Source organism: Prionailurus bengalensis, chromosome A1, assembly GCF_016509475.1.
Source record: "Prionailurus bengalensis isolate Pbe53 chromosome A1, Fcat_Pben_1.1_paternal_pri, whole genome shotgun sequence".
Taxonomy (NCBI): Eukaryota; Metazoa; Chordata; class Mammalia; order Carnivora; family Felidae; genus Prionailurus; species Prionailurus bengalensis.
In genome coordinates this window covers 104,620,189-104,764,367 of record NC_057343.1, presented here as the reverse complement: position 1 = coordinate 104,764,367, position 144,179 = coordinate 104,620,189, and the positions used below count along the sequence as shown (strand labels likewise).

Sequence of the window (144,179 nt, the reverse complement as noted above, 5' to 3'; positions counted from 1 at the left end):
ACTGAATTGGTTGGGAAGGTTTACAGTTGTTCCAAATGACCACCAAACTCATCTCACTTTTGGAGACCCGTTTTCATGATCATTTATTCTTTGAAATTAATAATTATTCCTGACAGTGAAAGTACGAGGAAAAAAATCAGGAGACTTGAGGGGTCTCAAGCCCCTTAGAAAGTCCACACATTGGGGCGCCTGGGTGGCTCAGTCGGTTGGGCGTCCGACTTCAGCTCAGGTCACCATCTTGCAGTCCATGAGTTCGAGCCCCGCGTCGGGCTCTGGGCTGATGGCTCAGGGCCTGGAGCCTGCTTCCGATTCTGTGTCTCCCTCTCTCTCTGCCCCTCCCCCGTTCATGCTCTGTCTCTCTCTGTCTCAAAAATAAATAAAACGTTAAAAAAAATTAAAAATAAAAAAGTCCATACATGATGTTATTTTCTTACAAAACTTCGTTCACAAGTCCATTTGTGCAGTGGGGTCAATCCAGTCGCCAAGCCTGAAAGACCGGCCCCAAGCTAAATTTTGTGTTGTAGCATCACAGAAAATAGTGTTAGAGGAAAGCACGAAAATTATACACTCCTCGCGGATCATGCGAAAGGACGTAAAATACAACTGGAAATCTCCCCTACGGTTTTTCAAGAGTTAAAAAGCAATGACAGCACAAGGATGTGTGTGTTGAGCTTATTCACTTCTTCTACCAAGATTACCAGTAGGTCTCTGCTCATAGGGAGGAATCCGAACGCTTGGATGGAGATAACTTGACTGAGTTTAGCCACTAGATCAGTGTTGGACAGGAAGATGCAGGTAGGAATCACCTAGTGTTTCACTGTGAGTTAATCCGTCTTCCCCCTTGTTATTTAATTTCCCTTACTCCAGGGTGACTTCTGGGTTTATACAGCATTTCGTTCAGTTCAGCAGCCACTTGGCTTTGATTGTACAATCAGTACTCTGCCTTCAATTTTCTTCTGTCAGTAAACTACCTCCGTGGAACCACTGCCTGGCAAACAAATTGGGTCACAGTCTGCCTGTCTGTAAGGCCGACAGCACATCACATCCTCCACACCGCGTTACACAGATCAACCGTGTCAGAGCCCCAGCGTTGTCATGTGACTGTTGTTCTTATTTCTTAGTTTAGCAAGAAATGGCTTAATTTCCCGGGGGCGAGTTTAACCCTTGAACGGAAATTGGCCACAGCCTGTGGAAGAAAAGCAATTGCTCATTCACTGCTGTTTTCTCTTGAAGGAGTCAGCAGAACCATTTAATTGCATGCAATCTAGAAATTTCTTCACACCCCCCCCCCCCCGCCCCCAACCCCGACAGCTGACTGGCTCTGACTGACTTCCTAACTGAGCATTCACTTAATGAATAGCATTTTAACAAGGTCAGCGCTGATGGGGAGGCAGACTGGAACCTGTAAATATCTCACTTTTTCTTTTTTTTTGGAAGTATGGCTCTAAGGGCTAGAATCCTTGCCCTGTGTTCAAGCTAAAATAACCCATCCAAATTTTAATCTTAAAAAAATAGAGAATAGGGGCATCTAGGTGGCTCAGTTGGTTGAGCATCCGACTCTTGATCTTGGCTTAGGTCATGATCTCACACTTCATGGGATGGGAGCCCCCTCACGGAGCTCTGTGCTGACAGCTGGGAGCCTGCTTGAGATTCTCTCTTCCCCTCTCTCTCTCTGCTTTCCCCCCACTCACGTGTGTGCTCTCTCTCTCTCTCTCTCTCTCAAAATAAATAAACATTTAAAAATAAATAAAAATTTAAAAGTTCTCAACATTAAAAAAAATAGAGAATAAAGATTGATTATCATTAAGTTTTGTTGTGGGTTCAACCACACAAACTTCCCTTCACCAGGGTGGACACAGCTGAGTGCCTGACCTAAGTGCCTAACCTTGGGAATAGCCTCACTCCTCTGCAGACCAGCCAGCCACTGGGTGGCAAGCCTATTCGTTTGGATCTCTCTTCCAGCACAGAGGGGAAAGAGATTTGTCTTCCTTGGAATGGATAGGTGTTCTCAGTATTGGGCTGGCTTCCTTGCCCATCACGTTTCTGACTTACTCACCATCGTGGGGACTGCACACCTTATTGCTTCTGATCGAGAAGCCCATTCCACAGCAAAAGACTTTCAGCAGAGGGCTAGTGTTCATTGGATCCACTGGTTTTTGTCTCCTACTCTGTCAGCAGCTGCTGGCTTAAGAAGACTATGGCATGGCCTACTGAAGACCCTGTTAAGCTCCCAGTTGGGAGAGACACCCAGAAAGCATGTTTTTTGTTTGTTTGTTTGTTTTGTTTTATTCTAACAGGACGCAGCAGGTGCTGCGGAGCAGAAGTCAAGATGCGTGCATCTGTCCTATAGTCTCCCAACCAACATTGGAGGCAGGAGTGGCTGCTTTCACTACGACAACGAACAACCCGCTTGCTTTTTTGCCCTGCAATTTTGAGCCTGCCAGTCTGGGGACTGTAGTTCCCAGTGGACAAGTGTTTCCATCGAGCTGGAAGAGGACACTGCCAAAGATCCATTTTCGTCTCCTAATGCCATGGAGTCAACAGGCAACCAACACAGCAGCAACAACAAACCACAACAAAAAGAAAAAAAAAAAAAAAAAAGCTCAGAACTCAAAGCCTTCAGGATAAAGATTTGGATCACCTGAGCACCTAAAGAAGCGTGAACAGCTGTGGTTCTGAGTGTGAGGATGAAATGGGTAGTGAAAGAAGTTTATAAATATATCTCTGTGATTACTTGCAGAAATGAAGACTAGCCACTGTGCGTATGTCCTTCTTTGCTTTGTGTGTGTACGCGTGTGCAAGTGAATTTATAGGGCATATTATCATAATAAATGTGTGTAGAGTAACAGTTGTCTCCTTTTCTCTTGTCCCTCCCGTTAGTACTTTATACAAGTTTCGTTGGAGGCTGACTTTACAACTTAGTCATTAGGGAAGAGACTATTCTGGTGGGGAGGAAGAGTTAATAACGACACTTGTTAAATATGAAAAACTCATTATGTAAAGGGAGCTTTCAATTCCTTGGTTTTTTTTTTCCCCGGTCTTGGTCCAGTTAGTACAGAAATGGCCCCTGGAGTTCTCGGACCAGGAGCTAGGGCCAAGCACCAGGGAGAGAGAGGAGAAGGGTGGGGGGGGCAGACAGTGCTGGAGCTGGAGTCCTGGGGAAGGGTTCAGTCCCTCTCAAGGGGAGGCGCACGTGTGGGATTTCCTCTGCCCGCTTCAGGCACAGGGCTTCCGTTTTCCCATCCTCCTGGCAGGCAGAGGCTGTATCACTGGGAATTCGCTGAACCAGGATGCGCGCGCCACCTGTCCCGGTGTGCCTTCTGGTCCTGGAGGGCCTGTGTGATGAGGCTCTGAGGCTTGGCACGGATACCCAAGAGCGGACCCTGTTTCCTCTTTCTCCTCCTGCCTTCCTGGCTCCTGAGGTGCCTGCTCCAGCTTGTCGCGCTCCGCCGGCTGCTGCCAGCTCACCTGTATGGGCTACGACTGGAGCCTGCACCACCTTTCTTGGAGAAGGGGTCAAAGGGCAAACTCGGCCTCGGCGCAGGGGGCGTCGGGCAGGGGAATCGGATGTCTCTCTGCTCCCACAAAGAAGAGATCCAGGCCCCCCCTTTCTGCTCCTTCATCACTGATGCTTGGAACCGCCAATACCAGGGCACCGGGAAGCAGGAGGCCCCGGCGGCGGTGGTGGCAGAGGCAGGAGAGGTGGAGGTGGCGGGAGGCCAGGTCCGCACGCAGCACCCGGAAGTCTCAGAACCACAGACGCTGACCCACGCAGGCTGGGACTTCGCAGCTCATCATTTTCAGGTAAGCGCAAGGACATCTTCCTGTGCGTGAGGTACAGTTGCGTCTTGTTGGCCAGAAACCTGGAGTTGAGTTTCTTGTGTGAGAGCTCCCAAATGCCTAGACGAGCGTGCACGGCTCGGCCAGAGGGGTGGACGTCAGCCTGTTACTAAGCTCAGCTCGAAGCCCTCCCTTCTAGATTCAGCTTTGTGATGCCGGTGTTGAAACTCTTCCAACCGCGTTTCTGTTGCGCCCGCCGCTGCGCGTTAGACTCTGCTAGGGGGCGCCAGCGAGAGCCCGTGAGGCTGGGACCGAAAGCGGGACTGCGCCTTCCTGTTTGCTCCCGAGAGCTTCCCGACTTGTTTCTGTGCCAGTGAGTGTTGTCCCCTTACTCTCGCTTCTTCACCCTGACTGTGGCGGTTTATTTCTGCTGCAGCCGCAGAATCCAGGTTGCAGTTCTCTCCGCATTTGCAGAACCAGCTTCCCTGAGACATGAGCGCCCCCTGGGCGCCCCTGGCGCAGATCGCTGGGCTTCCGCTGCCTGGAGCCCCTCCGGGGGCGACCAAGCTTTATAATAGTGTCAGCCACCTCTCTCTTGTTCCCCCCAACCTAGGTTTGCTACCTGTGTGCTGTGTTAGTGTTCTGTTTCCCTTTTCTGTCACCAAGTTGACAATTCTTTCCACCTGCTTGGTAGTCCTTGGGATAAGACGTTCTCTGGTGTGGGGGGATTCCATGTCTTTCCAGGATGGAGTTACCAGGGACTAGATTTGACCTCTCGTCCCTATGAAAAGTTTAGCAGTAATTGAAGTACCCCCAGGGTATCACTAAAGTAGTAATAAGTATAAGTTTATTGTGCACACACCAGATGGACAGTTTGCTTATCTGGTTGCCAAATAGTGAATGAGGCTCAGAGGTATATTGTTAGAAAGCATATTAACTTATATAGTGAGAAGGCAGTGACTGTTTATTCTTGACAGCGACTGGTTATAATTTTAGACTTGCCTTAAGCCATAGGGAATTGGTCAGTGGTTACCTCTTACTCAACGTGGGGCAACAGTTCAGGTTTTGCTTATGAATTCCAGAGGCCTAAACAAGAAATGACCCAGGTGAGGTCAGTCCTGCAAAATAAGCTCAGCGAAGCTGTGCTCGTAGGGCTACCTTGCTTTTGTTGACTCAGGGAATTTTCAAGGCTGGTCTCCATTTGTGTTTGGTTTGAACGCCTGCAACACCCAAATGCCGCTGACGAATTATATGAGCAATGATTTTCGGGACTCTGGAAATCAGGTAAGGAAGGGCATTCATGCCTGAGAGAAGGGAAACAATGGAAGTGAGCCCTGCTATTGTCCCAGCTGACTGCCTGGAGGGAGTTTTCTGGCTGTGGTGGAGGGAAGGGAACCTGGGCGGAGCGGCTGTAGGAATGGGTCTAGGATTAAGCCCAGGCGGCTTGAGTTTGCAGAGCAGAGTCCTGGAGGGGAGAGAACCTCTCTTTGAAAGGCATTAAGAGGGGCACCTGGGCGGTCAGAGGGTCGCATGTCAGGCTTCGGCTCAGGTCATGATCTCACGGTTGGTGAGTTGGAGCCCCACATTGGGCTCACTGCCGTCATCCTGTCGGCTCAGAGCCTGCTTCAGATCCTCTGTGCCCCTCTCTCTGCCCGTCCCCTGCTTGTGCTCTCTCAAAAGTAAATACAACATTAAAAAAAAAAAAAAGACCTAAGAGAATGGAAAGGCAAGCCACCATCTGGAAGAAAATATTTGCAAATCTCGTATCTCAGAAAGGACTTTTATCCAAAATACATAATGAACCCTCACAGCTCAAGAGTAAGAAAACAGTCCTATAAAAATGGACAAAAGGTGTGAACAGACTCTTCACCAAGGAGGATACACAGACGATGTCGGATAACACATGAAAAGATGGACCACATCTGTAGTCCTTAGGGGAATGCAAATTCGAACTGCAACGAGATGCCACAATACGCCGATGCTAGAAAGTCTCCAGTTTTGAAGACAGATCATATCAAGTGTCAGGTGTTGGTGAGGATGCCAGAGAAACTGCCAGTTGCATGTACTGGTGGGTATGTTCACTAGTACCCTTGGGGAAAAGTCTGGCAGTTTCTTAACAAGTTAAGGACATACTTTCTATATGAACCAGCCATTCCACTGCTAGGTCCTTAGCCAAGACAAATAAAGTGTATGTCCATACAGAGACTTCTACAGGAACACTCATAGCAGCTTTGTCTGTGATAATCGAAAACCAGAAACAACTAAAATAGCAACCCACAGGCTGATAAATAAATAATATGTGGTGCGTACATACATATGTATTATTCAGCAAAGAAGGGAATGAATTCTTGAAACATGCAGAAAGTTGATAAATGTTAAAATCTTCAATGGAAGATTACAAACAGTATGGACTGTATGCTTTTAATATAAAATTCTAGAAAACACAAACTAATACATAGAGACAGAAAACAGATCTGTGGTTGCTTGGGGATGGACCTTGTAAGGAGGGGCCCAACAGAGGGATTGCGGACGAATTACTTTTGGGCGTGTTGCATGTGTTTGTTATCTCGATCGTGGTGATGGTTTTTCGTGTATATACTTAGGTCACAACTTAAATTCTGCAGTTTAAACAGGCATGGTTTACTGTGTATATAAATTATACCTCAATAGAAGTATTAAAAGTCAGAAATAAAACAAATTAGAAAGCTTTGGTGGTGATTCTGGTTAGATAAAAGTGCACACACATTCCTTTCGGCAGCTAACCTGTTTCTCTCCTACTTCTGCTGCCTTAGACTCCGCACTCCCTGGGGTAGCTCACCCGGGGGCAAACAGCCCCCAGCTCTAGGTCCTGGGGAAGATTTTTGTTGCTTGCTTCTGTGGCCCATGTATGTGCAGACAACAAGGAATAGAGTTCACAGTCATAATCTTTAAATGGAAAAATAGCAAAGCGGTCATGGGATCACTGCCTGGCCAGGGCACAAGAATGGGGAAAAGCCAGAGCCTACACTGTTGAGGTCGAGAGATTACTGGCTGTTCTGTCCTCCCACTATCATCTGGGGAGGGAAAGTGAAAAAAAATGTGTGACTGAATTTATTTATTCACATGTAGCTTAGGGACCATTAGAAACAGAATAAGGATCATTCTGAAAATGCCTAACTGTAGCTTTCTAGAGACAGGAGGAGGCAAGCTAACGTGTCCCCAAATCATGACAGTGGTAGCAGGACAGACGGTTAGGCGTGATTCCCTGTATGACGTCCTCTCTCACTTTTGTGTATCAGCAGGCTTTTTATAGTCAAGGTCATTTCAGAGCAGTCACAGTGAGACTTTCTAGAGGAATTTAAAAAAAATTTTTTTAATGTTTATTTATTTTTGACAGAGAGAGACAGTGCATGAGCGGGGGAGGGGTAGAGAGAGAGGGAGACACAGAATCCAAAGCAGGCTCAGGCTCTGAGCTGTCAGCACAGAGCCCTACGTGGGGCTTGAACTCACAGACCGCGAGATCATGACCCGAGCCAAAGTCAGACGCTCAACTGACTGATCCATCCAGGCGCCCCTCTAGAGGAATTTTTAAGACAAAAGACGAATGGGCTGCATGGTTCCCCAAGACCCCCTGAGGTAGTTTTAACTATGGGAAGCAGGGCTATCTTCCCTTCCCACTTTTCATTACCACATACTTGGATTATTGTTACACTGGACAGTGTGTGTGTGTGTGTGTGTGTGTGTGTGTGTGTGAAGACTATATAAAGTGGTTAGAAACATAAATAGGAAACTACAAGAATTAGAACAGTCAGGTCTCTTTTTTTTTTTTTCAAGTTAGGAAGTCTTAGCATTTAAAAAATTATCTTTGTTTTAAAATTTTTCTTTTGAGGGGCACCTGGGTGGGTTCGTTGGCTGAGCGTCCGGCTTCAGCTCAGGTCATAATTTCAGTTTGTGGGTTCAAGCCCAGTGTCAGGCTCTGTGCCGACAGCTCAGAGCCTGGAGCCTGCTTCCGATTCTTTGTCCCCCTCTCTGCCCTTCCTCTGCTTGTGGCTTGTGCTCTCTCTCTCTCTCTCTCTCTCCCTCTCTCAAAAATGAATACACATTGAAAAAATTTTTTAAAAATTTTATTTTGAGAGAGAGGCTGCTTCAGATCCTCTATCCCCCTTTATCACTGGCCCTCCCCTGCTCACACTCTCTTTCAAAAAGAAACATTAAAAAATTTTTTTTAATGTTCTTTGATGAGGGGAGCCTGGCTGGCTCAGTCTGTTGAGTGTCCAACTCTTGATTTCAGCTTGTGTCATGATCCCAGGGTCATGGCATTGAGCCCTGTGTTGGTCTCTGTGCTAGGCATGGAACCTGCTTAAGATCCTCTCTTTCTCTCTCTCTCTCTCTCTGCCCTTCTCCCCTGCTTGTGAGCTTTCTCTAACATAAAAAAATAAAATGTTTGAGAAAATCCACTTCCCTAGAAGTACGATTTCCCTAAGGAAATACAATTCCTAGAATTAGACATATAATAGCCCTTTAAGAGATTAAAAGCAGACACTGAAAAGAATTTTGCATTAATAAGAGTAGCTAAAAACAGAAATTATTATTTAAAAAAAATTTTTTTTCTAATGTTTACCTATTTTTGACACACAGAGAGACAGAGCATGAACGGGGGAGGGGCAGAGAGAGAGGGAGACACAGAATTGGAAGCAGGCTCCAGGCTCCAGGCCATTAGCCCAGAGCCCGACGCGGGGCTCGAACTCATGGACCGCGAGATGGTGACCTGAGTCGAAGTCGGACGCTTAACCGACTGAGCCACCCAGGTGCCCCTATTTTTTTCTTAAATTGAGGTATAATTGACATGTAACATATTCATTCAAGTGTACAACATAATGATTTAAAAAATTTTTTTAAATGTTTATTCATTTTTGAGAGACAGAGAAAGACAGTGTGAGTAGTGGAGGGACAGAGAGAGAGGGAGACACAGAATCTGAAGCAGGCTCCAGGCTCTGAGCTGTTAGCACAGAGCCTGACTCAGGCTCGAACCCACACAACGTGAGCTCATGACTTGAGCCAAAGTCGGGTGCCCAACTGACTGAGCCACCCAGGTGCCCATAAAATGTAATGATTTGATATTTGTATATATTGTGAAATGATCACAATACATCTAGTTAACATTGGTCACCTTACATAGTTACAAAATTTTGTTTCTTGTTGATCAGAACTTTTAAGATTTTTTCTCTTAGCAACTTTCAAACATGCAATATGCTATTATTTAGCCACCATGCTGTACATTATATTCTGATGACGTATTTTATTTATTTAAATTTTAAGTTTTAAATTTTTATTATTTATTTGTTTATTTTTTAATTGTTTTTTAAAAATTTACGTCCAAATTAGTTAGCATATAGTGCAACAGTGATTTCAGGAGTAGATTCCTTAATGCAACTTACCCATTTAGCCCACCCCCCTCTTACAACCCCTCCAGTAACCCTCTGTTCTCCATATTTAAGAGTCTCTTCTGTTTTGTCCCCCTCCGTTTTTATATTATTTTTGCTTCCCTTCCCTTATGTTCACTTGTTCTGTGTCTTAAAGCCCTCATATGAGTGAAATCCTATGATATTTGTCTTTCTCTGACTAATTTCACTTTGCATAATACCGTCTAGTTCCATCCACATAGTTGAAAATGGCAAGATCATTCTTTTTGATTGCCGAGTAATACTCCATTATATATATATATATATATATATATATATATATATATATACATACATACATACACGACATCTTTATCCATTCATCCATTGATGGACATTTGGGCTCTTTCCATACTTTGGCTATTGTGGATAGTGCTGCTATAAATATTGGGGTGCATGTGTCCCTTCGAAACAGCACACCTGTATCCCTTGGATAAATACCTAGTAGTGCAATTGCTGGGTCGCAGGGTAGTTCTATTTTTAATTTTTTGAGGAACCTCCCTACTGTTTTCCAGAGTGGCTACACCAGCTTGCATTCCCACCAACAATGCAAAAGAGATCCTCTTTCTCCGCATCCTCGCCAACATCTGTTGTTGCCTGAGTTGTTAATGTGAGCCATTCTGACAGGTGTAAAGTGGTATCTCATTGTGGTTTTGATCTGTATTTCCCTGATGATGAGTGATGTTGAGCATTTTTTCATGTGTCGGTTGGCCATCTGGATGTCTTTAGAGAAGTGTCTATTCATGTCTTTTGCCCATTTCTTCTCTGGATTATTTGTTTTTTGGGTGTTGAGTTTGATAAATTCTTTATAGATTTTGGATACCAACCCTTTATCTGATATGTCATTTGCAAATATCTTCTCCTATTCTGTCAGTTTCCTTTGAGTTTTGCTGATTTGTTTCCTTCACTGTGCAGAAGCTTTTTATTTTGATGAGGTCCCAATAGTTCATGTTTGCTTTTGTTTCCCTTGCCTCTGGAGACGTATTGAGTAACAAGTCGCTGCCACCGAGGTCAAAGAGGTTTTCGCCTGCTTTCTCCTCGAGGATTTTGATGGCTTCCTGTCTTACATTGAGGTCTTTCGTGCATTTTGAGTTTACTTTTGTGTATGGTGTAAGAAAGTGGTCCAGGTTCATTTTTCTGTGTGTCGTTGTCCAGTTTTCCCAGCACCACTTGCTGACGAGACTGTCTTTATTTCTTTGGATATTCTTTCCTGCTTTGTCAAAGATTAGTTGGCCATACGTTTGTGGGTCCATTTCTGGGTTCTCTATTCTCTTCCATTGATCTGAGTGTCTGTTTTTTGTGCCTTGATGACTTATTTATTTTATAATTGAAAGTTTGTACCTTTTGACCCTCTTCACCCATTTTTCCCCACTCCTCCACCCTCTGCCTCTGAAAACCACCAATCTATTGTCTATGTAAAACTTCCCTGCCTCCACCACATAACTCAGATTATAAAGTATTTGTCATTCTGCGACCTTTGTCACTTGGTGTAATAATTCCAAGTTTCACCTATATTGTTGTAAATGGTAGGGTTTTTTTTTGTTGAAGTATGGTTGACACACAGTGTTACATTAGTTTCAAGAATACACCATAGTGATTTGACAACTCTGTAAATTATGCATTGCTCACCACAAATGTAGCTACCATCTGTTACCATGAAATGCTATCGCAATATCAGCGACTATATTCCCTGTGATGTACCTTTCAGCCCTGTGATTTACTCATTCCGTAACTGGAGGTCTGTACCTCCCACTTCCCTTCACCCCTTTTTGCTCATCTACCCAACTCCTCCCCTTTGGCAACCACCAGTTTGTCATCTAAATCTCTTTCTCCTTTTTTTTTTTTTTGTTTACTTTGTTTTGTTTTTTTTTTTTAGATTCCACATGTGAGTAAAATCATGGTGTTTGTGTCTCTCTGACTTACTTCATTTAGCATAATACCATCTAGGTCCATCCATGTTGAGGTAAATGGCAATATCTCATTCTTTTTTTTGTGGCTGCTTACTATTCCATTGTGTATATAACCACTTCTTTTTTATCCATTCGTCTATTGACCATCACTTGGATTGTTTCCATAGCTTGACTATTGTAAATAATGCTGCAATAAATATAGAGGTGCATGTAGCTTTTCAAATTAGTGTTTTAATTTTCCTTGGGTAAATACTCAGTAGTAGAATTACTGTATCATATGGTATTTCTATTTTTAATTTGTTAAGGAGCTTCCATACTATTCCACAGTGGCTATACCAGTTTATGATCCCACCAACAGTGCATAAGAGGGTTCCCTTTTCTCCATATCCTCACCAACACTTGTTATTTCTTGTGATTTGATAGTAGCCATTTTCACAGGTGACACGTGATACCTTATTGTGGTTTTGATTTGTAATTCCTTGATGATTAATTATGATCAGACACATTTTTTCATGTTTCGGTTTGTTGTGTGTGTTCTTTAGAAAAACGTCTTTTCAGGTCCTCTGCTCATTTTTAATTGGGTTATTTGAGGGTTTTTGGTGTTAAGTTCTTTATATAGTTTGGATTTCGATTCTTTATTAAATATTCATTTGCAAATAACTTCTCCCATTCAGTAGCTTGGTTTTTTTTCTTGTTTTGTTGATGGTTTCCTTCACTGTGCAAATGCTTTTTATTTTGCTGTAGTCACAGTCGTTTGTTTTGCTTTTGTTTCCCTTGCCTGGTGAGGCATGTCTAAAAAATGTTGCTAAGATCATTGTCAAAAAGATTATTATGGTTTCTTCTAGGAGTTTTATCATTTCAGATATCACATTTATTTCTCTAGTCCATTTTGAGTTTATTTTTGCATATGGTATTAGAAAGTGGTTCAGTTTCTTTCTTTTGCATGCATCTAATTTTCCCAACACCATTTGTTGAAGAGACTGTCTTTTTCCCATTGTACATTCTTGCCTCCTTTGTCATAGATGAAGTAACCATGTAAGTGTGGGTTTATTTCTAGGTTCTCTGTTCTGTTCCATTGACCTGTGTGTCTGTTTTTTGTGCCAGTGCCATACTGTTTTGATTTTTAGAGTATTGTAACAATCTTGAAATTTGGGACTGTGATACCACCAGCTTTGTTGTTTCTCAAGATTTCTTTGGCTCTTTAGGTTCTTTTGTGGTTCCATACAAATTTTGGGTTTGTTGTAGTTCTGTGAAAAATGCTGTTAGTATTTTGATAGGTATTGCATTGAATCTGTACATTGCTTTAGGTACTACTGACTTTTTAACAGTAGTAAATCTTCCAATCCATGAGCATGGATTGACTTTCCATTAGTTTGTGTTATCTTTCATTTCTTTCATTCATGTTTTATAATTTTCACTGTACAAGTCTTTGAACTGCTTGGTTAAGCTTATTCCTAGGTATTATATTCTTGTTGGTGCAATTGTAAATGTAATTGTTTTCTTAATTTCTCTTTCTGCTGCATCACTGTTTGTGTACAGACACTCAGCAGATTTCTATTGATTTTCTATTCTGCAACTTTACTGAATTCATTTATTGTCCCTGATAGTTTTTTGGTGGAGTTTTTAGGGTTTTCTATGTATACTGTCAGGTCATCGACAGTAGTGACTATTTTACTTCTTCCTTACCAGTTTAGATGCCTTTTGTTTCTTTATCGTGTCTAGTTACTGTGGCTAGGACTTCCAATACTGTGTTGAATGAAAGTGGTGAGAGTGAACATCCTTGTCTTGTTACTGACTGTAAGGGGAAAAGTTCCCAGTTTTTCACCATTAAGTATGTTAGCTGTGGGTTTTCCGTATGTGGCTTTTATTATGTTGTGATGTATTTCCTTAAAACCCACTTCGTTGAGAGGTTTTTATCGTGAATGATGTCAGATTCTTCCTGACATTCTTGAGAGAGAGAGAGACAGAGAGAGAGACTGACAAAGAATCTGAAGTAGGTTCCAGGATTTGAGCTGTCTGCACAGAGCCTGACACGGGGTTCGAACCCATGAACAGTGAGATCATGACCTGAGGTGAAGTCACACGCTCAACCGACTGAGCCACCCAGGCACCCCTGATGTCAGATATTTTTAAAGTTTATTTATTTTGAGAGATAGAGCATGAGCATGGGAGGGGCAGAGAGAGAGGGAGAGAGAGAGAATCACAAGAAGGTTCTGTGCTGACAGCGTGGAGCCTGACGCAGGGCTCAATCTCACAAACCATGAGATCATGACCTGAGCTGAAATCAATGAATACACCCCATGAATGATGTCAGATTTCATCAAATGCTTTTTCTGCATCTATTAAGATGACCATGTGATTTCTATCCATTTTGTTAATGTGGCATGTCGTATTGATTGATTTATTGAATTGAACTGTCCTTGCATCTCCAGAATAAATCCCATTTGAGTGTGGTAAATGATACTTTTAATGTATTGTTTTCTGCAGTTTGCTAATATTTTGTTGGGGATTTTTACATCCATGTTCATCAGGGATTTTGGCTTGTAGTTTTCCTTTTTTTTTTTTTTGTAGTGTCTCTGTCTGGTTTCAGCATGAGGATAATGCTGGACTCATATAGTGTATTTGGAAGCTTTCCTTCATCTTCTGTGTTTTTGAATAGTTTGAGAAGAATAGGTGTTAACTCTACTTTAAATGTTTGGTAGAATTGACATGTGGATCCATCTGGTCCTGGACTTTTGTTTGTTGGGACTTTTTTGATTACAGTTACAATTTCATTACTAGAAATTGTTCTGTTCAGTTTTAATATTTCTTCCATATTCAGTTTTAAAAGAAATTTATCCATTTATTTTAGTTTGTTGTCATAATTTTTCATAGTACACTCTTATAACTTTTTTGTATTTCTTTGCTGTTGGTTACTACTTCTCTTTTATCTGATTTTATGTATTTGGGTCCTCTCATTTTTTCTTGATAGTCTGGCTAAAGGTTTATCAATTTTGTTTATTTTTCAAAGAGCGAGTCTTGGTTTCATTGATATTTTCTATTGTTTTTTTTTCTTTTTTTTTTAGTCTTTATGTCATTTATTTCTATTCTAATCTTTATTGTTTCCTCTTTTTTCTGATTTGGGCTTTTTGTTGTTGTTGTTGTTCTTTTTCTCGTTCCTTTATGTGTGAGGTTAGATTGTTTGAGATTTTTCTTTTTTCTTGAGTAAGGCCTCTATTGCTATAAATTTCCCTCTTAGAGCTGCTTTTGCTGTGTCCCAAAGATTTTGGACAGTTATGTTTTCCTTTCTGTCCATGTATTTTCTCTCTTCTTTCTTTATTGGCCCATTGGTTGTTTAACAGAATATTATTTAGCCTGCATGTGTTTATGGGTTTTTTTTCCCCAGCTTCCAATTTTTCTTGTAATTGATTCCTACTTTCATGATGTTGAATTCAGAAAAGATTCCTGATACGGTTTCACTCTTAATAAAGGTACTGAGACTTGTTTTGTGGTCTAATATGTGATCTATCCTGGAGAATGTTCTATATGCACTTGCAAAGAATGGGTATTCTGTTGTGTCAGGATGGATGTTACGTATTTATCTGTTAAGTTTATCTGGTATAATGTGTTGTTCACAGACACCGTTTCCTTTCTGATTTTCTGCCTGGATGATCTATCCATTGATGTAAGTAGGGTGTTAAAATCCCTGACTATTATTGTGTTACTGTCAATGTCTTCCTTTATGTCCTTTGTTATTAGCTTTATGTATATAGGTGTTCCAATGTTAGGTCCATAGATATTTACAATTCTTATATCTTCTTGTTAAAATGATCCCTTTATATTTATGTAATGCCCTTCTTTGTCTTTTGATAGAGTGGGTTTTTTTTAAAAATGTGAAGCCTGATGGCGTGGGTCTCCATCTCATGAACTGTGAGATCATGACCTGCGCTGATACCAAGAGTGGGACCTTTAACTGACTGAGCCACCCAGGCACTCTGATACAATGTTAGTTTAAAATCTATCTTGTCTGATATAAGTTTTGCTACCCACCCTCACATTTTTTTTTTTTTTGCTTCCATTTGTATGGAATATCTTTCATCCCTTTACTTTCAGCTTGTCTGTGTCTTTAGGTCTGAAATGAATTTCTTGTAGGCAGCATATAGATGGGTCTTGTTTTTTGGTTTGTTTTTTTAATCCATTTCATTGCCCTAGGCCTTTTCATTGGAGCATTTAGGCCATTTACATTTAAAGTAATTATTGATAGGTATGTTGCCATTTTGATAATTGTTTTCTGGTTGCTTTTGTAGTTCTTATATATTCTTTTCTTCTCTTGCTCTCTTTTCTTGTGAGCGATGACTTTCTCTAGTGTTATACTTGGCTTTCTTTCTCTTATTCTTTTGTGTATATATTATAGGTCTTTGGTTTATGTTTACCCTGAAATTTATATATAACATCCTAAGTTTATAGCAGTCCATATTTAGTTGATGCTTACTTAAATTCAACCCCATTGTAAAAGAACTTCATTTTTATTTCCCTCCCATGTTTTATGTATGTGCTATCATATTTTACATGTTTTCATTTTGTGAGTCGCTTTAAGGAATTTTTTAGATATAATTGATTTTACTGTTTTTGTCTTTTAGCAGTCATACCAGCCTTATTAGTGATTGCTCTATTAGTGATTCGCTTATTAGTGATTGCTCTTTATTAGGTGTTTATGTTGGCTTTTACCTATGACATTTTTTCCTTTCATAATTTTCTCCCAAATATGGCCTTTTCCACCTAAATACGTTCCTTTAACTTTATTTTAAGGCCATTTTAGTGGTGATGAGCTTTAACTGCTATTTTCTGGGAAACTCAATTGTTGAGGGTGATAATCTTGCAGGGTAGAGAATTCTTGGTTGTAGGATTTTTCCTTTTAGCACTTTGAATATATCATGTCACTCTCTTCTCATTCCCAGAGTTTTTTTTTACAATCATCACCTGATAGCCTTATGGGGTTTCCCTTGTACAGATCTAGTTGCTTCTCACTTTCTGCTTTTATAATTCTCTTTTTATCGTTGATCTTTGACATTTTAATTATTATGTGTTGTGGTGTGAATGTCCTCGAGTTCATCTTGTTTGGAACTCTCTGTGCCTCCTGAACCTGAATGACTGTTTTACTTCCTCTGGTTAGGGAAGTTTTTAGCTATGATATCTTCAAATAAGTTTTCTGCCCCCCTTCTTTTCTCTCTCTTCTCCTTGTGGGATCCCTATAATGCAAATGTTTGTTCACTTGTTATTATCAAAGATATCTTGTACCTGTCCTCATTTTTGAAAAATTCTTTTTCCCTTGTGCTTTTCAGCTTGGGTACTTTCCATTACCCTGTCTTCCCTTTGCTGTTTTTGTTTTTTTTTAATCTTTATTTACTTTTGAGAGAGTGAGAGAGAGACAGAATGAGAGCAGGGGAGGAATAGAGAGAGAGGGAGACACAGAATGGAAGCAGGCTCCAGGCTCTGAGCTGTGAGCACAGAGCCTGACATGGGGCTCGAACCCATGAACCGTGAGATCATGACCTGAGCTGAAGTCAGACACTCAACCGACTGAGCCACCCAGGTGCCCCAATTTGCTGATCTTTTTTTCTGTATCCTCTAATCTGTGGATTCCCTCTGGTGTATTTTTCATTTTGGTTATTGTATTCTTCAATTCTGATTGGTGCTTTTTTGTGTTTTCTGTTTGTTGCAGCTCTCACTGAATTCATCCTCTCCTCTCCAGTCTGGTGAGTTTTTTTATTACCATTACTTTGAACTCTTTATCATGCAGATTGGTTCTTTCTTTGAGGTTTTGTCTTATTCTTTCATTTGGAGCACATTCCTCTCTGTCTTCATTTTGTTTGACTTTGTTTCTATGAATTGCATTGAACAGCTGCTTCCCTAAACTTGAAGTTATGATCTTGTGTACGGTCATCCCATGTAGAAACTGTGTGTGCCCACTAACTTCGCTGTGATTAGTGTCGGCTGGGAGTTCTGGGACACTTTGTACTAGGGTTGCCTTGGTGGCATGATTAAAGCTGAAGTGGGTGCAAACTCTGGGGTCCTGCAGCTGTCTGCTTCGAGGGCACCCTGGGAGGCTGGCTGAAGTTGCACTCAGTACAAGCCAGGGTGTCCTGGGTGCTCCATGCCCCCTGCGAGTTGTCTGGAGCCAAAGTAGGGTGGGTCTGGAGTGTTCTGGCATTCTTTGTGCCTGTCTCACCTCAGTGAGATGGCTGGAGCTGTGGTGAGCACTGATCAGGAGGGTACCCTGCTGGGGCCGCCTTGGTGGGATGCTGGGGCTGGTGTGAGTTAGGAGCCAGGGGCTCAGTGAGGCAGCAGGCTGACTAGGGTGCCCATACTCTGCTCTTATGCACGCTATCAAGGTGGAGAAGAAACCTAAACGGTGGTGCTCACCAGCCCCTCCCACCCAAAGAGCAGTCCAGCAGCTTCCCTGCTGTTTGGCACAACTCTAGGGTGGGATCATTTATAGTTGTTTTTATAAAGTATGACTTTTTTTCTATGCCCCAGGGCAGATGAATCTATTCGGGTTCCCTCAGCACAATCCCTCCCCACCGCACTTTGCATCAAGAGCGGGTTCCCTTTGTAACTATGTCTCCATCCCTCTTGCCATCTTCTGTGTGGTTTCTTCATCTTTTGGGGTGTGGAAGCTGTTCAGTCAGCCCTTTGTTCTTTAGGTGAAGTTGGTCTATAAATTTGTGTAGACTTGGTGCGTGCATGGTGGAGGTGAGTTCAGGGTGTTCCCATATTACTGTCTTGGATTGGAAGTGCCAAGAGTTCATTCTTATTTTATGGGATAATGTACATATTTTATAGAATAATATATTCCGCTGTATATATCCACTACATTTTCTTTATCCATTCATCCTTCAATATGCACTTAGGTTGTTTCCATATCTTGTCTATTATAAATAGTGCTGCAATATCATTTTGAGTCCCATGTTTTTTTGGCATGTTTCTTTGGGTTAAATATACAGAAATGGAATTGCTGGATCCTATGATAGCTCTGTTTTTAATTTTTTTTAAGTTTATTTATTTGAGAGACAGAGAATGAGTGGGGGAAAGGCAGAGAGAGAGAATCCCAAGCAGCACAGAGCCTGATGCGAGGCTCGAACTCAAAACTGTGAGATCATGACCTGAGCCAAAATCAAGGGTCAGACGCTTAACCAACTGAACCCCCCAGTTGCACCTATTTTTAAGTTTTTGAGGAACCTCCATATGTTTGCTACAGTGGTTGCACCGATTTACATTCCCACCACCAGTGTAAGAGGGAGCCAGTATTTGCTATTTCTTGTTCTTTTGGTAATAGCCATTCTAATATGTGGAGGTGATACCTATTGTGATATTGATGTGCATTTACCTAATGATTAATGATGTTGTGGATCTTTTCATGTGCCTCTTGGTCATCTGTATGTCTTTGGGAAAATGTGCTTAGTTCTTCTGCCCATTTTTTTTTAAGTTGATTTATTTTGAGAGAGAGAGAGAGTGCACGATTGTGCACAAGCAGGGGAGGGGCAGAGAGAGAAACGGAGAGAGAGAATCCCAAGCAGGCTCCACACTGTCAGGGCAGAGCCCAGTTTGGGGCTTGATCTTACAAACCTCAAGATCCTCAGCCGAAATTAAGAGTTGGACACTTAACTAAGCCACCCAGGGGCCCCAACCAGCTAATCTATTTTTAACTTTTTTCTTTTTTTTTTTCATTCTAGAAAGGTAATGCTAAGGTTTTAAAGGGTGAGGAATATGGTAGACATTTGCTGTTATCTTGGCCACTTAACATCTGAAACCCTTCCTAATTCAGAACTCCCCACTTTAGTATCTCGGTGGTAGAGGCTGAAAAATCCCAGATACTTGCTTTCCATTGCTTCTTTGGAGTTAATGTGCAGACATATGACTTGGGTATCATCATTCAGATGATCATACCAGACTTAGACTTAGGAGCTACTAACAAAAAATAAAACAAGTAACAGCATACCCAAAGCAAAAAGAGCAACTAAATTTAGAAATGATGAGGTGCTTTCTCTCTGGAAAACTCAATGTAGTGGTTGTTGGAAAAACCACTAAAAAAAGTTGCTCCTGGTACAGAACTAGCGGCATGGTTATTGGGTGAGGTGGGTGGAATGATAAGATCTGATTCCCTACTGAGAGCCACTTCCTGTTTTTAATCAACTTATCTGATTAAAAAGAGGCAGTAACTGCTCATTGTACAAACTTGAGAGAATATAGAAAAGGTCACTGTGCGTGTGCTTCTATATATACATATGTAGGTGTATACACATATATACGTAGGAAATGTTTGAGTTTCCTCATAAAATTGGGATCATACCATAGTTTTGTGCTTCCCTATTTAATGGAATTTTCTATGCCATTCTTTGACAATACAACTCTAAATAGCTATATCATTTAAATATTCTATTGAATGGAATCTCTAATATTTTGCTGTCCTGATGCTTCAAAGAATGTTCTGATATCTAAATCTCAGACTAGCTCTCTGCTTATTGCTTCAGGAGACATTTAGAGAGCAGATTACTAATTCCTGTATTTGTAACCTTTTTTATTTTTTTGATAAGTATACCCTTTTCTTCAAAACTTTAATTTTTTTTTTTTTTTTGAGAGAGGGAGAGAGCACGCGAGAGTGTGCACAAGCAGGGGAGGGGCAGAGAGAGAGGGAGACACAGAATTTGAAGCAGGCTCCGGGCTCTGAGCTTGTCAGCACAGAGCCTGTTGCAGGGCTCAGACCTGTGAACCATGAGATCATTACCAGAGCTGAAGTTGGACGCTTAACTGACTGAGCCACCCAGGTGCCCCAGGAGGTGTACTCTTTAACCATTATCACCTATTTCACCCCTCCCCTCCTCCCCCCCCCCCCCATCTTCCCCCTGGTAACAATCAGTTTGTTCTCTGTAGTTAAGAGTCTGTTTCTTAGTTTGTCTCTTTTTTATCCCCCTTTGTTCTTTCATCTTTCAACATGAGTGAAATCATATGGTATTTGTCTTTTTTTTTTAACATGAAATTTATTGTCCACTTGCTTTCCATACAACACCCAGTGCTCATCCCTACAGGTGCCCTCCTCAATGCCCATCCCCCACCATCCCCTCCTTCCACCCCCCCATCAACCCTCAGTTTATTCTCAGTTTTTGAGAGTCTCTTATGGTTTGGCTCCCTCCCTAAGTTTTTTTTTTCCTTCCCCTCCCCCATGGTCTTCTGTTAAGTTTCTCAGGATCCACATAAGAGTGAAAACATGTGGTATCTGTCTTTCTCTGTATGACTTATTTCACTTAGCATAACAGTCTCCAGTTCCATCCACGTTGCTACAAAAGGCCATATTTCATTCTTTCTCATCGCCACATAGTATTCCATTGTGTATATAAACCACATCTTCCTTATCCGTTCATCAGTTGATGGACATTTAGGCTTTTCCCACAATTTGGCTATTGTTGAGAGTGCTGCTATAAACATTGGGGTACAAGTGCCCCTATGCATCAGCACTCCTGTATCCCTTGGGTACATTCCTAGCAGTGCTATTGCTGGGTCATAGGGTAGATCTGTTTTTAATTTTTTCAGGAATCTCCACACTGTTTTCCAGAGTGGCTGCACCAGTTTGCATTCCCACCAACAGTGCAAGAGGGTTCCCATTTCTCCACATCCTCTCCAGCATCTATAGTCTCCTGATTTGTTCATTTTAGCCACTCTGACTGGCGTGAGGTGGTATCTCAGTGTGGTTTTGATTTGTATTTTCCGGATGAGGAGTGACGTTGAGCATCTTTTCATGTGCCTGTTGGCCATCTGGATGTCTTTAGAGAAGTGTCTATTCATGTTTTCTGCCCATTTCTTCACTGGATTATTTGGTTTTTGGGTGTGGAGTTTGGTGAGTTCTTTATATCTGACTTATTTCACTCAGATTATACTCTGTAGCTCCATCCATGTCTTTGCAAATGACAAGATTTCATTTTATGACTAAATAATATTCTATTGTGTATATATACCATCCATCCATCTATCAATGGACACTTGGGCTGCTTCCATAATTTGGCTGTTGTAAATAATGCTGCTATAAACAGGGTGCGTGTATTCCTTTGAATTAGTGTTTCTGTATTTTGAGAGAGAATACCTAGTAGTGTGATTCCTGGATTGTAGGCTAGTTGTATTTTTAACTTCTTAAGGAACCTCTTAACGTTTTCCAGAATGGCTGCATCAGTTTGCGTTCCCATAATCAGTGCACAAGGGTTCCTCTTTCTCCCCATCCTTGCCAACATTTGTTCCCTATGTGTTTGATTTTAGCCATTCTGAAAGATGTGAGGTGTTTTCTCAAGAACTTTTTAAAGTTTATTTTTGAGAGAGAGAGAGAGAGACAGAATGAGCAGGGGAGGGGCAGAGAGAGAGGGAGAGAGAGAATCCCAAGCTGACAGCACAGAGCTCCATGCGCAGCTCGAACCGTGACATCATGACTTGAGTCGAAATCAAGAGTCGAACATGGTTAATGGACTGAGCCACCCAGGTGCCCTGTGAGGTATTTTCTTATTGTGGTTTTGATCTTTTTCCCTGGTGAGTCATGTTGAGCATCTTTTCATGTGTCTGTTGGCCACCTGTAGGTCTTCTCTGGAGAAACACCTGTTCATGTCTTCTGCCCATTTTTCAACTGGATTATTAGTTTTTTAAGGGTTGAGTTGTAGCAGGTCTGTATATATTTTGGATACGCTTTATCATTTATGTCATTTGCAAATATCTTTTCCCATTCAATAGGTTGCTTTTTTAGTTTTGATGGTTTGCTTCACTGTGAAACTTGAACCTTTTAAGGGCTTTTCATACCCGTAAAATTTCTCTGTATAGGTGGCTTACTCATTCTTGAATCCCTAGTGGGTTTTCATTATAAACTATTTTTTTTTAAGATTTTATTTTTGTGTAATCTCTACACCCAATGTGGGGCTCAAAGCCACAACCCTCAGATCCAGAGTCACGTGCTTTACCGACTGAGCCGGCCAGGCACCCCTTGACTATAAACTATGGACCTAGAACTTTTATATGACTGGAATGTCAGACATGAAAACACTGTTGAAAATAACGAATATGGTACTTGGTCTGAGACTGTACTACTTGCGTGACACTGTGATGTGCTGTAGAAACAATCATCACATGGAATCCTCACAGTGACACACGTTTTGTTGGTAGTTTTGGTCACATAAATAAAATGGGGGGAAATGGCCAAAAAACTTAAGGTCACACAACTCATAAAACGTGGACCCAGACATCAGGCATTATTTTCCTGATTTCATCTTCTTCCCCCTGTATCATTGCAACCCCAGAATTTAAATCCTTTTTGAGTTGTGGACTGAATGCTTGGGAGGCACGAAGTACCAGTGAGTTGGAAGCAGTAAAGAAGAGGGGAGAAGCAGTTCAAAAAAAAAAAAAAAAGCATATTGTCTTATGTTACGTTATGCTTATGTTAAAAGAGTTTACGAACTGACAGAACACAGTGTTATTAGCAGGGCAGTTTAACCAACGAGTTTTTATTAAAAGCCGGGATGCACCAGGCATAGTTGTACAGGAGGCTAACAAATCCAAATGTTGTAACTAATTCATTTATTAGCTTATCTGATCAAACAAAATACATTTCATAGAAATGATTATAAAACGCACTGCCGATAGAAACAGAGTATCATTTATATTACAGATCTTATGGTACCTAAATAATTATTAATAAAAACCAGCCAACTCATATGGGAAACAGAAGTTAGTAAACCACCAGTTACTTCTTTATTTTCGTCAGCAAGAGGGAGAAGCATGCACTTGTCATGCTCAAATGGGCTTCAGCGTTCACTATGGACATCCTGTTTCAAAAGTAACATAGTTCACCTGTCCATTTAAAAGTTCAGTGTTTTTCATCCAGTATCAAAGCACTATGGTACTTTTTGGTTTAAAGATTAGTTTTGGTTGCAGAGTAAGCTTAATTTAGTACTTGAGTCCCATGTGTCACAGTTTCTGGATCTGGGGTGGGTGCTGACCAGTCCAGTTAAGTGTTAGTTGAACAAAACACAACACACGTGGGATAGTTTAATCTGCTCTGTGATATTCTTGCCAGTACTCGATTGAGAAGATACACAGGTGATTTAAAGCAGAACAGAACAGCAGGAGGGGGGAAAAGAAAAACATGCTGGTGTTGCCTGAGGCGAGTCTGTCCGTTAGAGCTATTTCTTGCTGTTTTGGAGAGTTCTGGCTAATTCTTGTAAGGATCGTATCAAGTTTATTGGCACGTGATCTATTCCTTACTTTGAAGGTTGGTTCAGAGGGGTGTACAGGAGAGAAAAGGGGCAGGGAAAGGACCGAAAAGGCATGGAGTGGAGTGTGTTTGCTGACAGTCAAGTTAACTGTGGAACCACAATCATCCGAGAGGGTGTCCACCAAGGCCCTTCCTGAGACCTCCAGAGATGGGTCTGTTTTCTTGAGGAAGAAGCACTGAAAACTTCCTCAGACAGGGTCCATGTTTATTGCACAGGAACCAAAATTATTTCTGTTCCCCCCTTTCCTGAGCTGGAGACTTCCAAGTGCACACATGGCTAGGGATGCCCATCAGCTCGCTCCTCTGGCCAGCAGGGAGCGCTCCACCACAATGACTGGGGGAACGAACACTTTCTTCAAAGGGAAGCACGAGGTATCATGTTGGCCCGAACAATGTGGTCCTTCAGTCACCATTCTCAAGCAGCTTCTGTAGGTTGTTTTGTATCTTAAAATAGTAAGAGAGAAGTCCCTGTTATTAAAGAGAATGGAGGGGCGCCTGGGTGGCTCAGTTGGGTAAGCATCTGACTTCGGCTCAGGTCATGATCTCACGGTTCTTGGGTTCAGGCCCCAAGTCGGGCTCTGTGCTGACAGCTCAGAGCCTGGAGCCTGCTTCAGACTCTGTGTCTCCCTCTCTCTCTCTGCCCCTCCCCCGCTCATTCTCTGTCTCTCTTTCAAAGATAAACATAAAATAAAACCCAGAATGGAATATATCAAGGGCCTATCTGCCATGGCGTACATAATTCTGAGAGGAATCGATTCTACCTGGAATAAAAAGCTACCCATGGGTTCAATTTAAATCAGGCAAATGCTTTTAAGTGGAATAAAACTCTGTTGATAATCCACTTTAAAGTGAAAAAAAAAAGTGCTAAAAAAAGAAAGAATGGCACTGCAATAAAATGTCAGGAAAGACCAAGACAAGTCTGATGGAAGAAAAAGAACAAAAGCACAGGACACACCAAGTGTGACCTAAATGCAGAGAGAGTGGGAAACTGATCCTTAAAGAGCCTGTGTATCATGTGGTGTCTGATTCAAATCATCAATGTTTAATACTCCTACCAGATATTACACATTTCCCAGATGACTGAATGCCACAGATGAAGGGTCCATGACATGTCTTTGGATCTCGAGACTACAGTTCAGTGTTGGGCATTAAAAATGTGCTTGGTAGAGGTCTACTGAGTAAGCGAACTTGGAAGATTTCTGAGCAAGGAAGTCTCAACGAGCAACAGTGTGATGGCAGTGGGGAACCCCATGGGACAAAAGAAAGAGGATATGTGTATGTTTTTGTGGAACAGTCTGCGATGTCCTGTAGGCAAAGAGGGAAGGATCTAGAACGCGTGTGCCCCGAACTTCATGTGTGCTCACCTTAACCACACAGAGAAAATTTCACGTATGATGTGGAGACACCACGAAACAAGACCAGCTACACAGACAGGAAGTAGCAGAGGACGGATAAGAACACGGGTCTGTCTCTTCACTGCTCCATCACTAATGCCATTGGCAGCACTAAGAAGGTACGTATTGGTGCACCTGTGTGGCTCTGTCAGTTAAGGATCCGACTCTGGCTCCGGTCATGATCTCACAGCTGGTGAGTTCGAGCCCCACATCGGGCTCTGTGCTGACAGCTTAGAGCCTGGAGCCCGCTTCGGATTCTGTGTCTCCCCCTCTCTCTGCCCCTCCCTTTCTCGTGCTCAGTCTCTCTCTCGCTCTCTCAAAAATAAATATTAAAAAAAATATATTTATTTCATTACCCATGAAAGGCATTGCCTTCATTCTCTCATTCCTACTCCCTATCTTTCCTACCTACCCCGCAGGACCCAAGCTACACAGAAAAGCAAGAGTGGGAAGGTAGAAAAAGAAATGAAACAAAGGAATTATGACCAAAATATATAAAACACACCTACAAAGAAACTCAAACCAGGGGGATAGCTGCTATTTCACCGCCAGGCTGTGCTGCATTGCTCTAGCGGAAGCCATGCATGAGACATGGCCACTGGTCTGCCTGTTGTGGACAGGCTCTCCTGTTTCTGTGTCCCTTCTTTCAGCATGTGGTGCCCTGGCCAGGCCTGGCACAACAAGGGGGCAGCAGGATTTGGTGTGCGCTTCTGGTCCAAGAATACCACTGAATGCCAGAGTGAACAAACCAGAGAATTCACACCATCCCATCCTCTAGGTCAGCATGGAAGCCAAACACTTGTAAGCATTTCATCACAAAACCAAAAAACTACCTCCGCTTCTCAGCAACTAATGTTTTATTGATTTACTCTCGAAAGTTAATTTATTTTGAGAGAGGGAGAGCAGGGGACGGACAGAGAGAGAGAGAGGGAAACAGAGAATCCCAAGTAGGCTCTGCACTGTCAGTGCACAGCCCGACATGGGGCTTGAACCCACGAACCGTGAGATCATGACCTGAGCCAAAACCAAGGGTCGGACCCTTAACGGGTTGAGCCACCCAGGCACCCCTAGGATGAAATATTTCTAGGGAGGAAAAGCAAAGGATAGACCAACAGGGAAAATGAGATTGAGACCTAGGTCTTTGTGGAAATAAAAAATATTCTTTCACATTTACCGTGCAGTCCCCTGGCTGGGTTTGGCCATTTAGGCTGCTTGCTGCACCCCGGAAGTGTTTTAAGCGTGTCGCCCCTGCTCTGTGGCCATCAACAGTCACCACCGCTACCACCCCAACACAGGAAATAAATGAGTCACCTTTTCTAATTTCATTATGTTAGCTGTAAGCTCTTGGCAGAGGACCTCCACGTTTAATTGGACTTGTGACCCCAGGCCGGATGGTGCTGTCTGTCTGGAAGAACAAAAAGAAAAACGCTGTGGGTAGGCGGGGGTGGCAAGGGAAGAAGTGGAGTGAACACAAATTTATTTGAACAGAAAATCAGGTTACAGTAGTAGACAGTGAGCCTTTAACTTGTGAAGATTACTGCAGGGCCTTTCTGATGTTAAGTCCAGACTGGGTGTTGAGGGGACTGTATCTTAAAAGCTCAGCTGGAAGTCTCTTAAGCTGTTTTTGTTGAGGTGGCTGTGTTGTGCCTTGGCTTCCAGACAAAAATCAGGCAATTCTGCTCAAGCACATGGCTTCTAAGACCTCTTTTGTTAACCTCTCATGTCCTCTCCATCCCCACTACTGCAGAAATTTGCAAGAATTATTGCTCTCCTCAGTCACAGGCATTTTTTTTTTTTTTTTTACAGGAGGAGGAGCCATTTACACTAGAACTTGCAGAATGTTTAGGAATGTCCTTAATCAAACTGATTGCTTTTGAAGCGTGAGACTTTAGCAATTCTGTTTTTGAGACTTGCCATGCCAATGTAACCGCTGTGGTCTTGTAACAGTTGGAGTCAGTGTTTACCATTTGAACCGTTTATGGCATGGGCTCTTCTCTTCCCCAGGGTCCACTGGGGTCATCTACCAGCTAAAACTGTAGGAAATTAAGAGATATGTACATTATCCTGGAGATGTATGTACATTATGCTCTAAAGGCGTTTATTGGATTTTTACATTAAGGTTTAGAACAGGGGTCTAGAACTTCTCCGTGTTTCTTGATTGTAATTTATTTTTAGATATTTAGTTTTTAGATGGCAGTGAAGGGTCTATTTTACACAGGATCAGTTTTTCACATGGTAAATTTCAGATGGTGATTTACTTGGTAAATTATGATCATGTAAATATTAACAGAGCCATCAGATGTTTTGTGCTTATTAGTACTAAAACAGTTTTTTCTTTACCCTTGATCCCTACCATCAAAATCTTATATCTCAAAAAAGGAGGCTGAATTGGAATGTTTCAGTGTTTAGATGAGAGAACTGTGATCCAGAAGACTGACCCATCAACATGAAATTCTGACAGTGTACAGGCTATTAATATACTAGTGAAGCTGGTAAAAGGAATGGTCCAACTAAACAAGTACAAATAGGGATTTAGCTATCGGGCAGCGTGGCTGAAGCACCTTGGGGTAAGAAAGATACGGGGGAAGCTCAGGTCCTGTAAAAGTACTTTATGAACAAATTTTTCCCGTCATGGGTATTCCTGGTCTCATGTCATAAATAATCATTTTGATTTTTCCTGTAAGTGATTATTTTTCAGATTGTACTTCTTCCTGAGTTGATTATTTAAATAGTGGAATGAAATATTCCATTTGCCCTTGTTAGTGGCATTTCCCCTCATCATCACCAAGTTAGTGAAATGATAGTAGGACATGAGGTAACACTTTCCTAAAAAAACAAACAAAAAAACAACCTTGTATATGATGGTGAACTAGGAAGTAACACTAGATTTTTGCAGACTAAGTATGTTAACAATTTGAGTAAGGGTATGCACTATTTCAGACTATTCTTTAGGTTCTGCATTACCTGTTTAAATATATATATATATTTATTACATATATTTAAATGCATATATATATATGCATTACACCAGTAATGCAGAACCTAAAGAATATATATATAATATATATATATATATATATATAGTGTATATATATATACATATATACACACACACACATACACTACATACACACATGTCCAAAAGAATCTATACGCCAGCGTCTGTGTCAACTACTACTCAGACTTTAGGTAGTTGTTTGAGCACAAAGTTGTTTGTACCCAGAATGGTACAGCATAATAGTCCTCCAATTATAGACCCAGGCTGGCACCATCAGCATCAGCTGGGAATTGACAGAAATGCAAGTTCTCAGGCTCTCCTATCTAGTGCCTCAGAAACTCTGGAGATGGGCCCTGACATCTGTTGCAACAAGCCATCCAGATGATTCTGAAGCACAGTCAAAATAGCCTGACCCAGGTCCTACGCTGTACCTCACAACCAAGCCATCGGTGGGCTGGAAAGCCTACCCTCTGTGTAGTCATACAGACTTGCATTTGAATCCTGATTTTACTACAAACTGTAAAACAAACCGTAAGACACAGTAGAGTCTCTAGCACATGGTACAAACTCTGTAAACGAGTGTCTCTACTTCCAGAACTTGGGCTAAAAGTATGCTTTCTAATACAGAGTAGTTTATTTTACTTTTTTAGGCAATGCATCAAAATCCTTACATGAATGGATGTAAAGGAAAGAGCTCTAGGTCTAAATGGGTTTAATTAGGTCAGGCCTGTTAAAAATGACTGATGGGGATACCGTCTTCATGGTAGTGGCTTCGATGGCTGTGGTTGAGTCACTGACATGCACCTCTTTGTCCACGCCCAGGAACTACACCCCCCTTGAGGTGAGGGCTAGGAGACAGTCGCCCAAATCAAGCCTCACGTAGGCTGGCTAGAGGGCATCGCTACAGAAGATCAAGTTGTGCCCCTGGCAGGTACGCCCCTAGAGGATGAGGTCCCCTGGGTCAGTATGGAGAAGAGGCTCCGACCACCTTGGATGTAGCTGGCCACATGCTTGGAGATAAAGTCCATGGTTCCCGGACCCATGCTGGGAAAGTAAGAGGGCACACTCCCAGGTTGGCCAAAGAGGAGAAAAAGAGGACAGGCCAAGCCAAGCGGTGAATGCAGTATACAACAGGCACTTTGTCAACGTTGTGCCCACCTTTGGCAAGAAGAAGGGCCCCAATGCCAGTTCTTAAGTCCACTGTAGTCCTGGCTTTCCCCAATAAGGCGAGTTAGTCCAGTCAAAAAAACAAAAACCCCCAAAAAACATCGTGAAGGAAAATCTTCACAGATGCATTCGGCTAATTACTAGTCACATGGATCTTCATAGTGGTCAAAAGTTTCGTAACTATAGGAGTTCATATAAAGAATTAATACATGAAAAGTGAGCTGAGGTACTTGAATTGCTTCTTTCCTATCAATGTCTTCACCCACTGCCATTTTACTAAGGTAAGTTTTGCTGGTATAGGTTAATCAACAGGCCAAGGTCACAAGTGAGTCTTAGGATAATAGAACAAGATAATGTAAAATCAGGCTTGTTTCTTGCCTTATCAACCTAAGAATGGTTCAGAGGCACAGGATTCATTTTGGGGACCCTCCCACCTACGTCTTTGCTTCCCACATACACATTTCAGAAAATGTCGCATACAGAATGTAGACTTAATTCGTGTTTGCTAAGGATGGTAAATGCCAGTCAAACATTATGCTAGTCTCAAGAGCAAGCAGATGATAGCACTAGAGGGAATTGTCTTACTCATTATGATGAATGTCCACAGTGGAGGTTAGTGACCCCAGCCTCTCCTCCAGAGTATTAATTCTGTATCTCATGTAGAAGGTCGAGATGATTAGTGCACAGACACTGGAAAGGGATAAAAGAGAAATTCTCAATAGGTTAATGAAGTGCTGTCCATAAAACAATCAAAACTCAGAGCCAGTGTTGGACATTTGAGGCAAGATATTCTCCAAAATGAACTTGCCAAAGAGACTTGAAAAAGGTCTTTTTTCCAACAGGCTGATGCTGGTCAGAAAACTTGAGAGCTAGAAAGAGATTTAAAATTCTCTGGCCCAGCTTCCTCAATTGACAAACAATGGCCATCCTACTAGGATGTCTCAAGGCCATGCCCAAGGTGGATTACCAAGCCCATGGTCCTACTCCCAGTGCTGTGGCCCTCACCAGAAGGGCCTGGCAATGAGTGCCTAGTCTTGTTATCTGGTGACTCATAAATTCCCTTCTTTATCTGGAAACCAAACTGGGCACATCCTCCTTGGTTGTCAGGAACAGCCTAGAACTAGGTCAGGCTATTTTCAGAAAAACAACTGATTACAAACTGGAAGCTGAGGGGGAATTTTTAAAAGTCAATGCCTGAGTTTTCGTTGAAGGGGATGATGGTATTTTAAAGCTGTTTTGGCTTCTATCCAGAGGACATGGGATAGATGGGAAAATAAACACTAAGGCCAACGATGCTTCATAATTCACAGAACAATTTTCTAACGAATGGCATCCACTCAGAACTTAGTTCTCTGCTGGATCTGGCACATTTTGGTTTTCCTTCCTCCCTTCTATTTACTTAAATAAGGAGATGAATATGAAAATGTAACCTAAGCCTAAGGGGGGAAAAATGTTGGAAGAAGACACAAAAATTATCAAAGAAAAGCTCTGGATCACATTAGAGACAACTGAGATGTGTAAAGGTTCTTGCAACCATGAAATTATTTTTTTTTAGAGAGTGGAATCATTTTCTTTTTTTTCTTTATTTTTAAAAAAAAAATTTTTTTTTTTTCAACGTTTATTTCTTTTTGGGACAGAGACAGAGCATGAACGGGGGAGGGGCAGAGAGAGAGGGAGACACAGAATCGGAAACAGGCTCCAGGCTCTGAGCCATCAGCCCAGAGCCTGACGCGGGGCTCGAACTCCCGGACCGCGAGATCGTGACCTGGCTGAAATCGGACGCTTTACCGACTGCGCCACCCAGGCGCCCCGCGAGCGGAATCATTTTCTAAAGTCATTCCTAATAAATTCATCTACTTACACGATTGCGTAAAAAATAAGAATATGGTGGAGAGTCGTACATGTCTGAGGCTTTACTTTGTGTAAGATTCCAATGGTTTCTGACTGACCTGTTGGGAAGAAAAAAAAAGGAACAGTTTTAAAACTACAACACACCTCCTTCGTCCAGCAAAATCCCTATGGGGAAGGGATAGTTGAAAGAGATAATTATTCCTGGGTAACAGAAATAGGAGAAAACATGAAGTAAAGCCTTCCAGGTATCTTTTGATTTTTTTTTTTTAATTTTTATTTTTTTAAATGCTTATTTTTGAGAGAGAGAGAGAGAGACAGACAGACACGAGCGGGAGAGGGGCAGAGAGAGAGAGAGTGGGGACAGAGGATCCCAATTAGGCTCCATGCTGACAACACAGAGCCGGATGTGGGGCTCGAGCTCACCAACCATGAGATCATGACCTGAGCCAGAGTCGAATGCTTAACCGACTGAGCCACCCAGGGGCCCCTTTCCAGGTGTCTTTTTAACCAGTAGTTCTAACTCCTTCCAACTCGTTTCATCCAGTTTATACTTACTGAGAGCCTTCTCTCTGTCAAGCACTGCACTGGAGTGAATGGTAAACCAAACAGACACCGTCCTTGCCCTCACACCAGTATAATTGGTAACCAGTTAGGAGGATAATTAGTAAATAAAAAATAATCCAGTAATTTGAGTTTTACCAGCCATTTTGGAATCATAATCTCAAAGTATTCACAATAACAAAGGGGCCTCCATGAAGGCCATTTACCTTTGTATCCTCCATAGTAAGACACAGAACTGGGTACTGTTTGTTGAATGAAATGCAAAAGGAAATAGATGTTCAGTAGAAAGGGGAGGAGGGAATATGAGAGGCAGTCATCAAGTGAAATATGAGGCCCTTTAAAAGTTACAGGCAGATGTCTGTCACTATCCCATTTACCCAAGACATTGATTCCTTACCATGTGAAGGGAGACTCTTGGCTTTTCCTTCAGGCACTCTATTCACATGGGCATCTGCCCGAGTTGGTTTTGTTTCTCCCTTGGAGACATTCAGAACTGTCTGGGATTCTGTCACATGGAAATCTATCAAACCAAAATGGAGCTGGCTGAGTTTTCTTCCCAATGCATTTAAAAAACACAGGAGCAACCACAAAGCAAATCAGTCTCACAACATGTGGAATGGCCAAGAATATAAATTGATCTTCTCACAAGTTTGTTCAGTGGTTAGGTATTGAAATCCAATACTTAAGCAAGTAAGAAAATGATATAAAGACAGTCTGTCCTTAGCCCAGTGACCATTGGGGACCATTCAGCTCTAACAGTGAATAGTATCACTGAGATAAGAGAAAACATTCTATGTTTTTCTCTTTCAACCACCCTCATATTATGTCGATTTAAGAGATATTTATTGGGGTGCCTGGGTGGCTCAGTCGGTTGAGCGTCCGACTTCAGCTCAGGTAATGCTCTCACACTCTTGAGTTTGAGCCCCATGTCGGGCTCTGTGCTGACAGCTCAGAGCCTGGAGCCTGCTTCCGATTCTGTGTCTCCTCCTCTCTCTGCCCGTCCCCTGCTCATGCTCTGTTTCTGTCTCAAAAATAAATTAAAAAAAGCAAAAAAAAAAAAAAAAAAATTAAAAAAAGAGACCTTTATTGTGTATAAAGAGAAATGGATTTTTATCATGTAGACCATTCTTTTCCCCTAAAACTTTCAGACTACCCTTTCTCCAAAGTCCCTTGTCAATTTTTTTTTTTTCTAAAAGTTTATGTATTTTTGAGAGGAAGGGCAGAGAGGGAGAGAATCCGAAGCAGGCTCCGCCCTGATAGCTCAGAGCCTGATGTAGGGCTCAAACCTATGAACCATGAGATCATGACCTGGGCCTAAATCAAGAGTTGGTCACTTAACTGACTGAGCCACCCAGGCACACCTTTCTCCATTGTTAATTAGTCCCTTCTTAATTGCTGATTAATTGACAAGGTACTGATTTCTGTTGGTTTTGTCTTTGTTTTTAAGGGGTGACATGAGGATGTTTTGTGGAGCATGACATTTTAGAAATTTCTCGGACCTCGAGAGTTCTCGGATTCAGGAGTCTGGGAACCAGAACTGCTGTATCCTTCCATGTCTTGCCGCCTTTGTCGAACTACTCCATCCAGATCTGAGAATTCATCGTTGAAATCCTGAAGGGAAACAAGGCAGTGTACAAAATCCAGTTCCCCTCATTACACAGGCAGGCCTCTGGAACCCCTAGGCCTTTCCACTTAGGCCTAACCTATAAAATACTGAAAAGAAGGGAAGATTACCCCGTACCACTGGGATTTCCCCCAACAGGGCAGAGGATCTGGTTACTGAAACACATTTTTTCTGGGGAGTTAGAATCCTGTCAACAGTGGCCAACTTGTTTCAAACAACAGATGTCTAGGGGGAAAAAAAAAAAAAGAGCTGAACTAATGATTGAAAAGCTTCCAGGATAAAACTGGAGAAGTCTCTTTAGGATGTTGTAATGAGAAAAACTGATTGACATGGACATATATACGAGAAAAAATAAGATGTCAAGTTTTCTAAAATACATGTGTTAAATGCAAAGGTACTCGTTAAAACACAGTTTAAAAAAGGTATGGAAAACAAAATGGAAAAGGGCTTTAACAAGTTACACACTGAAAGGAAAGTTTTGGCTATTTTTCTTCCCTCTCTGACTCCCTTAAAACCCAGTCAGTGCTATTACTTTTGAATTCCAGAGGAATGATGGAGGGGTAAGGAGTAGGGAAAAAGCAGGGATGTTTTAGTTTGTATTTCATTTCCCCCCACAAGTGCTTAAGAACTGGAGTCACAACAGGTGTCATTAAAATGTCCTGGGGAAGGTCCTGTTAGGCTGAGCTTTTCATGATTTAGGTCGCTGCCAAATGAAGAGACTTATCTGGTAAGCAAATGACCACACTTTCAGCTGATACTAGCTATCTGTTGATCGTTTCAATAACTCATTTCCATTTCAGGCACGAATTTATAGGAGGCAGAAAGTTGAAAAATTCAAGTCTCTTGGGTGTAACAATTAGTAATTGAATGCCTATCATCTATCAGACAGTAGGCACAGCTCCTTGCATAGACGACTGCACTCAATCTGCACAGCCACGTCGTGAGGTTGGCATTTTACTGGATGAAGAAACTGAGCCACAGCAGTTCAAGAGCTTGTCTGATGGCATAACTCAGCTGGGTGGAGCCCAGATTTGAAACCAAGTTTGTTGGTTCCAAATCATATTGTGTTTCATTTTCTTTTGTCTTGCTCTCCCCTACTTTCTTTCAAGGTGTGTTTTTTTTTTTAAACTGAGATAAAAATTCATGTAATACAAAAGACATCATTGAAAGCATACAATTTAGTGGTGTTTAGCACAATCACAATGTCATGCCGCCATCACCTCTGTCTTATTTCAGAACATTTCCATCACCCCCAAAGTGAAACCCTTTACCTATTAGCAGTCACCCTAATTTCTCTGTCTTCCCCCATCCCTTGGCAACCACTAATCCACTTTCTCTCCCTATCAATTTGTCATGTAAATGGAATCACCTAGTATGTGGCCTTTTGTGTCTGGCTTCTTTGACTTAGCATCATGTTTTTGAAGTTCCTCCATGTTGTATCTATCAGTTCTCCTTCCTTCTCAGGGTCAAATAGTATTCGGTTGTATGGACATATGACATTTGACTTATGCATTCAGAAGATGATGGACGTCAGGATTGTTTCTGTTTTTTGGCTATTATGAACAAAGCAGCTGTGGACATTGTTATACAACTTTTTATGAGGACAGGTTTGCAATCCCTGTACTTTTTCACAGCTCTTAAAAAAAAGATTTGTAGATGTTAAAACCATGGGCTCATACCATTACACCAAGGTATTTCAACATGTAATAGTGATTTGTTTGGGAATAATTACTTGAATAAATACGGCTAGAACTCGCTTGAGCCAACATGATGCCACCATAGGTAGAAAACGTGTACAAATGGGGGAGAGCTACTTTGCACTGGAGATTTACTGTACTGTCAACGGAATCTGAAGGAATCAAAAAATCTCTTTCACTTGGTCACTATAGAGTGCTTCTTTTATAATTATTTCTGGATGTTCCTCATCTTTTCTCCTAAGCTAGAAAGTCTTGAAAGGCAAGAACTAGTTTTGGGTTTTCTTGGTGTCCTTATAGCCTTACACTAGCACAGTGCCTTGAACAGAGAAGACAATCAGTGATTTGTGGGGATGGACCATGCCCCTCCCCCAACCATTGGTGAATCCCTCTAAAACAACACTGACAAGCAAACGGAGCAAGATTTTAGGATTACCTCCACGGACCACCCACTCACCCAGACAGCCATTAACCTGTTTCTTAAAAAAAAAAAATTTTTATACTTTATTTTTGACAGAGACAGAGAGAGAGAGACAGAGCACAAGTGTGGGAGGGACAGAGAGAGAGAGAGAGAGAGAGAGAAGGGAGACACAGAATCCAAAGGAGGCTCCAGGCTCTGAGCTGTCAGCACAGAGCCCCCCGTGGGGCTCGAACTCACACACCGTGAGATCATGACCTGAGCCCAACTTGGATGCTTAACCGACTGAGCCACCCGCAGGGGCCCCTATACTGCTTCTTTTCTTTGGTAGGACAGCTCTTCGATTACTTGGAAAAAGTTGATGGCCTTCTATGCCCCGCCCCATTCTTGAGGACAGAAACACCCTGTGTCTTCAATTTTACCTCAGATATTAAGGTCCCCTGGTCATGGTGTCAGGAGAAGTGTAACTGTGGGACGCATCATCCCCTTTCTTTCGCACTGAGCTAGTTAGGTAGGCAACTCACCAGAGGCAGAGATGAAGGGCGGTCTGCCCGGAAACTGTTCTCAAGAGAAGACGGGTTGGGACTGTTCCCAACACTTGTATTCTGAAATTAGTGAAACAAAAAGGAAAACCAGATCAACTACGAAACCACGGGAAATACACAAGAGAGACAGCAGGTGAGGCTCGGGGATGTTGTACTCACTTCTAAGTGTCCACACACAGATTTTAGTAGTTTGTAAGTGGAATCTCTGGAGAGTAAGGAGACAAATATGTACTGCAAAACAAAACAGAGTGATTACGGAACAGATACTGCCTGACCACAAGTCAGAGTTCAGAGTGCAAAACTTTATCTGTATACATGTTTTCTTCTCTTTTCCCCTGGTCTACAATCTCATTCACCTCTATCAGTTTTTATTCTGTTCCTGGAATGAACAAAATCTACTCCCCCACAACAGCAACAAAACCTTTAAGCCCCCTTTAAGTAATAAAGAAATGCTAAATGGTATGAAGGCTCCAATACCCTGACACTGATGTCCCCAACAGGCAGGCAAGACCTGGACACTAAGAAAAAAAAAAAAGGCTAGTGATATTTGCCAGAGCCTCTTTAAAACTTGTTCCCCTCTGCCTAACCCTTTTCTTTTAAGGTATTTAACAATTCCCAAGGGTCTGCTTTCTCTGTTCTGACCTAGATTTCCACTAAAAATTTCCCAGAGGCTCTCACAGGCTCGTTCTTTTTCAAGCCACTTCCAGATTCTTCCTTGTACAAATATGGAGATTTTTCTAGTGGATGCTTACACACAAGCGATGGGAAAGAAGTGAAATCAGATTAGACAAGTAATTTGGAGACAAATGACATAAGGAAAAGTAATTTTACTAAGCGGTACATTGAAGAAAATACTAAAACTCCCTCTTTCTCCACCTATTAGAGCCACAAAATCTTTTCACATCCCCTTTTCAGAAGTCTGTGATTATCCCTTTCACTCATCAAAGAGAGCACTCGATATGCTTTTTTTTTTTTAATTTCTTTTTTTAATGTTTTCTTATTATTGAGAGACAGAGAGACACAGATCATGAGCAGGGAGGGGCAAGGATAGGGGGAGACAAAGAATCCAAAGCAGGCTCCGGGCTCAGGGCTGTCAGCACAGAGTCTGATGTGGGGCTTGAACTCACAAACTGCGAAATCATGACCTAAGCCAAAGTCGGACGCTTAACCGACTGAGCCACCCAGGCGCCCCTCGATATGCTTTCCAAGCAAGCACGTATTCCAAAGTAGTTAACACTATGGGTTCTGCATTAGACCTACTTGCAGAGTCTGGCTCTGACACTCAGGAAGTAGGTGACATTGGGCTAACAGCCCCACCACTCTTGGCTTCAGTTTTCTTTTTTTAATTAAAAAATTTTTAAAAAAAATTTTTATTTTGGCAGGGAAGGGGCAGAGGGATAGGGAAAGAGAGAATTCCAAGCAGAGTTCATGTTGTCAGCGCAGAACCTGAGGCAGGTCTCCATCCCGTGACCCTGGGATCATGACCTGAGCTGAAATCAAGAGTTGGATGCCCAACTGACTGAGCCACCCAGATGCCACTTGACTTCAGTTTTCGTGACACCTACCCCTAATAGGTAGCAGTGTGGGACAAATGGGAAAACAGAAGGAAAGTGTTTAGCATATGCGTGGCGAGAAGTACATGCTTATTAGCCATTAATGTTAACATTTTTTTTTTCCAAAATATTAATATATTTCCTACCACGTCAGAATAGCCTCTTATATCTTTCCTTCACTCTGCTTCCCTCTTCAATTTATCCAGTATGGTTGGAAATGGAATGTAGCTTTTATGCTTTCATAGAAATATTCAGTAAAATATTAAAACAATTAATTTCAAGGGGCGCCTGGGTGGCTCAGTCAGTTAAGCGTCCGACTTGGGCTCAGGTCATGATCTCATGGTTCGTGGGTTCGAGCCCCGCGTCAGGCTTTGTGCTGACAGTTGGGAGCCTGGAGCCTGCTTTGGATTGTGTGTCTCCCTCTCTCTCTGCCCCTCCCCTGCTCATACTCTGTGTCTCTGAAAAATAAACATTAAAACAGTAATTTCCAGTGACAAATGAGTAACCATAGAATTCTACTCCATTTGGCCAAGGTGAAATCAACACCACTCTACATGTAGGTATTTCTGGTTGCACACGTTTGGGGCAGCCCAGCAGTATCGAGAAGCTCTAGAATTTCTATACAGAAGAACACAAGACTTAAAGCAATCTGGAAGCAAAGTGGGCCTAGGAACTGGTCCTGAAGCCACATGTGTACAGCAAGAACCCAGTTTATGTATTTGGGATGGTTCTGGAGAAATACCAAGGGAGAGTGTGGGGGGGCTCTTCAATATCACCCTGCCTCACCCATCAACAGTGGGGTGGTGGTGGCTGTTTCAAATATTAAATATTAAAGAAAGTGAATATATCAGTTTAGCCTGTTCTAAGAGATATTAGGGAAAGGGAAAGGGAAGCTGGGAAAGAATTTTTTTTTTTTTTTTTGACCTTGATCAAGCAAGTCTAATGAAGTCAGCAGAAAATGCAAAATTGTCAACAAGTGTGTGAGAATAAAGTTCCTTGTAAGGGGAAACAACACTACAGAAATAGGACAAAGGAAAGGCACCTTGCTCTGAGGCGTACTCACCCGGTCTGTGACTGTCGCTATAATCAGGGCATTTGGCACCAGAAGGGCAGTTTTGGTTTTCTTTATTAGGGTGACGGAGAAAGCCGGAATAGAGATCTGAAACAGAGTCAGTGAGTTAATACGGGTTCAGGCTTCATAGGACAGGACTTCAAATCGTCATATTCAAGGGAAAAATTTTTTAAAGTTTAACTAAGAAATCAAAACCAGCACTAAGCTCTCCAGCCTCCAAGAAGAAAAACCAGTCTCCTCAAAGTTCTGTTTACACAGCCAGAGGGCAAATGTACATCATCAATTCTACTTCAGGGCTTGGTGGGAAACCTTCATCTTGAAACAAGGGAATGAATGCAAAGAAGCACAGCCATTTTAAAGACAGGCCCAAGGCTCTAAAGCAGTTATGTGGACATCCACTTGGGGTTAATCTCCGCATACACCGCTCGCCTACATCCTGAGGCACATGCGGGTAGGGAAACACTGAATAGCACTGGGAGACACAAAGCCTGGGACGTGAATTCTCAGCTCAGTTCTGAAAAAAGAAAACCTTGTTTTATTTTTATTTTATTTTTTTTTATTTAAAAAAAAATTTTTTTTTTCAATGTTTATTTATTTGTGGGACAGAGAGAGACAGAGCATGAACGGGGGAGGGGCAGAGAGAGGGAGACACAGAATTGGAAACAGGCTCCAGGCTCCGAGCCATCAGCCCAGAGCCCGACGCGGGGCTCGAACTCACGGACCGCGAGATCGTGACCTGGCTGAAGTCGGACGCTTAACCGACTGTGCCACCCAGGAGCCCCAAGAAAACCTTGTTTTAAATGAACCTGGAGGCCAGAAAGGGGAGCTCTTGTGCCCCCACCTCTGGCCCTCAGTTGCACACTCCAACAGGAAGAAGCCCCCCCCCCCCCCCCCCCGCTTTACTACTCACACCAGCTGGAATAATTCCTCCTTGCCCAACAACAAGCTCAGCCAATAAGAAAATACATCTGATCCCGTGAGAAGCCCTGAATTCTCACTTCCCTCCAATGGGCTTGTGTTCAGAGCAACCCTTCCCAATTTCCTCCTTTTCTCTGTAATTTAACTTTCCCTCCTTTGATCTCCAGACTTGCCTATGATTTGCCATAGCCTGCATGTCTCAAAGTGCTATTCCTGAATAAACCCATTTTGCTGATAAAACAACTGGCTGTTTTACTTTTAAGGTCCACGCTATCTATGTGACCTACTCAACCTTGAAAGCTACCCTTTCTAAGCCTCAGTCTCCTGATGTGTAAAATGGAGATAATCTTACCTTTCCCCAGGATTTTCTGTTGATTAAATGAGATAATATATGGAAAATGCCTAGCAGTCATTAAGAAACTCACTCATTGTACTCACTTAGGAAGCCTGTGCACAGACTAAAATTAGAACAATACAGAGAAGATTAGCATGGCCCCTGCACATGGATGATGTGCAAATTCATGAAGTGGTCCATATTAAAAAAAAAAAAAAAAAGTCATTTCCTCATTTGTCTCCTAAAAAAAGATTGGGTAAAATAAAAGAACTCTAACTTCTTTTCTGGTTCAAACAATAGAGAATTAAAACAATGACAAATGAAGCAGCTACCATTTGTTGCCTCCTAGTCACCAAATGAGAATGTTATCTAATTATGACAGTCCTGGGAAGGAGTTAATCTTTTTAAAAAAATTTTTTTAGGTTTATTTTTATTTTTGAGAGAGAGCGAGAGAGCAAGCAGGGGAGGGACAGAGAGGGGGACAGAGCATCTGAAGCAGCGAGTCCGATGTGGGGCTCGAACTCACCAACTGTGAGATCATGACCTGAGCTGAAATCAAGAGTCAGATGCTTAATCGACTGAGCTACCCAGGGACCCCAGGAAGGAGATATTCTAAGACATAAGGAAATGTGTTTCAAGAGGTATGTGACTTGCCCAAGGTCATAAATATAACAGGTTACAAAGATGAACCAATCTGATCCAAGATGTGCGTTGTTTTTCATACAACGTACTACATGCATGGACCAGATACTATAAAGACCAGATGTTCCTGATACTTTTATGTTATATCCCTCCAACCCACTTTGGATTCACAGAGAAATGGATAATATCCCTTTGATCCTGGAAAACAGAGTAACACACATCCAATGGCAAAATGACCTGACTCCCTCCACGGGTACACACACTCACATGTACATTTTGTAAAAATGCTTTGCATATTCTAAAAGAGAACAAGGTCAGTGGGGGGAGAGGAGGGCCTTAGGTTAGTACTGCCAACTTGAAGGAAGAAAAAAGAGCTTTTAATTCTGAATACTTACATTCCCATATTTAGGCTTATGAGATGGAAATGTTCTATTCCTCAAAGTTCCAGATAGGAAGACTATGGAAGAAGGAGAGGCTAATCTTTTTTAAGTTTATTTATTTATTTTGAGAGAGAGAAACAGAGAGAGAGAGAGAGAGAGAGAGAGAGAGAGGGGCAGGCGCAGAGAGAATCCCAAGCAGGCTCCACACAGTGCAGAGCCCAATGTGGGGCTCAAGCTCACAAATTGTGAGATCATGACCTGAGCCCAAATCAAGACTTGGATGCTTAACTGACTGAGCCACCTGGGCACCCCGAGGGGCTAATCTTAATGAGACATTTATTTGCTAACAAGTATTTTGCTAAAGAACTCTACCCTCTAAAATTTTGAAGAATGAGATGACTCCTAAGTTTTAAGTTGGGATACCAAGATGGATGAGGATATAAAAGTGAATCTAATTTTGTTTCTGAGTAGTGACACAAACACACAGAAACTAGGGGCTATAAATTTGGGTATCTTCATAACCTAAGGCATGGAACACCTTTAAGAAGGAGTTTTCAACCAACCGCTTCTTAAGTATAAAATGACAGGCAGATCACATTTGAGAAATAAAGCATCAATCACTTTTCCGTTTGGGCCTAGATGGAATCTTATACGTGCATTTAATGTTATCAGCATCTGAAAATACTGCCAGAATGATCGAAAGGTCCTGATTACATTTATTAATATTTTTCCAGGGGAGAGTGTCTAGAAAATGTCTCTTCCTAGAGTGCACTGTTTGGTTGACTTTAGTTCATATTGGAAGGTGCTGGACCCAGTAAGGACAGTCTGCCCCAGATCTGAGGACCCAATCTCCCTGACACCATCCTCAGAGGGGAAGAAACGTACAAATCACTCTCATGGTTAGTATTTCCCACCTCCTGGTAATTTCCAGTCTCTTGTCTCTTAGAGTAGCTGTAGCACATCCAAAAGACGCACTACCTGGTATTGTCCCTATCACTCTTTTTGTCGTGAGGGCATATCCTTAGCCAGTGTCAGGGCGACACGACCATCCAGCCAAATTAGGACTTCGTAAAAATAAACTTAACTCTCCAGGGCGGTAGCAGCCCCAAGAGTCTGAAAGATGGCACATCGTTTCATGTTCAAGGCATGTGTTTCCACAACTGTGACAACAACAATGTACAGCCAGCCATTTACATTTGGTCACGTGCCTTCCCAAATAGCATCCCCAAAATAACCCGGGGAACTGGTGTCCCCATTCCATTCGTCTGGACAGTGTGCCTCAGGGAAACTGAGTCATTTAAATGGCACCACTCAGCTAAGAGGCAGAACTGGTCCTCCTCCCACAGGACGTCTGCCTGACACGATTTTTTTTTTAATGTGTATTTATTTATTTTGAGAGAGAGAGAGTGTGTGAGCAGGGGAGGGGCAGAGACAGAGGGAGAGAGAGAATCCCAAGCAGGCTCTATGTTGTCAGTACAGAGCCCAGCGCGGGGCTTGAACTCACGAACTGTGAAATCATGACCTAAGCCAAAATCAAGAGTCAGACACTTAACTGACTGAGCCACCTAGGTGCCCCTGACAGGATGCTTTTTTTTTTTTTTTTAATTTTTTTTTTTCAATGTTTGTTTATTTTTGGGACAGAGAGAGAGCATGAACGGGGGAGGGGTAGAGAGAGAGGGAGACACAGAATCGGAAACAGGCTCCAGACTCCGAGCCATCAGCCCAGAGCCCGACGCGGGGCTCGAACTCACAGACCGCGAGATCGTGACCTGGCTGAAGTCGGACGCTTAACCGACTGCGCCACCCAGGCGCCCCTGATTAAATGCTTTTGATTAAAAAAAAAAAAAAAAAGTCTCAGGAGCAGAACAGAGAGACGGTACAAGCAGGCCTTTCATGCCAAACTACCCAGAAATGGCCCTAGTATTGAATGTATTGTCCATTTAAGCCTTAACGGTGGTCCTCTGAGGCAAGTAGTATATGTGCCTTCTGGCGCAGAGGAGGAAGCTAAGGCCTAGCGAGGCTAACTCACTAGGTCACAATCACACGCCAAGGGAGACGTGTAGCCAGGACTTGAACTCATTCATGGTTTGTGAGTTCGAGCGCTGCATTGGGCTCTGTGCTGACAGCGCGGAGCCTGATTGGGATTCTCTCTCTGCCCCTCCCCTGCTCCCCTGCTCATGCGCACTCTCTCCCTCTCAAAATAAATAAGTAAACTTAAAAAACAAACAAGAATTCCCCCATCCCTGGGGCGCCTGGGTGGCTTGGTCGGTTAAGCGTCGGACTTCGGCTCAGGTCATGATCTCACGGTCCGTGGGTTTGAGCCCCGCGTCGAGTTCTGTGCTGACAGCTCAGAGCCTGGAGCCTGTTTCAAATTCTCTGTCTCCCTCTCTCTCTGCCCCTCCCCTGTTCGTGCTCTGTCTCTGTCTCAAAAATAAATAAACGTTAAAAAAAAAAAATTAAAAAAAAAAATTCCCCCATCCCTTCCATCCTTTAACAAAGACTAAGTCTTTGTTCACTAATGTCTCTAGACGCGCTGCTTTCATCAGAGATGTTGGCTCTGTCTGAATTCCTGAGAATTAGCCTATCACACTGAACAGGAGATCATTGCTACCCAATCCCTTCCGTACTCCATGAACAAGTTCTTATAAATAAGAAATCTAGAAATACAGTGGAGCACTGCTTAATCGTGCTTTGTGTGACACTGATTCGGGTAATAGTGTTTACCAAAGTATGTGTATCCAGACACGACTCTTTATGATTTGGGAACAACATTAAAATAACACGTCTGACCCGAAGAGTGGTGTGCTAGTCTGTTGACCCAACACCAGCAAAATGGAGAATTTCCATTGTATTTGTGATGTGGTCATTGTCTAAAAGCCTGACAGGGGCTTTAGGGAGACTATTTAAATAAAACCTATCTACCACTCAAAACAAAAGGTTTTCAGTCAGCGACTTCATGGATATAAAAGTTGCTTATTTATAATCATGAATCAGAATGATTCAAAACTCATTAGGTCACACGACCCTAAGAAGGTGTTTCTCTGACTCCTCGCTGTGGTGGCCTGAATGGTGTGACATCGCCCGTCAAAGGGACAGAATGTCAGTGGGATGGAATTATCTTTTTCCCTCTTATGACACAGTCCCAAGGTCTTTGCTTAGGAAGGCAGTGCATTGGGAAAACTGCCAGTTCCTTCAAGCTATCCTCCTTAACAGCTCACGTGTCTTGGGCCTGTCCTCCCCCACATCTGTTTTATGAGAAGGACAAGTTGTCAGTTGTGGTCCACTGGGGATGGTGGGTGTTTGACTCTCTCAGACCAGGCCGCAAATGTTTCAGTTTCTGCTCATGTGGTGCTGGTGATGCTACAAAGTGAGCTCTAATCACTAGCTTATTGATAGGCTTGTTTTTCTACGTGTCTCTGACTGGTAACTGATAGGTACACCGTGCAAAAATCATTATTTATTTAAAAAAAGGTCTTGGGTGTAATATATGTCTTTGAAACAAATTATGGCACACTCTCCAAATGAATAGCTGTAAGAGGTCTCTGGTGACATCTGGGTAAAAAGGCGTTAGCATAGGGTTGTGGGAGAGATATATGTGTATAGAGAAATACATCGAGAGTGGTCTTTAGGGGAAAAGGGAACTTGGTGTCATTTAGAGGCATTTAGAAACTAATATTAGGAACAATGATGAAGGAAATAAACATATAAGGGTATGATAACAATACAAATATTTATAAACACACTGAAAATGACTGATATTCACAATATATAATAAAGTGCATAGCTTTCTTTTAAAAAAATTATACTAACCTTAGTGTCTTTTCCGAACACCTTGGAATGAAAACAAATCCAGTTTTCTGATACGAAGAGCTTCCCCTGGTATAATATCTCTTTCTGTAGAGCACACGTAAAACCTGGGAAAATATATATAAAAGCATTTAGAGTTTCCATGTAAAATAAAAATTGCGCATGTATGTTGGGGACTCAGGATTGGCAGAGGCAATACACTCGTACTCAAAAGATCTGTCACTTCATTGTCAGTCATCTTTAGTGGAATAAAGATATGGGGAAGAGGGTTTGTGTTTTATTCCAAAGCCTTACACACAGGAGTACAACAATCAAAATGGCAAGACAAGGCTATCATTGTGAATAAGAGTTCAAGAATGGAGTTTCAAAATGTCCTCTACTTAGGAAGGTATGTCGGCCTGTGCTAATGTTGGCAGTCCTGCCCCTCCTTCCCTGGGACTGTCACTAATGACTCCTTTTGAAGTGGATGATCTCACTGTGGGAAGCGCATGTGACCCACATGTTTGGCCATCATCAGAGGCATCCTGCCTCAACATCTGTATCCTGGAAGCTAGAATGGAACCTCGGTCTTAATGGACCTAAGAGGAGCTGAGTAGGTCCTAACTGGCGTGCTGGATAAGATGTTCTGGTGTGATAATCACGCCCAGTACAGCTCAGGGACGGACACGTGTCTGCACATGAGAATCTGTGTTTCCTTTCAGCCTTCTTCTAAGTGGCCTCTCTTCCTCCAGCCTTGTTATCTGAAATCTCAGGACAGCCCAAATGCAGTGCACTGCAGCAGTGAATACAGAAGGTGAGGAGATCATTCCGGAATCATCTTGGAGGGTTCCCTGTCGTGTGGAGGGATTCAGTTTCCCATTCTACTCTCTCATCTTTCAAGATGCTTGAGGAAAGCTGAATGAAGCTGCCATCACTGTTACATCATAACTTTCGAACCCACGTTCCCCTTGGTGATTCTGTTCCCAGACGGAGCCCGCTTTCTCTCCCCCGGCCAACTAGCGTGTTTTCAAAACAGTCAAACAGGTCAGAACTTACTCTGCCTCAATGGTTCTTCAGTGGGGACATCAAGAAACAGCTTGTGGAAGTGCATGTTTGCCTTATACTACAAGGAGAACACAACACAGGCGTCACCGCTGGCATTTCTTGGCATAACATCACCAATTTTAACTTCAATGTAAATTACATAACAGATTTCCCCTCCCTTCACAGAGTATCTTTAGGAACTCCTTGTCTCTGATCGTACAGTCTTCGACACAACCCCTCAAAGAAGGCAGGGCACAAAGGTTTCATTTTCCAACAAGGTAGTGACTTTCTGGTTGGAAAGACACGTGAAATCATGCTGCAGCCTTGTGCCAAGGTGGCTGGCCAAGGACGTTCCTAATAAATGACACAAAGGGATCTCACCAGGGAAGGTAGTAGATCCTAGGACACTAAAGATCCAAGTACTCTTGGAGGACAGCAGTGGTTAAGAGCTCAGATAAACCTAGTTCAAGTCTTGGCTACATGTCCCCTTTGGTGTGTGACTGTGACCTAGTGAGTTAGCTTTGCTGGGCCTCAGTTTCCTCCTCTGTGCCAGAAGGCACATATACTACCTGTCTCAGAGGACGGCCATAAGGCTTAAACGGACAATACATCCAAAAGACCCACTACCTGGTATTGTCCCTATCACTCTTTTTGTCGTGAGGGCATATCCTTAGCCAGTGTCAGGGCGACACGACCATCCAGCCAAATTAGGACTTCGTAAAAATAAACTTAACTCTCCAGGGCGGTAGCAGCCCCAAGAGTCTGAAAGATGGCACATCGTTTCATGTTCAAGGCATGTGTTTCCACAACTGTGACAACAACAATGTACAGCCAGCCATTTACATTTGGTCACGTGCCTTCCCAAACAGCATCCCCCAAATAACCCGGGGAACTGGTGTCCCCATTCCATTCGTCTGGACAGTGTGCCTCAGGGAAACTGAGTCATTTAAATGGCACCACTCAGCTAAGAGGCAGAACTGGTCCTCCTTCCACAGGACCTCTGGCTGACAGGATTTTTTTTTTTTTTTAATGTGTATTTATTTATTTTGAGAGAGAGAGAGAGAGCATGAGCAGGGGAGGGGCAGAGACACAGGGAGAGAGAGAATCCCAAGCAGGCTCTATGTTGTCAGTACAGAGCCCAGCGCGGGGCTTGAACTCACAAATTCTGAGAGCATGACCTGAGCCGAAATCAAGTCGGACACTTAACTGACTGAGCCACTCAGGCGCTCTCTGACAGGATGCTTTTGATAAAAAAAAAAAAAAGTCTCAGGAGCAGAACAGAGAGACAGTACACGCAGGCCCTTCATGTCAAACCACGCAGACTTGGCCCAAGATCGCCATAAGGAAGAGCTTTACAAAGGTCCTACAGGCGATCAATGGGCCCCGCAAGTCAGCTATTTTATAAACGCCTCATGTAAAGTAGGTTATCTCATGCTGCTTCCTAAAAGTACATTTTGCATCCAGAAAGTTACCCAGATTAAAGCGACGTATTCCAAGGAGGCTTTCCTGAGATTCTTTTTTTCTTTTTTAATGGCTACAGTGAGCATTGGTGGCATGAGTTGATTTAAAAGTAACCTGGGCCAAGGGGCACCTGGGTGGCTCAGGTGGTTATTTGTTCGACTTCTGCTAAGGTCATTATCTCCTGGTTCGTGGATTTGAGCCCTCTGTCGGGCTCTGTGCTGACAGCTCAGAGCCTGGAGCCTGCTTGGGATTCTGTGTCTCCCTCTCTTTCTGCCCCTCCCTTACTCGCGATCTGTCTGTCTCTCTCAAAAATGAAAGCGTTTAAGAAAAATAACCTGAGCCAAAAAATCCAAAAAACAACCTGGAACATGAAGTCTTCACAAATGTGAATGTAATAAATGGAAAAAAAAAAAAAAGAAGAAGAAGAAAAAAAGGCAGTGGAAATGATGTACATTAACAGGGACAGATAAATCCAATATTTGGCTCCTGACTGGATTCGTGGGGGGGGGGGGGGGGGGGGGGGCAAAAAACATTGATGCAGGCATTGACTACTGGAAGATTGTGGAATTCTGAAATGGATTTTATAGGAGTAATATTTTTGTGTATTTACTATTCAGTTAAATTTCTTGTGTGTGCCAATGGGTTTTTTGTTCTCCTTCTTAGGAAACACATATTCGAGTGTTTAGCGGGGGGGGAGTGTTAAAAAACAACCTCAAACTACTGGTCCCAGTAAGTATGCCACACTCCATGACACAGGACTGGGCTTAGTTACCTATCGGTGTGGGTTTTAGAGCGGAACTGAACTGCTTCTGGAGGAGAATCGTGACGGTCCACAGGTTTTCCTCTTCAGGAGGAAGCTGGGTTGCCTTCCATTCACACAGGTGCTATATCACACTCATTTTGATGCAAGGACATCACAACTCTTTTAATCGTTAGGCAAGCTAATTATCTTGGCTGGTTTTTAGACCAGCACATGACCACATAGGTCCCCGCTCTTGGGGCACTTGTCAGAGTTAGGGGTCACGGTATGCAACTCACCGCCACCCAGGATATACCAGAAGGTCAGTGGGGAAATATGAAACTGATTAATAGTCGGCCGAAGGATCTGCATCCTGTTCTGTGTTCCAGATTCTCTACTATCTGCCTACGAGAGTCGTGAATGGCAGGAAGATACACATTTGGGTCCTTCCTTTCCCTTGGCTCTAGGGGTCCCCCCATCCTCTGATCAGTGCAGTCCGCATTCCCAAGTTACCTGGCTGGAAGACGAAGACTTCTTCCTGTCCATCTTAGATTCATTTTTGCTTTCTGTTTTACAGTCGTTCTTATCACTTGCTAAAGAGGCACCATCAAAACTGGATTTTGACCTGAGCAAAGAGAACCCAGGGAGTCTGTAAGATGAACTGTTTAATGCTACTCATTAATCCTATTGTAATAAATCTTGATTAGCATGCCATCTCACAAGAAAACCTGACATTTGTTTTGTTTTGTTTTTCTGGACACCAGTGATCACTCCTAATACTCTAAGAGCATTTACACAGCATAGTGTGTGGGAGACTGGGATGGTTTCACAGGGCCACAACTTCAATCTGCAGAAATGCAGACTTCTAGAAGGGAGAAATACAAACTGAATTGTGAAGGTAATTATACCATCTCAAAGGATTTTAAGCAGTAAAAGTACTGTAGGCAAATTATTAAACAAAACTGCAGCTATAATTCGATCCAAGAATATTTTCGTTTCAGAATTCTATTAATATTTAACATGGGTTAAATGAGTAGGGCATTGTATTAAAGGCCTAGAGGGACACAAGACGGTCTTTTTCCTTAAGAAGCCTGTGAATGCATCCAACATCTTTTTTCTAAGGCAGTACAAGACGTAGCGCCCAATAATAATACATACCACAGCTATTAGGAGGAGGTATAGAGACCCTAAGTTCAAAAGGAGGTAAGAGGAGATCGACAGCACAACGTAGGTTTAATACACTGGGCCTCAGAGGATAAGCAGGAGTTGGGTATAAGGAAAAGAGAAACAAAACATCCCAGAGTGGGAAAACAGTAGAAGTGAAATCAGGATAAAAATGAAGACCACGTTGGAAAGTCAAGTTTTCCTTTGTTCTACTAAGGACAGAGGTCAGAGCTCCAGTATGTGTTTCTAAGGTGATTCTAGTCCTGGCTCTTCATTTGAGTAGGTGTGTGAATTTGCACATATCTTCAACCTGACAGACAAACAGAATCATTCTCAAGTGGAATGCATGTATGGTTTTCAGAGATGTATATACAAACAACTTTTATGATACAATTATGTATTTTTTTTCATTATGGGGAAGAATGGCACATGAAATCCATGATCCTACAGTATGATTCCTTAGAAAGAGGCTCAGTTGAAATGAGTATTTGGTTCGGGGCGCCTGGGTGGCTCAGTCGGTTGAGCGGCCGAATTCGGCTCAGGTCATGATCTCACGGTCCGTGAGTTCCAACCCCGCGTCGGGCTCTGTGCTGATGGCTCAGAGCCTGGAGCCTGTTTCAGATTCTGTGTCTCCCTCTCTCTCTGACCCTCCCCCATTCATGCTCTGTCTCTCTCTGTCTCAAAAATAAGTAAACGTTAAAAAAAAAAATTAAAAAAAAATGAGTATTTGGTTCAAAGCACAGTTAAGAATCTTGAGTAATTCAGGTGATACAAGGGTGTGACTGAGAGACAGAAATGACTGCAGTTAAGACTTCAGACTCTGGGTTTCTCAGCCCTGAAAAGATGGGCCAAATGATATTCCAAGCTGCTGCCAGCCACAACAGTTTGGGTCCATGATGCTCTAACCACAGGTGAAATACCTCTCATTGATTCCAGGTGTCAGATTTGGATTTAGCTACTGGCCACTGAACCTATTTGCAGATACAAATGACTTTGGAATTCTAGGGATTACTTTTTTTTTTTTTTTGAAATTATGAGTAAACATTGGTAGTCAAAAATAATTTTTACAAATGGCAATTTACCTATTAGTATACCGTCCACTAATCCGAATTAATTACCTCGACTGATTCACACTAGTAAATGTTAATGGAATCATCAAGGCAACGATCAGACCTTTTGAGGGACTGTAAGCAAATTCTGACAGGCAAGGCAGATGTATCCCTGACGAATTCAAGAGGTGCATGCAGAAGGGGCTTGTGTGCACAGCACTGGTCTCTGGGGAAGCGGTAGAAGGGGCGCTTATTTATATGGCATTGGTATCTTTGTGTCTACCCTGTTACTCTCTCATCTCACAGGTCACTATGCGCAGCACCGGAAGTCGAGTGCAGAATGAAAATGTAGGGCCTCTTATTTAAGAATTAGGAATTTCCAGACAGCGAGAGCAGAGCATTAAATCAAGCGTGGGGCTCTTTGCAACTGCACAGATGACACACCCACACCGTTTGACAAACATGCTCTCATGATGAGTGTATTATTCTCACCCAAAGCCTGGGGGAGGCAGAGAAAAAGCCACAGTGTTTTTAAAGCGCCTGCTGGAGCCAGTCAATAATGGTGAAAGATACAAGAAACGACATGCTTTGTGCGTTTGCCCGAACCTCATTTGCTGAGTGAGGCAAGGTGCTCTGAAAGCAAACAGCTATGGAAAGAAGCGCTAAAAGTGAGATGTGTCCAAACAGCCATGCAGAACTGATGAAGAGAGAAGTGGAAGAGGCAGGAAAGAAAAATGTGGGAGAGAGAGAAGACTTAGGCTTGGTCTTGAATGAAGGATGTGGTGTGGAGAGAGGGAATGGGCTGTGTAGCCAGGAAGGAAGGGAAAGGCAGGAGTTATTTAATTATCCTTTAGCAGAGGCCCGAAGACCCAGAAGGTACAATTCTGACAGTTCCAGTAACAGAGACATGAGCAATCGCTCCACCACTCAGTACAGACCCCTGGCTACATGCACTGTAACTGACCACTGAAATGATCATTCTCTGATGAGGGCACAAAAACAACTCTGAGCTCCTACTTCTTCCTTGCATGTGAGAAAAAGCATGTAACAAAGAGTCTCTGAGAGTGACAGGGACCGCACCTCATCTCAAAACTGCCTGTCCCTTCTAGGCTCACGACCAAACTGACGCTGGACCTACCAGCACCGGCCCCAAGAAACAGACATGCACACCCTGTCCGGGGATCCCAGGCAGGGCTCCCCCTCCGCTTTTTCGTGGCTGCCAGGAAAGCGAGACAGCAGGTGTGCACACGCACAGGCAGAGCAGATACTCCAACCTGGGCGGGCTGCACCAGCACCCCGGCCAGCCTTTCCAGGTGCCGTATCAACCTATGCCAGGCAATGGGCTATCCTGGCTTTATCACTCAGCGAGATCAGTCCTTGAAGAGAGGGGCAGGTGTTCTGCAGTAGGTTGGGGCAGGAAGGAGAAAGTAAGCTGCCAGAAAGGGATGAGAAAGGAAGGCACGCATCCGTGCCGAGTTTGAGGAAAACCACCCCAGTTCTTTCTCAGGGGGTTATCTGGTTACAGTGGATCCTCACTTGTGACAACGGCCATTGAACTAGAAACATCAGCTCCTCCCAGCCACCCCTCCTCCCCAAAGGCCCCAAAGAACCAAGAGTCAACATGAGGACACTCACCGCAAGGAAATGATTCTCTTCTGGTCTGGGGACTCAGCCTCGCAGGACGGGGTAGGGGACTGGGCTGTTGGCGACCTGCAGATCTTCTTTTTCTCCTCCAAACCATTCTCAGCCTCTGAGCTGGAGAAGAGAGAAAAACGCTTCACCTTAGACATCCGGGGAAGGGAGACATGTGGAAGGAAAAACGATGAGAAAACCTTGCTTTCTGGAGAGGGGAATGATATTCAAGCCCCACAACAGGCTGAAGTCAGCATGGACAGCTGTGCGCTTTCCAGATCTCCATTCTGAAGCCTCTCAGCTGGTGCCTCAAGGGCAGGAGCTCCAGGTCCTGCCTGCTGCTGCAGGTAAACATCCGACTTTGTGGGGACTTGGTGGCTGCCGGGCGTGCGCAGGAGGGCCCCACGCTGCCCAGCTCTGCCCGGCTAGCATGCTGAGGCGACAGATCACCTGGAGGCTGGGAGGGCCCCTGCACACACGTGCACAGCATACAGGCTCACAGCCAGCTGTGAGCCACTGCTGGGAGCCCCCGCCCCTTTGTCTGCATTTCCCTTAACACCCAGTGTTATAGTTATATAGGTCCCAGTTTGGGTTGTCGATGTTTTAACCAAGGACCTCTCTAAGCAATTTCCAGTCTAATCTACACCGCCACCCAGGCTGGGTAGGAATTATTACTCCCAGATTACAGATCTGGAATCTGAGGCTCTCACTTATCAACTTGGCCAAGTTCACAGAATCAGAATGGTTCTGAGTTGGGAGGCCTCTGGGTCCACACTCACCCTCCTATTCTCTAACTCTTCTCCCTGCCATCTACCCCCCTCCCCCAGTCACTGGTCCATCCATCTAGCCCCCTTATTAGCTCTTTAGTGTGAGGGCTCCAGGGCGGGGTGAGGATCTTATTGCCTTTTATACTGACCACAGAGTCTAGGTGAGTGCTGGTATATAATGACGATCACTAGGCTTTTAGGGCTGACGTTGGTAAAAGAAGGACTAGAGGCAAAAGCAAGTCAGGACGGTTTGCATGCTGAACCACAGACCAGTGGAGGTAATGAGTGTGGTGGATACAGGAGTTGAGTTCCCTCAATGTTAGGGACTGGGGACACCAATTCCAATACGAGCAAGAGGAGAGAAAGGAAGGCGGGAAGGCACATACACGGTGTTTTAATTTCCACGGAGCAGACCTTCTTTGGTGTCAGTCTGCAAAGCACAGGATTCACAAGACAGATTTCTGAGAATGTGAGAACGCCACGGTGGCTGAACAGAAAGGGAAAATACTAAGATAGCGTCGCTATGATCGTTCGGCTAATTTTAATCCCCATTCGCCACCTACTTGGTGTCTTCACCTGCAGATGACTGCACAGGCAGGAAATGTCACCGGTTAGTTGAAGTTCTGTGGTTGCTTGCTTAAGACCCTTTTCACAGCATTTGAGATTGCCAGCCCATACCAGTAACACTGCTGTAGTGTCACCATCAACACCAAGGGTATTTGACAAGGTATCCAATGGACAATCCCTACATATGGTGGATATTCTTATACTGTGGTTAGTATTTCTCTCTTCCTCAGTACATAAATATTCAAGGACAGGCGCCCAACTTTCCACTTCTTCAATTCTCAAAGCACTCAAAAGCACTTAAGTACATTAAAAGAATTCAGTCCATAAATGAATTGCATTATGTGATGAAAGGTAAAGGGAAGGCTTTGAAATATTAATAGGAAAACACCGCTCTGGTTTAAAATAGAGGATTTTATTTAATGTTAGCATCCAGTTTAATTCACAGACTCAGAGAATTTGGGAACTCTTAAGGGGCTTTAGAGCATAACCCCCCCAACTGCCCTCCCCAAGACACACACACATTCTGATTCTTCAAAGGCATCAGACAGCAATCCACTTGAGACCCCTCTTGAAGTAGGGAGAATAAATCTGTGTGGACCCTCAATAATCCACTCAGCATTTATTTACATATTTACCGATTTTATACAAGAACCGAGCCACTGCTGTCCTGTCCAGCACCTCTGTGTACTTAGAAAGAGCCTTCCCACTAAGAAGCACTCATAAAAATGTGCCCCTCTGTATGGATGTAGCCCTAAGGCGACCTCAGCTCTGGGCAAATGTCTTATTTATCCAATTACTAAATTCCTTAAAAATGGGGAACTCGTGTGTTTTTTTCCACAGCACTCAGCTCAGCATTTGGCTCATAGTGGTCCTTTAAAAAAAATTTTTTTTTAAACATTTTACTTATTTTTGAGAGACAGAGAGAGACAGAGCATAAGCAGGGGAAGGGCAGAGAGAGAGGGAGACACAGAATCCGAAGCAGGCTCCAGGCTCTGACCTGTCAGCACAGAGCCCGATGCGGGGCTCGAACTCACAAACCGCGAGTTTGTGACCTGAGCTGAAGTCAGACACTCAACCAGCTGAGCCACTGAGGTGCCCCTGCTCATAGTGGTCCTTAATACATGTTGACTGATATGGGATTCATCCGGTAGTGTCTCAAACACGAAGTGACACTGCTGTATGGGCTGATTTCAGTTTTAGAGTTTTGTTGACTTGAAGATGCTACAGAAAACTCAAGCAAGTTGATTCCTAACGCAGACGAGATCACTCCTGCAAGCACCCCTTACCTCTGATGTCCTGTGGCAGCAGACTAAACTATGGACAATCCCAATAGCAGAGACTGCCAGTGTCTGAGTGAGCAGAGCGTGGGAGGGGACTGGAACGGTTCCTTGAGGCCCCTCAGTGGCTCTCAAGTTACCATCACTAAAGCTGAATTCACCAGCAAGGGAGAGGAAGTAACAGGTCTCATTTAAAGCATGAAAATAAAGAAATCAGGTTTTTTCGTTTTTGTTTTTTTTTTCTTAGAGAGAAAGAGAAAACACCTACATGAGTCAGGGAGGGGCAGAAGGAGACAGAGTTTTTTTTTTTTTTTTTTTTTTAACATATGAAATTTATTGACAAATTGGTTTCCATACAACACCCAGTGCTCATCCCAAAAGGTGCCCTCCTCAATACCCATCACCCACCCTCTCCTCCCTCCCACCCCCCATCAACCCTCAGTTTGTTCTCAGTTTTTAACAGTCTCTTATGCTTTGGCTCTCTTCCACTCTAACCTCTTTTTTTTTTTTTTCCTTCCCCTCCCCCATGGGTTCCTGTTAAGTTTCTCAGGATCCACATAAGAGTGAGACCATATGGTATCTGTCTTTCTCTGTATGGCTTATTTCACTTAGCATCACACTCTCCAGTTCCATCCACGTTGCTACAAAAGGCCATATTTCATTTTTTCTCATTGCCACGTAGTATTCCATTGTGTATATAAACCACATTTTCTTTATCCATTCATCAGTTGATGGACATTTAGGCTCTTTCCATAATTTGGCTATTGTTGAGAGTGCTGCTATGAACATTGGGGTACAAGTGCCCCTATGCATCAGTACTCCTGTATCCCTTGGATAAATTCCTAGCAGTGCTATTGCTGGGTCATAGGGTAGGTCTATTTTTAATTTTCTGAGGAACCTCCACACTGCTTTCCAGAGCGGCTGCACCAATTTGCATTCCCACCAACAGTGCAAGAGGGTTCCCGTTTCTCCACATCCTCTCCAGCATCTATAGTCTCCTGATTTGTTCATTTTGGCCACTCTGACTGGCGTGAGGTGATACCTGAGTGTGGTTTTGATTTGTATTTCCCTGATAAGGAGCGACGCTGAACATCTTTTCATGTGCCTGTTGGCCATCCGGATGTCTTCTTTAGAGAAGTGTCTATTCATGTTTTCTGCCCATTTCTTCACTGGGTTATTTGTTTTTCGGGTGTGGAGTTTGGTGAGCTCTTTATAGATTTTGGATACTAGCCCTTTGTCTGCTATGTCATTTGCGAATATCTTTTCCCATTCCGTTGGTTGCCTTTTAGTTTTGTTGGTTGTTTCCTTGGCTGTGCAGAAGCTTTTTATCTTCATAAGGTCCCAGTAATTCACTTTTGCTTTTAATTCCCTTGCCTTTGGGGATGTGTCGAGTAAGAGATTGCTACGGCTGAGGTCAGAGAGGTCTTTTCCTGCTTTCTCCTCTAAGGTTTTGATGGTTTCCTGTCTCACATTTAGGTCCTTTATCCATTTTGAGTTTATTTTTGTGAATGGTGTGAGAAAGTGGTCTAGTTTCAACCTTCTGCATGTTGCTGTCCAGTTCTCCCAGCACCATTTGTTAAAGAGGCTGTCTTTTTTCCATTGGATGTTCTTTCCTGCTTTGTCAAAGATGAGTTGGCCATACGTTTGTGGGTCTAGTTCTGGGGTTTCTATTCTATTCCATTGGTCTATGTGTCTGTTTTTGTGCCAATACCATGCTGTCTTGATGATGACAGCTTTGTAGTAGAGGCTAAAGTCTGGGATTGTGATGCCTCCTGCTTTGGTCTTAGAAGGAGACAGAGATCTTAAGGAGGCTCCGTGCTCAGGACAGAGCCAGACCCGAGGCTTGATCCCACGACCCTGGGATCGCGACCTGAGCGGAATCAAGAGTCGAATGCTTAAATGACTGAGCTACACAGGCGCCCCTCTTTCTTTTTTTTTAAACAAGAAGACAAGGCCTTTCAGGGACAGTGACTAGGAGGGTCAACTAAAAAAACCCCAAAACCAAACCAAAAGAATAATCTTTCTTTTCCTTTTCTTTCTTTCCTTCCTTCTTTTTCCTTCCTTCCTTGTTCCTTCCTCTTTTTTTTCTTTCTCCTTCCTTCCTTCCTTCCTTCCTTCCTTCCTTCCTTCCTTCCTTCCTTCTATGTATAAACTATTTATTCACAGACAAGGCCTAAAGATTCCTTGGACCCACCCACAGTATGGCCACAGCAGCCTGTGGTCTTTGAATGCTGGCCTCGGACACGAAGTCCCCAGAAGGGGTGCCACCTTCTTTGGGGTGCAATCTTCGCCAGTCGCTCCAGGCCTTTGCGTAGTTTGGTGTTTGTACCATTGGCCAGGACCTGGTTGTATTTTTTCCATCCTTGACATCCTTTCGTCTGTTGCAGAACCAGTCTGGGAGCTTATACTGGCATGGATTCTGCATCATGGTACACACACGGTCCATGTCGTCCTCAGTGAGCTCTCCTGCCCTACTGGTGAGGGTGAGGTCTGCTCTCCCCAACACCCCATGAGCCGATCTTTGCCCCACACCTTTAACTGCAGTGATGGCAAAGGCTGTTTTCCGCCAAATAATTGCTGCTGGTGTTGGGTACTTGCAAGACGTACTTGCTGGAACTTCTCAGCGATCATTGGACCGCCCCAGCAGTGGCCTGTCTCAACCTTCCTCTTTCAACAAATGCTTATCAGAAGGGTTCCCGATGGCAGGGCAGGATGCTCAGGGCTGGGCAGCTGAACAAACAAGTGGCTGGTGGTTTTAAGGATGCTTAGAAGCAGCAGCAGATGCTGGGGACAGAGGATCAATCTGTACTCGGCCTTGGCAAGTTATTTCTTCTCCCATCTCCAACCCAACTGAAGGGCCACTTATAGGCCCTGAAAGCTTTCAGTAGGGATTCCAGAGCAGTGAGACAGAGTCATGCTCATGCTAACCAAGCCGGATGGTACTGTTTAGGAGAATGCGTTCTTATCACCGGCTAGTAAGTGCTATTTTCAGGAAGAGACACTGCCCCACACTGTTACGCAATCTACAAATAAAAACACGGGTTGGACAATCCCTATCGACAGTACATTATGTGTCAATTCCCAGACCTCATTAATCTGATGATAAGATGATCAACCTTTCACCATTTTTCAGAATCAGAATTCTTACACGAAGCCAAGTCCCATTCGTCCTGGAAAGAGTCTCTTTGAGTTTAAGGTAAACTCCACTCTCCTTTCTCCTGTCACATTCATCTCCCAGGCCTTTTGTCCCTCATGCTGGGAATGAGTTGAATTTAGCCATCATCCCAAGCAAGTCCCAAGCAGAAGGCATAATTCAAAAGTTACAAGCTGTCCAAGGAGCTACTGGGCAGAATGAGGATTCAGTTGCATCTCATGTGAGTGAATGGGCTGTGTCTCCAGGTAAATGAGAACTGGTACCTCCCTGTGGTTCAGTCCAAGTAGCTGTGTTCCTTCCCAATTCCAGTGGTGAATTCCTGTGTTTGAACCTACCTTCAAGTTAAATCGGTCTAAGCAAAGGCATAAAAAATGTCATAAACTCCCTTATGGTAGTGTGGGTGAGGGTGGGTTTATATCCATTGTCACTTAAACAAAAAAATCCCTGATCATCATATCCTGAAACCACAGTCTTGACCAACAAAGTTTGGAAGTGACCTGAGGATAGGATATGTTTCCCCCGTCTCCATGAGATAAAATCCTGGAAATGGGACTGTTGTGATGAAGGCCAGGCCTGTCACAGTAGTGTTGTGCTGAAATGCTGTACTGAACACTCATGTGCACCTGGGCAAGCCAAGGCCTGGGGCACCAAACCCTTGATTTGGGTGTGCTGCTTGCTTAGTGGCTTCAAGACTGGCTGGCAGGCAAGGGTGGCAGTTTGTGAGAAGCAAAAGATGGGCTGTAAGGACAGAGGAGGGCTCTGGGGGTGGGTGGGCAGCAGCCACAGTACAAACTGAGACTTCACAGGAACCATAAGGGAACAGAATGGGGTGCAAAGGTGCAGGAGTTGGTGATGGAGACCAGGGCCCCTCTAAGACCCCTCAGCGTCTCCAATTACAAAGTAAATGCCAAATCTCCCAAAGTAGATTTTTGTAAGTTAGGAAAAAGAGTTTCATTTGTAATTCAGATACAGTCTGTCTTGGTCTAGAAGCTTTACATTTTATTTATCTATCTACATATTCATTTCTGAGTATTAGAAGCAGAAGGCATAATTCAAAAGTTACAAATGGAGCTCTGAAAACTGTAAAACATTGACGAAAGAAAGCAAAGAGGACACAAGTGAAAAGACAGCCCATGTTCATGGATTGAAAGAATATGGTTAAAATGTCTATCCTATCCAAAGCCATCTACACAGTCAGTACAATCCCTATCAAAATACCAACAGCATTTTTCACAGAACTAGAACAAATAATCCTAAAATTTGTTTGGAGCCACAAAAGACCCCAAATATCCAAAGCAATCTTGACAAAGAAGAGCGAACCTGGAGACATCACTATCCCAGATTTCAGGATATACTATACAAAGCTATAGTAATCAAAACGGTATGGTACCGGCACAAAAACAGACACATAGATCAATGGGACAGAATAGAGAGCCCAGAAATACACCCACACTTATATGGTCAATTAATCTATGACAAAGGAAACAAAAATGCACAATAGGGAAAAGACAGTCTCTTCAATAAATGGTGCTGGGAACAATGGACAGCTACATGTAAAATAATGAAACTGGACCACTTTCTTATACCATACACAAAAATAAACTCAAAATGGATTAAAGACTTATGTGTGAGACCTGAAACCATAACACTCCTAGAAGAAAACAGAGTGAGTAATCTCTTTGACATTAACCTTAGCAACATTCTTCTAGATATGTCTTCTTGGGCAAAGGAAACAAAAGCAAAAATAAACTATTGGGACTACACCAAAATAAAAAGCCTTTATACAGTGAAGGGAACCATCAACAAAATCAAAAGTCAACCTACTGAATGCAAGAAGCTATTTGCAAATGATTTATCTGGTAAGCGGTTAGTATTCAAAATACATAAAAAAACGTATACAACTCAACACCAAAAAATAAATAATCTCACTAAGAAAATGGGCAGAGGACCCGAATAGACGTTTTTCCAAAGAAGCTATCCATAAAGCCAAAAGACACATGAAAAGATGTGTCTAATCTTCGCCAGTCATCAGGGAAATGAAAATCAAAACCACGGTGAGATATCACCTCACACCCGTCAGAATGGCCAGACTTAAAAAAGACAAGAACTAACAAGGGCTGGTGAGGGTGTGAAGAAAATGGAACCCTTGTGCACTGTTGGTGGGAATGTCACTTGGGGCAGCCAGTGTGGAAAACAATATGGAAGTTCCTCAAAAAATTAAAAATAGAAATACCATACAACCCAACAATCCCACTTCTGGGTATTTGCCCAAAGAAAACAAAAATACTGATTTGAGAAAATATATGCACCCCTATGTTCACTGCAGCATTATTTACAATAGCCAAGCTGTGGAAGCAGCCCAAGCATCTATCGATGAATAAAGAAGATCCAGTATAGATACACATTGGAGTATCACACAGCCATTAAAAAGAATGAGACCTTGCTATTTGTCACGACATGGATAGATCCAGAGGGTATTGTGCTAAGTGAAAGAAGTCAGACTGGCAAAGACAAGTATCTTACGATTTCATTTATAGTGGGAGTCTAAAAAACAAATGAATAAATACAATCTAAAAGCAGAAAGAGACCCATACATACAGAGAACAAAGTGACAGCTGCCACAGGGATAGGAGTAGGAGGATGGGGAAAACGGGTGAAGGGGACATTCCGGCTTCCCGTTATGGAATGAATAAGTCGGGGATGAAGGGTAGAGCACAGGGAATACAGTTGGATGGTATTTAATACTGTACGGTAACTGCACTCATGGTGATCACAGCATAAGGTATAGACCTGTGGAATCACTATGTTGTACCCCTGCAACTCTGTCACATTGTGTATCAACTAGACTTCAATGAAAAAAAAAGTTACAAAAATGGGGTGCCTGGGTGGCTTAGTTGGTTGAGCTTCTGACTTCAATTCAGGTCATGATCTCACTGTTCTTTTTTATTTACTTTGGTTTTTTTAATGTTTATTAATTTTTGAAAGACAGAGAGAGAGCACAAGCAGGGGTGGGGTAGAGACAGAGGGAGACACAGAATCCGAAGCAGGCTCCAGGCTCTGAGCTGTCAGCACAGAGCCTGACGTGGGGCTTGAACTCACAAACCTCAACGATCTCACTGTTCTTGAGCTCAAGCCCCACGCTGGGCTTACTGGTGCCAGCATGGAATCTGCTTTGGATCCTGTTTCCTCCTCTCTCTCTGCCCCTCCCCTACTCGTGCTCTCTCAAAAATTAACTTAAAAAAAAAGTTACAAATCAAAAACCAAATCTCCTTTCTATCCCTATTTCGCGGTGGCCCTGTTTTTCTCCAAAGAGGCACCCACTACTGTTCCTGGCAACTGTGTGTCTTTCCAGGAAGAGGCTGGGCACATCTGAGTGTGTATTTTTAAAGCACAAATGATACCATGTTATCATATAGTTTCCTTTTCTTTTCTTTTCTTTTTCTGTTTATATTGGTGCTGTCTCCCTATCAGAATATACAGGGCTTCCTCATTCTTTTTAATGATTGCATGAGTTCCACTGTAAAGGATGAATTATAATTTAATCAGTTCCTTATTGATGGGCATTTAGGTGGATTTCAGTCTAATGACAAATAAAAATAACACCGCAACAAATATCCTTGTATGTTTATTATGTGTGTGAATATATCCATAGGATAATTTCCTGGAAATGGATCACCTGTGTCAAAACAAACACAATTTAAAACATTTATAGTTGTTGCCAAATTGCCCTCAGTAGAGGTTTTGTAAGCCACACCCACCATATAAAAGTGTTTATACATTCTTACTAGTAAAGTGTGAAACTAAAAAAAAAAAAAATTCTGCGTGCCTGGTACACAGGATAACAATAGTAATTTAATGACTCGTTTTAAATTTTTGATCTTTGCAAATGTGAGAGGTAAAGAAAAATCCCATTACCGTTTTGATTTACTGTTCTCTTCTTATGAGTAAGTTTGAGTATGTTCTCATATATTTTTAAATTTCCTGTATTGTGAATTAGCTGCTTGCATGTACATTTTGCCAATTTTTCTAATGGGCAATTGATTGAAACATTTAGGAGACACAGTCTTATCACAACTACATAACCAATGCTTGCAATATTCTAGAATTGACTTTTTGAATAAATGATGTTAAACAATTAGAAGTTCAGTGGATATTAGGGGTTGGCATAACATTAAAATAAAATGTTGGGGCACCTGGGTGGCTCAGTCGGTTAGGCATCAGACTCTTGATTTCAGATCAGGTGGTGATCTCATGGTTTGTGAGAGTGAGCCCCACATCGGGCTCTGTGCTGTCAGCGCAAGTTGGGATTGATATTTTCTCTCTCTCTCTCTCTCTCCCTCCCTCCCTCCCTCCCCCTCTCTCTTTCTGTCAAAATAAATAACGGGGTATCTGGGTGGCTCAGTTGGTTAAGCGTCCGACTTCGGCTCAGGACATGATCTCACGGTTTGTGAGTTCGAGCCTCGCATAGGGCTCTGTGCTGACAGCTCAGAGCCTGGAGTCTGCTTTGGATTCTGTGTCTCCCTCTCTGTCTCTCTCTGCCCCTCCCTGTCTTGTGCTCTGTCTGTGTCTCTGTCAAAAAGAAATAATTAACATTTAAAATTTCAAAATAAATGTCTCTGACAAATAATAATAAAGTATCTCTGACAAATTAACTTTTTTTTTTTTTTTCTGATGGGCTTCCTGGCAGATAGAAAAAAATGCCCAAAACATAGTATTCTTTGGTTTCAGTGAAACCTTTAATGAAACCTGACAGGCTTTCTAGTTCAAGAGGGAGAGATCGAGCACAAATGTTTGTCTCTCCTTTCTGAGCCCTTTAAAATAACTAAAAAAAGTAACACTCCTGTTGATAATGGAGGGAAATCATCAACAGAAGCGTTAAGTCCCCAAATTTCTGTAATATATAAAGTGGAAAGTAAAGTATAATATTAACTTGTGCAGCAACGTAACGAAGCTGCACTTAGAACATGGGCGTTAATGGAAGATAAGACAACAGTGATCTGGTCTATCAGAGTCCTGTGAGGTGCTGTAGGAGGAGGATTAAGAAGTGGATGAATACATGAGATTAAATTAAAGGTGTCAAGGAGATTTTATTATTTTATGCTATTTTATTTTATTTTATTTTATTTTGAGACAGCATGAATGGGGGAGAAGGGCAGAGAAAGAGTGAAAGAGAATCTTTTTTTTTTTGTTTTTTCAGTATATGAAGTTTATTGTCAAATTGGTTTCCATACAACACCCAGTGCTCATCCCAACAGGTGCCCTCCTCAATACCCATCACCCACCCTCCCCTCCCTCCCACCCCCCATCAACCCTCAGTTTGTTCTCAGTTTTTAACAGTCTCTTATGCTTTGGCTCTCTTCCACTCTAACCTCTTTTTTTTTTTCTTTCCTTCCCCTCCCCCATGGGTTTCTGTTAAGTTTCTCAGGATCCACATAAGAGTGAAAACATATGGTATCTGTCTTTCTCTGTATGGCTTATTTCACTTAGCATCACACTCTCCAGTTCCATCCAAGTTGCTACAAAGGGCCATATAGTGAAAGAGAATCTTAAGCAGGCTCCATGCTTAGCATGGAGCCCAAGGTGGGGCTCAATCCCATGACCCTGAGATCGTGACCTGAGCCAGAATCCAGAGTCGGATGCTCAACTGGACTGAGCCACCCAGGAGCCCCTGAATAAGAGTTCTTTAAATGCCTCCTCTGGACCCCCGCTCCCATGATCAGACCTACCATCAAGCTGGCAGATACTTAGCCATGGGGGTGAGATACCAGAAAGGTTGTCAACTAACAGACTGAACATACTTAGGTGCAGGGCACCCAGGATGGAGTGTGGAGCCCCACAGTGAATCCTTCTCATCCTCCCATTTGGAATCAAGTAGTCCCCAGGCTAGGCGCCAATCCACTACCCATGTCCTTCCATAGATCCCAGAACAGCTCTCTAGTCCCTCTTTCTGAAATAGGAGACGACAACACAGGACTGCCAGCCCCTTGAAGAAAGCCTGAAGTCTTAACAAAAAGACCAACATAAACCAACAGCACTGTGGGGCTCCACACTCCATCCTGGGTACCCTGCACCTAAGTATGTTCAGTCTTTTAGTTGACAACCTTTCTGGTACCAACAGCGAAGTAAAATCCTTAGGAAACAGACTTGAGAGCACAGAAGAAAACTTAAGACAGACAACCAAACAAGCACAAACCCATAGTCTTCTAATGCATATCTTCTGAGAGAGAAGATGGTACCCATGAAACAGATTATGGGGCAAGGGAAACCTTCCTTGACTCTTTAATTCTCTCTGTTTTTTTTTTTTTTCATAGTAAGTTTATTTATTTATTTTGAGAGACAGTGAGCGAGCAGGGGAGGGGCAGAGGGGGCAGGGGAGACAATCCCCATGGGGTTCCACATTGTCAGTGCAGAGCCCAACATGGCGCTCAAACTCACGAACTGTGAGATCATGACCTGAGCTGACATCAAGAGTCTGACACTTAATTGACAGAGCAGAGCCACCTAGGAGCCCCGACTCTTCAATTCTGAGTCCAAGTCCATTATAGCTTACAAGGCACCTGGTGACCTGCCTTGTCCACCTCTCCTATGCTCCTGACACCCTCACTCACCTCCCTTCAAGCACACCCCCAAACTCTCATGAGAAAACCTGTGCACTGGCTGTTCATCAGACGTAGGTTGATTTATTATTGAAAGAGATAAAAGAGAGGGGCACCTGGGTGGCTCGGTCGATTAAGCATCCACCTTCAGCTCAGGTCATGATCTTACTGTTCGTGGGTTCAAGCCCTGTGTCGGGCTCTGGACTAACAGCTCAGAGGCTGGAGCCTGCTTCAGATTATGTGTCTCCCTATCTCTGGCCCTCCACTGCACGTGCTCTCTCTTTCTCTCTCAAATAAATAAACATTAAAAAAATTAAAAAAATAAAGGGATAAAAGAGAAAATAGGACTTAGAGGGATATGCCTACTTAACATTGGGGGTAGGTAGAGGGAAGCAGGGAGTTAGTCTGAGTTGACTTATGTTCCATCAAAACAGGAAAGTGAAGAGATAAGGTTTAAAGTTAGTAAGAAAAAATATAAACATTTTTGGAGATAATGAAGTAACCACAAGAGGTAAATCAGGTACAGTCAGAAGAAGCTACCAGGGAGGCAGATGGAGAATGGGAGAGGCAGGAATTGAGTTCTTGATAAATTTTAATGCACTGTATTATTTTGTGAACATTTAAAAACATGTTAATATCCTTATAAAGAAGTTGTAAAATATAGCATAAATCATAAAATTAGGTGGGTCTGCTATCCAAGTCCTTGTTTCCAAGTATTTTTATTTTTTAATGTTTTATTTATTTTGAGAGAGAGGGAGGGTGGGAAGGAGGCAAAGAGAGAGAGTGAGAGCGATCATGAGTGGGGGAGGGGTAGACAGAGAGCATGAGAGAGAATCCCAGGCAGGCTCTGCACTATCAGTGCATAGCCCAACCCAGGACTCAAACTCACCAGCTATGAGATCATGACCTGAGCCGAAATCAAGAGTCAGGTGCTTAACCGACTAAGCCACCCGGGCGCCCCACTATCCTCCAATGTTTGAGTTCCTACTAAGTGTAAAATATACTGCCAGATGCTGCCCTCTCCAGGACTTAGCCTCTACAGGGAATTTTAATTTAGCACCTAAGTAAAGCATAATATAGGTTATAAGGGATGTCTACCACAAAGATAGTGCCTTGGGAATTCAGAAATCTCTTCCAATTGTCCAGAGGAAAACCAGGGAAGATTTGTGGAGGAAATAAGCATGATCACTGTGTGTGTGTATGGGAGCAATATGTCTTTTCTCATTTAGCAGACACTTATTAAAGCTGTCAGAAATACATTTCAGTACAAGAAACCGGAAGTGTAAATTGTATTTCTATTTGTGCTGTAAGTAAAAATCAATCAATCAATCCCGTTGGACAGAGAAAATCAAAACCTTCCAGTATCACAGTGTGGTCACCTTTGCCACTTTTCTATCCAAAGAGACACTGTATTTGTGCAACGGTCATTGGGGGAGGGAAAGATGGACGTTTGAGCTGGGTACATATAATTTAGACTTGTAGAGATTCCAAAAGGGCAGCAGAAATACAAGGAAAGGCAGAAGCAAAAACACGCAGACAAGGTAGAATCACACATGCACAAGGAAATCTAGCAGTTTGGTTTTCTCTGGAGTATAGGCAGCAGAAAGAAGAGTCAATTATGTTGTGGTCAAGTTTGAGTCCCATGAGAGTGGGCTGCGTTCGGACTTCATTTGTTGTGCAGCAGGGATAAAGTGAACATTTGTAAGCAGAAGGAATTTGTAAGCAGACAGGATATTAAGTGCTCACCGTTTCCCACACTTTGACCGTGAGGACCTGATGAGCTACGTACTTCTGGAGGATTATACTCCACCTGTGGCCAGGCACAGGGGTGGGGTGGGGGGTGCTGGAGGCAGAGAGGAGGACGAGTTTAAGGCAAGACGCAGAGACTGCACTGGAGAACAAATCCAGAGATAATACCAGAAGGGAGCAGAGAACAAGCAACAGAGAGCAACATCCAAGATAACCCCAAGGTTCTGGGGGATGGGGAAAATAAAACTGCCACCAAAAACTACAGGGACCATAGGAGGGAATGGAGTTGGGTGAGTGGGGTTTTGCAAACATAGATTTAGATGTGACAGTTCGACGTAACAGATGTCTACTGTCAGCAATAGGTGGCTAACATATCGTTAGCAAAGTATCTCAGAAACCATCAGAGCCCAAGAGAACAAGAGCAAAAAGGCTATCTGACTGCAGAAGGAAGGTTCTGCTGGCTGGAAACTACTTCTGCCAAATCCCAAGCACACTGCCATAGCCAAGGGGCTAGCTCCTACTCAGCAGCTATACCAGGCAGGGAAGAATGGCTTACCCCAGGCCACCAACTGGCCCCAACACACCTCTCTCTCTCTCTCTTTTTTTTTTTAATGTTTACTTATTTTTGGGAGAGAGAGAGACAGCATGTGAATGGGGGTGGTACAGAGAGAGAGGGAGACACAGAATCTGAAGCAGGCTCCAGGCTCTGAGCTGTCAGCACAGAGCCTAACGCAGGACTTGAACTCACAAACTGGGAGATCAGGACCTGAGCCGAAGTTGGGACACTTAACCGACTGAGCCACCCAGGCACCCCTCCAACACACCTTTTCTTTTTTTAATTAAAAAAATTTTTTTTTTCTAACGTTTCTTTATTTTTGAAACAGAGAGAGACAGAGCATGAAAGCGGGAGGGTCAGAGAGAGAGGGAGACACAGAATCTGAAACAGGCTCCAGGCTCTGAGCTGTCAGCACAGAGCCCAATGCGGGGCTCCAACTCATGGACTGCGAGATCATTACCTGAGCCGAAGTCGGATGCTTAACCAACTGAGCCACCCAGGCGCCCCCACACCTCTTTAAATGGGTCCCACAGAGCTCCCCTCATTCGCATTAAAATGGACAAGTACCTATCTGGTGACTAATCACGTGACTCACTGCTACCTTTCTATCTTCTGATTCTGTGTGCCCCAATCCCCGCTCTTCTCTCAATGCTTAAGGCAACTCAATCCCAAAAAGCATTTAATTGTCACGATTCTGATTTTGAAGGGACAGAAACCCAACTCAAACTAGCTTATGTGTAAAAAAAAAAAAAAAAAAAAAAAAAAAAGCCCAAAAGGGCTTTTGTCACTGCTTCAGGATGAAGTCACCAGCTCTGGGGAGCTGCAGCTGCACACGTTTCCCTTTGACATCTGAACACAAAGCAGTGATCTCCAGGGTCTCCCTCTGCAAGTCCCCTGGGACATCAATGCCCAATTCATCCTCCTGAGACACGGCCTCCATTATGTTAGGCCACTGCTCCAAACCAACGGCGGCTTTCTATTGGGCATCAGATTGCGGCATCTGGATATGAGCCAAAACCTGCCAGAGTTGTGCCATCTTCCTTCGCTTTTCAGAAAGAGTTCTCCGTTCCAGCCATGTTGGTCTTCTCCCTGTGGCCTTGGTTGTATCATGTTCTGCCCTCCGTCTGTGCACTGGAGTATTCTCTGTGCTCTTTCCCAGCTCCCCACAACCTCCCCTCCGCCCGGTTCCATGTCCAGGGCATGTCGAATCACATACCTTTCTGACACTGGCCTCCCATCTGTTCCCTTCCGATGTCTGGATATAAGAAACTGTGTGATTAATACTTGCTGACTGCACAACTTTGAGTATATTTGCAGTACAGGACGACAATCAGCATTTTAAAAAGGGCTTGGGCTTATGTTCTCTCTCAACCTACACGGTCATCTCCTTCCCAGGTGTGATTTACAGCTTGTACTGGAAGAGGGCCATGGGGAAGATGGGAGAGGGGAGAAAAAGGTGGTCTTTTCACTCTCCCTTTCACTGAACCAGCATTGTATGTAAATGATCATTAGTTAGGTGAGTGATAATTTAAACCCTATGGCACCTCAAGCAGACTGTCTTCATTGTTGGAAGAAACCATGATTGCAAGCAGAATCATAATCAAATAAGTAACTTATCAGTAGTGGTATTTAAAAAAATTTTTTTTAATGTTTATTTATTTTGAGAGAGAGAGACAGAGCGTGAGTGGGGGAGGGGCAGAGAGCAAGGGACATGGAATCTGAAGCAGGCTCCAGGCTTTGAGCGGTCAGCACAGAGCCCGATGAGGGGTTCGAACCCACGAACCACGAGATCATGACCTGAGATGAAGTCGTACGCTTACCTGACTGAGCCACCCAGGCACCCCTCAGTAATGGTATTTTGAGGCCAAGCACAAATGGAAAACAACAAAAGAAAATGACAAGAGAATATATCAAGGAGGCAGCAATTGACTTTTCCAATTTCCAGGAAAGGTAGATTGATGCTGTTGATAGTTCGCTTTTATTATTTACACCCTCAGCATGTAAACAGTATTTTGTATGCTGCATTGCTTCGTGCTAACAAAATTTCTAAAAATATGTTTCATACAGCTCCTTTAAACAAAATATAATTTTCTCAGGGCCAAGGACTTTAAACTTAAACACCAGCAATTACTAAGTGTCAGAATACGCCCCTTTCATGTACCTAAGATATATTAGAGGACATTTATTAAAGCTTTGGCCTGAAGGATGTGTTTGGGGAAAGAGCTAACTTTTAAAAGCAGAATGAAAAACTTACCAAAACAGAAAGACAGAATACAAAAGAATAGGGTACAATGGGTGGCTCATTTGGTTAAGCATCTGACTTTTGATTTTGGGTCAGGTCATGATCTCAGTTTGTGGGATCGAGCCCTGACAGTGCAGAGCCTCCTTGGGATTCTCTCTCTCTGTGCTCCCCACCCCCAAATTAAAAAATAAACAGTAAAAAAAAAATAGGGCATGAAACCCAGAAAAACAATAGTGAAAGTACAGTATTGACAAATCTTTAGCTATTATGGGAAATATTCAAAATATCAAAAATATTAAGATCAGAAAGTACCTCAGGTACTTTAGAAATAACTATAAATTAAAACTTAGATTTTGGAGAGCAGCTGGATCATTAGGAATACATTTACAGGAGGCAAGAGAGAAAAAGAATATGCCATGTGATAAATCAAAATAGCCATATGCAACTAAAGGCAATTCTGAATGATCAAAGCAAGGCTGTTTACATGAGCTGGACGTGTAACTGTTCAAGTTCATAAATGTGCCTATCGTCCAGAGCAGGAATGCTAGAATTTAAGGATAATTAAGAAGTTCTTTCAATGAGCTTTGCAGAGGGCCATGATTTTTAAACACCTCTACACCAAAAGAGATCTTGTATCCAAGGTAAATAGCCACAGCAGGTTCAATATCCGCAAAACAATCAATGTGATTCATCACATCAGTAAAATAAAGGACAAGAACCACATGATCCTCTAAATAGATGCAGAGAAAGCATATGACAAAATACAGCATCCTTTCTTGTTAAAAACCCTCAAGAAAGTAGGGATAGAAGGAGCATATCTTGAGATCATAAAAGCCATATACGAAAGACCCACCATTAATATTATCTGCAATGGAGAAAAACTGAGACCTTCCCCCCTAAGGTCAGGAACAAGACAGCGATGTCCACTCTCGCCAATGTTATTCAACATAGTATTGGAAGTCTTAGCCTCAGCAATCAGACAACACAAAGAAATAAAAGGCATCCAAATCGGCCAGGAGAAGGTCAAACTTTCACTCTTTGCAGATGACATGATACTCTATATGGAAAACCCAAAAGATTCCACCAAAAAACTGCTAGAATTGATCTATGAATTCAACAAAGTGGCAGATATAAAATCAATGCACGGAAATCGGCTGCATTCCTATACACCAATAATGAAGCAACAGAAAGAAATCAAGGAATCGATCCCATTTACAATTGCACCAAAACCCATAAAATACCTAGGAATAAATCTAACCAAAGAAGTGAAAAATCTATACACTGAAAACTATAGAAATCTTATGAAAGAAATTGAAGGAGACACACACACACACACAAAAAAAATGGAAAAAGATTCCATGTTCCTGGATAGGACGAACAAATATTGTTAACATGTCAATACTACCCAAAGCAATCTACATATTCAATGCAATACCTATCAAAATAACACCAGCATTCTTCACAGAGCTAAAACAAACAATCCTAAAATTTGTATGGAACCAGAAGAGACCCCGAATAGCCAAAGAAATCCTGAAAAAGAAAACCACAACAGGAGGCATCCTAATCCCAGACTTCAAGCTGTATCACAAAGCTGTAATCATCAAGACAATAATATGGTAGTGGAACAAGAACAGACACTCAGATCAATGGAACAGAATACAGAACCCAGAAATGGACCCACAAACGTATGGCCAACTAATCTCTGACAAAGCAAGAAAGAATATCCAATGGAATAAAGACAGTATCTTCAGCAAGTAGTGCTGGGAAAACTGGACAGCGACACGCAGAAAAATGAACCTGGACCACTTTCTTACACCATACACAAAAATAAATTCAAAATGGATGAAAGACCTAAACGTAAGACAGGAAGCCATCAAAATCCTCAAGGAGAAAGCAGGCAAAAACCTCTTTGATCTTGGCCACAGCAACTTCTTACTCAACACGTCTCTGGAGGCAAGGGAAACAAAAGCATAAATGAACTATTGGGACCTCATCAAAATAAAAAGTTTCTGCACAGCGAAGGAAACAATCATCAAAACTACAAGGCAACCAACAGAATGGGAGAAGATATTGGCAAATGACATATCAGATAAAGGGTTAGTATCCAAAATCTATAAAGAACTTATCAAACTCAACACCCAAAAAACAAACAATCCAGTGAAGAAATGGGCAGAAGACATGAATAGACACTTCTCCAAAGAAGACATCCAGATTGTAAACCGACACCTGAAAAAATGCTCCACATCACTCATCATCAGGGAAATACAAATCAGAACCACCATAAGATACCACCTCACACCTGTCAGAATGGCTCACATCAACAACTCAGGCAACAACAGATGTTGGCGAGGATGTGGAGAAAGAGGATCTCTTTTGCATTGCTGGTGGGAAGGCAAACTGGTGCAGCCACTCTGGAAAACAGAATGGAGGGTCCTCAAAAAATTAAAAACAGAACTACCCTACCACGCAGCAATTGCACTACTAGGTATTTATCCAAGGGACACAGGGATGCTGTTTCGAAGGGACACACGCACCCCAGTGTTTATGGCAGCGCTATCAACAATAGCCAAAATAGGGAAAGAGCCCAAATGTCCATCAACGGATGAATGGATAAAGAAGATGTGGTATATCTATACAATGGAGTATTACTCGGAAATAAAAAAGAATGAAACCTTGCCATTTGCAGCTACGTGGATGGAACTAGGGGGTATTATGCTAAGCGAAATTAGTCAGAAAAAGACAAATATCCTATGACTTCACTCATATGAAGAATATAAGGTACAAAACAGATGAATATAAGGGAAGGGAAGCAAAAATAATATAAAAACAGGGAGAGGGACGAAAACAGAAGAGACTCTTATTACATTTTTTTTTTCAACATTTATTTATTTTTTGGGAGAGAGAGAGACAGAGCATGAATGGGGGAGGGGCAGAGAGGGAGACACAGAATCGGAAACAGGCTCCAGGCTCTGAGCCATCAGCCCAGAGCCCGACGCGGGGCTCGAACTCACGGACTGCAAGATCGTGACCTGGCTGAAGTCGGACGCTTAACCGACTGTGCCACCCAGGTGCCCCCAGAAGAGACTCTTAAATATGGAGAACAAACAGAGGGTTACTGGAGGGGCTGTGGGAGGGGGGATGGGCTAAATGGGTAAGGGGCACTAAGGAATGTACTCCTGAAATCATTGTTGCACTATATGCTAACTAACTTGGATGTAAATTAAAAAATTAGTTAAATTAGGGGCGCCTGGGTGGCTCAGTCGGTTAAGCATCCGACTTCGGCTCAGGTCATGATCTCACGGTCCGTGAGTTCGAGCCCCGCATCGGGCTCTGTGCTGACAGCTCAGAGCCTGGAGCCTGTTTCAGATTCTGTGTCTCCCTCTCTCTCTGCCCCTCCTCATGCTCTGTCTCTCTCTGTCTCAAAAATAAATAAACGTTAAAAAAAAATTTTTTTTTAAATTAGTTAAATTACATAATTAAAAAAAAAAGATAAACAGCCACGTGCTTAGTTTTTGAAACTACCACATCCTGAACATGATAAGGAAGAAGGGAAGGACAAATATTTAAGGACTGTCTCTGTCTCAATAGGTTTACGTTTGAAAGGAAGACAGCACACATAAAAAACCAAACTCATTGTCATATCAACCCCCTTAAAACCCAAAATGTAAGTGTTAATGCCTCCATTTTGGAGGTGTCAGAATTCAGTAGGGTTCCTTCACAGAATTTGGAACCTCATCTTAAAAATTTCTTTTAAGTTTATTTATTTACTTCCAGAGGGAGAGAGAGAGAGAGAGAGCCCAAGAGGGGGAGGGACAGACAGAATGCGAGACAGAATCCCAATCAGACTCTGCGTTGCCAGCTCAGAGCCTGGTGTGGGCCTCAAACTCACGAACCATGAGATCATGACCTGAGCCAAGATCAAGAGTCGGACGTTTAACGGACTACGCCACCCAGGCACCCCAGGAATTTCATTTTAAAGGAAAAGAGGACCAAAAGGTAGTACAAAATTGGAAGGATAAGGGTTTCAGGCCCAAGTCATAAAAAATGACAGAATACAAAGCAAAAGGAACAATTAAATGTATACCATGAGTGCCAAAGAGAAAGTCTGTAGTGTACGAACCTGAGAGGTGGGTAGAATCATAAAAATCAAGCGGCTTGAGGCATGGTACTGCCGGATGAAGGGGTGAGGGTGTCACTGAGCAGAGGAGACTCAAGTTTATGAGAAAGCAACAGGGCGTCCTGCCCTGAAATGAGGCAGAGCTTTCTTAAAATGATACTCCTGAGAAAATTACGGTCTGTTCTCTGATCGATGGGTACTGGAAGAAAGGAAGGGGAGGGGGCCTGGATTTATAGCTTGTCTTCCAGGAAAGAGAAGGAAGAGGGCCAGATGTTAGGAGAGAAAGGGGAAAAGCTACAAATCCCCAAAGCAGGTCGTCACTAGTCCAGTACTCGGGCAGAACCTGTCTCTATGTTAATAATGCCTCCTGAATTAAGTTTCCTCTCTTGGTACCATACGTGATAGTAACTTTTAATCGGGAAAGAGAGGGAACGTATCATGCCAGAAACACACGTACTTAACCAGAAGGGGATAGTTTACCTATTAATAGCACAGTAGCATTTAAAGGTTTAAAAAAACAAACCAGAGCCACTGGATGCTGGCTTGAAGAGAGAAATGTGTGTTTTTGTTTCGAGGCCCTCCCCCCCACCCCCACCTGTGTCCGTGGAGACAGGCTGGGCTGCTTTGGCCCTCAGCTGTTGGAAGAGACATTTGGACTGGAAGCACGGGAGATCCAAACCACCTCTGCCCCCAGTGGCTGTCATCTGTGAGGACTGAAGTGCTTTCTTTCCTCTTACACCCTTCATTTCCTGGAGCTCTTTCTGTATGTAGCAGGGGTGTGTGTGTGTGTGTGTGTGTGTGTGTGTGCACGCGCGCGCGTGCAGGGGGAGATCAAAAGCCAGCGAGCTGAAAAACCCAGATACGTGGGCATCTCAGCGGAGTTAAAAGTTGCCACAAGAGTCCAAAATAGCACCAGAGAGCGCTCCGGAAAACTGTCTCTCCTTTGTTTCCCCCCACTTGAACTACTTCCTCTGTCTTCTGTACTCTGCTCTCACGGTTCAGAATTGCATGTGTGTGAGGACAGCTCAGGATGTTCACTGAGCTGTGCTGTACAGGAATTTCCAGAAAAGTCAGCTTCAGACTTCCTGCCACATCACTCCCAGTGATCAAAATGGGCACAGACCCTTTGGACGTCATGAGTGCACATGAAAATTCTCTTTGTTTAAACACTCTATTTCCAAAAATCAGGATTTTTTTTTCCCCAATGAAAATTAAGAGGACTCAACTACCAGATAAGAAAGGTACTGTCACTTTTATTTTTTTTTAAAAAAAAAATTTTTTTTTTCAACTTTTTATTTATTTTTGGGACAGAGAGAGAGAGAGAGAGAGCATGAACGGGGGAGGGGCAGAGAGAGAGGGAGACACAGAATCGGAAGCAGGCTCCAGGCTCCGAGCCATCAGCCCAGAGCCCGACGCGGGGCTCAAACTCATGGACCGCGAGATCGTGACCTGGCTGAAGTCGGACGCTTAACCGACTGTGCCACCCAGGCGCCCCGGTACTGTCACTTTTAAAAAATGCAATACCCAGCCATTAGAGAAAACAGTTTTCTATAAGAATATTTGGTTTAACCAAAACACTTCCAAACTAGGTACTTATTTAAGCAAAGAACATTTCATGCTACCCAAAGGCAAAAAAATTTACAAAGTGTACATTTTTGGTTGTTTCAAGTTGTAAGACTCAAAAGTATTCATGTGACTTGCTTATGAAAGTAAAGCCGTGAACTGTCTCTTACCTGTTTTTTTTTTCCCGCTGGAATCTATTGCCGTGTTTTTTACTTATTAGTGTTAGAGAAATATTTGATATTTATATAATATATCATATGATATAAATAATATAGCACATATAGTATTGCTACTAACATGATATATCATATAAATTATATAACATAATTATTTCATGTATCAAAATAGGTAATAATTATAGTGACTCCTCACTGCTGGTGAAAAGAAGTGTTTATCCCAGTATTTTAAAGATAACTAACTTGCACAGGATGGAAGAGTTAGAATTAGTGTAATTTATACATGAAAATTATTTCAAGAAAATAAGAAGTTTAAATAGATTTTATTAAGTCTTACATCTGACAGCCTTACTTCCTGTCCTTAATTCCTCCCACCACAAATATGCATTTTCTCTACCTGCGCTGAAAATGTATAGCTTTGCCAAACATCTGTTGTCTGCCTCTTCCTTCTCCCTTGCCACCCATTCGTATTGGATTTTCCAGAGGACTTTAAACTGGCATCGCTGTTCTCAAAGAGCATTCACACCCACAGCGTGACACCATACCACGCCTCATGATGACTTCACGAGATGAGTGTGTAAGACAGGTATTATCCATATCTCATAAATAAGCAAACTAAGTAAGAGCACTGAGGGACTACATAACAATCTGAGAGCTGTTACTCCCATACACTATCTGTTTCCCACTAAACCCATTTAGACACGAAGACCTGTGGAAATTATCTGCTTAATATTTTTTAGTTATGTTCCCTCCTGCCTTTCCCAGTGCTGCTGGCTTTGCCGGGGTCCTCAATGTCTCCTGCCTGGGCTACTGTATTTCCCTACTTCATGTGAGCTATGAGAGACACTCCCTCCATCTCACACCTTACCCTGTGATCTTGGAAAAACCCAAATATGATACAATACTCATATCATCTCCCCACCACTACTCCATCGAAAACATTTCCAGTTCTCCACTGTCTAGAGGATGCTGCTAAGGATGAATTAAGGAGACCCTCTGCAATTTGGAACCTCCCTCCTTGGCTTTTAACCTTCTGTCATATTGCCCCCCAGTCGTGCACTTGTACTGCTTAAGCCGTCTTTCTGTCTTTCCTGGTCCCTGGCAAGCACTGATTATCTTCCAAGATTTAGCTCTGGCTGGACTTTGTCCTATACGGAAGCTTCCCAGTCCCTGTGTGCCCTGAGGACTGAGTCTCCTTTTTAAAACTTTTTTAAAAGTTTATTTATTTTGAGAGAGAGAGAGAGAGAGAGAGAGAGAGAATCTCAAGCAGGCTCCACACTGTCAGCACAGAGCCCAGCGCGGGGCTCGAATCCATGAATTGGGAGATCATGACCTGAGCCGAAATCAAGAGTTGGATGGCTCAACCGAGCCACCCAGGTGCCCCTTAGGCTCCTTTTATTTTTTAATTTTCATTTTTAAGAAGTGTTGCTTCTTAAAATTTATTTATTTTTTTAATTTATTTATTTATTTTTGAGAGGGGGAGGGGCAGAGAGGGAGAGAGAGGAGAGACAGAGAGAGACAGAGAGAGACAGAGAGACAGAGAGACAGAGAGAGAGAGAGAGAGAGAGAGAGAACCTCAAGCAGGTTCTGTGCTGACAGCGCAGAGCCTGATGTGTGGTTCCATCTCATGAACCATGAGATCATGACCAGAGCCAAAATCAAGAATCTAACATTTAACCCACTGAGCCACCCAGGCGCCCCATGAAAATGCTCCTTCCCAGTACCCTGTAAGGTATGACTTCCATGGCAACTACATGCATTAATGTGAGGTTTGCTTTAACATTATGAAAGGCTACCATAAGCCTCTGGGGGGCAGGATCCAGGGTCTCTGTGACTCTAGGGGGAAAGTGCTCCACTCATTTCTACTTAGGTTCATCAAATCAGCACCAGACGCCAGGCATTCTGATTTCTAGTCCAGAGCCCTTTGTGGCTACACCAGACAGCAAAAATAGCAACATGAAGGGATGCCCTTCACTTGGGATTCCTGGACTTTACAAAGCCTGGCGTGAGAAAGACCAGAGAAGTTTCCTACTGGGTTGGATATCCTTGTGGCAGACTTAGACGAAACTGGCCAGGGGTAGTTTTGGTGAGGCAGTGGCCTGCCCTTCTAATTCTTCCAGGCAAAGATCTGACAAAATGATACAGCAAATACTGTGGGTCAAGAAGGAACATTTCCATTGAGGAAGCTTTATGGTTTCTTCCCAGGAAACTGGGTGAAAGGTAGAGCTTTACTAAGCCCATATGAGCTCATCACTGCTGCTGGGAGGAGCCATCACACCTTAGTTGGTTTTGTTTTTTAAGAGTCTAAAGGGCAATGCTTAGATAGTGCAGATGCCCAGAAGCTGGAAGAAAACAGGATTGCCTTCCTTCGTTTTACACCTCTGAAATGGATAAGGCTCAAGGAGAGTAATCTATTCCATCATCTTGTGGCTTCCTAAGAGCAGCCCAATGCATGGTTTCTGGGAGTGGCACCTTCATAAGGGATGTTATGATATTTTGGTGTCTTAATGACAGCCTGGCTTTCTTGCCTCCCCCACACCAGGTCCTTGCTCCCACGGCCTCTGTTCCAGAGCTGCTCTCTGTCATACCACACTGGAATTTAGAAATTCTTTTTTTTTTTTTTACCCCATTTAAAAAAGTTTGGGGTAAGGGAGCTTAGGGTAGTGCGTGCACTTTTTACTTGACCAATGGAGGTAGGTGATGTTTATAAAAAGAATAGTGACAGCGTTTGAAGATCAGTCATAGATCTCATTGGAAAAACTCAGGCCGGCCTACTTTTGGGGATTAATATTTAACTTACATCATAACTGACTGGGTAATTAAAACCTCCCACTCATTTTCATAAATTATTAGAAAAAACTTCCAACTACTTATTAGAAAAGTTTTATGATATATACAAAGTAGACAAAAGAATTATCTCCTCTTGGCCAATCGCGGTTTATCTGTATCCCACCCTCTCCTCCCAACTCCCATTCATTTTGAAGCAAATCCCCATATTATCACTGCATCTGTAACTACTGCAGTAGGAGGCTAGATGTTGAATTAAAAAAAAAGGATAAACACAATACCGATACCAAACCCCAAGAAGATTAACAATAATAACTGATTTAGAAAATATGTGAAATCTAGCTCTTGTTCAGGGAAGGTATTAGCATCACATACTCTTACGGACGAGTAGCAGGACATGCCATCCCAAAAGATGCTGCTTCGGTATGTAGACTATTTTAAGCTGTAGGCATTTGAAGGAGGACAGGTGCATGGAGAGGCTTACTCTGAACTCCCTTTCCCCACCTAAAGATGGATCCTCCAGAAGGAACTCAGGAGAGTTGCATCAACTATGAAGGATTGACTCATCACAAAAGAGCAGACTAGAAGCTCACACCACACCCACCCAGACAAACTGTCATAAATTATCATACCTCCTGCCTATTCTTCTTCTTTCCTAAAAATCATTAAGTGTCCCCTGAGAGGCCCATCTCTTCCCTCCCCTTTCCCTATAAAGATGGTATTTCATACTGAATTCTAAAGCCACTTCTCTGAGTTACTCACTTTTTCCTGGCTATCTCCCACATACACATAAGGTCAACATGTTAATAACATTCCTCGCTTGTTAATCTGCCTTTTATTATAGGAGTCTTGGCTAAGAACTTGGGAGAGTAGAGGGAAAATTATTTTCTCCCTCTCCAGTACTTAGGCTTTGAGTGGACAAAATTATCTCTAGGCATGTGTTGGATATCAGGAATATCTAGTATGGGACTTGGGAAGGTTCATGTTCCCTGCACTAGTCCACATGGCTGGCACCAGCTTGGCAATTGGAGGTAACCCTTTGATATCTCCAAGTGCTGGAGTGTCTTCTCTTGGGGGCCTAGCTGCTTTGGCTACAATGGGGAGAAAAAACAGAAAGAGAACCTAATTTCAACACCTGGGCCGAATGAGGTCTTGGGGATGAAGGAAGAGAGATTTGCAGTTACACATGGGTCAACAAGAAGCTGGTTGCCATTGTGAACGGAACGGATCTAACGGGACGAGCTGCCATGACGGTAGGTGGGATGGTAGTGCCACACACGTATCTCGCCTGCAACTCATGTAGCACCTGCTCCTCTCTACCCCCTCCCAACTCTTGCCTTTCAATACCCAAGGGGTATTCTTGAGAGAGACCTTACGCATGGCAGACATACGTGGTGGTGTGATAGCACAACCACCCATTTCCTCTGGCCCATCAGTACTATTTGTCAGTGAGGCCTTGGGCTGTGCTGGTATTCGAGGTTGTCTGGGCTTTCCCACAGATGTGCTCACTGGCTTCTGAGAATTTGCAGGGTTAGGTCAGCCCTCCTGGGCACAGTAAAGTGATGGAAAGTACCCATCTGAAAAGCAAGTAGCATGTGGGTTTGAAACAAAATATGGCATTCTTGGTGCAAAGATCAGCTATCTCCCTAAAGTATTAGATTCTCAGACACTGTCAAGCATAAATATATGCCACAAATGATAACTGCCCCCCTCGCCATTTGCGAGAAGTTCCTGCCCATTCTTACAACAAAAACCTCTAGAATCCTGCTCATGAAAAAAGAGCTTTTATGTAACAATAATTTCTACCCTCTCCTTCAACAGCTTCATATACCAAACTGTCAGGTTACCTTACAGAGAGTGCTGAGGAAATGTCTTTTCTCAGCTGAAGGCAAGCTTGTTTTAAAGGCAGCTACCTGCATGGTGTAGTTGGCTCAATCATGAGAGACAATGCGAAAGGCCCATCTTTTGCTGTATCCCTGAATCCCCTCACCACATCCCTGCTTGCTCTTCCAGCCCCACTCCATTATGCCCCCCTATACTTCTTTAGAGTAATCTCTGACAAGGTAGGACTGAATTGGGGAGGGGAGAGGAAGGCATCTCTCTCTCTTACTGTTTCGAACATAATACCACCAACACGCGAAGTCTCTGGTGGCATCTTCCCACCAACGGCTCAGAGAAAACTGGTTTTACAGAGGCACAGCAGCAGGTGACCAGATAAAGGCTACCTCTGGAGATAGAGGAGAAAGATGTGAAAGGGTGTGAGCAGGCTATGTGGCCTCAAGCTTTTGCCGGGAGGGCCCGACTTTCTTACTAACTAATGGGAGCCTGGCCTAAGACTAGAATGCTCAGAATGAAACAATATTTAGCAAAACCAGAACAAAGAATACAAATAAGGCTGAAGGAGTCTCCTTTCTTCTGTGACAGGTCATTTTAGGGGTGCTTGAGCCAAATGGTTTCTAGTAAAATCTGTCTGCGAACTCCATAAATCAGTGGTTCCCAAAGTGGGGTGTAAGCACCTTCTACGTTAGAACCACCTGGGAGATGCTGGGGAGTTGTAAAACTGAACTTTTTTTTTTTTTTTTAAGTTCATTCATTTTTTGGGAGACAGAGAAAGCCAGAGCGTGAGCAGGGTAGGGGCAGAGAGACAGGGAGACACAATCTGAAGCAGGCTCCAGGCTCTGAGCTGTCAGCACAGAGCCTGATGAGGGGCTCTAACTCATGAATCACAAGATCATGACCTGAGTCGAAGTCAGACGTTCAGCAAACTGAGCCACCCAGTCCCTCTTTTTTTAATGTTTATTTATTTTCGAGAGAGAGAGAGAGAGAGAGAGAGAGCGAGCGCGTACGCGCATGAGTGGGGGTGGGGGTAGGGGAGCGAGGCTGTTAGCAAAGAGCCTGAGGCAGGGCTCAAACTCACGAACCTCGAGATCGTGACCTGACCCAAAGTCAACGCTCAACTGAATGAGCCACCCAGGTGCCCCAACAGTGAATGTTCTTAACCCTACTTCACATCCTTTTAAGACTTAAGTCTTTTTTTTTTTTTTTTTAAAGGATTTTTAAAGTAATCTCTACACTCAGTGTGGGGCTCCAACTCACAAACCCAGATCAGGAGATGCATGCTCTTCCAACTGAGCCAATCAGGTGCCCCAAGACTTAAGTCTTATGCCCAATAAAATCTTAGAACTACTGACGTGAAGATAAGCCAAGCCAAAGATTACTAGGCCAAGCAAGAAGCAAATGGATTACTTTTGTTTCTTTCACCCAGTGATCTTATAGTGTGAGATGGGAAAGAGGGGTCAATTTATCAGCATAAACTAGTACTTCCGAAAAATAATCCCCATTGATGATGAATATGTTATGCTACCTCAGGAATGAAGTTCCTGTATTAGTTAAATGCACTATCCAGAGTCTAAACACCAACCATGGGTTGAATTTTCTTTGGGAGACACAATTACTCGTGATTTTTGTTTTATTTTTTGCTATGATCTATCATTGTCAAGGTTACTACAGGTAGCCTCTCATAATCACAGATGTTAATGTGTTTGAAACTTCTTTGAAAAAGACAACGGGCTCCTGGGTGGTTCAGTCGGTTGGGTGTCTGACCTCGGCTCAGGTCATGATCTCATGGTTCATGGGTTTGAGCCCTGCATCGGGCTCTGTGTTGATAGCTCAGAGCCTGGAGCCTGCTTCAGATTCTGTGTCTCCCTCTCTCTCTCTCTGCCCCTCCCCTGCTTGCACTCTGCCTCTTGCTGTCTCTCTCAAAAATAAGTAAACATTAAAAAGAGAAGAAAGCATAGGGATAAGGTTGGATTTCAAGACACTAGTTATGCTCAATGTCTTGTAAACGAGCAAATTTCAAATTAGGGAGGAATTTTTAGCACAAGGCGCACAGGAAAATGTCTAAGTTTTATAATGCATAAATGTGAATACACCTTGGAAAATACATTTATTGTTATTTTAATTGATTTTAATGTTTATTTATTTTTGAGAGAGAGAGAGAGCGAGAGCAAGTACGAGCGGGGGAGGGGCAGAGAGAGAGAAGGAGACACAGAATCTCAAGCAGGCTCCAAGCTCTGAGCTGACGGCACAGAACCCGACATGGGGCTCGAAGTCATGAACTGTGAGATCATGACCTGAGCTGAAGTTGGACGCTTAACTTACTGAGCCACCCAGGCACCCCTGGAAAATACATTTTAGATAGTGTTGACTGAGTTTGTTTCAAAATTAAGAGTACTGTAAATATTCAGTTAAAGAAGGTAGCTGGCAATGAGGTTAAGGGTTAACAGGGTTTGATGTGCTCAAGTTAAAACTTACAACATGAGAATCCAACACAACAAGCCACAAGTCTATCATTTAAGTTTATCTGGACATTCTTTTCTTTTCTTTTCTTTTGTTTTTTTTAAGTAGGCTTCACACCCAGCAAGGAGCCCAGTGTGTGGCTTGAACACACAACCCCAAGATCAAAACCTAAGCTGAGATTAAGAGTTAGATGTTTGGGGCGCCTGGGTGGCTTGGTTGGCTGAGTGTCCGACTTTGGCTCAGATCGTGATCTTCCAGTTCGTGAGTTCAAGCCCCGCATTGGGCTTCCTCCTCTCAGCACACAGCCTGCTTTGAATCTTCTGTCCCTGCCCACTCCCCCATCTCTCTCTTTCAAAAATAAATCAAACACTTTTAAAAAAATTACAAAAAAAAAAAAAAAAGTCGGATGCTTAACTGACTGAGCCACCCAGGCACCACTAGTCCAGACTTTGTTAAATGCTTATTCTTTCAGAGGGATTTTAGAATATTCTCTACTGTTGGGAGAGAGTCGCTCAAATTGTTTGAACTTAAATTTAAGGAACACAACAATCCTTATAATGTTAAGTTTTCCTTTCCTTTTAAAGAGGTAAACCTCTCCATTAAGTTGTCTTCTATTGTAGGTGTACTAACTCCTCTTAAACTTTTTCTGGCTCCTTCATATTTCTTGTTGCTTGTCTGTACATTTTCCTCCGATTTGTTTTCTAAATTTGTTACTGTCGATGTGAAAGGCAATGGATTTTAAAATATTTCCTGATGATCAATCTATTGACTACTCTCTGTTTCTGTTTGAGGTTAAAAAGGGACATCAGTTTTCACCTATACTCAGCATACAGGAAGTCCAACCTCCCGGGGGTTAGTCTTGACAGCTGCCTCTCATGGTCCTTATTGCCTTCATCCTCCAAGAGAAGGACCACTTCCCTTTCTTGAGAACTTTGAAACCTGGCTCCTTGAGTGTCCACGTGAACGGCATCCAACCACTTGGCACTAACTGCATTAGATCACTGACTGCTCAGACGGCTCCCTACGGAAATCCTCTCTCCTGCTGTCTGCCTGAAGTCTTCTGTTATTCCCGTTCTCAACCCTCACCAGTCCTGCCATACATGCTTTTCAGCCTCAGACACAGATAACTGTCTTTGATAGTCTATGTTCTCCCTGGCTGATCAATCCCTTCTGGCTTATCTCCTGAAGCGGCTCAGACCACCTCCATGTCTGATGGCCTTTCTAGCCATGCCAGACCTTCTGCCAGCATCAACATCCCAAGATGGGCTCAAAACCAGCCAGCCCTTTCAACCTCCTAATTCCTGGGTGGTGACCACTGTGGAAGGGCGGAAATGAGCCCTTACTGTGGACTGGTGCTGCTGTCACTGGACACTCAGGAGCCCGTGGACATCCCTCCCGTCCCGTTCCAAGGCCCAAGCCAAACACAACTCATCCCTCTGGATGAAAGCGGCCATGTCACAACTCAGCTAAGAAAACTGAAATCTGGAAGCATTCAGAGGAACGTAGCCCCGTGTGTTCCCCTGACCCACCACGGTGTGTGGTGTGCATCTGTCACGTCCGGGTACTTCTCCAGTTTCCGAAGACAAGGGCTCCCTCATACTGACGTGCAAGCCCATTCTCCCACACCGCTGGGCTTGTGCCATCGGGTAGTCCATATCTGTGGTACGTCATCTTTCCCCTCCCTGCTGGCTTGCTCAGAGTTTATGTACAGTCTCACAAAGCTCTCTCATTTAAAACCCCCAATCGATGGGGCGCCTGGGTGGCTCAGTCGGTTGAGCGTCCGACTTCAGCCAGGTCACGATCTCGCGGTCCGGGAGTTCGAGCCCCGCGTCGGGCTCTGGGCTGATGGCTAGGAGCCTGGAGCCTGTTTCCGATTCTGTGTCTCCCTCTCTCTCTGCCCCTCCCCCGTTCATGCTCTGTCTCTCTCTGTCCCAAAAATAAATAAACGTTGAAAACCCCCAATCAAAACCTTCCTTTGACCTCACTTCCTCTAGTTTCCTCCCTCCCTTTCCTTCAATTCTCAGGGGAGTCTCTTGAAGCTACAGCCTATCCATGCTGTGTCTCCCTCTTCATTTCTCACTAACCCAATTCACTACAGTCCGGCCTCCATTTCCAATGCTCCACTAAAATTTCTCCGGCAGAGTTCGCTGGTGATCTCTGTATTGCTAAGTGCCACGGGCCCTTCAGGAGTTCTCTTTTTTTTTTTTTTTTTTTTTTTTTGTTCAACGTTTATTTATTTTTGGGACAGAGAGAGACAGAGCATGAACGGGGCAGGGGCAGAGAGAGAGGGAGACACAGAATCGGAAACAGGCTCCAGGCTCTGAGCCATCAGCCCAGAGCCTGATGCGGGGCTCGAACTCCCGGACCGCGAGATCGTGACCTGGCTGAAGTCGGACGCTTAACCGACTGCGCCACCCAGGCGCCCCATTTTAAATTTTTTTTTTTTTTTTTTTTTTTGTTCAACGTTTATTTATTTTTGGGACAGAGAGAGACAGAGCATGAACGGGGCAGGGGCATCAGGAGTTCTCTTAATGCTGCTCTTGGTAGTGCCTGCCCCTGCTATCTCTTGAGAGTCTCAGTCCTTGGATTGTTTTTTCATGACTCGATTCCATTTTGTTTCATTTTATTATTGTTTTGTTTTCTGCTGTGCCATTGACTCTCCATCACCTTTGCGGCCTCTTCTGACCTTCATTCCGACATAAAATCATTCCTAGGTTCTCTCTTTGGGACTCTTCTTTCCATTGGAAAATTCCGTCCACCCTCATGGTTTTAACTATCACCTATATGCTGACATTTCCCAAATCTGCCGCCTGGCTCTGACCTTCTAGGGTTTTCTGACAACCACCACCAACCAATTCTCTGATTCTCCAGACACCAGCTGGGGATCCAACAATCCAATCCGGACACAAATTACCTGGAGTTAGCATACACTCTACAGGTTAAGGGATCAGTCCCGAAGACTGCCCCCACTTCAAGATGCCAGCTCTAAGCCCCAGGCCGAGTGGCTGTAAATTAGGGGTTCTCATGACCCCCTCATCAGGTTCGATAGTTTGCTAGAATGGCTTACAGAACTCAAGGAAATGCTTCACTTCTGAGTTTATTATCAAGAAAACAATTCAGGAACAATCAGATGGAAGCGATGCCTAAGGCAAGGTATGGGTGCAAGTGGGGCTCCCCTGTGTTCACTGGGTGCATTAAATCCCTCAGTACCTCGATGGGTACGCTAATCTGAAAGATCACCAACTCCTGTTCAAGAGTTTTTACAGTGCCTAATCTCAAGCCCCCTTCACCTCCTAGGAGGCTAAGGGTAGGGTTGTAAGCTGCTATTCTGTTCTCACTTGGCCATTTTGTTGATCAGCCCCACCCTCACTCCATCTAAAGGCCCTACCCTAAAACACGTTTTTAGCATAAACTCAGGTGTGATCAAAAGGGGCTTATTTTGAATAACAAAAGATACTCTACCATCACTCAGGAAATACTAATTTTAGGAGCTCTGTGCCAGGGATTAAGGACAAAGACAAAATACATTTCTTTGTTGTTTTTTTAAAAATTTTTAAAATGTTTGTTTTTGAGACAGAGACAGAGCATGAGTGGGGGAGGGGCAGAAAGAGAAGGAGACACAGAATCCGAAGCAGGCTCCAGGCTCTGAGCTGTCAGCACAGAGCCGGACGTCGGACTCGAACTCAAAGACTGTGAGATCATGACCTGAGCCGAAGTTGGATGCTTAACCGACTGAGCCACCCAGGCACCCCAAAATACATTTTCTTTTTTAAAATTTTTTAATTTTTTTTAACGTTTATTTATTTTCGAGACAGAGACAGAGCATGAATGGGGGAGGGTCAGAGAGAGGGAGACACAGAATCTGAAACAGGCTCCAGGCTCTGAGCTGTCAGCACAGAGCCCGGCGCGGGGCTCGAACTCACGGACTACGAGATCATGACCTGAGCTGAAGTCGGCCGCTTAACTGACTGAGCCACCCAGGCGCCCCCCAAAATACATTTCTTATTACAGCACAGACTTTTATCCCAAACTTAACTCTTATAAAAGGAAATTCATCACTTTCATATCCCCAAACTCCTTTTTCTTCTACCTCCCATGGCTTTATTAATGGCATCACAATCTATAGAGCCTTCCTGGAGAGAGAAATTACCAGTCATTCTAGCTCCTTCCCTCCATCAATTCAACTCATCACCAGGCTCTTCCAATTTTAAGCCTTTTGACATTTCTCAAACCTATTCTTCCCCCACTTCTCCTACTAAAACAATGTCATCTGGATTGTTTCACAGCCAGTGAATCCCTGCTTCCAGTTTTGTTCTCCATCAAATCTACATTAAACCTTGCTAATGGGGTCATTTCTAAAAAACTCTCACCTAGCTGTTTCACACTGATTCCTATTTTTCCATTTATTTATTTATTTATTTATTTATTAAAAAAAATTTTTTTTCAACGTGTATTTATTTTTGGGACAGAGAGAGACAGAGCATGAACGGGGGAGGGGCAGAGAGAGAGGGAGACACAGAATCGGAAACAGGCTCCAGGCTCTGAGCCATCAGCCCAGAGCCTAACGCGGGGCTCGAACTCCCGGACCGCGAGATCGTGACCTGGCTGAAGTCGGACGCTTAACCGACTGCGCCACCCAGGCGCCCCTGTTTTTCCTTTTAAACTTAGGTTTCACTAAGTGTCACTATTTCCTGCCAGGAAGTTGTTATTCAGTCCTTATACTGGGCTACTTTCTCCTACAGTATTCTCCTAAAAATAGCCTGTATAGGGGCAACTGGGTGGCTCAGTTAGTTGAGCATCCAACCCTTGATTTGGGCTCAGGTCATGATCTCATAGTTGTAAGAGCCAGCCCTGCGTCTGGCTCAGCGCAGACAAGGTGAAGCCTGCTTGGGATTCTCTCTCCCTCAAAATAAATAAACATTTAAAAAGATTCTCTCTCTTTCTCTCCCTCTGCTCCTCTCCCCAGCTCATGCTCTTTCTATATATAAAAGAAGAATAAAAAAAATAAACCTGTACATATCCTTTTTTTATTTTTGAGAGAGAGACAGAACATGAGCGGGGGAGGGGACAGAGAGAGAAGACAGAATCCAAAGCAGGCTCCAGGCTCTGAGCTGTCAGCACAGAGCCTGACGCGGGGCTGGAACTCGTGAACCTTGAGATCATGACCTGAGCCAAAGCTGGACACTCAACCAACTGAGCCACCCAGGCGCCCCTGACCTGTACTTATTATTTGTCACAATAGACTGAAATTCATATTTGATATCACATTAAGACATTGCTCAAATTACAGTGACATCTGCTCTAGAGGGCAGGGTCCATGTCTAATACAACCTAATATTCTTACAAAATAGTACTGTGAAAATGAATACAGGAAACCTCAGCTAAAATGGAGTCAGAGGCCTGGAAAGAGGGGAGCTGAAGCTGCACCCCTAGTTGCCCCACTTAGCCCAGCCAAAAGAAAGAGATAGGCTTTGCAGTCCCCCAAAGAAGAAGCCTACTTTAGGACTCCAGGAGGAGGAAGATTCTCTCCTTGCCTAGCAAGAGCTCAGCCAATGAGAGACTGTCACCAATCAGCCAATAAGAAGCCACTACACTTCAAATTCCCAGTTTGCACCAATGGCCTTTTGTTTTTAACAGCCCCTCCCAACTCCCCCTTTTCCTCTGTAAAAGAGCATTCCTCTCCTTTGTTCTCTGGACTTGCCTGTGGCTTTTCCTGGACTTGCTCGTCCCAGACTGCAATTCTTCTGTGTTCCCTAATAAACCGATTGTGATGGTAAAATAACTGGTTGTTTCACTCTTAAAATAGATAGTACAATCCCTAATAACAGCAAGCCCTCAGTCTGTGTGTGTCAAATTCACCTACCGGTGTAAATAAAAGTACTTTATATTTAAAGTACTTTAGGGGCGCCTGGGTGGCGCAGTCGGTTAAGAGTCCGACTTCAGCCAGGTCACGATCTCGCGGTCCGTGAGTTCGAGCCCCGCGTCGGGCTCTGGGCTGATGGCTCAGAGCCTGGAGCCTGTTTCCGATTCTGTGTCTCCCTCTCTCTCTGCCCCTCCCCCGTTCATGCTCTGTCTCTCTCTGTCCCAAAAATAAATAAACGTTGAAAAAAAAAATTTAAAGTACTTTATATTTTTATTTTATTTATTTATTTATTATTTATTTATTTATATATTTATATTTTATTTTATTTAAAGTACTTTATATTTAAAGAATATAAAATGCTTTAAAATCCTTTAAAAATTATTAAACTGAAGTGCCAAGCAAATATCCCTGACTTCATTTCTGAGGAAAAGGGCTTTTTAAACCTTAAAGTGTCCTCTGCATTCAAGTGAAGTAGATGATTATTTTCAGACCTGAACTATAGCTGAGAAGCTTCCAATTCGACTGATAAGAAGTTTGGTCTCCAGGGGCACCTGGCTGGCTCAGTCGGAAGGGCACAGGACTCTAGATCTCAGGGGTTCGAAGTTTGAGCCCCATGTTGAGTGTAGAAATTACCTAAATAAATATTAATTAAAAAAAATTAGTTTGGTCTCCATTTGTGTTATAGGTTTGACATTAAATAACTTGATTAGGGTTTAAAAAATTTTTTTTTTAATGTTTATTTCTTTTTGAGAGAGAGAGTGTGTGACAGAGCATGAACAGGGAGGGGCAGAGAGAGAGACAAACACACAGAATCTGAAGCAGGCTCCAGGCTCTGAGCTGTTAGCACAGAGCCGGACGCGGGGCTTGAACCCATAAACCGCGAGATCCTGACCTGAGCCGAAGCTGGATGCTTAACCTACTCTGCAACCCCATTGATTAGGTATTTCTACTATGACTGGTCCAGAAGGCATTGTGACCCTGTCAGCCGCTGCCAAAAGGCAAAGCAGAGAGGTCTGAATGCTACAGGAATGCTGATAAGTATCTAGAAACTTGTAAGAGAATGGTTTAGGTATGTTCCAATGGCAACCCTGCCTTAACCAGTTATATGTTTACCTAGGGAAGGAAAAGCAAAAAATAAGAGAAGCCAAAACCAAGGGAGAGAGCAAGGATTCTATTCACATTCAAAAGGCTTTCCTTGGTTTGTTCATTCTGATAGAATTCTTTACACAAAAGCTACAGAAGAGTGCAAAGAAGTAGGGCAGTTTTTCTTCAAAGACTCTTACTCTTCAGGTTGGAAGGAATCTAAAAAATCAGGTCATTCAGCCCTCTTTCTTTACACAGGAGAAAAGTGAAGACCAGGGTGAATGAATTCCCTAAAGTTCCAAAGAATCCATAGCAGAGCCAAATCCGGAAGTGAAGAAAGAGAACAAAGGAAGAAGAGCGTCCTAAATGGGGGCTCCAACTCTTCCCCCACTGTGTTCTTCCTAGTTCCCCCAGCCTGCACCATGCTAGCCACAGGAGACCTTTACATACTGATCAAAAATGCGATTATGAACTCTCAAGCAACCTATCCTTGTCCTTCCTAATGCCTGGGATAATTTTCAACCTTCTGCTGAGGCCAAATTCTTTCCCGCCCCTCACCCTCACTTCAAGTATCACCTCTTACCTCAGCTCCCTTCAAGGAAAACCAATTGCCTACATCTCTGTTCCCATGGGAAATTGATAACCACTGTGGAATTTTTATCGCATGGTATTAATTGTGTGTGTGCACCCATACCCCACCCTCTTCTCCCCAGAATCCTAAGGGCACTGCACACATGTCATTTACCTTGTAATCCCAGCAGAGAGTAAGCAGTGGGGAAATGCTTGTTGAATTCCAGGGGATTATGGAAGAGCAGAGGCATAGCACATACAAAGTATCAAACACATAGCATTAAAATCAGGTCTCAGATAAAAGTGCTATGCTAATAAATCCATTTGGACCCAAAACTGGGAAATCCAATTTGAACAAATAAATCCATTTGAACCAAAAGGGAAAGCTACATGCTGACAACTGACAGCCATCATGTGGAAAAGTCAGGAGCGACATCTTGCATATGTGAAAAGAGTCCATCTGGTATAAAGCGGTGATATTGGGAGAGGGCCTAAAAAATGTAACTGGCATACAAATTCCTTTAACGTGTAATGAAGGAGAAGATAATACAAGATATTGACTGCTGAACCTCACTTACTTCACCGTCTGAACTCAGGGCAAGTTTTTAAAAAATTGTTTTCCCTAAAACATAGGGAATACACTTCAATGAGAAGATATTTCATGTTACATGTGCATACTCAATGTACTTTTTAATGCTTAGGATTTGGCCCAAACCTGCCCGGGCACATTACAAACACTGAAAAATGATTTTAGGATGGAAAAATAATTGTAACATTTTACTGTTTTCATGCAAAGGTTGCAAAGTAATGACCTGAATTTGAAAGTATAAACTGGTTTGTGTCACTAGAAACTCAGTCTTATTATTTTAGAGTCACATCCTGTTTTGGGATCAAAAATGATCCTATCCAAGAATGCTTTAAAGGTATTGAAATTATTCTTATCCACCTAATTCACCACATTTGGCTTTAGGGTATTTCCAGAAATTGAATTCATTCTCAAAGGATGAGGATTTGCCAACCTTATGACTATTCAAAGAATGGGCTCCAGGCTTTGAAAGTAACTCTGCAAGAAGAGTTTCAAAAAGATTTTGTGCAATTGCAGCATTTTTGGAAAAGTTCTTGGGTTCCTTTGGTGACTACTTTTAAAGAGACAACATTCCCATGTTTTTAAAACAAAGCAGTCACATCACTTTATAGAAACATTCTGTGCTTATGCAAAGAAGAATCCAACCATGGTTTTAAAAACTGGTGTGTGTGTGGGGCGCAGGGGGGTGCCTGAGTGACTCAGTCGGTTAAGTGTCCCACTTTTGATCTCAACTAAGGTCATGATCTTGCGGTTCATGAGATGAAGACCAGCGTCGGACTCTGGGCTGACAGCACAGAGCCTTGCCTGGGATTCTTTCCCTCTCTCTCGGCCCCTCCCCGGGCATGCGTGCGTGTGCTTTTTGTCTCTAAAAATAAATAAACTTTAAAAAATGTTTAATAAATAAACAAAACCTGGAATTTATGAATGACTGCCATGCAAATCACATTGTAAAGCTGCAAACGCAATGATAAAGTTCCCTGTGGCCAGGTCTGAGTGCAGATGAATGCAGAAGGAGCCAGAGAGGGGTACCTGTGTCTGACAATACACAGAGGAAGTCTCCATGCTCAACAGAGAGCTAGAGGTGCTCCCTCTTTCCTGTCCTCTACATAACATCAGAAATCCTTTGAATGTTAGAATTGTTGAATGAAAATGAATCTTGGATTCACAGTTGAGAAAACAAACCTATTAAAATTAAGAGATCTGGCGTGCCTGGGTGGCTCTGTCGGTTAAGCGTCAGACTTTGTCTCAGGTCATGATCTTACGGTTCATGGGTTTGAGCCCCATGTCAGGCTCTGTGCTGACAGCTCAGAGCCTGGAGCTTGCTGCGGATTCTGTGTCTCCCTCTCTCTGTCCCTCCCCTGCTTGCAGACTGTTTCTGTGTCTCTCTCTTAAAAATAAACATAAAAAAAAAAAATTAAGAGATCTACTCAGGGATGCACAGACACTTAATGGGAGGCACTGCGCCTTCTGTATCTTTCCTCATCCCAAATCTAGTGAGGTTGTGTCATTAATTATTTTAGGGGGCTGGTTCAGATTAGACTGCACATTGGAATTTTGGCTTCAACAGCTGTTATGATCCTGGGCAAGTGGCTGTGTCTCTGTTATGCATAGAATGTGATGACAACTGTACCTGTGTCATATATGTGAAAGCACTCTAAATGCTGTGTAGCACATAATAATGGTATCACCTCACCTCATGTAAGCTTTGATACATTTTCTGAAGCTTCTCTGAAAAAAGATCAAACTTCAAAATATTGCTGTTCTCTACTCTTACTTTCCTTATGGGCAAAGGCCTTGTGTTCTTCAGCTAGGTGACTGCCATGACACTCAGGCTGGTGTTCAACACACAGAACTACTTACTCAATGTCAGTTGACAACATGAGCAAATCTCTCTGGTCAGTATCAGCTGTTCAATAATCGCCTTTCTCCTAGCTCATAGGCCATTTACTATTAGCTCCTCTCAGGTACTGATGAAAGGTCTGATGTTTTGTGATTTTAGTATCTGATTTCAGCCAAGGGCCTGTGACTGCTTGTAAAATTTTTAGCAAATATTTGCATCAAAACAAGGACCAGCGTAGAAATCTACCAATTTGATGTCAAACTAGTCCAACTTCATACACTACAGAATTTTATTATGACAAGAAAGGAAAATATTCTTTAAGTTTTTTTTTTTAATGTTTGTTTTTGAGAGAGAGAGGCAGAGCGTGAGTAGGGGAGGGGCAGTGAGAGAGGGAGACACAGAATCTGAAGCAGGCTCCAGGCTCTGAGCTGTCAGCACAGAGCCGGACGTGGGGCTCAAACTGACGAACGTGAGATCATGAGTCAGAAGCTTAACCAACTGAGCCACCCAGATGCCCCGGAAAGGAAAATATTCTTGATAGTTCCTATGGGCTCTCAGAAGACCACATTATATGTTATGTAACACATCCAGCACCATATTTAAGTTGTTAGGATCAAATGAGGTGCTGTTTTCCAGTGAATTACAGAAACAATACAGCGATAATGAAAGCCATCATGATGAATTAGTTTTTCATCCTTGTTGATATACAGGAACTTAATTCACAAAACACGCTTAGGACTACACACTAGGGATTTCAAAGTAACTTGGAGGATCACAAGATCATTGTTTTCAGATGATAATCCTCAGTATTAACAATAAAAGACAAAAATTAGCCCGTTTCTAAGGTTCTTCACATTTTTTAAATCACCACACAAGATGGAAGACATCATTTGAAAAATCTAGAAGGCAACAAATATGGATATAAACACAAACCTGATATATATGGACTGAAAAAAACACACACCAACATTTATACACAGACCAGCATCTCCATGAGTGGAGAAGAGGCATGTCAGTTACCCATGTCGGTGCCGGAGATTTCACCAACATGACACAGAGCAGTATCTGGAAAAAAGAGGAGAGAAAGCGGCCAGGATGCAAGGGGGAGACACACACATTAATGGCAAATTAACATTTTCTCTTTCCTTTTTCAAGGTAACTCGGTATCTCTCCTCAGTTTTTTCTTTTTTCTCTTCTCTCCCCATCTCCTTACTCATTGTCTCCACCTTCAAATTTCCACTTCTCCACTTGGATCTCTTCTTTTTTAAATACGTCTCATCACTACTGTGACCTTTGTTGGCGTGTTCATGTTCATTTGGTCCTAGATAGGCCCCTGACCAGATGAGGTGGCCAATATACCTATATGCTAATATGACCAAATACTGCTACCTCATCTGATCAGGGGCCTGTCTAGCATCATCCATTCAGGAGAGGGGAACAGAAGAAATAAGAAACTGAATCAAGGGCGCCTGGGTGGTTCAGTCAGTTAAGCGTCTCACTTCGGCTCAGATCATGATCCTGTCGTTCATGAGTTCGAGCCCCGCGTTGGGTTCTGTGCTGACAGCTCAGAACCTGGAGCCTGTTTCGGATTCCATGTCTCCCTCTCTCTCTGCCCCTCCCCCCACTCATGCTCTGTCTCTCCCTCTCCTTCAAAAATAAATAAACGTTAAAAAATTTTAAAAAAGAAACTGAATCCGTAACTTGAGGATGTCTTAGGTAACAGTTCCTCTAATACCATGGATCCATTTTGCTAAGATCCATTTAAGAAAGTTGTGTTCTGATGGAGTTATTTATCCTTCAGGGCTAAAACCGAATAAGCCACTTCATTGGTAGATAACTATTCTGCAAAGAGGTTTGAGAAAACTGTGCTCTATGAGAATACTGTTTGCCATTCACCGAACTCTCCTACCGTTTGCAGTCCAAATACTGTATGATCACACTCACAAAGCACTTCATTTCACCAAGGCCAACCTTTTTACATGCATATTGGGAGATGCATATTCTAAAACAAACCAAACCTACAAAAAGCTAGATTCTGGCCTTAAATGACAACAGCATGAAGACACAACGAAAACCTCAGCAAGCGGTTACCCTTGAGACAAGGAAATGTAACGTGGAAGGCAGGAAGAAGGCTCTCGCTTTTCATCTTGAACAGAGGCTACACTATTTTTCTAGCCTTATACGCATATTGCTTTAAACTATGTCAACACAGATAGGGGAGATTATGGTCCAATTTCTTAGGCTCTTCTTTGTATTACTCTGTCATAAAAAAAAAAACAAAACAGTGATAAATGTCACCAGCAAAATTTTAAGAGGTTGTAAAAAATGTACCCAAGTATGCCAGCCTGAGTTATCTTTGTTAGCACTGTCACATCTGTTCACATCTTTGATAACACTGCACTTTGGGGGACTTTTCAAAATCCTAAGTATGAATGTCACCTACTATCTTCTGAAGTGTAAGGTACTGATCTGCGTTTAAAGGGCTTACAGTCTTGGGATGCCTGGGTGGCTCAGTCAGTTAAGTGTCCGACTTTGGCTCAGGTCATGATCTCATAGTTCGTGACTCAAGCCCTGTGTCGGGCCCTGTGCTGTCAGCTCAGAGCCTGGAGCCTGCTTTGGATTCTGTGTCTCCCCCCCCCCCCCCCGCCCCTCCCTGGCTCGCTCGGTCTCTCTCTCTCAAAAAAAATAAACATTAAAAAAAACATTTAAAGCGCTTACAGTCTTGTTTTCCCGGATTGTGAAAGGATTTCTCTTAAAGCTATACCATACGCCCTCGTGCATTGCCGGTAGAAACATAACATAGTACGGCTGCTTTGAGAAATTTTTCCAGTTCTTCAAAAAGTTGAACACAGACTGACCATATGACTCAGAAATTCCACCTCTACGTATATAAGAAGTGAGAGCATATGTCCACACAAAGACTTGCATACAAATATTCATAGCATTATTCATAATAACCAACAACTGGAGACCAACTAAATGTTCCTGAACAAGCCAACAGATGGACAAAATGTGGAATATTCACATAGTATTGCTGAATACTATTCAGTGACAAAAAGGACTCAGCTAATGACATACGCTACTTTACAAACGGACCTCAAAAACCCAAGGCTAAGTGAAAGCAGGCAGATACAAAAGACCACGGATTATATGATTCCACTTATATGAAATGCCCAGAAAAGGCAAGTTTATAGAAACAGAAAGTAGACAAATGGTTACCTGGGGCAAGGTGGGAATGGGGATTCAACATAAATGGGTGCAGGTAATCTTTGGGGTGGGGTGTGGGAAAATGTTGGAAAACCAGGTATGACAATGGTGCACCACTCAGTAAAGTTACTGAGGTATACAGCTGGAAATGGGTACATTTTATCACCTGGAAAATGTACCTCAAGAACCCTGTTAAGAATAATCTGCCTCTTGAGACATCATGTCCCATTAAGAATGTGGGAGTCTGGCACACAGAGTGACCGAAGACAACATACGAACCAGTTTATCTTTGAGAATGCAGTTAAGTTGCTTTTGCTTCTCTTCTAGGGGTAAATAATTAAATTTACGTTTAGATAAAGCCCCTTCTTTCCTTAAAAAAAAATTTTTTTTTAAATTATTTTAGAGACAAAGCTCGTGAACAGGGGAGAGGGGCCGAGTGAGAGAGATACAGAATCTTAAGCTCAATGCAGAGCCCGACGCAGGGCTCAAACCCACAACCCTGGGATCATGACCTGAGCTGAAATCAAGATTCGGACACTCAACCAATGAGCCACCCAGGCTCCCTCCCACCATTTCTTTTAAGAACAGTCACTGATATGGCTCTGGAAGAGTCTCTCTCAAGGACCTTTGAAAACGTGTGAGACACCTAGAACTGAGCGTTAACAGAGTTAGAAAGATGGTGAAGGAGAGCTCTTTTAGAGTTTAACAATTGCAAAAACAATGAACAATGTAAAGATGAGGAGCCCAGAGATAAAAGCTCAATGCCAGGAAGCAGGATTTTGAAAATCAATGGCTTGTAGATAAAAGTACTGAACAATAGATAGGAAAACACCAAAGCAGTAAGCAATATTTAAATAAGCTGGTAAGTCACGAAGTAGTTCTCGTAGGAGAGGTTTTTTTTTTTTTTTTTTAATTTTTTTTTTCAACGTTTATTTATTTTTGGGACAGAGAGAGACAGAGCATGAACGGGGGAGGGGCAGAGAGAGAGGGAGACACAGAATCGGAAACAGGCGCCAGGCTCTGAGCCATCAGCCCAGAGCCCGACGCGGGGCTCGAACTCACGGACCGCAAGATCGTGACCTGGCTGAAGTTGGACGCTTAACCGACTGCGCCACCCAGGCGCCCCTCGTAGGAGAGGTTTTTAACTTAAAGTAAAAACCAAGGTGCCATGTTGGTTTCATGCAAGTATTGCCCCACGTGTCTTTGAGGTCTAGCTGCTGCAACAGAGGCTCACTTTTAACAGAATACTGGGGAAGAGGCGCCTGGGTGGCTCAGTCCGTTGAGTGTCTGACTTCGGCTTAGGTCATGATCTCACATGGTTTGTGAGTTCCAGCCCCTCACCGGGCTTTGCGTTGATAGCATGGAGCCTGCTTGGGATTCTGTCTCCCTCTCTCTGTGCCCCTCCTCTGCTAGTTCACTCGCTCTCACTCTTTCTCAAAAGTAGACATTAAAAAAAAAAAAAAATAGAACCCTTGGGCTTGCTACTGTCAGAGTTAGGGCTGTTGAATTTTGACTAATTATCTTTTATGTAATCCTCCCACCCACCCCCACCCCAACGCCACAGCATGTTCCAGACGCTCAGTGGGAAAGATTGACACAGCTATGGTTATCAAGAGCTAACAACATCAGACACTGGGTGAAGTGAATTTCTTACACTTCTCATTTATAGTTGATAGCAAGCATCTATGAAGCAGTGACTTAAGTATTCCCCTTTACAGATGATGAAGGGGTGGCTTAGAGGCGTTCAGTAACTGGCCAGGGTCACACTTCCAGGAGACAGAGAAGTCAGATTTCAAATCCTACTTTCCTAGAACATGCATTCTTTTTCTTTCTTTTTTTAATTAAAAAAACATTTTTTTTAACGTTTATTTATTTTTGAGACAGAGAGAGAGACAGAGCATGAACGGGGGAGGAGCAGAGAGAGAGGGAGACACAGAATGGGAAGCAGGCTCCAGGCTCTGAGCCATCAGCCCAGAGCCCGACGCGGGGCTCGAACTCACGGACCGCGAGATCGTGACCTGAGCTGAAGTCGGCCGCTTAACCGACTGAGCCACCCAGGCGCCCCTCTTTTTTTAATTTTTAAAAATGTAAGTAATCTCTACACTAACACGGGGCTTGAACTCATGACCCCAAGATCAAGACTTGTACGCTCCACCAAGTGACCCAGTCAGGTGCCCCTAGAGCCTGAATTCTTAACATCTTTACGAACTGCTTCGATAGATCAGCAATTTCCAATAGTAACCTTTAGCCATAGGACTGATTTGATTCACTAAATTCCTTTTTCAAAAACATTTTAGACAAGAACGCTGTTTCATTTTTCTCCGTCTTTTCAAACTCAACTGTTTCACTTTAATAACATTTTAATAGTTTCTAATGTCATAATTCTTTCTTCCTATTCCAAAGTTCATATTAAAAAGTATACCAGATAACCAGAATTACCAATTACCAGAACTGGTGACCTGGAAATGAGAATTTTAAAAAAACTGTGGGGGTACCTGGGTGGCTCAGTTGGTTAAGCGTCTGACTTCAGCTCAGGTCATGATCTCGAAGTTTTTGAATTTGAGCCTTGCGTCGGGTTCTATGCTGACAGCTCAGAGCCTGAAGTCTACTTCAGATTCTGTGTCTGCCTCTCTCTCTGCCCCTCTCCAGCTCACTCTCTCTCCCCCCAAATAAGTAAATATTAAAAAAAAATTAAAGGGGTGTCTGGGTGGCACAGTCAGTTAGGCATCCAACTTCGGCTCAGGTCATGATCTCACTGTTTGTGGGTTGGAGCCCATGTCAGGTTCTGTGCTGACAGCTCAGAGCCTGGAGCCTGCTTCCAATTCTGTGTCTCCCTCTCTCTCTGGTCCCTCTCCTCCTCATGCTCTCTTTCTCTCAAAAATAAACAAACATTAAAAAATTTTTAAAATTAAGATTGCATTACAAATATGTTACGGGTCATGTAATTTATTATTTGAAATATGAATCAAGAAAACTTTTGCTCAGAAATGTATCAGTCATTTTAGACAGTTTTTGTAACTCCTTGAAAGTAACTTAGCCATTAAGGGGAGCCTAGGTGGCTTAGTCGGTTGTGTCCTACTTTGGCTCGTGTCATGATCTCACGGTTTGTGAGTGTGAGCCCGGGTTGGACTGTGTGCTGACAACTCAGAGCCTGGAGCCTGCTTCACATTCTGTCTCCCTCTCTCTCTGCCCCTCTCCTGTTCGCGTTCTGTCTCTCTCTCCCTGATATAAACATTAAAAGAAAGAAAGAAAGAAAGAAAGAGAGAAAGAGAGAAAGAAAGAAAGAAGGAAAAGGTAACTTAGCCCGTTAATAAATCAGATCCACAAGAGACTTTAAGAAATAAAAGTGTATCTCAGAAAACGTGTGTGAAAAACATTAGGTTAGAAATGTCTATATATTGGGAACATAACATTCAGAATGAAAAAAGTACTCAAAGGGAGGAAAGTAGGGTCTCAAAAGGAAATATGCAGCTAAATTACCAGTTCTTGGTAAGAAGGGGGCTATTTTTATTTATTGGTTTATTTTTATTTTTTTTAAGTTTATGTATTTATTTTGAGCGAGAGAGAGAGAGAGAGCGAGAGAGAGAGAGAGAGAGAGCATGAGCAGGGGAGGGGCAGGGGAGAGTGAAAAAGACAAGACTAAGCAGGCTCCGTACTGTCAGCGCAGAGCCCAATGTGGGGCTCGAACCCATGAACCACAAGACCATGACCTGAGCTGAAGATGCTTAACCAACTGACCCTCCCATGCGCCCCAGAAAGGGGGTATTTTTAAATCAAATATGCATTTTGGTGATGAGTAAATCTGCAGCCTTACTGCTAACACAAAGATGAGTAACTCCCAACTCTCAGGCAAGTCAATGCACCTAAAAATTCTAACTGCTACTGATAGAAAATTTGATTAAACAACTTTAACAGAGTAAAATTTCCCCTGAGATAGTCAAGCTGAACCTCAGTTACAAGTATACCATACACCTTAATTAGGGGGAATGGCGTCTCAGCCTCCCTAGCTCACTAACAGATGGTTATCGAAAGTGATTATTCGCTGGGCCCCCTGAGAAATTCAGGAAGAAAAAAATGTGATCAGAGTTTGCAATCTATTTAAGGTTCACTAATATATATGGGACTAGTGTGTGAGCTAGTAACTGTTAACAGCTTGAAATAGTACTTTGTACATAATAAATGCTCAATAAATGTTCACTGTTCATCAACAGCAATAACAGCAGCAGCTAAAATCTATGGGGTTGATCACAGACATGCAAGGGGAACATGGAGAAACAAGAGGTAAGTATGGCCAGCGATAAGGAAGGACTTTAAAGGAAGGAAATCGTGAGTTGATTTGTACAGGTATATTGAGAAAAAGAACAGAGGGGACTGCTTGAGCAAAGGAATAGAGATGAGAGGGAAAGAATGTAGGTAACTTCCTTCAACAGTCCCTTTGGCACACCTGTTCCTTATTCTGCATCATCACCTCTTAAGTCTGGAGCGGCTAGTTACTGTGATTGTTTGGACGGAAAAGATAGTCATGCTCGTAGTATTAGGAATGAAGTTGACATGATCTACATGTACTCCAATGTCCTTAAATTCCTGGCAGAGGAGACGAGGTCATGCGGGCCATCCCAGATTCTAGAGTAGAGAAGTGTTCAAGTTCAGGCTCTAGTGTTAGAGTGCAGGCTCTGGACTTGAATTTAGCTGTGTCTCTACCTAGGTGCTTAACTTCTCAGACCCTCCATGTTCTTATGTGTCGAGTGGATAACGACAGCATCTGTCTCATTGTGTATGAAAATGAATGCAAAATGTTGAGCACAATGCCTGTCACACAGCAAGCATTCTCAATAAATGCCAGCTATTATTAACTAGGAGGCCAGGTTGTAGGTGATGAGGACTATGTGGCAAGAGCAAGCCATTCTTCTTTTTTTAAAATATTTATTTTTGACAGAGAGAGAGACAGAGAGAGCGCGCACATGCGAGTGGGCAGGTGGGTGCAGACAGAGGATCTGAAGCAGGCTCCATGCTGTCAGCACAGAGCCCGACGTGGGGCTCGAACTCATGAACCGTGAGATCATGACGAGAGCCAAAGTCGGATGCTTAAGTGGCTGAGCCACCGAGGCGCCCCAAGAGCAAGCCATTCTAATACTCCAAGAAGAAAACGCCCATCAGGACATCCAGATTCCAACGAGTCTGAACTTTGTCATAATTAATCTAAGTTACAAAGTTCAGAACAAAGAAGACTGGGTGCCTAAGCGTCAAAATTTTCCTACCCAAATGATTTCAAATATGGAGTGATCACAATATATATATAACACTGATAATGTATCTACCTCCGTCTTAAAATTACTCTTCTTCTGGTACCAAAACAAGAGTTTAAAGCTCAGGAAATAGAGTGTCTCAAGTCTTTGAGTGATTCAGAAGTGACTTCAGCAGGGCTGGAAGTGACCATTTTACAGGGAAAAACAAACAAAAATCTCCATAAACCAAGAAAAACTTACCAAAGACTGTTGAACGGGCAAACATCCTCAACTGTGAAGAAGATTCAGTTATAGGCCAAACTTTTTATAGTAGTATCTTGTTTGAGTTTAATGTAGCCACAGCCCCCAGCAATGTCCTCTGAACCCTCATTCCTGTATTCCCCACCACGATGGAACCAACAGTAGGCGTTCCTGTATTTGTTGAACTGAAATGAATTTGTGAAACTAGCTGTTCCAAATGAAGGTGTGGCTGTTTGGGGCCTTCCACTTCAAGGTGGTTATGTTTATTGTCTATAAAATTATTTTCCCCAGCGTCTGAAGGGTTTGAAGTTAACAGAATTCACCTGAACAGATAACAGGCTTTCTCAATCTATTAAAACACTCTCCTCAACTGAGTAGACTACTGGGAATGCAAAGATGTAAAGACTTACCAGCGGCCGCATGGACTTGAATCATTTTGCTTTGTGTAACTGGAACTTAGCACTGCCTGGGCTGACTTCTAGGCTAGGAGTTTACAGTCCAGGTTTCTAGTCTTGCTTGGCCCACTTAACACTCCTGTCACCTCTATGAAGTGCTGTTTAGAATGCCACAATCCCTCTTTTTTAAGAGAAGTATATAAAAGAAGGAGGAACTGGAAAAGAAATGTCCTTTGCTACTTTATCGCTTTCTTGGGCTTGAGTTAATAGAACAGAGTTAGGACTTTATTTTGGGGAGAGAAAACAAAAACATTTTGTGAGGGTTATACCTATGGCATTTTTTCCCCCTCAATCATCTTTTTATCGTTCATTTAAACAGGAAAGAATATCAGCTGAACTTGACAAAGCTGAGGGGCAGAAGAAAGGGCAGACAAGGAAAGCAGACACTGAGAGAGATTATGACCAAAGCCTTTGACACAACAAATCAAAGCAGCTAGTAAAAGCTATTTTTCTTCCAAAACTTCAGCCCAAACTCCAATACACAGATGGAATATGCTTTTATAAACACCATTCTTTATGTGGAACCACACCGTGTTATAAAAATTGAATAAATGTTGAAACAATGGAGATCGCACTTTCACTGTTTTTTAGGTACCCCCAACAGGTTGGTACCAAAAAAAAAAAAAAATTTTGGCTTCTTTAACAGGTTATTTATATATTTATCTTAGTAACACTTAAAGTTACAGCGACACAGAAAATAACCAAATACTGATCCTTTTCCTTTTGGAAAGAAGAATGTTTGGCAAGAACAAGCATGGAAATAATACTTCTGGATTTTAAAAACAGTCGTACAGGGGAAGATAAATAAGTTTTGTTACAGGAAGGTAATCCTTGTGATCCAAGTATCTGAGTTTTCCGTTTCTGAAACTAGAAAAGTTTCTAGGCCCAGCAATGTGCCAATCCTATTATGAATATGAATCTTTTAAGAGGATTGTCATAACCCAATGTTCGAAATGTTTTATGTTATTATATATTCATTGTGCTCCTACAGCAGCTCCCCCACCCTCTCTCTTTCTCTCTCTCTCTCTCAAAAAAAAAGAAAGAAAGAAAAGAAAAAAAAAGGAAAAAAGAAAAGTATGTAGCGAGTTTGTGTCAAGTTCCCAAGCAAAGGCAGACAGTCCTTGAAGGGAAAGATAAAGCGTATTTCATGTTTTCTCCCACTTGTCTCACTTGAGCAGAAACGAAGGAGATGGGGAAAAGACACCCTTTAGTTCCGGATCAAATGACAAAATACACATCGCTGTGAAACTAATAACCAGATGGCCTCTACGAGGTAGCTTCGTCTTCATACACGTCATGAAGAAGTAAGGAACAGAAGGAAGGGTCAGCGCTGTTCCTTGACCTGACTTAGACATCTGAATGCCTGCCCCAGACCTCCCTCGGGACAGATACCACGCCAATCCCGCTTTCGCTCCAATCCTTCACATCCCCACCAGACTGCAAGCTGCGGTCCGTTCCTCAAACGCTGCGGTGCCTCGTTCCCCACTACAGCATCGGAGAGAAAGAAGAGCCCGGACGCCCCCCGAAAGAGTTCAAGCCACGGGGCTGTCCGTCCACGGTCAAGTTCCAAGCCAAACCCGTCCCCGGCACAGAAGTTTGGGCAGCGCGCTCCCGTCCGCCCGGGGCCGGACGCTACTTACTGGGCTGAGCCAACTTTGCTGTCTCTCTTCGCGAGCACTTTGGCAGGCTTTGCGTCTTCCACATCTTGCTGTAGTTCGGTCATCGGGGCCGCGGGTGGAGGGCACCTTCAGACGTCCCCTCGCGGCTCCCAGCGTCCCGGGCGCAGGCCCCGCGAGCCGCGCCTTTCCCCGCGCCCTCCGTGCGCCCTCCTCGCGCGCTCCCGGCCGCTCACCGCATCCAGGCCGGCCCGGAGCCGCGGGGCCGCCAACCTGGACACGTCCGGGCGGCCGCGATTGGTCGGCGCCGGCGTGCGGGCCGGGGAGGGAAGGGGAGGGCCGAAGGCAAGTGACAGCCTCCTGCCCCAACCCGCGAGGCCCGGCCCGAGCGCCTGCAAACCTGTTGAACTAGTCTGGCTGGGGGAGGAAGCTAATTGGCCACGCAGGTGGAACAGTTGCCTAACTAGGCTCTGTATATTTAGCCTCCTGGTAAGTTGGGTTTCCTCCCGCCCCCCCCAGCACCCCCCCCCCCTCCAGCTGTAACCGGGGAGTTTTAAAAACGGGCGGCCTTCTGCGGCTACAGGAAATGGTTCGGACTGAGCGAGGCGCTCGGTCTCCCAGATGCGCGCTGTGGGCTGCGCGGTGTCCCGGCCTAAATTATTCAGACAGGATATTGCCTCATTGGGGACTGCTCCGTCGGGGCTCCAACAATAGGTCAGTTCAGTGACAAAGGTAGCGAGACGTGGTTGTCTCTAGAGGTTGTCTGGTTAACCCTTCCCCGTTATGGGGGTGGGGAGAGGGGTGGGGGTGGAGGTGCAGGGAGAGCGTTCCTCAAAATCTCATTAGCAACTTAGCGTCGACTGTGCCCCCCACCTGGAAAAGGAATGCCTCTTCTTCCCGCTTTTTGGTGAGGTTTTGGCTTGCTGAATCTGTCTCAAAGTTTGCATTTGAAACATCCTCCAGGGGCGCCTGGGTGGCCCAGTTGGTTGGACGTCCGACTTGGGCTCAGGTCATGATCTCACGGTTTGTGGGTTTGAGCCCCTGCGCGGACAGCTCAGAGCCTGGAGCCTGCTTTGGATTGTGTGTCTCCCCCTCTCTCTCTCTCTGCCCCTTCCCACCCTATCAAAATAAATAAATAAGTACGTAAATAAATAAGTAAATAAATATTTTTAAATATTAAAAAATTAAAAAAAAACCACCCACATCATCCATTTCTTTCACATAGTTTTGAGAGCTTCTAGGTGCCAGGCATCCTTCTAAACATTCCCTTATTATAACAAATAAAGTATGTGTTGGTGATCTTCTAAGTCGTTGACAATAAGAGGAATGTAAAACCTTATTGTTGGAAGCCCAAACTGACTTTAAAACAATTACAAGTGGCAACAACAGTTCATGACATGGCTGGCGGGGGGGGGGGGGGGGGGGGGGGGGCGGGGGGAGCGATCTTTTGGCCCTGCCTGCGGCTGCAAGACCTTTCTGTTTCTTTAAATTTAAATTTTAGATTTCAGAATAATGGCAGAGACTACGAAACCATAGTGTTTTTGTTTATGTTTGTATATGTGTGTATATAGGGTGTGTGTCAAAGAAAACACCTACCCTTTCGGATAACTGCACACAGTTGGGGGATCAAGGCCTTTCCAAAGATTTCTTTTTGCCTTTTCATTTACTAGCTGTGTGATTAGGCTGAGAGAACGAAAGCATCTTTTTGTAGCCTGCTTGCTCCAAAATTGTCCTAACACTTGGAAAATAAAATAAAAATGTTTTTGTAAAATCTACGAGAGTGGGCCTGGCAGATCGTGCCCCGTCTCTCATGCGCTCTCTCTTTCTCACCTATTTTGCTGCAAAGGGGGGTTGCTCTTCACCATTGACTCCTGTGGAAGCCTGGCTGGGTGTGGTGGGGAAGGCTTTGTGTGACCAGAAGGTTTGCAAGCTCTCTTAGGGATCCCTTCCTGGCTTTTCCTGTACTCACAGTGTGTGTAAAAGTTACCACTCTCTATGCCCAAAACTTTTTGTCTTATCCAACATCAACTCTGTATCCATTCAACAATAAGCCTTCCTCCCTTCCTCTGGGTCCCTGGTAACCTTTATTCTACTTTGTGTGTCTTTGAATTTGTCTGTTCTGGATACTTCATGTAAGTGCAGTCGTGATATTTTTCTTGCTATGTTTGGCTTGTCTCACTGTGTATAATGTTTTCAAGTTCCACCTAAGTTATAGCGTATCTCATCACTTCATTCTTTTTTTTATGGCTGAATAATAATCCATTGTGTGTATACCCCACATTTGTTTATCTGTTGACCTGTTCATGGACACTTGACCTGTTTCTACCTTTTGGCTCTTGTGAATAATAGTGCTGTGAATGACATACAAATACCTGTTCACGTTCTTGCTTTCATTTCTTTTGGGTATATATCTAGGAGTGGAATTGCTGGTCAGATGGTAGTTACATGTTTAACCTTTTGAGATACCTTGGCTAGGCCTCTTTTGATGCATGAATAAAAACCAGTGTTGAAAGCTTCCTCAGCATGGGCTTACAGCTCAATCAATGCGCACTTGGTGCTCTCAAACTTGTTCTGTAATGTGTAGGATGAGGACTGAGAATAGTGTGATCTTAAGGGAGAAAGGAAGGGAGGGGGGTGGGTTTAGGGGCAGGTGGCGGAAATAGCAGCTAGTCCTTCCCCAGAACGGGGAAGAATTACAAAGGAGCAAGTAAATGTTATTATTTTACTTAGTGATGTTTGTCTGGGTTTAAAAGACTTTGTCAGACAGCTTCATAATTTGTTTATTCATGGGGCTATCATACAGGAAAGTGGAATGCAGTATTTAAAAGGCAGCAGCAGTAGATGATAGGGGAAATTTCACTGCAGTGTGACAAATAGAAACTTAAGATTATGTCTGAAATATATTTTAGGGGGCTCTTTGATTTTGCTCCAATAACAGACCCTTTACTTTTCTTCCTCCTAGCCTCTGGGCACCTAATTTCTTGTTTCTAACATCAAAGAAGAGTTCTAGCTCTTACTTTTTCCAGTTACTTAATCAGATCCAGTAGTAAATGCCTAATCCATCACCTTTCAGGTTGCAGAAGACTCCTACTTAACGGCTTGGAATATCGACCAAAGTCAGTGTCTTTTTTACATTGATGAGATACACTGTGCGTGCATAGTCTCAGGGGCAGAGTTCAAATATGAGTTTAGAGATTTGAGTGGAGATAATAGTGTAAGGTGTGGTCAAGTAATTGCCTAATTGATAACAAATGGCAGGCAATGTATTTATTAGTCAATAGAGGTACACTAAAGGATCATCACATGCCTGTAATTTCATAACTATTGTCTGACGACATGTTTAAGAAGCTGTTGGTGCTCTTACCAAGATACAAGCTGTCATAACTATGCATAATATTCAATGTATCAGTGTCATAAGTCAAAGAAATTCATGAACACTCATCAGACCATTCCCGTTTTCAATTTAAGCTCAGTGTTCAAAGGAGAAAATGGAAAACACTGCACGAGTTCAGAAGAGAGCCCCATGGTGACCCTGAAGGGTTTGATTTTAAGACTTCGAAAAAAAAGTTTTAAGAATGAAAGTTGAGAAGCATTTACTTATAGGAAGGGAAATTTCCTGATGAGCACAGCCATTAAACATTGGAATGGAAATCTATAGTAAGGCATGGAATCTCCTACTATGCACATCTTTGAGAATAATATTTAAAAAAAGTCAAATAGAATGGTTCTAAACCAGTATTTCCCAAGCCAGGTTATACTGCAAGTGGGAAAACTTGAAATATTCTCTTCCTCTCTCTAGGGATGAGGCACGAACCAAGTTTAGCATCCATGTTGAGAGAAGTGGACAAGATGGTAAGGGCTTCCTGGTGTAGGGGCCAGCAGTAGCTGGGAAACACTAGTCTAAGTCATGTTCTGGGAGAAAGCAGCAGCAGTAAACAAAACTCTGCCGGCCCAATGTTCTTTTTAAAAATTAAAATACACAGGGGAACCTGGGTAGCTCAGTCAGTTGAGTGTCCAACTCTAGATTTCAGCTCAGGTCATGATCCCAGGGTTGTGAGATTGAGCCCCACATCGGTCTCTGTGCTGAGTGTGGAGCCTGCTTAGGATTCTTCCTCTGCCCTTTTCCCTGGCTTAGGCATGCATACTCTCTGTGTCAAATGAAAATAAAAATAAAATACACAATGCCACATAATTAATACATTGAAATCGACCCCAGAGGTTTAAAGTAGATGTCTGTTTTCTGTATGGTTAATGTTACAGGTCACATGTGAAGTAAGGAAGCCCCTGAGACCATCCGGTATGTGGTTTTCACACCAGGTTCTGCGAGAGTCGGGGCTCTTTGAACTAGAGAGTTGAGGAGCCGGCCTTTCAACTGAGGTCTTCTGACAACAGCCTCCCTTTTAGCACCACTCAGATACACAGCCTCTCCTGCTTCTGCTAGACCTCTTCCTCTTAAATCTCTTTCATGTATTTTTTTTTTAAGTTTTTTTTTAATGTTTATTTTTGAGAGAGAGAGACAGAGACAGAGACAGAGCACAAGCAGGGAAGGGGAGAGAGAGAGGGAGACACAGAATCTGAAGCAGGCTCCAGGCTCTGAGCTGTCAGCACAGAGCCCCACGCGGGGCTCGAACTCACGAACTGTGAGATCATGACCTGAGCTGAAGTTGGATGCCTAACCAGCTTAGCCACCCAGGGGCCCCTCTTTCATGTATTTGTGTTCTGTATTAGTTTCTATTTGAAGAAGGGGAAAAATGTTGCTTGTGCCACACTGAACAAAAATTTCAAATGAAATCTACAGTCCTTTTTCAGAGAAGAGCCTGAGCTTCAGAGGGTTGAGGGACTTGGCCAAGATGACAGTGATCCCTTGAGGATGAAGATTCAGCTTTCCTGAGTTTCACTGGGTAGTTGTAGGGGTGTAGGAGAGTGAGCAGAATGTCAGAGAAACGTACCTTACCAGAGAGTGTGTGGAAGGGAGATCCCAAGGACCCTACACGTGTATAATGTTTGTGAGCAAAGAACTGTTGGAGTCTAGAGCTATCTTTGGTGGCTGCATTTTGTCGTTAAATATTGCTGCATAACTACTTCAAAGTTTGTGGCTTAAAACGATAATTTAATATTTCCTCTCATGGTACGGTGGGTTGACAGGGCTCAGCTGCACAGTTCTCATAGGGGTCTCTCAGGCAGTCACTGTCGTTGGAGTCATTTGAAGACTCAATGGAGCTAGACATGCACCTCCTATGTCTGGTCCTTCAGCTGGGATAGCTGGAACAGGTGGAGAGTAGTGGAGCATTTTGTCTCCCTGCATGGCCTGCCCCATGGCCAGGTGGGTTTCCTTACAACATGGCCATCTCTGTATACTTCGACTTTTTACCTGATGGCTGACTTCCTCCAGAGCACGTGTTCTGTAATGCTAAAGGGGAATCCACAAGGCTTTTTATGAGATAGCCTTGGATATCAGGCAGCTTCAGCTCTGCTTTCTACTGGTCAAAGGTGAGCCCCAGAGCCAGCCCACAATCAAGGTGTAAATACCTGGAGTGTAGTTTACCAGGGACCATGCCTGGGGAGTGGCTTCCACAGTGCAGATAATAGATGAGGCTCTCTGACTGGATACTTTTTCAATGTGAATGTGAATAAATGGGCATTTGTTTTTTCTTTTTAAATGCTTTATGTTTTATTTTGTATTTGATAGAGAAAGAGAGAGAGCGTGAGCAAGGGAGGGCCGGAGACACGAGACAGAATCTGAAGCAGGCTCCAGGCTCTGAGCTGTCAGCACAGAGCCCAGTGGGGGGCTCGAACCCATGAACCGTGAGATCATGACCTGAGTGAAGTCAGACGCTTAACCAACTGAGCCTGAACTCAGGCGCCCCTTTTCTTTCTCTTTCTTTCTTTCTCTCTCCTTCTTTCTTTCTCCTTCTTCTCTTCCTTTCTTTTCTTTCTCTTTCTTTTCTTTCTTTCTTTCTTTCTTTCTTTCTTTCTTTCTTTCTTTCTTTCTTTCTTTCTTTCTCAATGTTTATTTATTTTGAGAGAGCACAAGAAGGGGAGAGGGGCAGAGGATGAGAGAGAGAATCCCAAGCTGGCTCCATGCTGCCATCGCAGAGCCCAGCACTGGACTCCATTGAATGAACTGTGAGATAATGTCTTGAGCAGAAACCAAGAATCTGATGCTTAACTGACTGAGCCACCCAGGCTTCCCATAAATGAGCATTTCTAACAGCACTTTTGTACATGCATGAGGTGTACAAGTGAACAAAACAGGAAATACTCATGGTGTGTTGGGTCTTGCATTCTAGTGGGACAATTGAAAATGAGAACAATAAGCACATCAAGAACACAATTTCAACAGATGAGAGATACAAACAACAAAAACAGAAAACAATGGAGAACGAGGGAGGGCTATTTTACACAGGAAGATCAGGGAAGCCTCTTTAAGGCGTGACGTGTCAGACTTGAAAGAGGGGAAGGAAGAAGCCATGTGAAGTCTGAGTGCAAATCTGGGCAGCCATTGGGGAGAACATGGCTAAAGGTGTCGAGGCAAGTCTGACCTTGGCCATAGTCTAGGGACAGCAAAAAAGGCCACTGTTCTCTACTGTGCCTGGTATATAAGGAGGGAAGAGAAGGTTGGTGGGAGATGGTCTCATAGAAATATTATCTTCTCTGTCCATTTGTTTCTTATCTGTCCCCTCCCGTAAGATTGGAATCTTCCCCCTCAAAAGGGGCTTGTGTTTGCCATTCTATCCACAGTACCTGGTTAATGTTAGGAGCTTAATAAATAAATATGTGTTGAATGAATGAAGGAATAATTGGGTGGTTGTTTCTAACCAGTGGTTCTCAGCCATAATCATTTGGAACTCCAGATGACCTGAGATGTTCCAATGTTGAGTAGTAGCATTGGACCTTTTTTTAAAGTTTATTTATTTATTTTGACAGAGAACGTGAATGGGGTAGGAGCAGAGGGAGAGTGGGAGAGAGAGAATCCCAAGCAGGCTCCACGCTGTCAGCGCAGAGCCTGACGCAGGGCTCAAACTCACGAAATCATGAAATCATGACGTGAGCCAAAACCAGGAGTTGGATGCTCGACCAACTGAGCTACCCAGGCACCCCTGACCTTCTTTTCTAGAATTTTCAAATTTTTTTTAAGGTTTATTTATTTTTGGGACAGAGAGAGACAGAGCATGAACGGGGGAGGGTCAGAGAGAGAGAGGGAGACACAGAATCCAAAACAGGCTCCAGGCTCTGAGCTGTCAGCACAGAGCCCGACGTGGGGCTTGAACTCACGGACCGTGAGATCATGACCTGAGCCAAAGTCAGACGCTTAACCAACTGAGCCACCCAGGCGCCCCAAGAATTTTTAATTTTTAAAAGGGATCTCTACATCCAACATGCGTCTCAAACTCACAGTTCTGGGATGAAGAGTCACATACTCCACTTACTGAGACAACCAGGTGCCCCACATTTGTCGTGTGTGTGCGTGTGTGTGTGTGTGTGTGTGTGTGTGTGTGTAATTTGCAGGGGAAAAAGAGAGTTCATGAAAAAGAAATTTAAATCAAATCCTCTCACCCCGCACCTCCAACTTAAAAAAGAAAACCTTTGGTTTATGCTAGGACGGCACGTATTTCAAATGGGTCAGAGAGGTCCCATGACTCCCAGATGGTCTGGCTCCGAATAAGTCCAAGAATCACTGTTTATAATCCACAGGCAACGATTGTAAGTTAGGGAATCTCTCAGTTTTTCTTAGGGAAACATTTATACAGCAACTTCCTTTCCTTGTTCTGGGAACTGATGATCATGCCCTCCTTATAAGCACTGGCTGTGCTCTTTCCTTGTGCCTGGGTTTCACATGTGCTGTTTTGCTCCCTGTGAAATGTTCTGAGGAATCAGTCTGCATAGTGCAATTAGGACACTGTTTTGAAGCAGTTAATACTGAATTATTCAAAGGAGTTACTGTTGTTAAATTTTTTTCTTTATATCACCAGTTGCACACTTTTTATTTCTTTGGATTTTCATTCCTTTTTACCTGCTTTCATGTTACTCCTTTTCAACAATTCCTGTTAGCATTTTGTTATCCTTTCTTCCAATTGGTTTTCTGATGGTATTCCTTTCTAAGAATTACTTAACAAAAACGATAGCACAGGAGGAACAGGGGAGGAGCGAATGGAGAAAACCCTTCAGACCAACAAGAAAGTTTTTTTGTTTCCCTCAAGTAGCCACGGATTTATTTTGTTTTTACTTTTTGTTTCAGTTTTATATCTTATTTTATTTTTTAATGTTTTATTTATTTATCTTCAGAGAGAGGCAGAGAGTGTGAATGGGGGAGGGACAGAGAGGGAGACACAGAATCCAAAGCAGGTTCCAGGCTCTGAGCTGTCAGCACAGAGCCCGATGGGGCTCGAAAGCACAAGCTGTGAGATCATGACCCAAGCTAAAGTCCGACAGTCAACCGACTGAGACACCCAGGTGCCTCAGTTTCAGTTTTATAAATAGACCCATCATTTGAGGCAAATTTTGCAGTCTGGCTTTCCTTCTTTCCTTCCTTCCTTTATTCTAACCAGTATTTTCTTTCTTTTTTTTTTCTTTCTTTCTTTTTTTTTTTTTGGTGCCTTTCATGTGCCAAGCTATATTCTGCGTGATAGAGATTTAAAAATAAATAAGCACCTATGTGCTCTGAGTGAGTTCACAGTCCACTGGAAAAGAGTTCAGTAAATGGTTATTTACAATATATACATACACAGAACCTCAGTCAAAACCTATCACGTTTATATATCAGGACCAGACCCTTGGATGTCAGATGGTGGGAAGGGGCAGGTGATGGCCATGGGATGCTTCACATTCTTCTGTTTTGGGTCACACACAAGTCACTCCCACTCTCCACGTGGCCCCACCCCCCCTCCACATGCGCACAACTTGTTGGAAAGACTCTAGGCTGGAAGTCAGGAGAACTGGGGTCTGGTCCAGGCACTGTGCTTTGTGCTGGAATGTGCATCTATTAATGGAATACAGCATTGAAGTAACAGAATGCTGGCCTCAAGGAAGGGGCTCTAGACTTCGTGGTTACAGCTGTATCCCTTTCCGTCTTACAGAAACTAAAAGAATGAAGGGGGAAAACTTTTTTTTTTTAATTTTAATTTTTTTTAACGTTTATTTATTTTTGAGACAGAGAGAGACAGAGCATGAACGGGGGAGGGTCAGAGAGAGAGGGAGACACAGAATCTGAAACAGGCTCCTGAGGCGAGAGTAATTATTACAGTCTATTCTCTTGGGAAAGTAAGTGCATTCGCCTCCTTCCTTTGGGGCCCTGTGCTTCTTTGTATTGGCTTCTACCTCTAAAAGCATACCAGATCACAACAGAATGTTTCCTTGTGTGTTATGATCACAGGATGACTAGAATCAGAATTTAATTTCTACTTTTAGTAGTAGTCAAAAACAAAATTAGGGGCATCTGGGTGGTTCACTTGGGTAAGCATCCGACTCTGGATTTTGGCTAGGGTCATAATCACACAGTTGGTGAGTTCAAGGTGACAGCACCTAGCCTTCTGGGGATTTTCTCTCTCCTGCTCTCTCTGCCCCTCCTCTGCTCACATTCTGTCTCTCTCTCTCAGAATAAAATAAATAAACTTTAAAAAAAGAAATAAAATTAAAAGTTCATCTTTCCTTTTTATTAAAAAACATATAATAATCGCTTTAGTAAAACACACATTAGGGGGAGATTCAGACACTGGAAATGCTTAGTCCTATAGAATCCCGAAGAATCTCAAAGTCTCCAGATTTTGAGAAAATGTATAAATTAGTAGTAGACACTACAAAGAAACAGGAGGTGAGAGCTGGTGGGAATGGTCTTGATTCCTGGCTTCTCAGCTGAACTGCTCATGCAGTCCTAGGGTATTTGCTTTTCTGCCCCTCTGTCTCAGGGGCTTTTCTGCCCCTCTGTCTCTGTCCTTTGGTAAATAACTCCCCTTATTGGAGTTACTTGAGGGAATTGTCCTGTGGCAAAAGAGTCTCAGCCAGGGGAGGGGTGGGGATGAAGTGAGGTAAAATACAGAATGATTGAGATTCAAACTGATCTAAGAGTCCTAATATGCATTTTACTACCTTTGACTAGTGAGTTACCTCCTCTAAGCCTCAGTTTCCTCATCTGTGGGGAAAAAAAATGGGAATAGCAGTAGTATCTATGTTACAGGATCATTGGGGAATTTAAAAAGCTAATGTATATAAAGGAATTAGTACAGTAAACTGTTGATTGTCCTTATCAGGTTGCTATTGATGAGAATAACGTTTTAACAAATTGAATGTCCTGCCCTCCTTTAGATCATCAGCCCCTTAAATCATTGTGTCACCTGCTAGAAGGCATTACTAACTATAGAAGATGTATCATCTATTCCTCTCTGAGTCCTCAATCCTCTTCTACCTGATTTCCTTATATCACAAGCTAAGACTCTATCCTTAGATCAGTGACATCGATATTATTAGCCTGCTAGGCCTCATCTGAATTTCTGACATGTCCTGGGTTTTTTACTCTCTCAAATGTCTTTGCCACTCTAAAAGTTTTAGTTTAATGATAAAGAAGTCATTGGAATTAGGAGGTAATCAATATGAAGTCTGACAGAGGATGATTATAGAGTCTGGTTGCCTTGAGAGTCCTGATTCAGTCCCACTACTATGGCGTATTTATAAGAGAGTCCCCTTTTATTCTCAGAAGGTATCCATGTTTGGAAAAGTTATTAACAGACAATCTATAGTTTGACTAAACTAAAATATGGCATTAGCTCAGGTGTTGAGATTAGGCACGAACCAAACTTGTACATCTTATAGCCTTGCTGTCCAGTAGACCCCTTGTGTCACTCATAGTATTCCCAACTTTTACTAAAAGACCTGAAAGTTATCAGAACAAATGTGTTGCAAAAAAGAAATGTATGCAAGAATGTCAAACTATGACAGTTGGGAAACAACTCAAAGTTCGTGCTCCATTGGTGTCAAATCAGAGGCATCTCTATGCACAGTTGACTGCTTCATGATCCAAGCAAGAGTTGGGGTCTGACTCATTGTTATTACCTATCTTGACTTTGCTAACCCCAAGGCAGAATTTTTGCTGAGCCCTCATTGAGTCACTTATGAGTCTTTTATATTGACACTAGGTTTGCTGACAGTCTGGTTTAATTCTCCCTGTTCTTTAAGCATTTTGCTCTAGAAGAAAGAAATGGGTCATGGGACTCTTGTAGGGTAAGAACGTTCTAGGCTCTGGGTTTCAGTTTATCACCCAGTGGGCTAATTCCTTAGCACCTTGGATATCTGTTGGTTACTAAACTGCCCATGGGTAGTGTTTGTAATGAAAAACTAGCACACCCTAGGAAACACAACAAAATTACGTTTAGGACTCCTTTACTTTTTCACTGATCATTGCCTATTTTTGTATTTAAAAGTGTGGAGAGAGGTTACCTTTTGGGTGTGGACTGAAAAGGGGATAGGAAACTTTCAGGGATTCTCGAAATGTTCTCTATATTGATCTGGGTGATGATTACATAGGTGTATGCATATATGAAAATTAACTGAATGTACAGTTAAGATTGGTCACTTTAATATATGTTAAGTTAAACCTTAATTAAAAAGAAGTAAGAAGGAAAGAAAAGCCTCAAATCTCCTGAGCTAGTGCTGGTTAAAAAAAAAATGTATTCTGAGTTAGTCAAGAAGAAACCAAACATCTACTTACATAATCTTGTTTTCTCCTGGATTTCAATATATTTGTCATTTCCCTTCTACAGATATGCTTCATGATCTCTATCTTTACTTAATCTTTGATAATAAAACTTCAAACTATGCCAGTTTGAAACTTTGAAAACTTTCAAACAAACTAGTCCACTCCAGTATGTAACATTACAAAGACTTTGATTCTTTTAACTGTGCACTTTTCCGTAACTTATGGAATATTGAAAGCTTCCTAGGCCATATAAATCATGGCTTATAAATAGTATCTGCATTCACCTCTTGATTTCCAGTTTATCATGTGACTGTTCATTAAGGTGGTTGAGTTGTATAATGAAAGAGATCAAGGGGCGCCTGGGTGGCTCACTCAATTAAGAGTCTGACTTTGGCTCAGGTCACGATCTCGTGGTCTGTGAGTTCGAGCCCTGCGTCGGGCTCAGAGCCTGGAGCCTGCTTCGGATTCTGTGTCTCCCTCTGTCTTTGTTCCTCCCCCACTTGTGCTCTGTCTGTCTGTCTCTCTCTCAAAGATAAATAAAGATTAAAAAAAAAAAAAAGATCAAGAGAAGGAAAAAGTTGTTTTTTGTTTTTTTTTTTTTTTTTAATTTTGGAGAGAGACAGCACATGAGCGGGAAGAGCAGCACAGGGGGAGAGAGAGAGAATCCTAAGCAGACTCCATGCTCAGTGTAGAGCCCAATGTGGGGCTCGATCCCATGATGCTGGGATCATGACCTGATCCAAAATCAAGAGTCAGATGCTCAACCGACCCAGCCCCAGGTGCTCCAAAATCTCTGAGATATTTTAGAAAATATCCTTTTATTTTTCGATCTTCCTCCAAATTCTCCTAATGTGTGGCCAGTCACTCATCTAAAGTTTAGCTCGGTTCAAGAACTGAAATTTTTTGCAGTTAAAGAAAAAAGAAGGGGGAGTAGAGACTGAAATTAATCCAGTCCCTCCTATGTGCCAGGCACTGTGCATAGGTTATTTAACCTGTACAACAACCTTATAAAGATGATCTCATTGTATCAATGAAGAAACTAAGGTTCCGAAAAGGTAGACAACTCTCCGAGTGTCACATAGCTATTATTCAATTGTTTTGTCCCAAAGCTGCTTCTTTTTGTACTGTCTTTGGTGATGTCACAAGAGGGGAATTCTGAAGTGATTTAAAAGATTATGTCAAAAGAGGGGATGGCTCAGGTCATGATCTCATGGTTCATGGGTTTGAGCCCCGCAATGGGCTTTGTACTGACAATGGGAGCCTGCTTGGGATTCTGTCTGTCCTTCTTTCTGCCCCTACCTTGCTCGCACATGCTCTGTCTCTCTCTCAAAAATAAATAAACATTAAAAAAACAAAAAATAAAAATAAAAGATCCAAAGGGACTTGAGAGATAATCTCATCAGTCTTGCTTAGAGATAAGGAAACTAGATCTAGGGAACCCAGTTGTTTTGTTGGAGGTTATATTGTGTCCATTTGGGCAACATACCTCTCAATTTCTACTTCCTCCTGGAAGCTCCCTTTTCTCCTTTCCCTACCTCCCCACCTCATCCTGCCTCCATCACTTACTGTAGTCAGAATTAGAACCCTTTGCATCTTATGTTGTGTGGTGAGCAGAGAGGTAAGTGGCATCTGGAGCCTGGGTTTACATCCCTGGTTACCACTTAGGAGCTGTGTGACCTTACGTAAGTTACTCAGATTCTCTGAGCTTAAGTTTTCTCACTGTAAAATAGCATAATAATGGCACCTGTCTCATGGGGTGGTTGTGATATATAATAAAACATGGAAAACCCTTTAGAATGACATGTGGCATGTAATATGTATCTTGTGAGTATTACTAATTAGCTGCTGGGGCGCCTGGGTGACTCAATTGGTTAAGCATCTGACTTTGGCTCAGCTCATGATCTCACAGTTTTTGAGTTTGAGCCCTGCCTCAGACAGCTCAGAACCTGGAGCCTCCTTCGGATTCTGTGTCTCCCTCTCTCTTTCTGATCCTCCCCTACTCTCTCTCTCTCTCTCTCTGTCTCTCAAAAAATAAATAAATGTTAAAAAAATAATTAGCTGTTGTTACTGTGTGCACAATACTCAATTTTTGGTTATATGTATACCGGCTTATCTCTTCAATGGGATGGAAGTGATGTCTTACACATCTCTGTAATTCTCCCTTTAGTGCTGAGATGAGTGCTTCATAATTCTGGACACTGAACACAGGCCTCCTGGACTGATTTCACTTTCCTGGTTGATGACCTTCAAAATTTTCCCCATGGTCCAAATTTCCCAAGTTAATAACTTCATCAAGTACATACTCCACACCTCCCAGACCTTATTCTTGAGGATCCTGATTACTGATTTCCAGGCGGGCATTTCTGTCCCACGGGATTTCTCATGCCTTTTAGAAATCTGGAAGTACAGGGGTAGTTGCGTTATGCCCGAGACTCAGTTCAGGACTTGGTTATTTCTTTTTTGTTCCTTTAGGGGATTAACATCAAGCATGGACTGACTTTCGGTCCTTGGTATTATGTGGTTGATGCAAACTGGCCTAAGGGAACAAGCATGTAATTCTTCTGTGTGCTTTCAACCTACAGCTTCCCGTTTCTGCTGATGGTGGTACCCTCAACTGCGCTACGAGCTGCCATGGGGAAAAGTAAGCCCTTTTTGTCTTCTTGCTTTCCTTTATATGCACTCTCTACCAAATAGCCGCCATTAGAAAAAGGACTTGTGTGAATCCAAGGCTTTGTTTCCTTGGGTTGTGTTGTGGACTTTCTAGGATTTCCTGATTTCAGGGAAGGTAGAAGTTGTTTTTTGGTTTCCACTTAGAAAATTTAATCTTGGCATTTCAATGGCACTAGACTGTTGTTTTCAAAAGGATGGTATGTAGAATATTGGGACACATTTTCTAAAAATGTGGATGGCAGCTATCAGATCAGACATGAACGCTCCACTTCCTTTTTGGCAAAGTTGAGAACTTTTTTTTTTTTTTTTTAATGACAAACTTCCGCACTATTGTCTTGAGATTCAGATAGTGTTCAACATCTAAATTTTGGGAAAATTATGCTTTTATTCTATTGGGAACTCTGTAAGCGATTCTTTTCCAGATAAACTCTTTCTTACTAGCAGAACTTGGAGGATACATATATGTATTTAGAAAGTTTCTTATGCGGCACTTGGGTGGCTGGGTCGGTTAAGCTTCTGACTTTTGCTCAGGTCATGATCTCACGGCTGGTCAGTTTGAGTTTACTTTAATCTGCGTTTTACTTTCTCCCCATTGTCTCTCTGCCTAGTGTCTGAATAGTGTGAAGTCTGGTCCATTGTCTCTTGTTGAACCTTCTATTCTGAGTACCTGTTATAAGTGCCCAATACATATTTCTTGGACAATAAAATGATGACACTTAGAAGAATATTACATATTTATAGCTAGTGTCCGACTTAGAAATGCGTTGTGCTCTACATGGCATTTTGTATGCAGAATACATTTTCTCATATAAAAAGTAATGTAAAAGGAATGTAGATTCCAAGCTTGGCTTATAAAAGTGATCTGATGCCATAGTGTCAATTCTCTTGTTTTTGCTACTCCAGAAGCAAACTTTTCTGGCTTGGTTAGTGAATCAAATCCTCATTTTAAAGCCTGTTTGTATAGTGAAGGCAGTTCTTACCTTATGATGAGCTCCCCAACTGAATCAGGGAATGGATTTCCCTTTTTATTCATTTATTTTGAGAGAAACAGAGAGAGTGCAAGCAGGGGACGGGCATAGAGAGAGAGAGACAATCCCAAGCAGGCTCTGCACCGTCAGCACAGGGCCTGATGTGGAGCTCGAACTCACACACTGTGAGATCATGACCTGAGCCGAAATCAAGAGTAAGTTGCTTAACCAGCTGAGCCACCCAGGTGCCCCTAAATTTCCCTCTTTGTAGTCTCCTTCCTGGGTGAATATTAGCCAAAGGTATACAAAGGGGTGAGGAACCCGTTGCTCAGGGGTAAATATTGTCTTCTCCAGGTCTTTGGGGCAGACTCTACCCTAACCCCTGGCTCTATAAAAGTACTCCCCTCCCATTAAATTCCCCACTAAATTATGAAGACTTCCAATTTCCATATGTGACCTTTTCCTTTTAGCCACAAAATCCAGTATAATTAATTCAGGCCCTGGAGGGAAATAGTGAAGGAAAATTCTGGAATTAATTTTGAAGCTACTACAGATCCGCAGGCATTGATCCAAAACCCGTGGGGCCAGATATGTTTTGAATACAGAGATATTTTTGGATTTTAGCAAAGTAATATGACGCATATGCTGCCTGTTACAAAATATCCCCAGCTTGTAATTCAATCAAACAATATTTCTTCAGCTAAATATGTGACTATTCCTGCTAAGTCCTCTAAGGAGAGGCAGCTTACAGCCTCACATCACCACATTTCAGATTCTGCTAGCTAAGTGATGAAGGTGGTGTGGTTTTCAAAGCTCTTCCTACCTCAGATTTACTGGTAGGAGACTGTGGACCACAAATCCCAAAGAAATAATGGCTCAACAAAGAAAACAATGAAGGTTGTCCTAGTCTCAGAACCCTGGGCAGGTTCTTGAGCAGCAGGGATCCTACCTAGAGATAGAGGAGAATCACCTCCTTTGACCAGAAGGCTGAGAATATCTTTCTAGGTGGTTTTTTACCAGGGCTTCTTGGTTTTGCCAACTCGTAGGTTCATTAGCTGTACATTTCTTATCACTAGGTCTACTTGCTCATCAAGCCAGGCTCTCTGAGTTGGGTGAAAGAACTGTCCTACTTAGAGAGAAGACTTTTTTCCACTGTCGGTGCTAGGAAGGAAGGTACATGGATGGTTTGGAGCCCCATTGGGGATGTTGGGAGGAGCCCTAAAGATAGAGGAAAAGGCAAGATGTTGTTGAGGATGCTGGATGGGAGGACCAATACTGGGACAGGGTTGGGCCTGAAACCTGATTCAAGGACCCCCTCCTACACTTTTGATAATCTCTCTGGCTGGTTGCACTGTCATGAGATAAGTGACCCTCAGCTATGTAAGCCGACCAGTGTGTGTTGCTAGAATTTGAAAGCCTAACAACGAACTGGAAACTTTCCAATGTTCGGTTAGCCCCATTGTCCTTATTATCTTACTTGTATGATTTATACATTTGTGATCCTGTGTATGCCTGGGGGTCCTAAGGGTTATCTCAGTATTTAATTGCCTGAGCTTAACCAGCAGCAGAGATAAGATCTGCTCAAGAGTATGGTTAGACAACTGTACATTAATGGAAAGTACCATTGCTCTATTTGATAGTAAACCTTTCTGTTGAAGGACTAGGTAAAACAGGTCTATATCTAGAAGTTTCTAGAAAGCATTCCCTCTTGTTCTGGAAACCGAGTAGCAGGTTCTCTCCTGCTGCTTATGACTTGGCAGTCCCTAACATTGTTCTTTTTCTTGTCTTTTAAACTTCTGGCATTCTAGCATTAATTAACACACAATTTCCTAGTAGATTTTTTTGTATTAGTTTTAGTATTTAAAAAACACTTCAGGGGCACCTGGGTGGCTCAGTTGGTTAAGTGTCTGACTCTTGGTTTCAGCTCAGGTCGGGATGTCATGGTTTGTGGGTTCAAGTCCCACATCAGGCTCTGTGCTGACAGCCCAGAGCCTGCTTGACGTTCTCTATCTCTCCCTCTCTCTCTGCCCCTCCCCTGCTCTCTTTGTCTCTCTCTCTCTCTCTCAAAAATAAACTTAAAAAAAAAAACGCTTCAAAAGAGAAGTGAAATGAGCTTTTGTTAGTGCCAGTTTATTTTCCATCAAGACATGTTTATGAATTCTTTGTTGCCTAAAGGCATACTGGGAGGTTCACTGAGGCTAACTTCCTGGAATTTTCCCAAAGCTTCTCACCTGTGTCCCATGGTCAAACTAGGCAAACTCGCAGGGGCCTTGTAGCTACAAGAGGTAATTTTTCCATATCATCATGTGATTCGAACCTGAGGTCATAGTTGTGAAATTGAGATTGAAGCAAAGTCATCCTGTCTTAAAATGTGCATATTACAAGTGATTAGAAAATGAACTTCACTAATTAAAACTAAGAGACGAGAATCAGCTTTGTGTTAAGGAATTAATTCTGAGAATAAATGTGAGCCATTAAAAAGAATCCTTTTCCTACGTTTCCTCAATGTATACCAGACTTGTGTTGCCCTCCTAAGTATATAACACTGTCATTCCCAAGGAAATGTGTCTTGTAACCATGAAGTTACGAAGCATGCTTCATAACTTTCTAAGTTATAAGAACTTTCATAACAGTTCTCAGTTATAAGAACTGTAACTGGGGTGCCTGGGTGGCTCAGTTTGTTGAGTGTCTGGGATCCGCTCAGGTCATGATCCCATGCTCTGTGAGTTGGAGCCCCACGTCGTGCTCAGCGTATCAACACAAAGCCCGCTTCCGATCCCCTCTCTCTTTGCCCCTTACCCATTCAGCTGCTCTCTCAAAAAATAAACAGCCAAACTCAATCAATCAGCATAAAGAAGAAAAGGGAAGTGTAACCAAGAGCAGACGAATGATTCTAATAGCTCACTGTAGGAAAATGGGTTTAAAACCCTGATCCCAACAATCTCCCAAATGTTCTTTAAGGTAGCTGTAAGCAGTTTCATAGTTAAGAGTTGGTAATCTGGCTGGCTCATTCTTGGCAAGAAAAAAAACATTTGGGGCTCTCCAAATGTAGAAAAACCTAGGGCTTTATTTCATGGAATGTTTGTTGAGATTAGGGAGAACTTGACAGGTCCTATCTGGTTGTATGTTTGAGTCCCCTCTAGCAATTCCCTCAGAGTCTACCTCTGAGCAGATCACCTCACCAGACCCTAAGTTGGATCAAAGCAGGAATCATAACCTTTCCAGTCACCTGTGTGTAGCCAGTGTGGAGCCAATGGAGTAAACCCTTGATAAAGGAATGCAGAATGTTGAATGAACCTATCAAAGACTTGAATACTTCTGGATACAGGGAGCTCATTACTACTCACAGCAGCCCAGTTCATCCTTGGGAATTCTGGTTGTTCCACCTTCTCTTTTATAATGATTCGACTTGGGGCGCCTGGGTGGCTCAGTCGGTTAAGCATGCGACTTCGGCTCAGGCCATGATCTCGAGGTTCATGAGTTTGAGCCCCATGCCAGGCTCCGTGCTGACAGCTCAGAGCCTGGAGGCTGCTTTGGATGGTGTATTCCCTCTCTCTCTCTGCCCGTCCCCTGCTCATGCTCTCTCTCTCTCAAAGCTAAATAAACATTAAAAAAATCTTTGTAATCATTGGACTGTCATATCTTCTTCTTCAGGCCATGTAGATCGACTCTACAACGTGATAAAGCTTTAAGTATCTGAGCTGACCCTCTTGCCCTACTCTCCCCACCTGGCTTCTGAGGTTTACTTCTGCAGACTAATATCCCCAGTTCTTGCACGGCCGACATAGATCTGCGTGTTCACTCGTGCTCTCAGATCTCTGAGCATGCTGCGGAACATTACCTTTCCATAGCCTGACCATGGTTCAGGGAAGGCCTGACACGCATTGGATGGTGACGCATTCTGAAGTCTACTTTTGCTATTTGATATCAAATTAACTCTAACTTTTTAATTTTTTGGAGGAAGCAATTTTTTCAACTCTTCACAGAAAACTTCTCCATTAGTCTTAGTAAAACCTTGTCTCAGTGGAAGACAAGTTAAATGGAAGGCTATTACTATCTTGGAAACAGGCCTACTTGCTAATGCTTCACCTCTTGTGTCTTGTGCCTAAGGTGACTTTCTTAGATTCAAGACCTTTTGACTCCTTGTGAAGATTAAATGTGGATTGTTTGGTGCAGGGCCCCTCCCTGGGTGATTGATCTCTGCCAAGAGTGTGTCCTCCCTGTCCGTCAAGCGAGTCATGGGGCTACCAAGTCTGATCCTGGAAAACTGATTTCCCCATGTGGCTGTCCAATGGTTAAGGCAGAGCTTGGAAGACTTTGAAAGGCTGCTGCTAACTAAGAATTTACTGTCTATTTTTTCATAGGGCCAGAAGTGCAATTCAGTGTAAAAAAGAATTTACTGATTTTCATGACCTTTAATATTTGCTGAAGCTAACATTTATTTTATTTTTTAAGAAACTCTTTTTTTAAAAAAATATTTACAACATTTATTCATTTTTGAGAGACAGAGTGTGAGTGGGGGAGGGGCAGAGAGAGAGGGAGACACAGAATCTGAAGCAGACTCCAGGCTCTGAGCTGTCCATACAGAGCCCAACGTGGGGCTTGAACTCATGGACCGAGAGATCATGACCCGAGCTGAAGTGGGATGCTCAACCAACTGAACCACCTGGGCACCCCTCCTGGAGCTAACATTTAAAGCAAACTGTTAATGTGGAAGATGCAGTAGACGCTTAGGCAAACATGCAGGAATTTTTGCTAGAAATCATCTGTTCGTGAGATACCATCTTTGGGCAATCGGAGAAACCAAATTGTAAAAGAAAACACTTGGTTTCAGTTGCTTGAACCGTTGGAAATTACAGCCAGTTTCTAACTGTTCGGGGGAGTTGGGGGAGTGAGGGGGAGGGAGAAGAAGAGACTGCGGGCGAAAGAAGTAGAAGGAAATTAGGAATAGGTGATAAAAGAAAAGGCAGGACATTTCTGAAATGCCACGCAGGCACAGAAGCCTGCACTCTTATTCTCTTGCTTGGCGTGCATTTTGGGTTCTGCCCTGCGTCGGTACATTTTGTAACTCACTGCTCAAAGTGCAGCAGTTCTTATGTAATAGAAAGTCATTGTTGTAGGGGCAAAAAAAAAAAAAAAGATGTCCCTTCCACTTTATTTCCCCAGTCTATTCTAGTTTGTGGTGGTCACTGACTCTCGAAACAGTTGAGACAGCAAGTAGGTCCTTCCAGGCTTTCATGAGATATTCTTACGAGGCATTTGCAGTGGGGACATGGATGAAATCGGGTTCCTCCTGCCTGAGGTTTCTTTCTCGGGGTTGCCTCGTAGACTTTTGCATCTGGGCTACAGGAACAGCGGGACTGGTCAGTATTTCAGCAGTGAGTCATGAACTCTGTTCTGGGCGATAACCATTTCAACACCTGTACATCTGCGAGGATTCTTTCTTGAATGCCACAGGCGAAAGGTAAAGGTCAGAGAACCTTTTCCCTTCATCTCCCTGTCCTTTTATCTCTTTTCCAAAGGACACACTGATTCCAGGATAGCACTAGGGGAGGTGTCTTCACCTGGAGGACTGGAGTGGAATACCCTGATGGTGGTAATAACCAGGTGGTAATTTTCCCTGGAAAATCCCGGGAGTACTTCAAAGTGCTCAGGCCTAACTGACTCTAGGCTAGTCCTTGAACCAGTCCAACTTCCCAGGTCATGGATGTAGGCAGACTTTTGATGTAGGAGCCAAACCTTACAGTGTCCCCTTGGCCTTGAAACCCTGCTAAGTCTATTCCAGAGCGTCTCAGTCCTCTTTGTCTTTTCCTCAAGAATCTGTGTGTCATTGGATGGTGGTTCTGAGGGCTTTGTTTTTCACCCCTGTGCAGAATAGAGTCACCGTAGCAGGTCCGAGACTGGTCTTCTTAGAAGGGCTTGTTTGCAAGCTCAGCTCTTAGCTGACCCTTGGGAGCTTAGGTTTTGGGGGTGTTCCCACTTTTCCCAGGCTGGTAAAAGTGGCTCATGGGCCCTAGACTATGCAAGCAGTGTGACTGATGCTCAACATCTGCTTTCCTTCTGGGAGTTTAAATTTGGAGCATGTCTAGGCAGAGGGTTCCTATGTGACCAGCCTCCAAGAAAAACCGTGGTTCCCCTGTCTCTAAAGGGCTTCTCCGGGCAAAAACATCATATGCCTGTTGTTACATTTTCCTTGATGGGGGAAGAGGGTGTTCTCTGGGACCTATCATGGGAGGGAGAGGGCATAAGGGAGCCTATATAAGGATTCCTCCAGACTCCACCTGAATCTTTGCCATTATGCCCCAGTTTACTCTATCACGCTATTAAATCTTAGCCTTGTGTACGACTATATGCTGAGTTCTGTGAGTGCTTCTGGTGAATCCCTGGGTGTGCTTTAGTCGTCTGGACCCTGGAACAACCCCTTTCTTATGGTACTTATTCTCCTACATCCTTACCTTAGCCTGGCACAATTTCAGGGAAAGGATAAAAGGGAAATGCTTTCAAAACGTTAAATGGCAAATTAAGAAAATACTGATCTAGAAGATCTAGCTTAATAAAAATATGTCATTTCTGGGGCGCCTGGGTGGCGCAGTCGGTTGAGCGTCCGACTTCAGCCAGGTCACGATCTCGCGGTCCGGGAGTTCGAGCCCCGCATCGGGCTCTGGGCTGATGGCTCAGAGCCTGGAGCCTGTTTCTGATTCTGTGTCTCCCTCTCTCTCTGCCCCTCCCCCGTTCATGCTCTGTCTCTCTCTGTCCCAAAAATAAATAAACGTTGAAAAAAAAAATATGTCATTTCTTTTGAAAATCAGGATGCCAATTTGTTGGTGATGCAAACATTATTTTTATGGTTTGTACTTACAGAAGATGAGTTTAAAAAAAAAAAAAAGGAGGGACGCCTGGGTGGCTCAGTTGGTTAAGCCTTCGACTCTTGATTTTGGCTCAGGTCATAATCCCAGCATTGGGGGATCGAGCCCTGTGTTTGTCTCCATACTGAGTGTGGAGCCTGTGTAGGATTCTCTCTCTCCCTGTGGCCCTCTCCTCTGCTTACATACTCTCTCCCTTTCTCTCTCTGTCTCTCTCTCTCAAAAAAAATTATATATAATAATAAAATAAATATGTTGTCCTTTCATTACCAAGTTGTAAGAAATCTTTATATATTCCGGATATTAGACCTTCGTGAAATAAATGATTTGTAAATATTTTCATCCATTCTGTGGATTGTCTTTGACTTTCTCGGTGGTCAAAAACGTTAAAATCTTTTTTAATGTTTATTTATTTTTGAGAGACATAGAGAGATAGAGCATGAGTGGGGGAGGAGCAGAGAGAGGGGGAAGCACAGAATCTGAAGCAGGCTCCAGGCTCTGAGCTGTCAGCACAGAGCCCTACGCGGGGCTCGAACTCAACAGACCTTGAGATCATGACTGAGCCGAAGTTGGATGCTTAACCGACTGAGTCACCCAGGCGCCCCTTGGTGGTGTCTTTTGTATTTAACTTTGATGAGGTCAAATTTATTTATTATTTCTTTTGTAGGTTATACTTTTGGTGTCACATCTAACTCTCATATCAGATTTTAAGAACTACACTTACTTTAGGAGTTCTACATCCATTAGCCCAATTCTGTTATTCCAAGATGAAAAGAGATTAACAGTTACAAGAGCTAGCGTCCAGTGGAGTAGAAATAACATGGGATTTAGAGTCTTAAGATTGAGTCAAGTCTAGGAGTGCCTGGGTAGCTCAGTTGGTTAAGTGTCTAACTTCAGCTCAGTTCATGATCTCACACTTTGGGGTTCGAGCCCTGTATTAGGCTCTGTGCTGACAGCTCAGAGCCTGGAGCCTGCTTCGGATTCTATGTCTCCCTCTCTCTCTGCCCCTCCCCCATTCACCCTCTGTCTCTCTCTGTCTCTGTCTCTCTCTCTCTCTCTCTCTCAAAAGTAAAGAAACATTGAAAAAATTAAAAACAAATTGAGTTAAGGGGCACCTGGGTGGCTCAGTTGGTTGAGTGTCTGATTTTGGCTCAGGTCATGATATCGCTGTCCGCGAGTTCGAGCCCCACGTTGGGCTCTGCGCTGACAGCTTGGAGACTGCAGCCTACTTCGGATTCCGTGTCTCCTTCTCTCTCTGCCCCTCTCCCACTCACCCTCTGTCTCTGTCTCAAAAATAAATAAACATTAAAAAAATTAAAAAAAAATTGAGTCAATGCTTTTATCATGGGAATTAAGTACTTCATTTTTTAAAATCCTGGTTTCTTTTTTTTAAATGTTTTTATTATTATTATTATTATTATTTATTTTGAGAGAGACAGAGACAGAGACAGAATGCGAGTGGGTTGGGGCAGAGAGAGGGAGGCACAGAATCTGAGGCAGGCTCCAGGCTCCGAGCTCTCAGCACAGATCCTGATGTGAGGATCGAACTCACGAGCTGTGAGATAATGACCTGAGCCAAAGTTGGATGCCCAACCAACTGAGCCACCCAGGCGCCCCTTTAATCCTCTTTTCTATCTGGAAACTGGGGTAATAATAGTTCCTGTTTCATAAGGTTATTGGGAAGTTTGAATTAGCTAATTTGTGAAAATGGCTTAGTACTGTACCTAGCACACAGGAGACATAATAAATGTGAGGTTGTTGTCCTTTTTATTACAAGATTTTAGAACCACGGCTGGCCGATATCAAGAATTACCCAATGGTCATCACTGTGCTGTTAACCATGTATATTTGAAAGGCTGCAAAAGTTACATAAAACTAGGTTTGCTTATGGTCATATAGCCTCTGGAACCATGGAAAAACCTGATAGGTCTATAGTAGGAAGATTTTATTTCTTTTGAATTCAAGAATAAACAATGCTTTTGCTTTTCGATATCAAAAGAAGGGGCAGAAAATTGGCATCTGCAGTGACTGGATGTTTCATCACAATGTGTACTCCTTTTTATTTCTCATGAATTAAGGGCCATGTATAGAATTACAAGGAAATTAACAAAACTCCTTCCCTGCCACTCAGATAGAAGGACTTTAAGAAAAGTGGTTTGATATTTCCGTTAAATATTTACTGTGCTTTATAGCATTACCTCAGAACTTCGATATTAATGATCCAATCATTTGGTGTTCACAGGTACAGAGTGCTTTAGGGCTACATTAGAGCACACTTTGTTTTATTACTGTAAACCCAGATATTGTTGAAAGTTCAAAGTCAAATCATCTCTTTAGTTCAGTGCTCCTGCGGTCTGACACACAGGCACCTTCCAATAGAGATAAACTTATTAATACTTAACAGAAAGAGCCTTTCTTTTTCTCTTTCTCTCTCTCTCTTTCTCTTTCTTTTTCTCTTCCTTCTTTCCTTCCTTCCTTCTTTCTTTTTAAAAAACTTTTGTTAAACATTTCAACCTAACATTTTGCCAGTTTATTCATCATCAGAAGTTAAACTCTTGGTCAGTAATGGCATGACTGTATTTCCTAATCTGGACAATTTAGCAAATATTAAGAACCTTTTTGAAATAAAAACACAATCTATACTGCGAAGCATTTAAATGAAGCCGTATTTAATTTAAATGAGGTTGTCTATTTTAGCTATTTCTTGACTAACTTGCAATCAAAAGAAACTGTTAGGGATTACTTCTGTCCTTACTAAGAACACAGGGCTAACAATATGATACAAAGATGAATTACATAGTCTTTTCCAGTAGAAATATGTCAGTTTAATGTGTGATCTAGAAGCAAGATGTTGTCATTAGTGGGAGAGTGACATTGGGGTAAAATGAGAAAATTTCAGTCATTAATTACCCAGGTTGATAAAGCAGTTTGCGAGGTGACAGTCTAGGGTAAAAAGTAGTCTCAGGTGTTGTAAACTGCACTGAGGCAGAGCTTGCATTCGCTAGGTAGGTTTCTCAGCACTTCACAAGCATGGTCACTCATTCACTCCCCACAAGCACCTTGTGAGATAGCACCTGTCACTCCCCCTTTGTAACAGGAGCAGACCCTGAAGTGTAGACTTGCCAATCTCTTCATTGAGATGGGACCCCGCTCAGTCTTGCTCAGCACCTGCTGTTCTTAACTACCGTTCGAGGCTACTTCTCTCTCAGCTCAAAGAGGAATTATTATCGGTAGGGCAACTTGGCGAATTTCTGGAATCTCTATTTCTTGAAACCCCCCAAAATGCGGGATGTACTAATGTAGATAAATAAAAGATTCAATAATATTTTTTCTCTCTCTTAAGAAGGAAAATCAAGATATTACCATGTTTATGTTTTAGACTAAAATTAAATTCTACATTCAATATATGTTATATACTCCAGTATATGTGACTCATGAATTATATAATTTATGTAATATGATCATCTGGTATAAATGACAATATGAATGTCATATAATACACATGTGTAGGGGATAAATTTTATTTCCATATTTTCCAGGAATCAGTCATTTTGGAAAAACCCTTTCTTGTATCGATTTGTTAAGTTGTTAGTGGACAGTATCTCTTTTATTGATAAGAGATACTGTGATAATATTAGAAAATTGTCTTGGTTGAAAAATGTGTGTTAACCACAGCGACTGGGGCAGATTCAGTTTTGTAGGACCCGCAGCTTAGACAATATGGGGGACTTCTTTCAGAAAAGAAATCGAAAATTAGTTGCAGACAAAGAGTATTGAATTAGAAGGGGTTCGTTCAGGTGATCAGCCCTGAAATTTCAGCTTCATCAGCTTTGTGGTAAATCTACCACATCAGATAGCCACTAAAATAAATTTTATTCATTTATTTTTTATTTTTCTATTTTAAATAAAATAAATGTTGAATACCATAAGACTAAAGTAATCCCTGAAAAGAATTATGCACTTTTTCCCCCAAAAGGAGCTTATAATTTAAAAAATACAGGTATATATATATTTCACCTCATTTCTTTTCTCCCCCCCTCCCTTTAATTTCTCCATTGTCCAGAAAAATCCTCTCTATGGTAGATTTCTCCATTTTGTGAGATGAGGAAAAAGAGAGGGTCTTTGATTTGTTCCAGGTCACAGAGGCCTATCAGGGCCAGGCCTGGGCTCTTTCCACTTAAACTCTTGGTGTATGAATTTAAAGAGATAATATTCTTTAAAAAAAAATTTTTTTTTAACGTTTATTTATTTTTGACACAGAGAGAGACAGAGCATGAACGGGGGAGGGTGAGAGAGAGGCAGACACAGAATCTGAAACAGGTTCCAGGCTCTGAGCTGTCAGCACAGAGCCCAACATGGGGCTCGAACTCACAAGCCCCGAGATCATGATCTGAGCCGAAGCCGGACGCTCAACTGACTGAGCCACCCAGGCGCCCCTAGAGAGGTAATATTCTAAGTACAACTATGAAGAAGCTTCTTCTCAGTGTCTTTACTCGTATTTTACTGGTGAAGAAGCTAAGGTTGGAAAAGTTTGCAACAAAGCCAGAACACAAACTCTCAAATTTCTGAGTGAAGAACATATTTCTTGACCACTTGAACTTGGGTTGTTTTCCTAGAGATAATCACATTTTCCCCTTCAGAACAGTTGTGATTTTGAAAAAACAACCGAGCTCCATACTTTCCCCCCTGCTTACCTTATTTCCATGTTCCTTTAAGGTCATCATAATAGGGGACTTGGGCCACATGGGAAAAATGCACTACCCTGACAGCTGCTGGGTTCTTCAGGTTTAGATGTTAAAGTTTTCATGGTGTCCACGTCTTTCCAAATATATTAATAGAAATACTTATTTTTTAGCGTTATGTACTGCCCCCACCCTGTGTTTAGCTTTAAGGCGTTTATAAGTTATAAAAGAATGGATCGGGACAAAGAAACAAATCAAAAAAAACCCTTAGAGTTTGACACAGGGTTGTGTGGATAATGACTTCCAACTGTGTTGCCATAGTAACATTTCGCCTACTTTGTTACTATAATAGTTAGCGATTCTTGAGTGCTCTTACTTGCCAGCAACAATATATTATCCATACTTAATGCTCATAATAGTCCTCAGAGGTAGGTGTTATATTTTCCGTCACACAAATGAGAAAGCTGAGGTTTAGAAAGTTCAGATCGCTGGATTAAGGTGAAATGGCAAATACCAGCATTGTGATCAAATACAGGCCTGCACAATTCTAAGGCTGCTTTCACTGCCTTCAGATTAGAAACATGTGGCAGCTTTGGTGACATACAATAGCTCTTGTGGTGACCATCCTCTAAGATGGCCCCAGATGATCCCCCTCTCTTGGTACCCTCACCCTGTATTGTCCCCTTGCATACTGAATCCACAGGGCTGACCTGTTTAATCAACAGGATATTGCAAAAATGGTGGTGTATTTCAGAAACTGGGTCATAAAAGATGTCGTGTCTTTCACACTCCTCTGTTTCATGAATCACCTGCTCTGGAGGAAGCCAGCTGCCATGTTGTAAACAGCCCTCTATCCACTTGGAGAGGAACTGAAAGCCTCCTACAGACACCAGTACTAACCAAGCAAGTTGCTTGCAAACACACCCCGCAGCCCCAATCCAGCCTTTGGATAACTGCAGCCTTGGTTGATGGCTGATTGCAACTCATGGGAGACCCTAAACTAGCACTACCCAGCTTTTCCCTTCCAGATTCAAAACCCATAGAGACTGCATAAGATAATAAATGCTTATGTTTTTAAGGGGTGACGTTTTGGTGTAACGTGCTGTGAAGCAGTCGGTAACTCATAGAGCCTGTGTTGGCCGTTCTTCCTCAGTTTGGAGTGAGCCTCCTTGTCGATTTCATGTTCCGGTAAATGAGTGATCTGGAATTGCATTGGCTTTTGCGTGTTGGGTAGCATGGAGTCAGGCAAAGGCCAGTGGGCAGAGCCTGTGTGGTGATGTGATACACAGCCACAAAGGAGAAATGAATGTCTTCTGTTCCCCAAATGTGGCATGTTGAAAGAGTCACTGCTAACTCAAAGTCTACATCAACTGGATACTATCTCCGACAGGAAGAGAAATAGGGATGTTATTATTTCTCTTGGGTGTTTTATTTTGCTTGGGTCTTGGGACCAAATTAAGCCTTTGAGTTTCATTTATACTCTTTTTTTTTTTTAACTTAAAAAAATTTGTTAATTTATTTATCTTGAGAGAGAGGGCATGAGAGAACGCACATGCAGGGGAGGGGCAGAGAGAAAGAGAGACAGAGAGAGTGAGAGAGACGGGGGGGGGAGCCCTAAATCCCAGGCAGGCTCCACCCTGCCAGCACTTAACCCGATGCGGGGCTCGATCCCATGAACCACGAGATCATGACCTGAGCCGAAATCAAGAATCAGGCACTTAACCGACTGAGCCACCCGGGTGTCCCTCATTTTTACTCTTTGAGGAGAGTGTGTCTGAGCTCTGCCTCATTTTCTCTGACTTCCCCTCTCCATCTCTTTGCTCCAGAGACTCAGGGTTCTTTCAGCAATTTGAAATGCATTCTTCTGTTGCACAGAGAATAGCAAATGCTATTTCTTCAGTGTTGGGTTCTAGCTGTTTTCTGTGTTGTCTCCTTGCCCCACATTCAGCTCTCATATTTAATTTCTTTTTTTTAGTTATCATTTTTATTGAGCTATAATTGACACATAACATTGTGAAAGTTGGACCTGTGCAATCCGGTGCTCTGATGCATTTGTATATTGCATTATGATTACTACAGTAGGCTTAGCTAACACCTTTATCATGACCCACAGTTGCCGTTTCTTTTTTATGTTGCAAACTGCGTATCCCCAGGTACTGCTTTGTGACCCGGAGGCTAGGTTCAGTCCCTTTGCTCCATTTACCTGTGCCCTGTACTCTCCTGTGCACTATGCTCAAAATCCTATTTATGTGTGTCTTCCTCTCATGAAAGCAGTGTTGGAACATGGACCACCCCTGTTGTATTCACCACTGGATTGCTGGTACCTTATTACACAATAAACATTTGCTGATTTAATACTGTTGGAGGGAAATGTCATTCCGGGCAGAGAGCAAACAAGTGCAGAGGCAGGAAGGTATGAAAGCGTGTGGCGGGTGTGAGGGATTATTCATTAAATTAAAAATGAATGCCTTATAAAATTCTTTTTTCTCTCATATCTAATTTAATTCAATTTTATAATAATTAGGTTTATTTTTAAACTTAATTCAACATGAAAGTAAGTTAAAATTAAGTTTGCACTGGGGCACCTGGGTGGCATCCAGCTTTGGCTCAGGTCATGGTGTCTCAGTTCTTGAGTTCGAGCCGTGCGTCGGGCTCTGAGCGGACAGCTCAAGAGCCTGGAGCCTGCTTCGGATTCTGTGTCCCCCTCTCTCTCCGCCCCTCTCCCGCTCGCGCTCTCTCTCTCTCTCTCTTTCTCTCTCACAAATAAATAAACGTTAAAAACATAAAAATAATTAAGGTTGCGCTTAAATTTATGCAGACAGAAACCTCAGCCATTCTATTGCTCCTTGTAATTTTTTCCTTCTCTTTTCCCAGTTGCAGGGATGAAACATTTGGGGCCACAGCTGAGGCGAATGCCAGTTCAGATCTAATAATAAATCACTGTGGAACACTGAAAGGGTCCAGGACTATGAGTCAGAGGTCTGATGCATCATTTGGCTTGGCCACTAGCTACTCTTCCACACTGAGCCGATGGCTAACTTGTGTGCCCTGAGTGTTCTGCTGAGCCTTCGGCCTTCCCGGGGCTAGGTCAGCAGCACCCCAGCAAGGACCAGCCTTGCTTGTTAACTCAGGGGAGCGGTTTATCGTTGTAACACCCACCACCATTTATTCAGCCCTGCGACACTGATCCTTGTCTGTTTCGCGCCAGGTACTGTGCTGAATGGTTGGTTAGAAACAAGGCAGCAGGATGAGGAAGAAAGACAAAGGTAACAGGAGCCATTCAGTGTGTGGTAAATGCTGTCGTGGAAGGACAGCAAAGGATAGAATGTACCACGGAGTCGGCTGCCGGGGGAGGCTTTCTGAAGGTCCAGGTTTGAGGGATGGCACAGAATTTACCTGCCAGAGGGTTGTGGGCGGGTCAGAAGGTGCCAAGACAGAACTAGTGTCCGTGGCTGGAGTGGGGGCTTCCTGGAGCTGGAGATGGGACCAGGGAAAGCGGCCAGGTCACACACGAATTTCCCAGTGTCCAGAGGACAAGTGTGTGGGATAAAGGCACACAGCTGACTGACCTCACCATTCCTGCTTCTGGATTTCTTTCCTTTTCACAGGAGCACGTTTGGAGTCGGGTTTATTCATGGCATATTGTTCTGCCCCTGTGGGTTTGTCGGCAATAATAAAACAGGCTTCTTTTTCTCCAGGGTAGTCCTGACAGCTATTAGTATTTTTTACACAAGGTAAGGTTTATTCTGTGGCACTTAGCATTTGAAATGTGCAGTCATTTCTAGATGTAAGTTTTGCAACATGGGGATAAGCCATCAACATGCTGTGCAAAATTATAGATTAGAGAGTTAGGGTAATAATGTAATCTTCACAGTGCATGCACATTGCCTGCTTTGTACAGGAGCCTGTGTGTGTGTGTGTGTGTGTGTGTGTGTGTGTGTGCGCGCGCGCCCATCACCAACAGAATTTGGAGCCTCTGGAAGTGGGAGCTGGTTCTTTAGCCATTAATTTACTTCACAAGGCTCCCTTCTCGTTATAGTTTCTCCTACGTGCCAGATGCTAGGGATAGGGAGCAAAGAATGTACTTCCAGCCTCTAAGAGTGCTTGGTGGTGACTAAATATACCATTATCTCTCTACGGATCATCCCTACTGCCTTACAATAACCACGGCTAGCGTTAGAACATTTGCTGTGTGCCAGGCACTTTATGTGTTACCTTGTTTCATATTCCCCACAGTCCTACCATTGTCTCCCTTTTACCATTGAGGAAAGCGAGGCACAGAGAGTTTACTCTGCCAGTGAGTGATGAAACCAGATGCACACCAGACAGGGCTCCGTATAGCGTGTCCCCTTACAGCAATTACAGAAACAGTGTTCCAGAACTGTTGGTTAAATGAAATTACCCATGACAGTTGTTCTTTCACCACTCCCGAAAAGTACCTAGGACCAATACCTTTGTCTTTTTACAAATGAATTTAACGGGAACCAACAGAACCACATAATGGGTCCATATAGAACTGAAAATCCCAGGGTGGCTCCCTTAACCTTGTTCTTTCAAAGCGAGTCGCATGCCTACTTCTGAAACCGGTGTCCCTTCTGAGGTCATCAAAGTCCCCCTGGGTGGGCTGAAGAAACTGAATTCAATGACCCCTGATGATGGATTTGATTTTCTGAGATAGCCCAAATAATTTGAAGTCACGCCAGGCAAACAAATTGATCGGTGAACTTGGATAATGCCATTTGGCCACCTGTCTGGCTGTGCATTCACTACCTGAACTAATGTCATTAGCTTAATTTTGCCATGCAGCCACAACAGAAAACCTTTTTTCCTATTTCTGTTCCTTGCTTTCCTATCTAAGCAATGTAGACAGTAACGACCGTAATCCATCAGTCATAGTGAAAAGCCACTAAGGTTTGTAAAGTCACATCTGTAAAAAGCTCCCATGAGTAAAAGCCACTGTGCAAATAGAAGAGGTTATTAGTACTGCTCTTGGCTCTAGACAGGTACTCATTCATCCTTCATGTACTTCTCCGCAGGGGTGGACAACTTGCCCTCCTGTAACTCCACAAAGTGACCCATGGAGGCAACTCTTAGAACTTGTAGCTCAGGTATGCTTGCCCAGCATTACCTTAGACAAGGAGGGGAGAAGGAGAGAGAGATGAAGGCATGTAAGTGAAGCTGATTAATTTTTTTTTTTTAAGTCTGTTATGGGGCGCCTGGGTGGGTCCATCAGTTAAGCATCCGACTTTGGCTCAGGTCATGATCTCACGGTTCGTGGGTTCCAGCCCCACGTCTGGCTCTGTGCTGACAGCTCAGAGCCTGGAGCCTGCTTCGGATTCTGTGTCTCCTCTTTCTGCCCCTCCCCCGCTCATGCTCTGTCTCTCAAAATAAATATTAAAAAATAAAATAACTTTAAAAAGACAATAGCTTTTTTTTTTTTTTTTTTTTTTTTTAGTATTACCTTGGGTTTTTGCCCCATAAACACAGAAATTCTCATAAGTCATGCAATTACCACAAGAAAAGAAAAAAGAAAGTTTGGTGTACTTTTATAATGATATCAGCTGCATTATGGAGGTTACAGTCCTAACAGGAGAGAACTTGTGTTTGTCATTGGCAGTGATGAGAATCAATCACAATTTACACATGTGATTACTAGAAGAGTTTGCCAGAGACTACCTTCTGGTTCTGTACATTTCCAGCCTTGTTTTTCTTCCACTGCCTTCATACTGCTGATAAATGGTACCTGGAGGACATATTCATATCATGATGCCATCTCTGGCCTTTAGTGGGTAGTGGAACGTTCTGGAGAGTCAGGTTGGCTAACAGCAACTCATGTACACAGGCAACTCACATAGACCAATTCCACTAATCCCAAAGTCACTGTATGTCCAAACAACTTCCCCTTAGCTCATAATGCCAAAAATGCCCTTGCCCACCCAACTGGAGGGCAAGTGTGACAGAGAGAAAATTGGAGTGAAGAGAGAGAGAGTCGTAATTACAGTTAAGAGATTGTCTGAGAAGTTTACAGAAATGTAGGACTAGGTGCAGAGCTTGCTGTAGACACTCCCAGGGCCTTGGGAGAGGCCTGTGTGAGTGAGTGAAGATTAAGCTTCATTGGCTTTATAATAAATACATCCCTCCTGACCATCCATTCTGGTATGTGGCCAATATAGCATATGGTGCCAACAAATAAGAAAGACTGCTACTCCTGAGGGGTGGAAGCAGGAAGTCTCCCCAGATGCTATCCTAGACCCTTCCGGAAGTGCATCAGGCAAGATGAGTGTGAATTTTTGAGGCAGTCACGTGGGTTTCCAGCACGTTCCAACACCTGAGGCCAGGATAGAACGTGTGTTTTGAGAGAACATTGGGTGCCTGGTGTGAGGAGACTGTGGGGAAGTGTCTGGCAAAGCTTGGAAACAAGACTGCAGGTCCTTTCTCCCCTGGCTAGGGTAGCTGTGGGGGGAGTTCTGTTTTCTTCTGCAGGGAAAATTCTAAACCTGCTCCCAGAGAGGACTGTTCCTGTGTCCTTTATTACCTCCTTGCTCCAACTTCTATAGCTCCATTCATCCTGATGCATTCCATCATTTCTCTGCCTTCTGGCAACCCGCCCTTCACTCTCCTCTGAGGCTCAGCCGAGTTCACAGGTCCTGCCTGTGAACCCTACCCACTAAGAACACTGCATTCACTGAAATACTTACTCCACACTTAGGACACTGCTACTACTGTATCCCCTTAACACAGTCCTGCTTTCTTTGACTGTTATCTCCTCATCCCTCTTCCTGGAGAAGGAAGCCCATTTCCCAGAACTCTACTCCCTCCAGGTTCTAAATATAACCCTTTATGTCTACAACTCCAGCAAGCAGGAGCTGAGACAATGGGCTCATCTGGTGAAAATGGGTCATAATATGCCATGTACAGTGTTCTTCTTCTTTAGGTACCAAAAAGTGCTCTTGTTCTTTCCCTAATAGCAGGAGGAGTGGGCGTCGCTAAGAAAAATCAAGACTGGTGGGAAGGGAGAGAAGAAGGGCAAACACTTCCTCTGCCACTTACTGGTGGCAGCTGGGACAGTAGGCAGAATAGAAACAGAACCATTGGAGCCACTAGGTGGAGACATGATGCATATGACTCCAGGGCTACCTTGGACCTGACAGGGTTGTTGTTGACTGCAACCTGGAGTAGTCCCCAAAGCAGAACCCAGAAAGAGTCTGAGCCAGCCTCAGCTGGTCCCACTGTGGTCCCACATTCCAGCTTAGTGCTGCCTCATCGTTTTGGATCTTGTTTGTTTGTTTGTTTTTAATCTGTCTTCTTAGGCAAAGACAACAAAAGGAAAAATAAATAGGTGCCCCCGGGTGACTCAGTTGGTTAAGTGTCCAACTCTGGATTTCTGCTCAGTTTGTGACCTGATGGTTCATGAGTTTGAACCCCGTGTCGAGCTCTGTGCTGACAGTGCGGAGTCTGCTGGAGCTTCTCTCTCCCTATTTCTCTGTTTCTGTGCCCCTCCTCAGCTTTTTCTCTCTCTATCAAAATAAACAAACTTAAAAAAATGGGATTATATCATACTAAAAAGCGTTTCACACAGCAAAGGAAACCAACAAAATGAAAAGGCAATCTATTGAATGGAAAGTATTCACAAATGATATATCTGATAAGGGTTTAAAATCCAACATACATAAAGAACTCATATAACTCAATAGCAGAAAAACACACAACCCCATTAAAAAAATGGGCAGAGGGCCTGAATAAACATTTTTCCAAAGAATATGTACAGATGGCCGACAGACACGTGAAAAGATGTTCAACATCACTGATCGTCAGGGAATTGTACATCAAAACCACAATGAAATAGCACCTCATGTCTGTTAGAATGGCTAGTATCGAAAAGACAAGAAATAACAAGGGTTATTGAGGATGCAGAAAAAAGGGAACTCTCATGCACTGTTGGTGGGATTGTAAACTGCTACAGCCACCATGGAAAACAATATGGAGTTTCCTCAAAAAATTAAAAATGGAACTACCGTAGGATCCAGCAATTTCACTTCCACATATTTATCCAAAGAAAACAGAAACACTATTTGAAAAGCTGTACACATGTCTCTTTTCATTGCAGCATTATTTACAGTAGCCAAGATATGGAAGCAGCCTCAATGTCCACCAATAGATGAATGGATAAAGAAGATATCGCGCACGGGCACATACACACACACAGTGGAGTATTAGCCATTAAAAATTGAAATGTTGCCATTTGTGGCAATACGGAGAGGCTAGAGGGTATTATGCTAAGTGAATTAAGTCTGACAGAGAAAGACAAATTACCATATGATTTTGCTTATGTGTGCATTCTAAAAAACAAAACAAAGAAAACAAAGCAGACTTACGAGATCAGGGAACAAACTGAGAGTTACCAGAGGGGACGGAAGTGGGAGAATGGATGAAATAGGTAAAAAGGATTAAGAGGTACAGACTTCCAGTTACAAAATAAATAAGATATACATGGGGATGTAATGTACAGCACAGGGAATATAGTCAGTCATCTTGTAACAACTTTGTATGGTGACAGGTGGTAACTAGACTTATTAAGGTGACCATTTCATAATGTATATAAATAGCACTACATTGTATATCTGAAACTAATACAATACTGTATGTCAGTTATTCTTCATTAACAACAAATAAATAAATAAATAAATAACCTTTTCTCAGGAAAAAAAAAGAGGTTAGAGTAATACATGTTTTTCAAGGTTGCCCAATGTTCTGTATATTTGGGGAAATGATGTTAAAGATTTTCAAACAAGGATCATCTCAGTGGAGGCCAGGAAAGTATTCAGTAGTTTCAATGACATCTTGGAACATTGGAAGGGACCTTTTTTTTTTTTTTAAAATTTTTTTTTTTTCAACGTTTATTTATTTTTGGGACAGAGAGAGACAGAGCATGAACGGGGGAGGGGCAGAGAGAGAGGGAGACACAGCATCGGAAACAGGCTCCAGGCTCTGAGCCATCAGCCCAGAGCCTGACGCAGGGCTCGAACTCACGGACGGCGAGATCGTGACCTGGCTGAAGTCGGACGCTCAACCGACTGCGCCACCCAGGCGCCCCAGGACCTTTTTTTTTTTTAAATTTTTTTTCTAGGGTTTATTTATTTATTTTTTTGAGAGAGACAGTGTATGAGTGGGGAGGGGCAGAGAGAGAGGAAGACACAGAATTTGAAGCAGGCTCCAGGCTCCGAGCCGTCAGCACAGAGCCTGACGTGGGGCTTGAACTCATGAACTGTGAGATCATGACCTAAACTGTAGTCAGATGCTTAACTGACTAAGTCCCCCCTTTTTGTTTAATTAAAAAAAATTTTTTTTGGGGGGGTAGACCTTTTTTAACCTGAGAGAAAAGGACTGATAAAACCTGAAATGTTAAAAGCATTCCATTTAAAATAGGAAACAAAACAAGAATGTCTGGAATTACTACTCACTCTCAACATTATCATGGAGTTCATTGCTTGTGTGATAAAATAAAGATTTAGAAGGAGTAAAGAATGGAATCGTGAAAACGAATTTTTTTAATTATTTCAAATAATGTTATTGTCTATAAAGAAAATGTCTTAGATTTTACAGATTGATTATTAAAATTAATAAGATTTAGCAAGAATGTTGAATATAAGATAAACTCAGAAATTTAGTTACATTTCTTTGTAACATCATCAAAAGAAAGTGCAATTAAAAATGTATTTCCAGGGGTGCCTGGGTGGCTCAGTGGGTTAAGCAACCGACTTCAGCTCAGGTCATGATCTCACGGTTTGAGCCCCTTGTTTAGCTGTTTACTGACAGCTCAGAGCCTGGAGCCTCTTCGGATTCTGTGTCTCCCTCTCTCTCTGCCTCTCCCCCGCTCGTGCTCTGTCTCTCAGAAATAAATAAACATTAAAAATTACACACACACACACACACACACACACACACACACACATATTTCCAATAGCAACAGAGGGGTAAAGTACCTAAGAATAAATCTAACAACGTATAAAGTCTTTGTGTAGAATATTCTAAAACTTTATCAAAGGATATTAAAGAAGTCCTAAATAAATGGAGGGACAAACCACGTGCATGAATAGGTATACTTAACACCCTAAAATGAGCAGTAGACTTAAAGCAATTTCATCAAATCGAGTAATAGACTTAATGCAATTTCAATTAAAAATAAATCTTCATTTGATAAACTGATTCTAAAATGTAAATGAAAACGCAAAAGGGTCAAGAGTAGCCTATCACTTCTGAACTATGTAAGGATTCTTGTCTCATTAGGCAACAAAACTTTTAATTATAAAGTCATAGTAATTAAGACAACAATGTATGACAGAAAGAAGAAAGAAAACACACTTTCAGCAGAAAATATGTAAGAACATTCTAATGACCCCAGGGTAGGGAGGGATTTCTTACATAAGTCATGAAAAGTGCAAATCATTAAGAAAATAATGCGTTGATAAATTAGAAACAAGAATGTGGATATGGTATAGAATGTGAAGAGACAGGTCATATGCTGGAATAAAATATTTACACCACATATAATTAACCAAAAATCTAGTATCTGAAGTGTTTTTAAAACTATCTAAAAATAAGAGGCGCTTGGGTAGCCCAGTTGGTCGAGCGACTGACTCAGGTCATGATCTCAGGTCATGACCTCGCTGTGAGAGCGAGCCCTGTTGTTAAGTACCACACTGAGTGTGGAGCCTGCTTGGGATTCTCTCTCCTTCTCTGCCCCTCTCCTGCTCATGCGCATGTGGGTGCACACACATTCTCTTTCTCTCAAAATAAGTAAATAAACATTAAAAAATATCTAAAAAAAAAAAAAGAAAGAAAAAGGCAGTAACCCATCTTCCCCTGCCTCCTGACCCAAAGGGTCAGGGAAATGAACATGAAAACCTCATTGAGATGGCATTTCTCAGCTTCCATATTGGAAAAAACTTAAAAGCCAGGCAATGCCAATGTTGTGGAGGCAGCGGAATAGCTGTGGGTGAGAGCGTAAATGACACCAGCTTGGAACACAGGTTGACATCATGGGCAGGGTTAGTCGTGCCTGTAATCTGTGACCCAGCAATTCCTCCGCTGGGTCCATACTTTACAGACACTCTTACACAAGCACATGGCAAGGCATGGGCAGGATGCAGTATTTCTTGACAGAGCAACGTCAGAGCCCGTCTCTGGGCCAGAATGCCCTTCTACAGGGAACAACACGTCGTGATACCCCCATGTTCTAAACCTCCCATTGGTTTCCCACTGCAGTTAAAATAGAATTCTAAACCCCTACATCCAGTGCTTCTCCCTCCGATTTCATCGGATGCCACTGTCCCCTGGTTCCTCAAGACATAAGAGCCTCTCCACCTCAGGGCAACGTGTTCCTTCTCAGTCATTCCGTGGTTGGCTCTTTTTTCATCCTCTTGGACGGCTGAATTATCACTTCCTTGAAGAGTCCTTTATTTCCCACCCCATCTAAGTTAGTGTTCCCTATTTTATTCTCTATATCAGCCCTGTAATTGTTTCCTATGATAATATATGTTAAAACGAGAATTATGTATGCATGTGTGGATGCATTCATGCGTTCGTAGTTTTTTATCCTCTTTGACATTAAACTAATAACCTCTATGAGGGCAGAGACTAGGTCTATCTTGCTCATGTCTGTATCCCCTGTGCATTCCACATAGCCTAGCGTATGATAGTCACACACTACATCTTTGTTGAATGATTGAATAAGAAAACTGCATAAATTGTATCTGTACCTACTTGAAGCAGTATGTTGATCTCAGAATACCTTTTAGCTGTAGTTCATGGAAAGGGTAATGGGATCCCACATCAGCCACATAAATTCTTAGCGTTTAGTTAGAAGTTAAAGGGAAGTGTTTACCTGTTTTTGTTTTTGTTTTTGTTTTTTACCTGAAATAATTGACCAATGTGTTTCCATGAATTATTTTGAATGATTTAATATATAATACCTTAAGTAGATTTTTCACCTAGACTGAAAGTCCTTCATTGCCCAAACTGTTTGGAGATACGTGTGATGTTTTTAGATTGGTTCCGATACACATTAAAAAAAAAAATGCTTCTAGCTACTAATATAGACGTTTGGTGTTGACTATTCTTTAAAAGAAATTTTTTTTTAAACATTTATTTGTTTTTGAGAGACAGATCATGAGCCAGGGAGGGGCAGAGAGAGAGGGAGACACAGAATCCGAAGCAGGCTCCAGGCTCTGAGCTGTCAGTGCAGAGTCCTTGCAGGCCTCAGACCCATGAACCATGAGATCATGACCTGAGCCAAGGTTGGATGCTTAACTGACCGAGTCACCCAGGCGTCCCTGATGTTGAATATTCTGATATGCAGGTAAAATAGGCCTGGGCTGTTTTTGAAAGGGGCTTGAATTTAGGTTGATGTAGGTTTTTATTTTTATCCTATTTATTTATACTTATTTAAATAATATATGCATATTATTTAAATTATATTTTCTGTATTTTTTGCATTTAAAAATTTATTTATGTACTTTAATTTCATTTTGCCTGATTAGACTTTGAACTCCTAGAAACGTCTGCATTACAGCCTACACAAGAGATGGATGAAGCAGACAAAATGATTCGAGAAACATTTCAAATGTGGAAGTAATACAAAGATTTTACATGCTCAGTCATAGGAGTTGTGCTCATGCTCAGACAATTCACGTCAGATAGATGGATGTTAATGATGGATGGAAAAATTAAGTTAACTTAAAATAGGTGCATCATGCAACATTTTGCGTAAATTCAGGCTCTTTGTTCCTAGAACTTCTTTAAAAAAATGTCTTCACTTGTTTCTGTAACCCGACATTCTGATACCCAAACACCATTAAATGAAGTGGGATTTCTTGGTTTCTGTTTAATTTTTAAAAGCTATAATTTTGAGCACTTTTTCTTTTTTAGAGAGAGAGAGGGAGGGTGTAAGTGAGTGAGGGACAGAGAGAGAGAGAAGTGGGCTTACCAGATGTGGGACTTGAACTCACGAACAGTGAGATCATGAACTGAGCTGAAGTTAGATGCTTAATGACTGAGCCACCCAGGCGCCCTGAGCACTTTTTTGTATAAATGATTTAAAATGATTAAAAAAACAAACAACCACCTTTCTGGCTGTGGTGCTGTGTAAAAAGTCAACTTCCTGTTTGGAGGTCACTTCTCTGCCTTCCCTTGACAGGTTTAATGGAAGTAACATGAAAGTTGGGTAAGGAACTTTTTCTTGTAATTGATTTCCACTTGCATTTGATATCTTATGTCAAATTATATCTCTAGGAACTTATAAAGTATAAGTTCCTAGAGAATTATTATGAGACCAAAATGAATAAAGAGTTAGCGACACAAATTTTGATTAAAAATATGTAATTATTAAGGGCGCCTGGGTGGCTCGGTCCGTTAAGCGTCCGACTCTTGGTTTGATCTCGCAATTTGTGAGTTCCAGCCTCGCATCTGGCTGTGTCTTGACATTAGGAGCCTACTTGGGATTCTGTCTCTTTCTCCCTGCCCCTCCCCTGTGCATGCATGCACGCATGCTCTCTCTTTCAAAATAAATAAACATTTAGGGGCACCTGGGTGGCGCAGTCGGTTAAGCGTCCGACTTTAGCCAGGTCACGATCTTGCGGTCCGTGAGTTCGAGCCCCGCGTCAGGCTCTGGGCTGATGGCTCGGAGCCTGGAGCCTGTTTCTGATTCTGTGTCTCCCTCTCTCTCTGCCCCTCCCCGTTCATGCTCTGTCTCTCTCTGTCCCAAAAATAAATAAACGTTGAAAAAAAAATAAAAAAAAAATTAAAAAAAATGTAATTATTAGAGTGACGTTAATATAGGCATTAATATTTGTAGCTAAAAAGAGCATGTTCTGAATCAGGCCAAAGCAGCTATAAATCACTCTACGGTAAGTAGTTGAACCACACAGCACAGGTAATACTGTTTTGATAATTAATTTAGAAAGCCCCTGCATTTACTTTTTTGATATTGACACAGTAATTCTGACACCAAAGTAAGGTTTTGGGCTCAACTATTTGGGCTTCAGTTCCTATGAACCTGAAAGTGATCGGGAATTAAAGAATGGCAGAGCTGGCTAGTCGTCTAGTACTAAAAAAGTCCTAAAGAAGGCACTAACGATTATTTTCCCTTAATCATGGTCATAGCTCTATTTGCTCAGCAAGGCACATTCTTTGCTGTGTACCCCCTTCCAGTCCACTGGCCCAGATGCCTCAGCTTGTGCCTTCTCCTTCCCCTTGGCAGAGGATGAGGAAGGAGCTCTCCCCAGAACACCTGTCAGGTGGCTGAGGCCACCAAGGTGACACGCGAGATGTACCCACCTGAGAAGCACAGAGCTGGGGCAGTCTGCGGCGCTGTGTGGGGCCTCGGTGCCTGCCTTTCTTGGGCTGCCCGGAATGTCAAACCGGAACACCGTGTCACTGGAAGACAGCCTTTTCTTCACCATTGCGCCCGTGCCGATCGGCAGGTCAGGAAATAAGCTCAAAGGCTCATTTCTGAATCCCCCACCTCCTATGATGTGAAAATCCCTGCGTTTGGCTTTGCTCCGTTCCCCCAGCGCAGGAAACTCTTCACGTGACGCCTAATCTGGCTGAGGCTATTTTTTTTTTTTTGAAGTCGGTTAATGAGTAACGTGGAAGTATGACACAGAGTGGTTTTCATCCTGCCCACATTTGCTCTGAAGGAAAAAATAAACGTGTTTGGAAAATTCAGCTTTTGGTGTACTAATACGAACACCACACAACTCTGTGGGTTTAGGCAGCAAAGTGTCCGGGAAAGTGAACACATAAAAAGTGGGGTGCAGAAACTGTCAGCAGTATCTCCTGGGCCTGACCCCTGGGGTGGAGAATGTGGACGTGCTTTATGCCTTCACGCGTGCAGGAGATAACCAGCCCAGCAGCACGCCACAGCCCACACTGTGGGCAAGTTTGGCAAGACTTGCAAGAGCTCAGGGGCTGTGCTTCATGGTCCTTGGTACCCGAAGGGTTTTGGAATTCCTTTTTTTTCTTTTTTTTTTTTTTTTTAATTTTTTTTTTCAACGTTTATTTATTTTTGGGACAGAGAGAGACAGAGCATGAATGGGGGAGGGGCAGAGAGAGAGGGAGACACAGAATGGGAAACAGGCTCCAGGCTCTGAGCCATCAGCCCAGAGCCTGATGCGGGGCTCGAACTCCCGGACCGCGAGATCGTGACCTGGCTGAAGTCGGACGCTTAACCGACTGCGCCACCCAGGCGCCCCGGAATTCCTTTTTTTTCTAATGTGTATTTATTTTTGACAGAAAGAGCATGAGCAGGGGAGGGG

General features: G+C 42.9%; 1 protein-coding gene, 1 non-coding gene and 1 pseudogene across 3 annotated transcripts; 2 read left to right on the top strand and 1 right to left on the bottom strand.

The window, feature by feature from the left end:
* Positions 1 to 22,613: 22,613 nt before the first annotated feature.
* On the bottom strand, positions 22,614 to 143,401 carry GRAMD2B (GRAM domain containing 2B). Of its 2 annotated transcripts, none has more exons than XM_043586609.1 (14): positions 143,200 to 143,401; positions 51,441 to 51,560; positions 48,106 to 48,217; positions 45,405 to 45,471; positions 44,373 to 44,476; positions 38,280 to 38,375; positions 35,823 to 35,894; positions 35,643 to 35,723; positions 32,882 to 32,993; positions 31,780 to 31,902; positions 30,832 to 30,919; positions 29,556 to 29,660; positions 26,117 to 26,210; positions 22,614 to 23,855 (listed from the first exon to the last, which is right to left on the bottom strand). In XM_043586609.1, exons 1-14 carry the CDS (start codon positions 143,322 to 143,324, stop codon positions 23,814 to 23,816), a joined length of 1,341 nt encoding a protein of 446 aa, XP_043442544.1. In that variant the 5' UTR covers positions 143,325 to 143,401; the 3' UTR covers positions 22,614 to 23,813. The 2 variants fall into 2 exon arrangements, with proteins under 2 accessions (XP_043442544.1, XP_043442553.1); XM_043586618.1 differs by lacking the exon at positions 143,200 to 143,401 and adding an exon at positions 102,018 to 102,210.
* LOC122486906 lies at positions 28,412 to 29,057 on the top strand (annotated as a pseudogene).
* On the top strand, positions 39,637 to 39,747 carry LOC122496419. Its single transcript, XR_006300806.1, has one exon. It is a non-coding gene; the product is annotated as a U6 spliceosomal RNA (small nuclear RNA).
* Positions 143,402 to 144,179: the final 778 nt, after the last annotated feature.

Coding starts and splice junctions, on each gene's coding strand:
- GRAMD2B (XM_043586609.1), bottom strand. CDS start 143,324: ATGGTGAAGAAAAGGCTGTCTTCCAGTGACACGGTGTTCCGGTTTGAC. Junction 51,561..143,199: donor CCCAGCTCTGTGCTTCTCAG/GTGGGTACATCT, acceptor TCTCTTCTCCAG/CTCAGAGGCTGAGAATGGTT. Junction 32,994..35,642: donor GCCCTTCATCTCTGCCTCTG/GTGAGTTGCCTA, acceptor GTTTCCCTTCAG/GATTTCAACGATGAATTCTC.